Below are 103,146 nucleotides of genomic sequence, written 5' to 3'. Positions count from 1 at the left end.
TGTGAAGGGAGTTACAGATAGAATTAGCCGGGTCCTAAAACGAGCTTCCATTAATACAATTTTCAAGCCGCACAAGAAGATTCAGCAATTCCTAAGACCAATCAAAAGTAACACCCCATTGCAAGATGCAGGTATATACAAACTGGATTGCGACTGTGGCCTGTCTTACATAGGGCAAACTAAACGCAATATGTCCAGCAGACTCAAGGAACACATCGCGGACATAAGACATAGACGACACACAAAATCAGCAGTCTGTGAACACACACTAGATAGGCCTAATCACTACATACGCTTTGACCAACCGAAAGTACTTGCGAAAGAAAAAAGATTCTTCCCAAGATTGGTACGCGAAGCCATTGAAATCAAAAAACACGCCAATTTCAATAGAGAGGACGGCCTAAAATTATCAAACACCTGGGATCCAATAATATCCAAATTAAAATCTCAAAATAAACAACCCGCGAAAATGGAGGACACCGTGAGCAATTTCTGCAAAAACCCTACATCTTTTAGTCGATACCAACTCCGGGGAAATAAATACAGATAACACAACATTTTCTGCAGCTGTAATACTTTTTGACATTTAACACCTTTGTCTTCAGTCACCGTGACCACGCACGCTGTAAAGCACGCGAAACGTCGGTTTAAATTTAAAATTATGTACAAATAATTATAAGTTTAAATATAATAATACATATCTATAATCCGTTAAAAAAGTGTTTTTCTTTAAATGTGTAAAAGTTATGTAAATAAAAGACAATACTAGTTATACATTGTAATCCGAGTACTGAATTTTTATAAAAAAATATTAAGAATGTATTTATACTTTTCTTTCCTTTATCTGTTTTATTTTTTTTATTTTACTTCTAATATAAGGATTTTTATTGATAATCGAATGCTATTTTAGAGATTTTTCAACATAATGTTGAAAATAAATATATACACATACGAAATAAAATAAAAATATCCACAGGTGAAAAATATTTTAATATTTTGAAATTACACAGACATAACGTTTGGTGATTGTGATTTTTCCGCGCCAAATCTATACACAACTTTATGGTCATATATATTGCCTGGTGTCAAAACAGCATTAGGGAAATTGCTATGATTGACAGCATCAGGGTAGTTCTGAGTTTCCAAACAAAAGGCTCCATGACGCCTGTAGCCAACGCCATCCCTTCCAACCAATGCAGATTCAGTTGGGGCAGGCAGAAAATTGCCGGTGTAAAGCTGAACGCCAGGCTGATTCGTGTACACTTCAAGGTATCTCCCCGATTTTGGGTGAGTTACACGTGCTGTGAATGTAAGATCCTGAAAATAAACAAAATACAAAAAATAAGAATTTTAATAGCAATCCTAATGATAACGATACAATGTTTAAAAGACAAATAATTACTGATGAAGTTTCATTCACATTTTCCAGTTTAAATTAAGTCCTTTAATGTAATAGGAGGCTCTACTGATGTTAAGTGACCGCCGCCCATCGACATTTACGTCAGATACCTTGCAAGTGCGTTGCCGGCCCTTAAGAATTGGTACGTCCTTTTCTTGAAGGACCCTAAGTCGAATTTGTACGGAAATACGTCATTGGGCAGTATCCTATTAAAAAAAAATATAAGCAGAAATGGCCGGGCCACACTGCTCGCATGAGCAAAGCTATGTATTTAAATTCGAAATCTTCAGTTCTCATTTATGAAGGTCGTGTTATCGACGCACAACTTCCTCCACTCTTCCCTGTCTTCGGCAAGCCTCTGCGTCTAGGTGAGGGTAAGACCCGTAAGTGCCTTTACTTGATCGATCCAGCAGGGCATCGGCCCCGAGGTCTGGTGGCATCCACTCTGCCGTCACTATGAGTTTTTCTAGAAATTCCAACGAGCAATAAGTACCTTGTTACCGAAGCGATTGATACAGAAGTTGTCATCAAATAAAAGCTCGCCTTTCTTCATCGCGTCTCCGAGACGTATGGGCACGCGCAGGTCAAAAGGTGTACCTCCTACTTGGAGGAGTCGGCCAGTGGGTATAGACCCTTCGTTAGTTTCCGTAATCCTATAGAAACAACAATTTTTCAAAATACATCTATAACAGTCACTTAAACGGGTCTAAGGTTGTTTTACATGTTAATATCGTTGTAAAAATGCTTATGCACTAAAAAGGTAAGTACACTGGATAGATGTGCCCTCTAATAGCCCACATCTCACTTCACATCAGATGGATTGTGGATAAACATCTGTCCAGTTCTGAATTAAAAAAAAATTGGAAGCTGGGCCAAGCCATGGGGGCAGTAGGTTGTCCCCCACGGCTGCGGTTAGCGCACATGCAGAAGAACTATTTATTGTTTTGTGTTGGTATAAGAACGTTCATACAAATATGAACACATTTCTTCGTAATAGAGAATGGCGTATCGCTATAAAGAATGTTTCAATATGTGAGTTTTAACGCAAAGCAACCAACTTGGGCTCACTCAAACGTTATAGGTAGTTTGTCGTTATAAAGGATAACGTTATAAAGAGTTTACACTGTATACTGATCAATTAAGCTTCCGTTTAAAACGAAACAAACAACACTTGCATAAAAGTATAAAAATTTGTTCGTACTGGTCTGCGTTCATCATGATGACATGGTCAAAGAGCCCCTCTGCTCCTGTGTTATGTCCCGCCAAGTTAAAATATGAATGGTTGGTCAAATTTATCACTGTCTTCTTGTCAGAACTGGCGACAAAGTTGATATGCAGCTCATCATCCTTCACCTCATATATCACGTTCGTGATGAGATTGCCTGGGTAATGCTCTTCGCCGTCTTTGGAGAGGTAGCTGAATATTACCTTATTTCCGTCTACTGCAGTGTGCCAATTTACCTGAAAATTTGAGAATAAATATAAAAATATTATAAATCGGGGTTAGGTGTTGAAGGACTATCCAACAATAAAAATATTTAAATGTATACATATATGTCTGGCAAATCAAAAAATGACAATAAGAATTTTCTTTATTCCCTTGCGACTGAGGTGCACACTAGCTGCTTTGATCTCTGGAAGAATGACCAGCGCTGGAACATTCTGCTCCTCACCATAATGCTGAGCCAGGGCCAATTGCCGAATGAGAAAAAAAATTAGTTATTATTATTATTTTCTTTTTATTGTTTTTTGATATCTCACTTTGTTTCTTTGATTATTGTTATTTTGTGTGGTTATGTGTGTGTGTTTTGTTTGTAATAAATTTTATGTTTGTCTGTCTGTCTGTTAAATACACATATCTACAATAATCAATGATGCACTGACATTCTCCCTTCAAATGGCCTGGACAGGTGACCGGGAGACAAAATGGCCGGGACCACGTGTCACAAGATCGAAAGGCCAGCCTTATGCCACATGGATATACGAAATTGCGATGACGGTGAGAACATAAGATAGAAGAAATATGTGATATCATTTAGGCATTTACATGTGGCTTTGATAAATAAAACACAACATTTTTATTTTTATCACTTACTGTTGATGTCTTGTGTCACTTATGCTTAAAATGTTTTATGGAATATAATAAATCTTTATCATTATAATGCCGATATTTTTTAGATAAACAGTGCTAATGGAAGGACGCGTTACTCGCTGTAAATTTGAACACGTAGACGAGACTGCGCTAAATGTAAAGAAATTTTATTACAAATTACAAAAACGAAGTATAATTAAAAGAACCAAAGAACTGTACTAGCGCAAACAGCATTTACTGTGTCGTGGGCAGCTAGTCTCTTCCATTTGACATATTATTAGCAATACAAATAACAAAGTTTCTATTTAGGTAGACTCATCGTTTGTACACTGGCTGAGTTCACATGAGTTGCTTGCTATATAGTTATAAGATTTAGGAATATTAATACATTTTTCTTCATGTTTTTTATGTAGGCTATAGATCAGTGTGTCGTATCGAATTAGTAAAAATAAATAAATATGAATGTTTTATGTACTTAACGTAATCAATTATACATAGCCTTTATAATTTTATAATTACTACTGTACACAATATACTTTCCGTTTCAGCATATGATAGAATATATATAATGATGCTTTAAATCGTTATTGCATGTATAATGTTTTAAATCCATTAATAGTGAAGATTTATAAAGACCTCTGAAAGATAAAAATCGTTGGTCGAAGTGCGTTATTTGTGTATATTATGTAGGTTTGCGTTGTGTATAATGTGTTGTAGTCGGAGTTTATTTCCAAAATATTCATCCATTAAAGATAATTGTCTAAAAGTTAGAAGTTTTGTTTCATCGTACAATTTTGAAGTTGGGTAGTGAATGTATTCGATTGTCACATATAAGAAACCTACTTACTTTGAGTTCTCGTATCTAAATATGACTGTATCTAAAGTATTGTATATTTGTAATATGGTATTTAAATTGTATATTAAAACTATTTTTTTTATAAATTGTGTTTTTTGAAAACTAAATTTAAGTACGAATTACATACTAATAAAATGATAAATGATAAATATTTTTCGATCTTACCGACAGAATAAAATGACATTTTGCGCCACCGAAACCCCCGTATACTAAATTTCATTAAAATCGTTGGAGCCGATTCCGAGATTCCAATTATATACATATATATTATACTAATATTATAAAGAGGAAAGGTTTGATTTTTTGTTTGTTTGTATGAATTGAATAGGCTCCGAAACTACTTGGCAGATTTGAAAAATTCTTTCACTGTTGGAAAGCTACATCATTCCTGAGTGACATAGGCTATATTTCATTTTCAAAAAAAATAGGCATTCTTACTAAAATTACGATAACGTAATCCAAGGTGTGAAAAAAATATCAAAAAACTACCTTACATCGCGTGCGCTGCGAAAACTATTGATGATAGAACAAAATGATATACTACATTTTTTTAGAACACACCATTATCTACAAAAAATCAGCGGCAGCATATCTCTAACTATTACAGTCATGTCACAATAAGCGTTTTTTTATTGAAAAAAAGAAATTAAAATACCACCGCTACAAAAAGCTCTTTATTTGTACCTTGGTATTAACCCTTATCAAAATAAATGTATTATTTAAGACTGCTTCAATATCTTTATATTACTTTTTGAATTATTCGATTCTGACAATCCATTCAAAAGATATCACGAGTTAAAAAAAAATTAAAAAATAAACTGTATTCAGCTAGCTATGCGTTGTAGGCGTCACTCGGGTCACTCTATTATAAATGATATACATGGCAAAACGACGTTTGCCAAGTCAGCTAGTATATATATAAACAAGAATTACTCGTTTAAAGATAGAAGAATATAAGATAAAAATATGTTTCTGAAATTCTTACCTTATCAAAGCCAACGATTCCACCATGTAGATGATCTTTGCCGATGTTTTTAGCGACTTCGTAAGTTTGACCATCGATTTGGAAGGTGGCGCCACCTATTCTGTTCGCACATCGACCAACCGTTGCTCCTAGGTATGGTGTGTTCCTTGTGACATAACCTTCAATGTCATCAAAGCCAAGAACAACGTCGCTGGCCACGCCATTTTTATCGGGAACCTAAATAAAATACCATTCAACTAATGTAACTCAATTAATCATGTCATCCTCTAGACTATTCCCCTTAAACTTAATAGTTTTTTTGTTTAATGATGCTTGCTAAACAAAAATGATACACAAAAGGGTATGGATACAAGAAGTGGGTTAATATTCCTTCTTCGTTCTTAATTTTAAAATTGACACACACAAGATTTTTTCCTATGTCTCTGTTTCACAATGTATGGATAAAGTACCAAATAGCTATGCAAAACATAGGTATGTAATTTATTTGAAAGATAAAAGCTCCGAATAAGAAACATCGCGTTTCATGACGAATAGCGCTATCTGACAGTCGTGAAACGCAACAAACACTATTTTATCCTACCAATAAGTAATAAATAGCTTATTTGGAACTTATCCGGACATTGTGAAAAAGGCCCTTATTGTTGTAACTTATACAGATCAAGTGGTATAAATTTGAAAAATATTTAACGTCCAATACGTAACGTGGAGTCTCAGTACAAAAACATTGTTTAATGTTTTTGTACTGAGACCACGACGAATAAAAAAGTTTGCTTAGTATTTAGTTTCTTTATCAAATTGGGTAATCTGCAACTGACTGCACTGAGCACTGTCTGCTAAGTGGCTTCATCGTGGATCCCTGAGTTTGTAAGATTTAACAGTCGCTGGTACGGTGAACTAGAAAATCTTGAGAAAATCGGCATGTCTAAAACCTTAAAAGACGGCGTATGTCCGGTGTCAGAAGGCTGATCACCAACTTGCTTATTTAAAAAAGTGCGTGCGTACAAAGTACACATGTAAGAAGTGAAACTTCTTTGTAAATTAATTACTGCTAAGGTAAAAGCCCCAATAAATAATCATGTACCAGTAGGTATATGATCAATCCATGTATTTGTATATCTACATATATTCACACTGTTTACACACTGTATACGTGCTAATGATAACATAGATAAATAAAAAAATTGCGTTTACTTCACAAAACGTTATGCGACAGAATTTATGACTAGTGTGTCTAAAACAATAAAAATACAGGATCCTAGAATCTTCGCTTTAGTGAAAATAGAGTAACACTTATGAATTAAGTTTTGTATAAATCATCATGTCTCTCACTCACCTGAATAGATTGTATGATGGCTCCATAAGAGATGACAGAGATGGCTATACCGCTATCAGTGTACCATGTGAATTTTCTGACTGGTTCGTTCTTAAACGTTCCGAAGTCTTCTTCCGATAGATGCACCATTTTTCAACTGAAAATAAACAAAATTGTCAAAATATAGATATTATATTAGAATATTTTTTAATTTATTAGTGACCTAAAATTAACTAGAATGAATAACCAATTAAAATAATTACATGCGAAATAAAAATCATATATTTTATTACAAGACATTTATTAGGAAAATCAAGCTAAATAATTTATGTATAATTAAAAAAATACTAATTACTATAGGCACTAGCTTATAGTAGAACTGAAGACAGTGAAAAGGGTCCGTTTTCTGTAAGTCCGTTGACTAACAAGAGAACATTCTCGACGTTCTTCATATGATTGAGTGTCCGGCAACGCATACCGCATACCGCAGCGTTGTGCGTGATGATCACCAGACCAAAGCTTAAATGCTGCATCGTGACGCCGCGTTGCGGCGCATACTGCAGCGTTGTGCGTCATGATCACCAGACCAAAGCTTTACGATCGCAATCGCAATGAGAACAGGCTGTTGACGACATTTAGAACCTGTTTCACTTTGTTATTGTAGAATCTTTACCAATTGTTACCTTAAATTCCGTTTAAGTTAACATTAATATAAAATCAAAAAAAGAACCCGCCGTAATTTCTTAAACAAGATTGTTGTTGCATCAGGCCTGTGGCGTACAAGGCATTTCCTAGTCTATGACCGCTTTGTTACGCGTGATATAGGTAGCGGCACGTAAGTCTAGCGCTGGCCGATACGTGAAGGGGATTGCTGCGCATGTGTCGTATCGGTGCGGGGGACAGAATGCGACTGGGGAGCCAATCGACGCTACGCGCGCCCGCTCTTCATTCCACTAGCCCCCCTCAGGTACCTTATTTTTTACTTCTGCGCAATAACGGTCAGCGCTAGAGTTTCGTGCCGCTACTTGTATATAAAAATCAATATTTCTAATTATCTTTTCATAAATTAAATTATTGACAAGTACTCCATAACGCTCTTTAATGCCTATAATCGTGGAATACTCTCAATAATTCTTTATTAGCCTATCATAGAATTTAATAAATATTGCGCGATAATGTAGATTGTAGACCAATTATTTTTCATAAGACTATTTACTTTCTAAAAAGATGCAATAAGTAAATTAAAGAATATTGTTATTTGTCGACATTATTTAACTAATTATTTATTTTTTATAGAACAGGGGGCAAACTGGCATGAGGCTCACCTGATGTTAAGTGATACCGACGCCCATGGACACTCTCGATGCCAGAGGGCTCGCGAGTGCGTTGCCGGCCTTTTAAAAATTTGTACTAATTTTATAAAATTTGTAATAATGAAATACTATAATCATTACTATAGACATTAGCATAATATAGTAGAACTAAATACATTGGAAAAGGTCCCGTTATCTGTAAGTTCTTTCTTATTGTTATTGTAGTTCTTAAGTTAACGTTTATAATTTATATTACCGCGTAACGCGTTAAAATAAAAATTTTGTTATTTGGGTAATCGAAATTGGTAGAAAATACTAATAATAAATGACTTACATTATATTATTGACTCGGTAACTCCTTCAAGTATGCCGTATACGTACTGAACTTTGGAACCGAAAAAGTAATTTATTTATACTGAAAAATGATAAAGATGCGGTTTTGTATCACAAACCACATTATATAAATAAAACTCGTAATTATTTAATAAGCAACGAAGTAGTTAAAATTTATTTCAACTCCGATAGTAAAATCAGTTGAAAATCATTAAATAATTCTTGTACGTTAACAACAGTTATTATATAAAAAAACACTTTATGTGTTACATTACATATAATAAACTATTAAATGAATACTTCAATTATCAGCTAATTGACCGGCTAACCTCACAAAATGAATTTGATATATTTACGTAATATAAATATGTACTTACTTACTGCACTATTTGACCACCAAATCTTTATAACAATTAGTATTTAAAACTTTACGATTCGCACGAAAACAACTTTATTGTTTGATGATACGTTATCTCATATATACTCCAATGTGAAGTTCAGTATAATTCCACTCGTGTATAAGTTCACACCGTTCTCTTGACCTTGTAACTTGGTATCTATGCGTATACTGTATAGCGTCTTAGTGAAACCTCTTTCTTTTCATATTAAACATTCGATATCTAATTATTAAATTTAAAATTGGAATAAATATATTTAAAAGCATAATATAAATATTTATACTTTGGTGGTGGAGCCAATAGATACTAGATTAGACTATAATTCAATTGAAGATAATCTTGTATGTTGCTATCTGGGCTTGGCTATCATTGGCTCAATTGCAAACAGGACTAAGTCATATTTTTAGATTACGACCCTAACCGTTGTAGCAATTTAATTGTAAGTTTGATAATATACTTGAAATTATGGGGAAAAATCTTTATAATACGTAATAAAAAAGTATGTTCAGTCAAAACAGAAAGAGTATTACACTAGGATTCTCCGTGTAGTCAACTACATACATAATGTACACTTATGAACGTTAAAAAAGAAATATACATTGAATGCTTCTAATGTTACAGTTACTGCCAGTTCTCAAATCAAGGGCGTAGATCGGAAGAAAGTAACTGACGGAGAGCCACTCATATTAAGCAGTCATTATTATTAGCCACTGAACCACTCATATTAGTACTTTCATTTGACATTAATGATTTTACTGGGCGTAATATTTTTTTTATACTACAGTTATATAATTTGACTAGTGTTGCACAAGAATACAATCAGCCTAGGACAGGATCGATTGTTATTGATTTTTAATGTTTTGAATGGTTAGTGAAAATTGTTAGTAGCGTTTTTTGGGTAAATGTACGTTATGTAGGTATGGTTGGTGTTTGTTTCTAAAAGTTTTTTTAGAACTTTTATCAATACTAGTGAAACATGCTGTAGCTATTTTCTTTTTAGTTTTTCATTTTGTAGTCCTATAACATAAACTACATGTAACAAAAACAATTACACTAAAGATAATCAACGATTGAATAAATAGGTAATATTATACAAAATCGTCCAACAAAAGGAAAAATCAAGAAATATTATGAAATATATTTAAGTAATAGTGAGGGTATGAAGGAGGTGTGTAGGGTATGCTCATGATGCAGGTGATTTAGTGCTATGGATATTCTTAATACTCCTTTTAAGCATATTCCGTCATTAAACATGGTAAGGCTAAAATTTTGGTCATAGTATTTTTTTCGATTGGGCAGTGTTGGCCTAGTGGCAACGGCCAACGGCGGTTCACGGGGGGAAGGGGGGACGTCATGACACGCCCCTGAGCTGGTTCTTGAACTTAGGTGGACCACTAAATGAACATTTTATGTAACTAGGTACCTTCAATATATAATTAATATAATATAATAGCTTAGTATCATAGCAAACATATAAGTTCTTGACTTGACCACGTCTATGTGACGCCAAAGCCGGATCCGCCCTTGCCTAGTTGCTTCAGCGTGCGACTCTCATCCCAGGGGTAGCAGGTTCGATCCCCGGCTGTGCACCAATGGACTTTCTTGTATGTGCGTATTAAACATTCGCTCGAACGGTGAAGGAAAACATCGTATGGAAGCCGGCTTGCCAAAGACCCAATTACCTATAGTGAAATAGATACAGACATCTGAGACATAAAAAGGTTGTATTATAGCGTCATGATGATTATTACTTTTTATCGATTCAAAGATTTTCGAAACAAAATTTAAACCTTTTCTTCTTATTAGTGTAGAGAAAATGAGAGATCTTGAATAAAACTCAAAAAAATAAATAAAAAAACATGTATTCAAAAGTTATTACAAAACTAAGGCACTTTTTGAGTATGTATTGACATTTTAGCTTAACTAACTACTGGAATGTACACAAATGCTTAAATATATTTTTAATAGCAAAAGTGCAGAAGGGTATGGGGCAAATTTACTTCAATCTCTTTTTCCAGTACTCGATTCCAGCACCTCTAAGCTTATCTCACTCTTGGCTTAGAAACATTGGCGATATGCTTTGATATCTGCCCCATACCCATAAATAGAACAACACTTGTGGTACTATGAAAAATAATTTTCATGAAAAATTTGGACGGATTTCTTCTAAAAAATATTATGCAAGTTTTATAATATAAATTAATGATCGCAGTTTTTTAAAAATGCGGGTAGTTGCAAAACAAATTAAACCATCTTAATAAAAAATAAAAACAGTGTGTGTTACAAACTAAATACAAAGAAAATTCCAATACAATGATCGTATGACAAGTTTTGTGACACAAAAAAATATGACCTACCCTAAATATTGGCAAGAATTAACAAATATACGAAAAGACTATGTCTTTGTTTTTAAAAACTATAGCTGTCTCTTTCATTTCTTGAGTAGACAGAGCCAACATGATTTCAGTTGTTCATTGATTTATATATTTATTATTTGTCATGGATATTTGATACTAAAAATAATATGGACGTACAAAAAAATCAGTCTCCTTTTACGTTGAAATCTTAATTAAAGAAGTAACAAAAAATAAAAATTCTATCGAGATTCGAACAAATGAGGGTAGATGCAAAATAAATTCGATACTTCGATTGAGTACACTGCTAGTATACTAATTCTTCGAATTTACACCGTGACATCGACAGACGCTACCTCATTGGCCAATCCACAGGTATTTGCCCCAATGGCCAAGTGAATGTAGCCTCCTAGCCCGAAACTTGGACCCCACGAGTTCTTCGCAATGTAGTACGGCACATCAGCTGTCAGGTCGTAACCAACCAACTCCACTGCGTGGTTCAGATCTTTAGGAGTCCCGCTAAAAAAGGAAATTCAGCTAATAAGTGCCTTATACTCCAAAATAGAAATCTTAAAATGGAGAAAATAGCTTCACTGATTCATCAAAATTTCATTATTTTTTGGCGCAAACCTGGAGTTTAGTGACACCGGCGCCCATGGACGGTCAATGTCAGAGGGCTCGCGAGTGCGTTGCCTGCCCATTAAGAATTAATACGCTCTTTTCCTAAATAATAAGTGGAATTGCTTCGGAAATACTTCAGTCGGCAGCTGTATGTGTACCATATGTATAAGCATTGTCCATTTTATTATTTAAAATCTGATTGAAAATTACCTGCAATGATATTGTATCACTCCACCAAGGTAGTTCTGCCAGGTTAACGCATTAACCGCCACCGCTACCGGCCCATGTGTAGCAATCGACGCTAGAATCTTGTCTTCTGCACTTGTAAAACTAAAAGTAACAATACTCACTTTAACAAAGCATAAGCTCAATGTGACAGACTACGAAGAAAACGTTTGTCAAAAGGGGGGGGGGAGAAGACATATATATATGTGTTCTCTTTCTAGTGTAGAAAAAATCGCTAACTCGTTGTAAGTGTATAAGGATGTGGGTATATGAGTGAAAAATACATGAAGCGTGTGAACTACAATCTAATATATAATTATAGTCTGATAAATTAATAATAAATTTTATAATAAAAATTAAGAATACATATATGAGAGTTACACTGAGATAGTAAAATAATAATGGTAAAGGTTAGTACTATACTTGATGCATGAACAATAATAATGGCGGAAAACTGAGGAGGTGAGAGAAGGCTTATTATGTGAGAGAAACAGGAGACCGGCTTCTGTCTCATTCCTACTCCGTGCTGTTTACAGGTAAGTGACACCGGTATAGTCTGGCAAATTAGTGTTGATCCAGAAAACGCGCGGCAAATTTATAAAATCTAGCACTGGTAACACTAATTATAGCAGGAATAAACTGTCTTGATACTAATGTTACCTGTGATAAGTTCAACTATGCTTGATAAACGACCGGCTTATGTCGATGACCGAGGACAATGGGCCCGGTTAATGTTAGGTAATATGTTTTTTTTAATGTAATATATATTTATATTTAAATAACTGTTTCTGGTACTTGAAATTGATTGGAGGTGATAAATTTACACCGCCTCCCCTCCCCCAGACCCCAAAATCGAGCTATTGATTTCTAAATTTTGACCCAATGTACATCAGTCAATATAATATACTCACTCATCACAAGTGAATGACTTCACACGAACACCGGTCGCATTCTTGTTCATCGCACAGACTCCGTTCGTGAGTTTCAGAGGGTATTCTTTATCCGTCTCCACGACAGACTTGGTCATAGTGAGCCAATCCAGTAGGAGACAGATGTCGCCACCAGCGCACCCACTATTGCCAAGGCCGGCGCAATCTATCACTTCCTGAAAAATAAATAAATTCTCAAATACATAAACGATATTACCAATGTACTAAACAATTAAGTATGATTTATGTATGGGCGAGAAACTGTCAAACAAAGTTGAAATATATGTATGTTTTGATATCTTTTATATTTTCTTTAAGGTGCATCCTTAATTTTATGTTTACGTTATATGTAGGTACAAATTCTTGTTGGTTACAAATACATTTTTAAAGATTTATACATTTAAATGTTATTAATACAGGTGAATGAATTAAAAACTATTATCACAAAGAAATCATCAAAACAATTGTTTGTATTCAATTATTTTTTTCTATCGAACAAATTAAAAATAACATAGCTAAATGTTAAGAAGACACTAACATTGTCAAACGCGAGTGCGTTGCCGGATTTTAAGTACAGACGTGTCATCGTTAGATGCTCGTTACTGCTTCTAACATGCTAAATATCATTCTATGCGTAATGTTTTTCTATTATAAATACATGAACGATAACAGTCAGGAACCATCCTAAGAAAGAAGAGTGGGCAAGCCAAAAAGAAGAGGGGCTGATGATTAGAAATGGCAGAAAAAGCCCGCAAAAGTAATATTTGAAATGTAAATAAAATAAGATATTACCTACTTTAAAATACCCTAATAAACACAGACGAATATACCTATCTCTATCCATAACTATAAAATAAAAGAGGATAGGTCTTCTATAGTAAATATACAAGAGTTAATTAAGAGCTAATAGGGTTTGTGCTTTAATTAAATAAGGATTCTTTGAAAACGTATCCCACATTCTTTAATTAATGAGTAATTCCTTGGTTTATTGGATTGCAGGCGTCGAAGGCATATGCATCAATTAGAAAAAACAAATGACAAACAAAATAATGAAAAAAACAAACAGAAATCAAAGGCTCTGATTTCAAGCTAAATGTAAACGCCCCATGTTAAGATCTGCATCATTTGCCTAAGGCCTTTTATCTAATAATTTGTAGTATAATGAACTTTGTTGTTTTAGCCGTATTTTATTTTATACCGTTTGCCTCACTCCGAAATCGTTTTCTAGCTAACGTCTTTCCTGATCTCCCATCAAGTATCCTTACGTAGGTATTTCTTTTTTGTCCGCAATATTCCTGCCGCCTCCCTTGCTCAGAAAACGCCGGCGAAAAAAGCGTTAAAAAATCAAAAGGCACTCAAACACTAAATGGTCTTTGAAAATATCATAAATTGTCTTATTTAGACAAGTTAGGTGATCGGCCTTTTGTGCCTGACACGACCGACGGTCATGGTCGAATCGCTCGCTTAATATTGCTCCTCCATTTACAATATACTACGATTATATGTATAACACGTTAAACGTAGATTAATCAATAAAGCTTTTTGTAAATTTGACGATTATTTAAATGATCCTAATCCTTGGGATTGATTTGCTTCAGTTCAAACAATTTTTAAGACTCAAAACTTGGCCATTAAAAAGTTTCTTGCCAGTTCTTCTTGCCCGCTCTACGCCCTTGACTTACGAACTGGTAAATGTTAATTAAGAATAAATTTAACATCTCTTCTGTTGACGTTCATAAGTGTACTTCTTTATTAATTAAATAAATCACAAATAACACAAAAATTATAAGGGATGCAACGGGCGGCCTTGTCGCTAACAAGCGATCTCTTCCAGGCAAACCATAGTAAGAGAAAAACTAAAAAATGAATGATGAGTAAAATGCAAAAAATAGATAGAACCTTAATCAAATGCAATACAAAAAAAATACCTAAAAATCTTACGGATTCATGATGCAAAACAAAAGAAAAGGAAATACAAGAATTACACAAGTCGCGATTGATCAGGATAGGGTTAAGACATGTTTATACAGAAGAGTTTTAAAAGACTTCAGAGAGGTAGTCAATCGTATGGAGTAGGGCAGCCTATTTCACAACTTAATGGCGAAGTCAAACGAATTGCCTAAGAAGGATGAGCTGTGGGATGGAATTTCCAAACATCTATTGGAAGATCGTCAAATATAGTTGTAAATGTAAATTTACAATTAATTTAATTTGTTTTTTTGACGTCCATAAGTGTACATGTTTACCTATATGAATAAAGATATTTTTGAATTTGAGTTTGATGGACCTGAGAATTTGAAATGATTGTTAACGAATTTTGTTTACCTATATGACTTTATTTGGAGTTTAAATAAATAAACCTTTTCCTACGTCCGTTCTTAACGTCTCCGGTTCAACGCTCTAACATTTAAACAAGAACCGCATAATCTATGCGAAACCTACAAAATGTGCGACTTGCATCGAATGACTACAAGCTCTGTAAGCTGCTTACTATTTCTAGGGTTAACTACTCCATATATACTGAAAATTAAGCTTATGGTACAGAATTACTAGCGATTCCTATTCCTACCTAATAAATTACTTAATCATTACAGTCAAAACCGTTTAGAACATACCGGTTATATTGACCAAATAGGTTCCGGCAAAATTCTATTGTATTAGGTTCTTAATAATAACGTCATCGGCTTTTACGACTATCGGTTTTTACGACCAAATATTAGTACTCCCTACGATGTTATAACAGATTTTGACTGTATTAAAAACGTTAGTGTATGTGTACGTTTAAGTATAATGGACTACTATAGGAGGGGTATAGGGCTATAGGGGGTAACACTCAAATTTTTGCGTGTTTTAAAATCAATAATCTCCTTTATCATTAGCCACTCGTACGCGTTTCCCCAGTCAGGTTTAGGGCAACCCAATATATTTTTGTACAACGAAGGTGTACTTTTGTAAAGTTCAATGCCCTTGAGTTTATATCTTATAATATGACTCTAAAGATGTCTGAGAAGCTGGGATCCCCGTGCAGGTATTTGTTACTTGAAAGCATTCCCATTGAAATTGAAAGCATTTTATATTGAAAGACTTTGCGGAATAATATTCGTACATATTTCCAAAAATACACTTCAGAGTTATTTTTAGCCATATCACCGTTATGTTACCGAAATAACATAACCCACTTACAAACACAACCTGTTTGTATCTTTTATTTTACGCCCGTTCAAGATGTGGGCACATTTATACGACTGAAAGAAACCCATATAAAAACTACCTAACTAAAAACAGATAATGTCTGTTTTTAGTTAGGTAGTTTTTAGAAAAGAGTTTTTAAAAAAAACTCTTAACTTAAAAAGTTTTTAAAATAGAGCGATGGCTCTTTTGATTCGGAATCACCTCTAGAAAAATGTTCTTGAAGGATTTCGGTGATTGAATGAGCCATCGCTCATATATTTAGGACCTTTATCTCTATTTTTCACGTTTTAGAACTTTTTGACTATACTATCAATCCTCCACCCACGATTTTGTCCCTTTGATGGATGGAGACCTGATCTGAGAGATCTTATTACAACGAGGAAATTCTAAAACATCAGAAGAGCCTCCTGCTAGTTTGCGTATTTATACTTCTTACCTGCACGCTAAGAGGTTGAAACTTTCCCGTTGTAATAGCAGCCATTGCTTCCATAGCACCGATGGTACTAAACGCCCAGCACGCACCACACAATCCCTGGTCCTTCACGGCTCCAATGACACCCTTCGACCGCCTGCAGACATTAAGATCACATAAGATCCAAAATTAAATCAGAAATGTTAATTATTATCTAGAACTAAAATAATTAATAAGACAACATTTATAATTATTTTTTTCATGTATATATGGGGGTAAATAAAATTAAAAAATATATATATATTTATTATGGAATATAAGATCACTTATTCCACGTCATTAAAGGGCAGTCATCGCAATACATGGATACTATTTTTAGTGGGTGCGTTGCCGGGCTTTGAGGGAGGATTACACTCTAACTGTGAAGAGTTGGAGTTCTTATCTCTCAGGGAAGAGTTTAAGAGTTGGATTTCCCACAGGGAGTCGATTCCACAGTTTGCTAGTTCTCAAAACAAAGTGCTTTGTGATCAGACTGAGGAAGACTTCCCGCCGGATGGCTGGAACTTTCCTGGATGGTAGATGAAATTTTACATTAATACGTCTCATGGTTAAATTTTAACTCAAGAATACGAATTAAAATTTTATACAAAAATAAATTGTAATTATATCTTGTTCCAATGACTGTAATAATATCTCTCTATCTCAGGATTTTTCTCCCAATCATCCCCACCAACTTCTTTAACCGTACAAGATGACTTCTCTTTTTTTCTCTGATAGCCTTTCCACCATGTTAGCCTGTTTGTCCATCTGTTATTGTTGGTGCGAGCGGTGTGGCCCGCATATTTCCACCTAAGTTTATTGCAATGGCATAGTGCATCAATTACTTCTTATCTTAAGCCTTTAGTTTTAAATTTATTACACTACATTCCTCGTTGTCAAGTTGTTGTTTTTGTTTGATCCACGATTGACCACCGTAAAAAAGAACATGGCATATACAAGTATATGTAACTATATTCTATGTGTATATATGTATCTCTGACTTTAGTACCTCTTAGTATCCCCAGAATTGATTCCACCTACTTCGCCTATGGACTTAATCATGATGCCGTGAATAAAAACATTTATTACCCAAGTAGATGTATTGTTGCAATATTATTATGGCTTTCCATTAATTTGGACCGGATCCTGTGACTTAACTAATATAAAAAGATAATTAATTTGCATCCCAATTTTAAATTTATGCATAATACGTCATTGGTAAATTTCCTAATTGATCAATCGAACTGCAAGCAGCCCAGCCCATCTCGAATATATTATTATACTTATTGCCATGATTTACTATTAATATTAAAATAATTATTATGTATGTTATAACTCTTTTATTATTTTATACCCTGGCACTGCCTGGGATATATCCCAATAAATATTATTTATATTAAAATAGTGCTATAGAAACGTCATGGTCGTTCAAGTATTAGGTTTTCCGTTTTCCAGTTTTCAGATTTCCTGCAATTTATCCCCCCACCCTCCTCTTGTCAGAAACAGTACATAAACGTATTAATTATCTTGTACGAATCCTCGAAAATGCATTAAATGCATCTAATTTTACATTTACTGCCAGTTCTCAAATCCCCCTATAGGGTATATAACAAACAGACTAGTGTTAAACCCCAAATTGCCTTTTAGTCAAGTATCCCACTCCCGACAGCCCAAGCTTCTGAAAGAATATCTTACAGTAGCAGTTTACTCGCTAAACAGTCTGTGGTAGACATTGACAAGTAGTGATTCATGTACGAAAATCGTTTTCTTATATTTTACCATATGAATATTTCATTTATAGGTTTAAAAAATTAATTAAACTATAAAAATCGGTTGTAACGACAACTAGCGAAACCAGTTGTATGACGCAAATGGCAGATATAGTAAATTCTATTATTAACAGACACCATTCACTTCCATACTAATAAGTCTTAAACAAACTGTTTTTAGTAGTAAAATACGGCCTTTCATGTAACATTTTTATTTTATTTAAATTATTTCTGATACACTAATATCTGGCTATCCTATACGTTAGTAAATATTTTGAAAAGTATGTATCAGGAACCTTCTCCGGTAAAGGCCTCCTCCAAGGCTTGCCATCTTTCTCTTTTCCGAGCCATTTGCATCCTTTGGGGACCGTAATGTTTTTGATGTCATCATACCATCGAGCGTAAGATCTGCCTTTGTACCGTTTGCCTAGTGGGCCTCTCCTTTTTTCTTCCACCTGTGGTCTGTGTGTGTGTGTGTGTGTGCGACCCATCCACTTTCACTTCAGTTTTTTTTTGCGTGGCTTAGAGCATCAATTGCTTAGGTCTCTGATCTTATTTTTGATTTATCATGTCTCTCTTTTTAATTGTTTTTTAATTTTATTTTAGGTCACTTTTATCCTTATTATGACATAAATCATTCAAAGAGTGTCAAGGATTTTAATAATAATGGGTTTCAACTTATGAACAGATTCTTCTGTTTCCTGAATAACTTTCCTTTAAGGATAGTTGTTGATTACTTCTGTCTCAGGCATAGAAACCTTCGCCTCCTTCCTATCGAATAACCGAAAAAATAGTTTTTACTGTCTGTTTCCAAGTCCTCTTAAAACCCCACAATTCTACAAATGTAAAATTTATTTAATAGTCAAGTGGGTCTATGTGCCTGACACACAAACGCGAAGGCTCGCAAGTTCTTTGCCGGAATTTAAAGAAGAAGAAAGAAGCACCCAAAAGCGAACTGGTTCTGAAGCAGGCAGAAAGTGGCCAAAAAATGCTTTGAAAATCGCTCAGTCGCGGAACGTCGGATGTCCAGGTGAAACGAAGTATCATATTCCGCCTCGACCTCTGATGATGGAACTGTGTTAGAAGTGTTTCGGAAGTGTGTTGGAAGCTTTGACGGCATTGGCACAAGTTCAGCAGTAAAACCCAACCAAACTTAAAATGAACTTCTTAGTACGTATCTCTTGAGAACGGTGAATGCATTATCAATGGATAATAGAATATATTCAAAGACAAGCTTATTGATAAATAAGATATAAAGCCTAAATGGGTTCAATTAAGAATACTAAAAAATAAATGTCGCATTGTGCGTCAATATTGGTCGACAAAGGTTAACGACCTTGAATAAAAATAAAGCGTTTAATACTTATCAATTGCTCTTTATTGATTCTCATATCGCGTCTTTTAATAAAAGCAAACTATGTTATGTCAGTAATTTTGACACATAAAAAAATTACTTAGATCATGATTCTTTGAGTGAGTTGAAATTTTATATGATAAAGGACATGGACCATTAATTAAAGGATCGCGAGTATGGGAGGGGGAAACCCCCACGACAGCGTCAGGCTCTTTTGCGGGATCCCCGAATTCAAGTTGAGTTCTTAAAGTTGAGAGACCGGGTGGGTGTCATCCCAAACTGGTGCGGACCACCCCAGCCGCCCGCCCTTTGCTACGCCACTGACTCCAATCCTCATCCATGTGGTTAGGTTCTGTCCACGGCTGTGCACTATAGTACATCGTTTAAGACGAATTTAACATTTACTTGACGGCGAAATAAAACATCGTGAGGCAATCGGCTTGTGCACAGGAGGCTGATGCATTCGACTTCTTCAATACAAATGTCCGATCAGGATTTGTGTGCCGCGATATCGCGAAGTACTGAAGAGAAGTTGCATGGATCTAGTTAGCGCCTTCTGTTCACATGTCATTTTCACAATGTATATACTTTGTATAACATATTTTTGTCCTTATTTTAACATGTTATGTTTAAAATATTAATAATGTACTGTTACAGTTTAGTACTGTGCCAATCGAAGTGTACTGTTAAGGTTATCACATGAGGAGGAGGAAATGGTACAAACTAGCTCCTGGGTAAGTTCGTAATATTATATTAAACTGGATATAATGACGTTTATTACCCATTTATCAAATCAAAAATATTAAAATTTATAAATTAGCAATTGTATCGTTTAAAGAAAAACACCAATGCGTGGTCACCGTGACCACGCACGCTATAAAGCACGCGAAACGTCGGTTAAATTTAAATTATGTTTTAATAATTATAAGTTTAAATACAATAACACATAACCATAATCCGTAAAAAAGTGTTTTTCTTTAAATGTGTAAAAGTTATGTTAATAAAAGACAATAGTATAATCGAATCGTTATCTGTTTTGTTTATAAAGGTCGGTAAGGGTCCGCTCAAGTATTACGTAAACAGCTTCACTACAATTTATACAATACGCAAGTCCTCTTGTCAGGTAGGAATCCTCGAAAATGTAGAAAATAACTTAGAAATACATAGACAATGTGTGGATAATATGTGTAAAAAAGTAAATACTGTTGACGTTATCATTAAATAAGAAAATCAGAGATCCCCTCCCCTCTATAGTGCTTACTGGAACGGCCCCTAAAGAAAAATAATTGTTTTTCCTTGTAAACCTCAAAAATATCAGCTCTTGGCAAGAACTTTAAAATAGTATTGACATGTAATCAAACGCATTAAAAATTCATCAATTTACATTAGCAGGACTTCTATTAGGACGATGTTTAGTTTAAAATAAGTCCGAAGATTTGTGATGTTTTCCATACGCAATATACAGTATCATTGGTAACATTACATTTCCGGAATCAGACTGTTTCAATAGAGCCACGGCCATATACGAGTGTAATACAATATTGCAATGTTATTATTGATATTAAATTACGCAAGAATAAGCCGAAGTTCGAGTGTCTGGTTTTTCTTATTAGGAGGCCCACTTGGTATAAAGTGATACCACCGGCCATTAACACTCACATTGCCCAACGGCTCGCATATTCCAAGGAATATCAAGCCGCACAGTAAGGGACTGGTTGTTGACAATTCACAATTTTTATCGTCCAACTCGGGACTTGCATACTGGTCTCAAAATTTACCCTAAGACAGGAACAATTAACCAGTCCAAGAAGATGAAAACTTTGGCATACAATGCAACTTAATCCAAAAATAATACAAAGTGGTACAAACAGTCTCTATAGCATTATTACACATCTGTTACAGTAATTTTAATTTGTTTTAAAAGGAGTGTTTTATTAATCTATGTATACTTTACAGTCGTAACACATAAACGCCAACCAGCATTGATGAACTCTAGTTCATCAATGTGCATACAGTATTAGAACATAGGTTTATTTATATTAATATTATTAGGTAATTGCGTAGTAGGTAGGTGCCAATAAATATTATCATTTTCTTAAAAAAGAATGATAAGTTCTATTTTCAAGCTCTTAAATTGATTTCTATATTGTATTTATGTGATAAAGGGCATATAAAGCTACTTACCAATCAATCTGCAGAGGAAGTGGGGCTGCTGCCCTCTCCTTCCTTATAATAATATAGATATTATCATGTAATGATATTGGAGCACTCTTATCTTTTTCTGTTTCATATTTTTCTTTATCATCCAGATTTGACATAGTTAACAATGGGTTCCTTGATTTACGAGAATCTTTTCTCCTATGAGGTTGTTCATCTGCTAGATGGAGCTCTTGAAACTCTATTTTAGACATATCTGAGAGATGAGTTAGGCCATACTTTGCTCGGTACTGCTCTGGCCCTCTGGATTTTGAATTAAGTTCATCTATTTCCTGAACTGAAGCCTAAAAATAAATAAACAAAAAACTTTTTATGTCCGTATAAACTAATGTATATAATAGAAAAGGTAGAATTTTTTTGGTTATAAATAACAAAGCAGCATATGAAAAATAATTCTAGTTATAAATATACAGAAAGCTATTAACTAATTACTTTCTACATTTTTTAACCAACATACTCATCAAAAAAACTAATTTGATAGAGATAATTGAGGTTTAACATACTGCAATGTAACATTTATAAAATACAAATTATATGCATGTATATTGTATTGATACTGAAGATAAAATATCTCCTTGGAATTATAATTACAGCCTACGCGACAATAAAATTAACATAATTACTATCATGAACAAAAATGACAAAAAGTTAAAAAATATTTTCCATAGTAGAAAAACTAACCACAAAATGTTCAAATCTTGTTTCGTATTCCGCAGAGTTATTAAAATAACTTTTATTATATTTCTTTACATATTCTTCAAACATAGGACGTAATTCTTCTTTACTCCTACCTCCTGAGTAGGAAAGCGGTATAGCCACGAATAATAAACACAATAAAGCAAAAACCAAAATCCAGTTCCACCACTTTTTCATTATAATTTTAGAGAATTACAGAAGTAAAGAAAAGTTTTTTGTAAACAAAATTTGCGTGCACTTGACTCTGATAATCTCGATTTTCTAAAAGTTAAAACTTAACTTTCCGTTCTGACATAACACCTTCAGGGGCTTCCACTTCGCATTGACAGTGACAAAACAACTTTAAATCATGACATAACAATCAAGGTATTTTGATTTTTAGGAATGGCAGCACCACGTATCTCGACCGCCATTTGTAATTCTGAATTATTTCAATTGAATCCAAAAGTTTTAACGTAAACTTCTTGAAGGAATTATTTGAAGGGTAAAACAAACATACATTTATTTTACTTCATTCAATTATTTCGTAGATGAAGTTAAACCATATATCACTTTAAAAGCATATAACATGTACCTATAATAACAATACATTTTGTTATCAAACTCTAATTAAAATACAAATTTTCTCTTTTTATAAAATAAGAAACAAACATTTATCGTACAATTTACCATGGATGAAAGCCATTACTGTCGTTCTACTTTTTGATAACATTATATAATAATATTTTCTTTTGGCGACAACAACAATGTAGTTAAATTTTATTGGCTCTTATTGCGTCCCCATAAATCACGAATTGCCAGCATATTAAGAATTTGTACGCTCTTCTTGAAGGACCCTAAGTCGATTGGTTCGGAAATACATCAATGGCAACTGGTTCCACATCGTGGTGGCAAAAACTGCCCGAAGCGCTTCGTCGTATTTTGTACTGAAGGTACAAAATACGACCGATACGTCGACGACGGACGTCGAGGTAATACGGATGCTATTTTATATACCTTGAGGTCCGATGATAAAACTGCAGCTGCATCCGAACAACTCTTCTGAACACTGTTCATATTAAATGCGGTAGAAGATCCCACATCTCTAAGCAAATTCAAGGGCCGCTTGTAACAGTCACGTCGTCAGAGCATCTTGTCATCGACGATTTGAATAGCTCTTCGTTGAATACGCCTAAGCGGAAGGTACTGGTACTCAGGAACTTCCGGCAATGACAAAGGAAATGGAATTTCTTTTTCAAGTATTAGACAAGAAAAATAATGCATAGTAAGATACACTGGCCACATACAATTTTATTATGTTTAAAAAAATTATGAAGGATTCATGAATTACGCCAACCTTTTGCGTATATATGTACAGAGTTAATCTACTTCCCGTATTGATAGTAATGAATTATAAATAAATTGGTATTTAACAGATAATAAAACGATTAGTCAAAAAAAGTTCACGATCTTCGTGATTGTTCTATAATAAGTAAAGTTCGGCCATGCAAAATTCATTTTTTTGTTTCGCTCTCTTGCCTCTGCCAATGTACCAGCTATTTTGGAGCCAACAGGTATCGCTAAGGACTATGTAAGCGGCCAGATGGGATGTCGTTGATCCTTTGGAAGATAGGAATGGCATTGGTATGGGATCCTACTTGTATGGACACGTCAGACCTGTCTCACCCCCCTCGGAAAAGCAGCATGCTGTTGCGAAAGCAGAGCAGGCAGGAAATAAAAAAGAGCCTTCCTCCAACTTCGCTTTTGTACTCTTTCTAGTAGAGACCCTCCCGTGGGGTTAAAGTGCACAGGCGTTAATAAAAGAGTTAAGTAGGCGCCTGGGAGATAGTACTGGTGATCCCAGAGCTGGTGCTTTCTTCGTTCAACAGGACTAAACTTATTACAATTGTTTAAATTTTTTTATTAATATTCTGATTACTACGTAGGTTAGGAAAATTGTAAATACTGTACATTTGATTGTTATCTTTAAGGTTTCAATAAACTATATTTTAATTGAAATCGAAATATCGGCTCTACTTGCGTGTACCTTTACAAAAAATGCCTAAAAACGACCGCATCATACATATTATAGCATATTTGCTAAAAAGAGCAACAGGAGCGCATTATGATTATCTGTTACTACAAGTAGTAGTTAGATTACTACAAGTATTAAATTCATTTAATTAAGTTAGATTATTTTATCATCATACTGATTATATCTATATAATATTATGTTAGCTCTATAATCCTACAAGTAGGTTAAATCATCATATTGCTTCCGTTTCTATGAGCATTTTCTGACATAGAGAGTGGATTTTCGTCTTACATATCTTATATATCAGTTTCTCTAGATGTTTGACTTCAACAAGTAAATATTAATTGCGCATATAAAAATATGATACCGTCGTTGCAGAGCTCGGATTTAAACTCATTCAGGTTTGAGAGTCGCATTAGTAATAATTATGCAAGATATTGGATAATTAATGACATAATGGTCAGAGGAGTTTAGACCATTTTTTTCAGTATCGGTCGTGTAGGCAGAATACAAAATACCACCCGTACCGCCACAACTTCCATCGTTCGACAACTGAGCGTTTTTTTTATAGAACAGGGGGCAAATAGACAGGAGGCTCACCTGAGGTTAAGTAATACTGCCGCCCATGGACACAATGCCAGAGGGCTCGCAAGTGCGTTGCCGTCCTTTTAAGTTTTTGCTGTGCACTAACACTATGTGGTAGTTGCCCACTGAAGTATATCCCAATCAATTGAATTTAGGGTCCTTCAGGAAAAAGGCGTGCCAGTTCTTAAAAGGCCTACAACGCACTTACTTTCGGGCAATGTGAGTGTCCATGGGCGGCGGTATCACTTGATAAGCGATGAACAACAGATGAGCGTCCTGCCCGCTTTCCTCCATAAATACATAAAAAAAATATACCAGAGCTATTATAGATGATGCCAGATGGTATAATGGTGATGATTATTCCTATTAATTAACTGTCCTATGTTTAATTAAAGATTATCTGGGAATCATTAAGGAATAAAAATACAAAATTTTGTGTTAAGCTTGGCAATAGTCGTTTATGTATTTGTTAAATCCTTACATCAAAGTATGAATACGAATGGAATGGATTAGGTTCTCATACATTGTTCACTGTCATCATGTCGCCTGTGTACACGGCACAAGACAAGTATCTAAGTTGCTGTAGCCAATTCAGTCTGGAAAACGTTATATTATTAAAATTCGAATATGTGTCTAAATATATTTGTCTTAGGAAAATGGTATTTGACCAGGATCTCCGTACGTTGCCGAGTAATCCAAAGATCAGATGTGAAAGAGGTATTTAGCACAAATTTTTCTTACATGATTCGTTTTATTGTAATGTAACCTCATTATTTTGTTTTTATTACGACATTAATAAATGACATTGAACTGTTAGCTGGAAAAATGTGATGTCAGACTGTGAATAGCTTAAAAAAATTTCGTTTAGGTAATTTATGTTTTAATAGCAAATTTTAAACTTGATCTATGCTGTTTCTTAACAAATAAATGAAAGATGTATCCTATACCCGCATTAAAAATTTTAAGGCAAGTTAGTCTTATTGTGTATTTAGGCTATTGTTTGTAGATTACCTGAAATCCTGGTAAATAACATTTGTTATAGTATATATATATATTACGATATAGAGATATAGTAGAATATTCTTTAATAAAATATTTTCATAATCCCTACAGGTATATACAGGTATCCGCGATTTTAATGTTGTCATTAACCATTTTTATGTTGCCATAGCCAGTCATATCATGCCATATCAGTACCAGATAGGGAAAAAGTGATACCAATTCTAAGGCCGGCAACGCACTTGCGAGCCCTCTGGCAATGTAGGTGATAGCCGATGGTATCACTTAACAGCAGGTTAGTCTCCTGTGCCTTTGTCACCTGTTGTATTATAAAAAGATGGAAGTAATGTATCAAAACTGAAGCTTACAGCAGCCTGGGGAAAAATTTGTGCTTGAACCCAATTTATATTATTTCATTACATATTATTCGTGAATTGCTGTCTTCCATTTCCTGAACAGTCAATTATCAAATGTCAAAACATAGTTGACAACGACAGTTCAGACTTTTCAGTTTCGACTTTCGACTTTAAAATTTGTTTTTATTGGTGATTATCGGCAGCGGAATTGAGTTTTGTGTTATTATTTACGCATTAAATATTTTAATTTAATAATTTGATTGCCAACTATAATAAAGTAATAGGGATAATTCTTTATAGGATAACAATAAGTAAAACATCTCGCATCAAGTACTACGTAAGTTTTTTCCGATAACAAAATGAACGATAATGATATTGTAATCTCTACATATATAAATAAATGTATTACATTGATATTTTGTTCAGTCTAGAGCTGGGCTAAAAAACTAAGGCGATTATTTTCCGCAGTATATAAATTATAGGAGAGGTGCAAAAGCATTGGTATGATATGACATCATCTTTCATCTTTGCTGAGTGTATATTTATTTTGGTGTATTATACTCATAAATAATAGTGATCAGCTAACTGGCTGTTAAAAGGACCAATAAAGTTTCTTTATTTAATTTCTTATTAATTTCAATACAATATAAAAGTAGATGGTAAATGTGGTGAAATAAAATCTAACAACAGATTCAAGAGAATCAATACTAACATAGCCAAATTTTATTGATAAATTGTTAGTGATTCCCTGAAAGTTATAAATATAGAAATATTATTTTTCAGAGTTATGGGTCAGACCCTTTCAGAACCTGTAACAGACAAGCAGTCTTCAACATGCCAGGATTCACGGTTCCTGGTTGGTTCTTCTTGTATGCAAGGATGGCGTGTATCAATGGATGATTCACACACACATATTCTTTCACTGCCTGATGATCCTGGAACAGCTTTTTTTGCTGTCTATGATGGACATGGAGGTATTTTAATTAACTTTAATGCTTGATTTTTGTAAAAACTTAAAATAAAACCAAACAAGAATTTGATGATTATTCACAAAGTTAGAAATAATAACAATAGTAAAAGTAATATATTTTTTAACTATGTACATTCAGTCAAAATCTGATATAACGGCAATGAAGGGAATACTCATATTTGAATGTAACAGCTGATGGCATAGTCATTAAGTACCTTATATGATAGAATTCAGCTGGGACCTTTGATTTTGGTCAATAGAACCATTATGGTTTTCTAAATGATGTCATTGTAAATGGTTAACTGTATTTATAACAAATATTGCTGCAATAATTCATACTAGTTCTATATCACAAATTATTATTAAATTTGGTATATGTACTATTTTTGGGTTAATCACATCATTCATAAATGTTAAAAGCTTGACAAATAAATATGTATTTATGGTATCTAAATATTATTAATATTAAATTATTAAAATGAAATTTATAATAAAAAAAATATTATCATTTTAAATAACACTGATATTTTCTATGCTCAAAGATCAATGACCTTTGCTATCTCAAGTACCATGTTGCAAACACAATGACAATTAGCCATTTCTTTAACTTGTGTTGATAAATCTGTTCCCAATTATAATCTATTGCTGTTGAGTAATGTATATGCCTGGCTATAAAAAAATATGGGTAAGAATGTTACAGTAATTTGCCTGTCTATACCCTCCAGTTTTGGGATTTTACTAGAGATAATGATTCCATGATCTGGTACTTAAGTGTCAGGTTCAATGCATGGGTGAAAATAAACAGTCCATTGAAATTTTAATATAAAGCCTTTGACTGTGCCTATTCTCACTTTAGAGTGTGAAAATTGCAGGTGCTAATGTAGCAGAATATGCTGGGAAACATCTTCACAAATTTGTAACAGCTCGGCCGGAGTATCATTTGGGGAACATTGAAGAGGCAATGAAACAGGTAATAATCAAAATTAAGCAACTTTATGTATATGTGGTCAATACTTGTTTATATTATACAAGTTCCCACAAAAATGGTTCATGAAACTTTGATTGTGGTTAGCAGGTGTGATGTTCTCACAAGAAATTAAGTGCATTCTCCTATTTCAGCATTGCTAATGCTAATAGAGGACAATTCTTTGTTTTTATTATCATTATTAAGTTATTATGTGGAACACGGTGTAATGGTTGCAGCTTGTTGCCTCTGTTCTTTCTCTTCTTTTGAGAACTGGCAGTAAATGCAAAATTAGAAGCATTTAATGTGTATTTTATTATTGACGTTCACAAGTATGTATACATATATTGGGTTACCTAAATGAATAAATTATTTTAAATTACAATTTAGGACACATGGTATCATATCATTATGGATCATATACACGACGAAAGATCATATTAGTTTGACCGGTGTAAAAGTTGTTGACTGGAAATATAACCAAGCAAGTATGTAACTGAGTTTAAATCAGTTTTACGTTAACCTACATTAAAATTGTAAAACACCAAATTCTAAGGAATATTCAATTGCATTGCATGTTTATAAAAATTGTGAGTCAAGGTAACTTACAACAGTACTCATTAGCAGTATAAATAAGTTTATGCTAATTTTAACAAGTGTGATATTTCATTTAGCAAGGACGATTTCTCGGAGGTTAAAAGATTTTTTGAATTAGTTTAGTCAAATGTATTCTAGAATAGGTAGCTTTTTAATAAAAAAATATAGCAATTTACAATTTTGGAACACAAAACTAGAAAATTGACAGGATTAACCCTACCTGTCAAATGCCAAATCAAAATATACTTTTAGATTTTTTATGTTACATTAGGGAAACGGGAGTTTAATAACTACTTAAATCTTAATATATATAAATCTCCTGTCACGATGTTTGTCCGCGATGGACTCCTAAACTACTTAACCGATTTTAAATTAAATTGACACACCCTGAGCAGTCTGGTCCAACTTAAGAGATAGGATAGCTTAGATCATTAATTATAGTCGCAATTTTATTTTATTGCAAATTATTTGTTTATTATTTGATACAATTCTAACAGATGGCGCTGTGTTTCAAGTACCAACGTTTCACATAGCTATCTTTCACATAGATTCAAATACCGTTTCCCTTGAATAGTTTACTATTATGTAATATAACAAAAACCTTAGCCACAGCAACGCTTGGCCGAGTCTGCTAGTTTAAAATAAAACTTTCTTTTAAGTAAATTGTAAAACCTGGTATAGAGACGTTAGTAAACTTAAATATTTTTTTAATAAAATTAAATACTGATTATCGTCGCAGTAGAAAGATAACTTCGTATTTCCAGAGCCCCAAACATTTCAGTATACAAAAAAAATATTTTTCGTCAATGTCCGTTAAAATATTATTATGTGCTCTACAGTTCATCAATCACATAAATAAGTCCTGACTTTATTAGTTCAACATTTAAATGACATAAGAGTCTTTAGGGTCTGTTTCACAATGTCCAGATAAGTTCCAAATACGCTATTTATTACTTATTGATTAACGACTGTCAGATAGCGCCATGAAACGCCAAGTTTCTTATTCGGAAATTTTATCTTCGAATAATTTTTGTTTAAGAATAAAAAATAAAATGTTTTTTTGACATATGAGCTTATCATTCTACAGTGACGTCATATCCCTATGTTTTGAGTTTTACTGCAAGCATAGACTGTCACATCGTTAGCGCCGGTGAGTAGCTTAGTGCGCCATGATAATTGTCTATGTAATTTTGATAGCCTCTAAGGAAAAATAAATTTGATGAAACAAATTTTAACTCCTCTTTTCAGGCTTTCCTAGACCTGGATCAGGCGATGTTGGAAGAAAATATGCAAGAAAAAGCAGCCGGGAGTACTGCAGTTGTCGTTTTGATTAAGGATAATACTATTTATTGCGCTAATGTTGGAGATTCGAGGGCTGTCGCGAGTGTGGCAGGAGCGGTAAGTTTTTTTTATAGAACAGGGGGCAAATGGGCAGGAGGCTCACCTGATGTTCAGTGATACCGCCGCTCATGGACACTCAATGCCAGAGGGCTCTCGAGTGTGTTGCCGGCCTTTTAAGAATGGGTACGCTCTTTTCTTGAAAGACTCTAAGTTTTTGTTGATTAAATATTTTTTAATATTCAAAATAACCGTAAAAGTGTGATTTTTAATAGTTAGGTAAATAGTGTTTGGGCGTTAATGTACCTACTATGTACTTTTGACAAAATAAATATTTTCTATTAATGATTATTTGCGTGAAACATTATTATTAATATTTTTTTATTAACTATTTTAATTATGTAGTGATCAAAGATATCAGAAATGTAAAATTACTATTATGACAAATTTGTACGCCATTATGTGACAGATATACGAGTACCCCCGAGAACGAGTACCCCTATAGACGACACCGTTTCAAGCATAGACAGTGTATGTGTTGCCATGTGAAAAAAAGTTAATAATTACTGCTGACGTAATCGCCCAATGCCATTAAAAATAATAAAATCAATGCTCCCATGTAGTGCATACGTAATTTTGAACGAATAATATAATCACAGGTGGAACCATTATCGTTCGACCACAAACCGACTAACAAGGAAGAACTGGAGAGGATAACGGCTGGGGGCGGTTGGGTTCAACTTAATAGGGTCAATGGAAATCTGGCGCTGTCCCGGGCTCTGGGAGATTACTTCTTTAAGAGGAATTACAGAATGTCACCACGTGAACAAATTGTTACTGGTAAGTATTTCTGTTTCAGAATAATAGTTGATGTTTATTGGATTTGTGATGGAGTGTTAGTCCCTTGACTAACACTCCTTCTAGGCTTCAGCGTTTTGACTCTCATTCTGAAGTCGTAGGTTCGATCCCCTGTTGTGCACCAATGGACTTACTATGTACGCATTAGACGTTCCCTCAAACGGTGGAGGCAAACATCTCGAGGGAACCGACTTGCCTTAGATCTTGTCACAGATGCCTTAGATTGATAAATGATCGTAATATATCAGATATAGGCATATAAAACCTAAAAAGATTGTACGGTTGATTTATTTTAATTATTGTTATTTAGAGGGTAGTTTAAAAAAGTTGCGTTGCATTTAAAATAATTGTTTGAATCGTACCCGGTTTTGAGTTTATTCGTTAATGATAGCAATCTTTACTATGCGATGCTGGGATAGGTCTGAAATTTTTAATTTCTGTCTGGCCCAAAACTTTTCAGAATGTTGATTTTATAAAACATTTAAATTTAACAGCGTACCCAGATGTGCAAGTGCGGCAGTTAAATGAAGACTGGGAGTTTATAGTGATCGCCTGTGATGGGATATGGGAGGTTCTTTCCAATGAGGTGAGCTATTATAAGAAAAGAAACATATCCAGTTATTAGGCACAAATTAATTTTAGTCGAAGAAGTTGGTGTCGATCGCTGGTATGACCAAATAAAGACAATTATGGGTCTCCACATGCCCTGAGACAAGCTGAGGATAGTGGAAGCAGCAAGTGGAAGTGTAGTTCAGGACTTTTTATGATAGGCACGAACTTCAGTCTTCTTATGTTAAGATTCTTCTTAAAGTACGGTCTAATTTTTTCAAACACCCGCTACTTTAATTACTACATGAATTATACATAAATTCATTTTTGTAACCCTTCAAAAGTACTCGGTCATTTTGAAGGGCTACATTTTTTGCCATTTAATAGAATTCTAAATGAATAAATAGAGGAAAAGTGTATTTATAAGATGATATTGCTTATTGTTACTTTAGAGGGTACTTGCTATATAAATAGATGAAAAACCTATAATTTTGATCTACACAATGCCTCCTAAATCCAATAATTACGTAATTTACTATATTAAATTCTGTGCGACTAAATTACTGGTTGTATTCGATAGACTTTTTACAAGCAATAAACAGTCGCGAACTATAGTTTATTAAAAATTAAATTATAGGAGGTGATATCATTCTGTCGAATCCGACTTCTGAGTGGGTGGGAGCCGCCGGCAGTTTGCGAAGCCCTAATGCAGCGATGTCTGGCACCCAACTGTCTCACTGGGGGCTTGGGTTGTGACAACATGACTGTCTTGATCATCTGCTTATCACCATTTCCGGCACCACATATGATGGTAAGTTTTAATGCAATGAAGAGCAGTTAATATTCTGTTGCCTTCAACCCAAAAACTTATTGAAAAAATTTCAAATCCTTACGAATAACGTATCTTGGATATTGCAGAATTCCTTTAGAATCTTCGCTAAAAAGCTTTCTAAAATTAGGAAAAAACATTTTTTTTTATTTTAGTACAGAAGAAAAGAAATGTATGCAGTTTCATTGATCAACCTTTTACCGATTTAATAATGCCGGATACAAGAAATAACCCCAGTTATGCCAGATTGGGCTAGATTTCTAACAGAAAATTATTTACAGTGCCCATACAAGTGTCTCGACACCCAACGACCTAATAAATATTGGAGTTTGGGCTCAAGACGGTACTAATGCTTAAATACTGAAGAGTCAAATTCTTAACTCGTTGGCATTTAGAAAATTATTCACAAATAAATTTATATTTAATACCCGAGATTTTACATAAATGGTCTTTTGTAATCGCTAAGGAGTTTCCAAATTATTTTTGTTGCATGGCAACATTTAGACATTCGTGTGTGATTGTCATTTTTGACGTCCGCGTCTGACTTGGCGCTAAATCTCGTTTCTGAATCTTATCCTTAGAGTATCTGAATGTCAAAAGTTTCGGCTCTTAGCGTTGGAATACAGCCAAATAATGCTTAGTAAATAAACCATAACTTTCTCGCATTTGAATTTGTGATCAAACGGAATTTTCTAAATTTTTATATTTAAATTTGTGCAAGTTTTTTTATTAAATTCATGTCAGTTTTGTTAATAAATAATTCTAAAGCGTTATGTGTTTGATTTTTAGTGTGTTTTAAATAGAAACGAAAATACTAAGACATGACTGATTATGGTAGTTTTCCAATACAACCAAAGCCAGCTAAAGGCGAGTTGCTGAACTAAAGAGACAAGCGTGATATTTCAAAAAGTCATTAAAAGTTCTGGTATTTATTGATAAAAGGGAAAACAAAAAAGTATCACCGCTGTGCGGGTCGGAGTGGGGGATGTTAGGTTTTTTTCGTTACGGAATTCTGGATTCATAATATGCATCATTTAAAATTTTTGTCTATTTCTATTAAATGTGTTTACACGGCGATGGAAAGAGACATGAGAACTTTTTCAAATACGTCTTTAGCAAAGGAAATAATTAATTAAATATGAAATATCTAATTTGACCCATAGAGTCAATATATCCAATGCCATAACAAAATGGCTGTCGTGATGTTAGGTTTTACAATGTTAATTAAGTATATATATCAGAAATATACCCAGGAAAATAAACTTTTACTATTTGATTTCAAGAGTAAAGAGCAATATTGGCCACGTAGATTCAGTATTTGACTCATACCCAAGGATAGATTTCTTTGCACCAATGGACCTATGGGCGCTTTCAATGTTTGTATGGTTCAGGAAAATATCGTTACGTAAACGACATTAGACACTAAAAGTCGATGGCGTGTGTCAGACATAAGCTGCATTTCCCGACTGGGGCGATCGTCAACATCCACGACTGTTTTAAAGTGGGAACAAACCGTGATCCATGATCCATGTGGTATCAAATTATTTCAGTATAGTATATTAGTTATATCTTTATTTCCATAGCCAAGTTCACATTTCAAGGATCGTCATGCTCGCTTAAATGTCATTGCTTGTGGCAGCGTCCATGCGCCGGGTTGTCTCTCTCCCTAAAACATGGCGAGGGGGCCGATGGCTGGCCATGCGTCATACTCGTGAACGGGTGCTACTTATGGTGACTGGTCGTACTTGAATTCGTGTATGCGGTGATGTTAGTTATTTCGACTATGTACTTGCGTGTTGTTCCCACGAGAATGTAAGTGGGTGCTCCTATTTCACCATGCCTCCTGCTGATAGAGGATCTTTGACAATCTGAGATTTCATTTATATTATCATTTATTACTTAAGGTGTCATGTGGAACATGGTGTAATCAATGCAGCTCCTTACAAACATTGTGTAAAAAAAACTCGGCGATTAAAAAGAGTGGTGGAGAGTTTATTGCCGGTTCTTTTGTTCTGTTCTACGCCCTTGATTTGAGAACTGGCAGTAAATGTTAATTAGAAGCATTTAATGTATATCTCTTTTTTGACGTTTATAACTGTACAATGTGTTATCTACGTGAATAAATATTTTTTTGATCAGCTACTTGTTAGTTTCAAGAAACAAATTATCACCAAAATCATACCCAATATAATGATGAAATATAATATACCAATGATACCCAAATCTAGGTTATAAGACCTAGATTTGGGTATACGTTTCGTAAATAATGCCACGGTATTTTTAAATATATGTTTGTCCACTCATATCTCGGAATCTAAATCAAGTTCGAGCACGCAAGTGTTATTAAAAATGGGTTCTTTTGTGGGATATGTTCTGGGTTAATACATAAATATCATTGACACATATTTGTAGTCGGTTAATTTTCAAAACGCCTTTTTTATAGAACAGTGGGCAAACGGGCAGGGCAGGGCTCACCTGATGTTTGCTCGCCTTGTTATCAAAGTTTCGTTAAATAAATAAATAATTTTATAATTTCAGAAAGCTATACCAGCTGATCAACTCTTGAACGACAAATTTGAGACCAACGCGGATGATCTCTTGTATGCTGAAGATGAAGAAGACCTGAAGTAAAAAGGGTTATTAATCGGAAAAATCAGAAAAAATGACATAGTCATAAAAAAAAAATATCTTTATCACACCTTTATGGAATGAGGGAGACGGAATATTTAATAGAGTTTTAATTTGCACTTAGGAATTTAAGCGAATTAGCTTTGTACTCGCACAACGATAGAAAGAGATGTGTATAGCACTATCTCTGTCGCACATGTTCATAAAAAATGCGAATTATGTTTAATATGTACTGTATTCCTAGTCTGTGAATTTTTAATATGACGCAAATTGTTTGTCGTTTGTGTATTATGATGGCAGTTTGTGTGTACACTCTGGAACTGCCCATTGAAGTATTTCCGAACCAATTTGACTTTGGATCAACAAACGAAAAACAATTCTTAAAATGCCGGCAACGCATTCGAGATCTCTCTAGCATCGAGAGTGTTTATCGGCGGTGTCACTTAGCATCAGGTGAGCTTCCTGCCCGTTTGCCCCTGGTCTATAAACGTGATCGCGAGTACGTTGCCGGCCTATTAAAAATAATTATGTGTACAATAAATACTGCGTTCGTATTCAAGCATTTGCGAGCGAAGTAATCGTCCATCTGTGGTATCACTTAATTTGCCCTCAGTCCTATAATTTTTTTTTAAATAAATCTAAAGCCCATTTATTGGCCTATTGGTCTAGAAAAAAATGTATGTTTGGCAATATGCTTAACATAAAAATGGATAATTAGAAAACTAAAATGAAAATATACTTTTAATTTAATTTTGTTCATTTCATTGTACATCTTATATGTTGATTGAGCACTATGTTGTTGTTTAAATTATAATTTACTAGAATTAAAAATTTAACGTTAATAGTTAAGTCAGGGAAAGGATCACAGCTTAGTGGGTGAGTACTCGAAATTACCTCAGATGTCTAGTTAACGATATTTTCATGTCAATTGGTAATAGCGCGGTGTAAAATTGTAGTTTTTCAATTATTTTCCCTACTTCGTTTAAGGATATTTAAATACAATATTAAACATATATAAGAGAAAATACTCAAAAATAGCTGTGCCAAAATTTTCGTTTCTATACATTATACTGTAGCATTTTATATTAACAAATTAATTTATTGTAAACTATATATTTTATTTAATATATGTTGATGGATCGCTCCCGTATTTTTGAAGTCTACAATCAAATATTTGTGCATTTTCTTAAATATGTTTTTGTTTAATACAATTAAAAAAAAATAGTTTTGTTTGATAGTCAGTTTCACATTCAGAGTCGATATGTAAGCAGATTTACTCCCCCCCTTTTGTCAGCAAAATAAATAATTATTGTTGACGTAATCACGAATCTTATATATAAAATTCTCGTGTCGCGGTGGTTAAACTCCTCCGAAACGGCTTGACCGATTCTCATGAAATTTTTTTTGTGCATATTGGGTATGTCTGAGAATCGGACAACATCTATTTTTCATCCCCCTAAATGTTAAGGGTACCCCTAAATATTTTTATCTTTATTTAAATGTTGCAAAAAAATAAAAAAATATTTTTTTATCAACTGTATCAACAGCATTAAAAATACATACAACCCTATATTTTCAACCCTCTACGATCAACCCCATCCAATAATATTTTTTATTATAAATGATATACATGGCAACACGACGTTTGCCAGGTCAGCAAATAAAATCCCCCCCCCCCCCATAGTGCGTACATAATACTAGAACGGCCCATTACTTAACGCTAATTAACTGAAAAGAATTCATTTACTATCCTTGGCTTGGTGATCAGGACTTAGGACTGTTTTTTTATTATAGTAACATCAAGCATACGATAATTGATGGGATTTTTTCATCTGGGATATAGTTTTGGTATCTAGTAGTCTAGAAATGCGATCAGTGATATGAAAGTTTCCGCCTACCTCCTAGCTTTGATACGGTCAGAACAAAGCTTACAGTCCCTTTTTGGACATTTAGCATTATACAAAGTTTCTCTTTTAGTCCGGATTTCATGCTTCAAATAAGCTAAGGGATATGTGAGAAACGTATACATTTTTAAATTATTGACAGATGACTAAGGGTATGTTTCACAATGCCCGGATAAGTTCCAAATAAGCTATTTATTACTTATTGGTTAATAAGTAATAAATAGCTTATTTGGAACTTATTTATTACTAAAATAGTGTTTGTTGCGTTATTCGTCATGAAATATGAAGTATCTTATTCGGAACTTTTATCTTTCGAATAATTTATGTGTTGCATAGCTATTTGGTTGGTACTTTATCCATACATTGTGAAACAGGCCCTTAGTTTTGAATTATCCAAATTGCTCATGTCTAGTCATTAATATCGAAGTATATCTATTTTGCATTGAATTTTATATTGAACTGGATTTTGTGTGACCACAATTATATTGTTTCTGTATATTTTTGTTATTTTTTTTAAGGGTTTTTGGTAATTTTATTGATTTTTTGTTATTAAAAAAAGGGAACCCAAATAACTGGCCTCTTAAATATTTGAGTGGCCAATTTGAACCCAAATCCTTTACAAAAAGAGTAATTCTTAAAAGGCCGACAACGCACCTTTGGCAGTGAGAGTCCATGGGCGGCGGTAACACTTAACATCAGATGAGCCTCTTGCTCGTTTGCCCCCATGAAAAGCTCCATGATTTGTGTTACTTGTACTTATTGAAATTAATTCATAATATTATCAAAGATAGAAATAATTATAATAAAATTTTAAATTAAGTAAATTATTATAAGTGGTTGTTAATAATAGTTCAATAATAATATCAAATAATATGTGCATTTGATATTAAGTAATATTTTCAAAGGCTTCATGAAAATTGATTAATTTATAAATCACATACTTTTTTGTTTTAAAAAATTTGATTGTTAGCCCAAAGTTTAAATTTAACCTTAAGAAAATAAAACTGTATAAGGTACGAAGAAAAGAAAATTATTGTCATGAACAGCTGATAGAATGGAGGTGATCTTTAAGGGTCAGTGACCTTTTAGAGTCAATGACCTTTCGTTTTATATTTTTTACTCCTATGCATTTTTGTTATATTTTTACATTTATTCGTGTTTTGTTTGTGAAAATCGTGAATTTAGAGCTTAAATTATGTTAACATATCTTAAATGTACAATAGGTTGTAAAATTGTTATTAATAAAAATAATTTTTATATACACGACTTTTTATTTTATACAAATCTTCATGTCATTCATTCATTCATTCAATCAAAAAATATTAGAAGGAAATTCTATACCTAAAGTCCAAAACAATATGACTAACGGTCCTTCTAGAAGAATACGTAGCTATTCTTAAAAGGCCTATCTGTCATTGAGTGTCCATGGGCGGCGGTATCACACAAAAACTGAAAAAGATTTTAAGTTACTCCCTTCATACCTATCTTAACACGACTCGCACAAATCGTCGAGCGAGTTTGCTTTTCGCGCCGAAGCCGTGTACAAATTATTTAGAGGTTTTATGTATTATGACGATATGCAATTATGAATATAATAATAAAAACATGTCAAATCGTATATCGACATTATATGTATAGATTATCAAGACTAAACTGTACTCCAGGATAATCTTTAAAAAAAAATCTGTGGCGCTACAACCACTTTTAGGACTTGGCCTCAGATTTCTGAATCCGTTTCATGATCATATTTTAAGTCGAATAGTCAAGTAGGTGATCACTCTCCAGTGCCTGACACACGTCGTCGGCTTTTTGGGTCTAAGACATGTCTTCACTGTTCGAGCAAATAGAAAGAGAGTCCATTGGTGGACCGCCGGGGATCGAACCTACGACCTCAGGTATGAGAGCCGCACGCTGAAGCCACTAGGCCAACACTGCTCTTAAAATTAAGAAATACAATTAAATAAAGCTTTTTGAAGCATATTTGCATTCTTCGATGTGTTTTGTTGTTTTGCCTAGCAGGCAAATCGACCTTGTGAAACAAGTATTTGCAGTAAAATAGTTCGGAGTTTGCCTACCCAATTATAGTGCAAATTAGATTACTACTGTTTATATTTTATGACAGTACAATAATACAAGATTGAACTTGTATGATATCCGAATCAAATGCGATTGTAATCTTAAATTTACACGTGAGTCATGCATCAAAGAACAGAGTCTATTTCTAAATAGTAAAAATTGTTTATATTTGCTGATGTTCGATTTTTTCGTTAAAATTATGATAGCAGAAATTTTTGGTAGAATAGCCTTAATGACTTATTTTGTGAACATTAAATTTCAAAGGCATAAGACCGAATTACCCTTGATAACCGCTTGATCATCAAACACAGAGGTATAATAAAATGCTGTTTATCTGCAGTTTATTAACCGAATTTACCTCCAAATTTTATTTCATGAAAGCTGTTACATAACATAAAATCATTTAGAGATTTTCGAAGTCGGTATTTTCACTCTATTGACGACATTGCTACAATTTCAAAAAATAGTTTCATAATTATAACTATTTTACACTCATTACATTAGTTATTATATATATAACTAATAATAATATACTTATTTACAGTATTATAAGTATCTCTCACTCTTATATTGTAACAACAATTAAAAAAAAAAAATTTCAACGTCAATTAAGAATTAAAAAAAACAATTCACGGATAAAATAAGCTTAGTTAGAAATTCAGTCTTAGGAATAAATCTACAGCCAAAATCTATTATTGTACGACATTGTACTCATATTTGGTCGTAAGAACCGATATTCGTAACAGCCGATGACGTTATTATATCCCTCATATTATGTACTTGTTATTATGTGTAATTAATATACTCACGAATAAAATTAATTCAGCCGGGACCTTTGATTTTGGTCAATATAACCGGTATGTTGTACTAATCGATGTCGTAAACGGTTCGACTGTATTTAAAACTAAATCATTTTCTACTAAAACAAATACAATTCTATTTTCGGGACAATAATACTGATCTAATATTCTAGTTAAGCGCCTTACATTGTGACTACAGACAAATAAATTTTATTAGCGTAGGTCGTATCCTTATAGCACGTGAATGTTTTTACGAATCAAAGCTAAGGTAATAAGATTATGGCGTTTATAAAAGGCGCACAGAATGGCCAGAATAGCAGTAGTGTCGCGTCAGCCGAGGCGATCGTAAGTATTTTGTATTTGTTTCTAAAAGATATATGGCATTTTTATCTTCAAATAAGGGTCTCAATTTTTATCTTAAAGCCTCCATTAACGCTGAAACCCAATAACCTATCTGAATCCATTTTTGTCCATCTGAGATAGACGTTAATTCAAATATTGATAAGTGTGCCAATAACCAATCAACGGATTGTAATAGCCATCTCTCGATAAAAGCTATCCATGGTAGATCGGATCAGTGTATGTACTTTTGTGTGAAAATGACAATTCAACGCTGCCAATATTAAGATTTTAACTGACACCAGTTTTTAAAATAATTAAAAAGATATTTGATATGTTTTGTACAAAAAAAATATATGTTAATATTATTTGCAGTGTAAAGAGCAAAGAGATTGCATTCTATCCGTGGCCAAAAATGGATTGTCTTCGTAGGGTTTGGTTATTAGGATGCAGAGGAGATCGATCGACTGTCACGGTCGGATCTTAGATTATTTTCAATCTGAGAGATTGGGCTACGAGAACAATACGTTTTGTGTTACTATGTTAAATAAATTGAGAACTTTCTCCTTATTAAAAGATGAAACTGGGAAGCTGTGTATTTAGTAGTTGTAATAGGGGATTATTTCCATTGTGGAAACTATTTATGTATTAAAAATATTGGTGATCGTTTCGAAATATAATAGCTAGTATATATCTTAAAATATTTAATTTTTTAATAACTTTTGAATGTTTAGCGAATAGGTCAAGGCGAGTAATACAATTTGATGTTGATAAATAAACATCAATATACCTTAAGCAAAGATTAATATCTTTGTAAAATTCAACTGTAAATTCTATTACGCATAGTGCTTTTGACTCTTATGCCCCTTTTAAGGAACAAAACATTATTTTAAGCGTTTCATGTATGTAATAGAATTCGTAAAAATTCTTTTTTATATTAAGATTAGATTTAATTTTGCGCTGTAAATATTAATTAAACTACAAGCGGATCGAACACGGTCGAAAACCAACTCCCCAGGACCGGAAGCGTAAGATCTCCGGATTTTGGAGCTTTCACGCCGAACATTTTATTACTTTTTTCATTCACTAACATCTTGTTTAAAATATATTTGACTCAGTACTTGATAGAAGAAAACTTTAATTTTAACCCTAGTAGCCAAGATCTGAAGTCAGTCTTACATTTATTGGGCTACAAGGGAAGCCTCTTTTGTTGGATGAAATAGTGTGTTTAATAATTCTTGTGACAAGTGAGTAATTTTGCTTTATTTTGCAACGGGATCTGATCGAAACCCCGCATTATCAAAGTCAAAATTCGTTTATTCAGTTCAGATGCGTCTTAGGACATGCTTAGGACGTCAAAAACGTTTACAAAATTCGCGAATGAGCAAAATGCTTGCAAAATGCTTGTTCTGAGAAGAACGGGCAAGAAACTCAGCAAGTTTTGCCCTCCCTCTACATTACAATTATTCAAAGGAAAATGTCATAAACCACAACGCCATTACAGTTAGATAAATAAAATAAAAGTCTGTTCTTAATTAATTAATTAATTACATTCACCATTACACATATATTCACAACACTTTCAAGATAACAATATAATTAGAACTATTGTCAACCGTTTTTATCTTCTAGGTTGACTACCTAACTGTGTAGTAACCTTTACACCTTAATGTTTTCTTAATATTTGTTTTGAATCTGTTTGAAGGCAGTTACAATATTTTATTAGGAATCGTGTTATAGCAGCGTATACTTAGAAGCTTGAACGCTTCTAAAACCTGAGGTCGTGCGTTAACAAACCCCTACACCAATAGAATTTTTCCTTTTATATGCGCAATTAATACTCTATGAGAAAAGTATCGCATTTCTCCAGTGTGCGACAGCTGTGTAGAATTAAGATAGATGGCTCACCTATTTCCTTAATAAGAATGAGCTCACGGATAAAAAAAACAAAGTTTAAATTTTGTCTAATAAAATCTTTTAAAGTCGGTAAAATGAATATAACGCACCCTTACCTGCCCTACGCTAAACCAATTAGACGCCCAGTAGTCTACTGTATATGACAATTACCAGTTTTGTACGGTTTCCAGTCATCCATGTCACGTGCTTGGCTAATCTTGAAATCGGAGGACAGACTCACTAATTAATGTAAGAATAGAATTATCTTAAGCTTAGACTTTGATGGCCTTTTATGATACTGGCATATTAATAATTAAGTTATCATCTGTTAAATCAAGTCAATATAATTTTAAGGCCCCTTTAGTTATTTTTTATTTCTTTATTATATACATATACCTATATATTATATTTCTCATTTTCTTGAGCAACATCTATCCTAGTTTCCCCCAAAATTTTCCCCGTCATCTGTCCATATTTTCTTGTGTCGCCCTACATCTCTTTCCAATAGGTCCAGTCTATTTTGTTTTTTCCAGAGTCTCTAGATATATGACCCACATGTATATGTAATATGTTATTGTATATTTGTTAACTTCATCCCGTGATTACAATATTCTTAACCTACATATAAAAATAACAAAAAACATAAATAATAAATAAAAAATGCTGGAAATGCTGGCATTTCCTCGCTGTATTGATCATTATTCGTTGAACGAAGAAAGTACCCGCTCTGGGGTCACTGGTACTATCTATCTATCTCAGTTTTTAGTGAGCCTGTCCTTCAACATCCGTTTGCGCTCTCTATATTTTTTAAATACTTATGAAACGTCTGGTGCATACATGTTTCTGTGTAAGATTGAATTGAATTTGTGTCCCTACATTTCTAACCATAATATTTCAAAAATAAATATTCAGGGCTGCCCCTAGCGATATAATTAAGTAAGTGAGTGGGAAAAATCATAATGTCTGCATGGTGTAAAATGTTTAATGTCCGTCTCATAAGGAATATTCTTTTGCGTCAGTTGGTCCACTCCCGATGCTGGTCTTCCCAGAGAGTTACGACCAACTATTCAAAGTGAAAGGCCGCCAACGCACTTACTTAAAATGGACTGCCGTTTATGGGCGTACCGTAGGCTCGTTTGGCCCCTATTATATAAAATATGTATACATGATATTATGTCAGGTATAACATATAACTTGTTTCACAGCGTTCGTTTGCGGGGACGTAAGCTGCTTCTTCCCTACCAAAATGGGGGATAAAAAGGATTTGGAAAATGTAAGTTTTTCTTCGAAACTACAAATTAAATGGATAATATAGATAAAGGTGAAAAATTTTGATGGTTTAACCTCAGCTAGAAAAGTATAGAAATAAGATTAAAATGATTCTAAAATAAATTCAAAGTATGATACATTCTGTGTAAGAACAAAATAATATTGTTCCATAAATACTATATATAATAAACGTCTAGTAGTTTTACGAGTTAAATATTCTAGTTATACATTTTGTTCGGCACGAAAAACGGTAAAGATTTTTGACATTAATATAAACGGAATAAATGTATGATTGGTATAATTTCAGGGGGATGCTTTGGCGGAGAAGATCCGTAAACCAATTAAATTGCCAGTGCTGCCAAAGAGTCTTAACCTAGATGAGAAGAAATATCTCATGGCTGTTGAGAGAGGGGACATTGCGAATGTTAGACGGTAAAAAAAAATACTCTTATATTTACAGCACGTTAATAAAACTGTGGATAGTACTGAAAGTACTACTAATCTTGACAAATTGGTATGGTTGAAATTTTTGGCTGGAGAGGGTCGGAATCGATCTCCTACCCGTTGGTCTGATCAATTTAAGACAATTAGAACAACCTTAGCATAGAGTGGTATGGAGGCAGACGTATCGGTTGGCGCTTTCTAGACAGGCACAACTTTCAGTAATGAAGATCGAGAAGGAGAAGAAGAATATAACTGTTAAGCAAAGATAAAAATTTCCAAATTCGTTTTATAAATCAATAGGATCAATTTATTTAGGGGCAATTGTAAATTTGTGTTTTAAGAAGCTGTTGGTGACTAACTGTATAGTTTTAAACAATTAATCTTCCAGAATGATCCAAAGGGCACACCGCAAGAATCACATAGATTTAAACTGTGTGGATTCTCTCGGTCGTGGTGCTTTGACTCTCGCCATTGATGGAGACAACCTGGAGATGGTGGAACTCCTTGTGGTGATGGGAGTACAAACCAAGGATGCCCTGCTCCAAGCAATTAACGCGGAGTTCGTTGAAGCTGTTGAATTGTTATTGGAGCATGAAGAGCTGATACACAAGCATCCAGCACCATATGTAAGTGGTTTGCTTCGCCCACCACAATGTAGGGCGTGTAAGTATTTCTGAACCGACTCAATTTAGTATCCTAATAGAGGGTAGCAAATCCAGGAGGTACTAGAGATAAGTTATAAGCCTTACCTACGAATATGCATTGTCAATGTCATAAAAGCAGATGAAGCGAGGTATGGTCCTTACCCTAGCAAGAGATCCGTGGTCTCTGCCTACCCTGGGAAGCCGTGATAGAATGTTTTTTTTGTACTGAATCTACATATTGTACATTACATTGTATCTACATAGGCAAGTTTACCAGCCTATCTAAGCTTGGAAGTGAATTTAGACATACCAGATACCTCTTTCTGACCTAACTTTGGTGCAGTTTTAAGCAGACGTAATACAGTGGCTGATCGCTGATAACAAATATATATTTTCCAGAGCTGGCAAACAGTGGATCCGACAACAGCGCTCTTCACACGTGACCTCACTCCACTAGTCTTAGCAGCACATAAGAACAACTACGAAATAATCAAAATCCTTCTCGACAGAGGTGCAACGTTACCAGATCCTCATGATATACGGTAACAGCTTATGTTAAAAGGAAACCATGTTTTCATTAATGAGCCATAAACATAATGCAAAATAGTATACATATTAGAGTTAGTGCACGTTAGTCAAAATAATGAACAGTGGTAATTGGAAAATAAATAAATGGGCGGCGGTATCACTTAACATCAGGTGACCCTCCTGCCCGAATTGCTGTTGATGCAGAATAATTTATATTTCGTTTTTTATTCTTCTTCTCTTCAGAAGTATTTCTCAAGCGACTTACGGGTTACAGATGCGGCTGCGATGAATGTATAGTAGATTCGACTGAAGATCCATTACGACACTCTCTTGCCCGACTAAACGCTTACAAAGCCATGGCATCTCCATCTCTTATAGCTTTATCTTCTACCGACCCAGTTTTGACTGCTTTTGAACTGTCATGGGAACTGCGGAACCTGGCATATGCTGAACAAGTAAGTTGCAAGTTAAACTTTTCTCAATGTATTAATTAAAAAAAAACTGTAAGAAGATTCTTACAGATTCTTCTTCAGATGAACTGAACCTATTAGTAGTAAGCAGTATTGGCCTATTGGCTTCAACTCTCGCCCCTGAGGTCGAAGGTTCGATCCCCGGCTGTGCACTAATAGATTGTGAATACGCAGTGTATTTAACATTCGCTCGAACGGTGAAGGAAAATATTTTGTGGAAACCTGCTTGCCTGAGACTCGAAAAGTCGACGGCGTGTGTCAAGCACAGGAGGCTGATCACCTACTTGGCTATTAACATTGACAAACGATCATTAAACAGATACAAAAATCTGAGGCCTAGACCGAAAAAGGTTGTAACGCCACTTGTTTATTATAATGACTGTTTTTTAGGAATGTAAAGCAGAGTACCTTGAACTACGTTGTCAAGTGCAAAGGTTCGCTGTAGATCTCCTAAACCAGTCACGAAGCTCTCAGGAGTTGGCCATCATCCTGAATCATGATCCCGAGGAGCCATTTGAAGAAGGAGACCATATGAAGTTGGCTAGATTAGAACTGGCTGTTGATTTTAAACAAAAGAATGTATGTTTTGATGAATTGTTGTTACTACCTTAAACTTAAATCTCAACATAAAATTAACTTCGACTTAGGGTCCTTCAAGAAAAGAGCGTACAAATTCTTAAAAGGCCAGCAACGCACTCGCGAGCCCTCTGGCATCGAGAGTGTCCATGAGCGGCGGTATAAATTAACATCAGGAGCCGCACTCCTGCCCGTTTGCCCCCTGTTCTATAAAAAAAAACCATAAAATTATAATTTTTTTTATGGTTAAGATATCGCTGCTAGATTTAATATAAAATAATTACAATTTTCGTAACCTACAAAGTTATAATAGAAATAATTTAAAATTAAAAAAAAAAGTTTGGTCCTTGTGTACCTTTATCGCTGGCAGCAGTTCCTCGCTGCATTTCGATACTTAACCCTTGAGCCAGGGAAGCACCATCTCGGGGTTCACCAGTACTATCTTTCAGATGCCAACTTAAATCGTTAATTGGTGCTTCTCAAACCCCACGTCTCTTTAGTCTACTCCAAGGGTCCAAAATCGAAGTTTGAGGAAAGACGTGAATGACATACAATTTTTTTATTTGATATTTTTTTCCAGTTCGTAGCTCATCCAAAAATCCAGCAACTTCTAGCATCTCTATGGTACGCGGGAGTTCCAGGCTTCCGACGCAAGTCTAATATAGAGAAAATGTTCATCATTATGCGGGTAGCATTACTATTTCCGTACTACTGTCTATTGTATATGGTAGCTCCGAATTGTGAAACTGGGAAGCTGATGAGGAAGCCATTCATGAAGTTTTTGATACATGCATCGAGTTATTTGTTCTTTTTACGTGAGTATTTATTTTAGCAGTATATGTTATTCTTGTATGACTTTTTTTCTTATGTTTGTACTTCTGAAACAAGAATCGCCAGAAACGGGGATATAAAATGACACCCCATTTCCTAACCCCATTTTTCAAATGTTTCAATGGCATATGCAAAGATGTTTTGACAGAAAACACCATATGCAATAAGATTGCAAACGGACTGGCATGCAAGAGACTCACCTGATGTTAATTAACGGCCGCAAGTGTCTTATCGGCCATTTAAGAATTGGTAGGCCTATTGTAATAGTATTGCCTATAAAACAAATGATTACAAATCTATCTGAGACCTAAAAGCCAAAGTTATCCATAGTGAACGTAAAATCATTTTTCTTATTTTTTTATAGAACAGGGGGCAAATGGGCAGGAGGCTCAACTTTATGTTAAGTGATACCGCCGCCCATGGACACTCTCAATGCCGGAGAGCTCGCGAGAGCGTTGTCAGCCTTTTAAGCATTGGTACGGTCTTTTCTTGAAGGACAACATATTTTATTACAGTAATCTTGATATTGGTATCACAAAGAGCAGAAGTTCAAGTCGTTCAACTATTCGGCCCTGAGTGGATGGTTAAGAAGGTAGAAGAAGAACTGAAGAGACAGAGGGGGAATGGCCCCACTGTTCTGGAAATACTTGTTCTTATATATGTAATTGGTAATTATTATTTGACATATTTATTAGAAATGAGTGGTTTGTGGCTAAGTATTTACGTAAAATATCCGAAACATAACGCAAATAAACGAAAATTATTATTTGATAAGCAGTTATAAAAGTAGTCTTTCTATATTTTACCGATACTTTCACATCCATAACAGCGAAAATATGAAGGTTTATTATCAAACATTTGGTTTTTAATTCTTTATGAGTACTACACATAGAAATTAAATAGTATATAAGTTAATTATTAGTAATATTTTACAATAAAAATTGCGATGAATAATCACTCGGTGGACATTATCAGAAATTCCATGGGACTTTTCGCCGAGTTGATTTCGCAAACCTTGCAGTGTTATTTGCTATTATCATTTTTATTCCGTTATAATCATGTAATTACAAATCCTTGGCGGACCAAAGCGAGTTTTTCAATACAAAAAGCTATCTGCTGCCATATTGCGGGCTACTCGATTGTGACAAAGTTGAATCTAGTTATCACTGCGTCTTCTAAGTTTTCATTTCACACGTGTTTATACTTTCTAGAACGTTCTTTCACAACTGATCGTTGATATTAAGATGAGTGCAAATATAAAACAAAAAATATAGCATCACATTGTTCATTAGAAAACCCCCGATTGAAATAAAATAATTATTCACTTCTCAGGTTTCATTTGGGAGGAAATGCAAGAGATGTACACTGAAGGATTTCGCGCTTACCTCCGCAACATGTGGAATTTCATCGACTTCACCCGAAACACGTTATATGTGTCCGTAACATTACTACGTTTTGTGGCTTATCTGCAGCAAAATGCTGAGATACAACGCGATCCGAACACAAGGTTTATACCAAGAGAGCAGTGGGATGATTTCGATCCGCAGCTGATTGCTGAGGGATTATTTGCTGCTGCTAACGTGTTTAGGTACTTTTAATGAAAAACTTATTAAAACTTAGCTTCCTCGGCCCCGGGCGGAAGTCGCCGGGGAGGTAGGCCCACTAGCCAATTTAAAAAAAAAAAAGAAAAAAAAAGTGTGTTTAGGTAAGGCTTTTGGTTGCACAGTCACAGTACGCTTAGCACTAATTAGGTTCTTATATAAATTACGACGTTCATTTCTTTTCTTATTATCCAATATCCCCCATGGACACCCATTTTAGAGCGATACTGGCCTTTGAAGGAGGAGTATGCTCTTTCTTTAAACAACTAAAGGTCGTATCTGCCAGGGAAATCCACCGATTCCACAGTTCGCTAGTTCTCAAAAGAAAGTACAGTAAAGCAGACAGTGGAAGACTTCCAGCTATCAAGGTGATGCTAATAGTCCAAATTTGAGTCTAGTTGCGGAAATTGAGTCGACCTACCATACCATACCACACTGATAATGTCTTTCTTTTTGTTACAGTGCGTTAAAACTGGTGCACCTGTTTTCTATAAACCCTCACCTTGGTCCACTTCAGATCTCGCTTGGCAGAATGGTTATCGACATCGTCAAGTTCTTCTTTATCTATAGTCTGGTACTTTTCGCTTTTGCTTGCGGTAAGTATCCAACGAAATAGTATTAGATTAAAAGTAAATTTAGTTTGAATCGAACATTCTCCATATTGCTATTGATAAGCATGGTACTTATCAGTTCTACTACAATAATTGTTTTCTCGATCGAACCCAGGACTCTTGAAACATACAGAGGTAACTAAATAGAGCTTAACCAATATTTATATGATTGTATAGATTCAATTTTTTGAAAATTAATATATGTCCAAAATTTTTATATGTTCATACAATATATGCCTATTATATTTGCTATTGTAATTATATACGACAAAGTACAATATTATTTGCAAAGAAAACTCATAATATTAAAATAAAAAAAAATACTTCTGCGCATTTGTCATTTTGGCTTACTTGCTGTGAAAAGTATTAATTATATACAGGTCTGAATCAATTACTTTGGTATTTCGCCGATTTGGAAAAGCAAAAATGTTACGCTTTACCCGGCGGTCTCCCGGATTGGGAACACGCGGGTGACTCTTGTACTAAATGGCGAAGTTTTGGAAAGTGAGTGCAGGATTGTGTGGCTAGACTCGCTAGAGATGTTTTTCAAATGCTATTTCGTATAGGTTGTCAAATACGCATAAGCCCACAAGTATTGATATAAGTAAATTATAAATAACATACGATATTTGTCACAATGTGTAAACTACAATATTGTTCTGTGATTGTGGGCCTTCAGGGTTCTTTAAATAATAGAGTTAAATGGTAATTTGATTTTAATGAGCAGTGTTGGCCTAGTGGCTTCAGCGTGCGACTCTCATACCCGAGGTCGTAGGTTCGATCCCCGGCTGTGCACCAGTGGACTTTCTTTCTATGTGCGCATTTAACATTTGCTAGAACGGTGAAGGAAAACATCGCGAAGAAATAGACATGACAGCTAAAAAGTCGACGGCATGTGTCATGGAGGCTGATCAACTACTTGCCTATATGATTTAAAAAAAAATGAACATGAAACAGATTCAGAAATCTGAGACCAAGACCTAAAGAGGTTGTAGCGCCACTGATTATTTTTTTTTAAATGTTAATTGCTATGAATAATGTGTTGAAGAGAGAACCTACGTCTGGTTTTTCTCTTGGGGCGTAATTCCGATTTAGGTAATCGCCTCGCTTATAAAACTAAGAAAGCCTGAGTGTCCTAATTGTACATTCACCTAGGCTCGTACAGTTATGATTGAACATTAGTGTATAGTTCGTTTTCATACTTCTGTCCTAATTGAAGTAATGATTTTTTGTTCATTCATATTTACAATATTGTGAAATAATAAATTTTTTGTTTATAACGATTTGTAACATAACTATGCGATTGATCCATATAAACTTATTTCTAGCTTCTCGCTTAATATTATTGACGTGACCCAGTTACCATGACAACTATTAGTTATGTCAATTCCAATAATAAGTATCACGTTTCGGCCGACGTAACTTTATTTTAAGTTTAAAAATAGTTCAAAATCTTTAATCATGGGTGAGGAACAATTTGGTGTGCGTCATGTTATTGGTGCTCCCATCTCAACTACGAGGCTTTCTGAGCAGGCCATCGTATGTATGCCTCCACGATCTGCCAAGTTCACCTTAGCTGAATGGAAGCTATCCAACGATATGCGCAGCCGAAATACTGAAGACCAGCAGCAGCTGGCAGACCGAATTTTAAAGGAAAGTGAAAGGATCCGAGATGAAACTGGTGAACGCGCATCCATTATGAAAGCAACGTCTGATAGACGTATAGAAGAACGCCTCGGTGATATAGAATTTAATAAAAAGGAACTACAACTGCAAAGAAAAGAAATATGCCTCGAACTAGAAGCCCTCGGTGTTTATAAGACACGTCTCCAAGACTGCCTTGCATCACTTCAATCAAATGCTCTGACCATTTGCCGTAAGTGTTTAATGCTGCGTGATGGCCGTATTGGAATCGATTTGGTTGTTGATGAGGTTGAGCATGCTCTGCAACAGGAAATTACAACAATACTAGGCGGTCAAAGTCTTTTGAAACGTGCTTTGGAACAATTGAACGAACAGATGAGGCGTCTTCGTTCTACCAGATATCTTCTAGACAGAGATTTGCAGTACAAGCAAGCAGCCATTGATTTGGACAAAGGTTCTTTATCTTTAAAACCAACTGATCTATGCTTGTCTGTGTACGAAGGCTACGCTAATTTGGATCCAGCAAATATTTCGGCTGATGAGTATAATGCATATTCAGCTAAGAACGTGCAACAAGCTGCAAGAGAAGTAACCAGTGCTCGTCCTATACGTGTATTTATTGACGTATTACTAAAACAAGTGATTGATGATCTGTGGAGTTCCTTTAATAAATGCAATCATGAGTTTAAAGAGCGCATTGAAGATACCAAGAGGGCAAAGGCAAAACTAGAAGACATGCATAGAGAAACAACGCAGAAAATAGCTGATATGATGAATAATATTCTTCAACTGCAGAAAGCACTATGTGATAAAGAAGGGAATACAGCCTTGGCTCATACAAGACTTGGAAGACGGGCGCAGCGCATTGGAGCTGAACTAGTCCGAGATCCACCAGGGCAATCCTTGTACTACGAGTGTGAGATGTTACGACACAGCACAGAACAGCTCCAACAAATGCTGCATGAAGCGAACGCGTCCTTGCGCTATTTACTACAAACTCAGATACAGTTAGAAGAAGATATAAATGTGAAGATGAATACTTTAAAAATCGATGAAGTTGATTGTATGACTCTACGTACCACTATGGATTATCATGCTTATTAATTTCGTTAATTAGGCTCGTTGAAATCATGTAGAGTGTGTTTAGCTTAGGGACAGTTTACAATGTTTTTTAATAATTTACACGCTTTAGATAAAATTGCTTACGATTTGTGTGGAATAAAACGATGTTATTCATAATTCTTTATTCTTATCAAGTGAAAGGGATGTATGAATGCTTGGAATTTAATATATTTCTGAATTCTTGTTGGGATATTTGATATCGGGAGATTACAAGTTATCCTTAGAACAACAAGCAATTGTATTTTAGTGAAATGGTAAAAAAATTAAAAGATATTTTTTACCATTTCACTAAAATACAATTGAACCTTTCCCAAAAATATAATTTATTAATTGCTTTTAGATATTTATGAGCATATTAGGGCGTTTTTATAAAGAATCATTTTCTTAAAATTGGAATGGAAACCAATTGCCTAACCAAACCAGCATTAAATTTAAATTCAATCTCACATGTAGTGACTAATCATGTACATCTATTACCATCTAAAACCAGAACCGAATACGGACCCAAAAATTAGCCTATTTCGGATTTATTTATTTATTTATTATTAAATTTCGGAGCGATTCTCAGAACAGATTGCCTCCCGAGTTCCGGGAAATAGCAGTGGACCCGTATAGTATACGCCTGCGAGGTTTTTTGATAGACTTATGTAGTAGCAGCATACGACGGTGGCATGATTTACTTTACTTTTTGTGTTCAATACCTTTGTTTCTCATGCATGTTTTTCTAATAAACTTCTTTAAAGGAGGCGGGTCCGAAGAATTAGGTACTAAACGCCGCTCATGGACACCTGTGCCTTGTAGTTATCCTTAAAGCCTTAAACAATTTTTTATATGTCATATTGTACTTACACATTCTCATGCTCATTCTCTAATAGACTTACTAGACGCGACGTTACTATATCGGCATAGTGATCAAAGTTATTTTCTGATATTGTAACATCCTTCTAAGCGTTATTCACGTTGGTTTTTTTTATAGAACAGGGGCAAACGGCAGGAGGCTCACCTGATGAATTTGGTTAATTTCACAGGTTATTTTTTACCACGGACTTGTAGTCTATAAGACTTTTCTGATACCAAAAGCTTCATCTTCATGCTTTAATGACTGATATATTATTACTTCAATGTATCTCTTCTCAGTGTATTTGAAGCGTCGCAGTCACTTTTCTGGGCGTCTTTCGGCATGGTTGGTCTGGACAGCTTCGAACTGGCCGGTATTAAAAGTTACACCAGATTCTGGGGTCTGCTGATGTTTGGATCTTACTCCGTGATCAATGTGATCGTTCTACTGAATCTACTCATTGCTATGATGTCCAATTCCTACGCTCATATTGATGTAAGTTTATAAATTAACTAAATTAATTTTTAATTATTAAACTGTAATTATTGACTCATGATAATATCTCTAGTCCTCTTTAAGCAGCTTACGATAAAATAGTTATTGTTTCTTAAAAATATAGGACACGGTTTCCTAACAGAAAGTAATAGGCTGGGATAACGGACTAGTGGCTGTAGCGTGCAACTCTCATCCATGTGCTCGTAGGTTCGATTTCCGGGTATGCACTAATGTGCTTTCTATGTTTCATTTAAGATTCGCTCGAAAGGCAGCGGTACACTGGTGTTGGCGACTCATATATAGAAATATAAATATATTATAAGTTAGGTTTGATAATTGTAACTCTATAAATAGAAATTAAGTGCGAGTGTTAAGAGTTATAAGTTAGACAGAATAATATGTACAAAATGTGAGTGAAAAATATTGTAAAGTTATGAATGTAAATATATTAAATAAATAAATAGAATACTTCGCCGAATAAAAGGGTCACAGCTCTCGACGCGGTATACCGGCGCAAATGTATATAAGCGTAGCTCTCGTCGCGGTATACTCGTGGAGTACTTAAGCTCGGCGCGGGCGAGTCTCGAGGCAGTCGCGGTTCAGACTTGACACGGTGCACACGCGCAGTCTCGGTTCAGACGTGACACGGTGCAGACGCGCGTAGAGACTCGGGCTCTTTCCTCTATCCCGTGACAACGAGCTGTGATCCAAGAATAATCGGCGAAGCAAGAAATAAGAACAAGGCGCAGTTTCACTTCAAGACAACATCTACAATTACGCACTAGCAGGGGTGCGTGGGTCGAGGCGGTACCAGCGTTACGTCGAGCCGTCTTGACAAACGAGTACGAAGTCAAACCCCACCGGTATACAAAGCCGCACCGAGGTTACTTAGGTTACCGCACGGGTGTTATCAAACGAACACGATTAAACGTACTATACCGTGCGGGCCTGAGTATATCTGCGAGTGTCGACGGTGGGTGATTGGCTAACCCAATCAATAGTGGTCCTTCGAGCCGGATCCTGCAAAGGTTGTCATCAAGAAGTGATTATTGCGAGAAGAAAATGCCAGTCACAAGATCACAGAACGGGATGCAGCGAGGGGAATCGACGTTGACTGTTACCTCCGCCACTAGGTCCAAAGTTCGGACCACAGGCGAAGAGATAACGATCGAGCAGTCCACGTCGACGAGCGCAGCCAGCCAATCAGAGCAAGCATTGACTCTGACACCAGCGGGTTATACCCGGCGGGCCGCATCTAGAGCCGTATCAAAAGCCAGCTCAAGAAGACTAGCCGAGGCCAGAGAAGAGTTGGCTCGTTGCGAGCTGCGGAAAGCGCAGGCAGCAACACACCTGGCCAGATTACGATTAGAAGCGGAAATGGAAAAGGAAGACTCCGTTATAGAAGACGTCAACGATGACCATGAAGAAAAGGTAGCAAACTGGATGCGCTCATCGGCACAAAAGCCAGAAGAAATAGAAACAAAGAGCGACATCCGAGCAGTAGCCGACGCAATAAAGGAAGTCATGACGAGACATGTAGTGCCGCAACCGAAATACATTCAAGAGCTGCCAATATTTGGAGGGGACAGCTCCGAAAGGACGGCGTTCCGGATCGTATACGAAGATACATCTCCCATGTTCTCGGACTTTCAGAACATGGCGTGGCTACGTAAAACGATTAAAGGCACGGCGAGAGGGAGTATTAAGAGCCTCTTGTACTCAGAAGCAAAGCCAAAAGAAGTTATTAACGCTTTACGCCGAAGATTTGGTACGGACGAAAATGTGGCTGCTAGCATCGGCATTAAGGGTCATCGCGAAACCTTAAATATAGAAACTATCGGTGGAGGACAAATGAAAAATCACGACTCAATGATCGTAGATATCAAAGTGAAAGGGATAAGACAATGCGAGAAGAGCACACTTAAACGGGCAAGGACTATCAAAGAGCTGAAATTAACCCCGCAACTCATCTATAAAACCCGACTTAAGAAGTGTCAGCACTTGCGGGGTTTACTGCAAGACGTGTGCTACGAAGCTGAGGCGCCGAAGCTGCTCATTGGCCAAGACAATTGGGAATATATTGTCTCGTTACAGATACGACGTGGAAAGCCAGGGCAGCCAGTGGCGTCAAGAACAAAGTTAGGATGGGTTATCCATGGCTTCGATAGCAACGGCGTGTCTCCGATGAATTATGTAAACACATGTACACATGCAAGAATCGTCGAAGACAAAATAAATCAGCCAGTGAGAGAACATCTTAATATTAAGTCTTTGTGGGTTCAGCCGAAGAAGCCTTCAGCCGATATAGAACAGCAAGCACTAGAAATATTGGAAAGAAATAGTCAACAATTGGAAGATGACAGATCCGAGGTCGGACTATTGTGGAAAAGGAAAGACGTACAACTTCCAAACAATTTCTCAGCGGCCTTCAACAGATTTCAAAGAATAGAAAAATATCTGCGTGAGGACGCTAAGTTTAAAAATGAATATAGCACGCAAATAGATCTGTTGAAAAGCAACTACACTGAAGAAGTAACAGCCAACTGCGCATCGAACAAAAAGTGGTACCTGCCTCACTTCCCAGTAAAGAAAAAGCTAAGAATTGTGTTCGACGGTGTAGCCAATCACAACAGAGTGAGCCTCAACGACATTCTGCTGTCCGGACCGGACTTCAGGACCGGTCTACAGTCAATATTAGTAGTGTTACTGCGAGTACGTCAAGGACTCGTATCGATAGCGGCCGATAAAAAAGAAATGTTTCTGCGGGTGAAAATATGTGAAAAAGACAGAAACAGTCTCAGGTTCCTTTGGCGAAAAGACAAGAAAGCGCTAGTGAAAGATAACAGAATGTTATCAGTGATTTTAGGAGCTGCGTCACCTTGTGCCACGATTTATATAAAAAACAAAAATGCAAAGGCCTTCGTACATAAATATCCAGAAGCAGCGCAAGCAATAGAGAAATATCGCTATATGGATAACTATTTGCAAAGTTTTCACTGTGTCGACGATTACCAACGAGTTATACAGCCAGTGAACTTGATCCACATGAAAGCGCACTTTGAGTTACGAGGATGGGCGTCGAACAAAAGAGTGATCGTTGAAGACTACACCGAAGCTAGGAAAAGCTACCTAGAGCATATCGGTAGAATAAAAGACAATCGGCTGCCGCGATGTATGTCACTATTCTGCACTGAGGGGGAGCTGCATACTGTCGCAGACGCGAGTGAGACAGCGTATGCAGCCGCAACTGGAGGCAATGGAAAATACTTAGTAAACCTTGTTGATGCCAAGTCGAGAGTAAAGTCTCGGAAATCAATATCTAGACCGAGACTTAAACTGCAGGAAGCCTTGTTGGAAACAGAACACATAGACAATTCTAGACTAATAACGAACCTAGCTGACAATTCGAAAAAGGAGGCGCTAAAACCAAACTACATTCTCATTGGACGATCCAGTGGAGCTGCGCGCATACTACATTTTCCTGATGCAAAGCTGGTGGGCAGAAAAGATTTGAAGTCCGTCCAACGACTCTCTGATCACTTTCGGAAGAGATCGCTACGGGAGTACTTGCCCAAACTACTGCCCAGAAAAACGAATAAACTACAGAAAGGCGAGCAGCTGCAACCAGGCGACGTGGTTTTTATCGTAAAACGCACGCTACCACGATGCACTTGGCCGAGGGGAATCATCGAAACTACATACCCCGGGCCCGACGGAATAACCAGAATCGTGGACGTCGCGACCAAAGGTGGAGTGTTAAGAAGACCATCGTCGAGGATCGTGATCTTGGTGCCTGCGGAGTCGCCGTGCAGAAACGACGGTGCTGCGCACGAGGGGGAGAATGTTGGCGACTCATATATAGAAATATAAATATATTATAAGTTAGGTTTGATAATTGTAACTCTATAAATAGAAATTAAGTGCGAGTGTTAAGAGTTATAAGTTAGACAGAATAATATGTACAAAATGTGAGTGAAAAATATTGTAAAGTTATGAATGTAAATATATTAAATAAATAAATAGAATACTTCGCCGAATAAAAGGGTCACAGCTCTCGACGCGGTATACCGGCGCAAATGTATATAAGCGTAGCTCTCGTCGCGGTATACTCGTGGAGTACTTAAGCTCGGCGCGGGCGAGTCTCGAGGCAGTCGCGGTTCAGACTTGACACGGTGCACACGCGCAGTCTCGGTTCAGACGTGACACGGTGCAGACGCGCGTAGAGACTCGGGCTCTTTCCTCTATCCCGTGACAACGAGCTGTGATCCAAGAATAATCGGCGAAGCAAGAAATAAGAACAAGGCGCAGTTTCACTTCAAGACAACATCTACAATTACGCACTAGCAGGGGTGCGTGGGTCGAGGCGGTACCAGCGTTACGTCGAGCCGTCTTGACAAACGAGTACGAAGTCAAACCCCACCGGTATACAAAGCCGCACCGAGGTTACTTAGGTTACCGCACGGGTGTTATCAAACGAACACGATTTAACGTACTATACCGTGCGGGCCTGAGTATATCTGCGAGTGTCGGCGGTGGGTGATTGGCTAACCAACCAATAACTGGTTTATTTTTTTACCGACTAATCATGTCATATGTAAGTTACTGTTAGTCTTATATAATGCTCAGTGTCTCAGGTCATCATATATGTATGTATAAATAAACTAAATCATAAAGTAAAAACCAATTGGAAAATATTTTTTTATAATTCAGATTATTCAATTAGATATTGAATTCAGGGCGCCAAATCTCTGTTTGTTTCTGGCAATCATAGATGTTCATACTCTAATTGAAATAATATTATAGCAACATTCAGACGTGGAGTGGAAGTTCGCAAGGACACGTTTATGGATGTCATATTTTGAAGACAGTCCCACATTACCACCACCCTTCAACATACTGCCAACACCAAAGCGAGTTATGAAGATCTTCAGTCTGATGGAGAAGAACAAGAATGTTAAAGTTAAGGTAAGCTGATATAATATAATAAAAATATTCCAACTGCGTCTAAGAAGCCACAGTTACAGATATTACCGATTATTTTAATTATACGACATATTGACGGCGAGGGTCGAGGATAGATTTAAACTTGGCGTCTGAAGGCTGGTAGCTCACGGGCAAACCCTTTTAACAGTATCAATGCATAAAATTTGCGATACTGTATCACCGATCATTGACCCCAGAGCTGACTAGCAATATGTATGACTCACAGCATCTCATCATCATCATCATCACTGGTTAGATTAAAAATGCAGTAATACCATTGCAATGAAGGATATCCCTTCAAGGCTTTTGAGAGATTCGTATCAATCTCTGTCTCCATTTACATTGTCTTCATATACATTACTTAAGTCAGTTGTAAAGTCCGCTCAGTAAATGTTGTACTAAGTTTACTTATTTATTTCATAAGAATGCCAAAACAAAACCGCTTAATTTAAACCATAAAGTTAGCCTCTAAAAACCCAGTGTGTCGTCGTTAAATTAAGTTTCACTTCCAAGAGATAAATGGCTATAATTTATGATCACCGTGAGAACTTAATTTTCTATGTAATAATAATATAATATATAATAATAATTGTATGATAATTTCTTGAATGTGACGAAAGTATTAAATAAAATCAGAGATTCTTATAAAACTATTTGTAATGTATTTCTTTTTAGAATAAATTAGGTACAAATTATGTGCAAACAAACAACTCTTCTTGGTCATATACTTCGTTGGTGCAGGTCACATCACTTTAAGGTGCCTGCTGCCTCCAATTATTCTGGTCTGTAACTTCCCTTAGCGCAGCCCCTTTGCATGGAGAGACCCGTGAGAATCGTAACTTAGTTGACCTTTTTTTAGTTGGCTAGCTATCTGCCCACCGTCCTTTTGCCTTCCACATTGTCAAAGACAAACAGCTTGTCCAGGTTATCTGGTTCGCAACTAGATCTGCAAAATGCATTTATCACGTGACTAGCGACGGCTAAATAAATAACGAGTGAATGTTATGGTAAGCTTAGACACATTAACTAATGAAATATATTTCCAGGTGGAAAAAGAGAAAGAGGATGATGTGCGCTACACAGCAGTCATGCGTGCGTTAGTTTGGCGTTACGTATCTGCTATGCACCGGAAGCTGGATGAGGAACCTGTCACTGAAGATGATATTAATGAACTGAAGGGAGATGTATCTGCGTTGAGATACGAACTCCTGGAAGTGCTGGGAAGAAACGGAATGGATGTTTCGTTCACTAATCGCAAGGAAAAAGGTGAGCTAAAATATTTTTTATACAAATTTATCAGGATCCAGTCTAACATGGCGCCTTCAATCGAACTTACCTGACACTGGTAACATTAAGGTCACATTCAGTAGCAACAAACATTGGAAAATCTTGAATCTAAAAAACTGACTCTTTTCATCTCTTAGCCGTTCTTGGCAAGCGCATGAAGGTCTGGGAACGAAGGTTGATGAAGGACTTCCAAGTGGCCCCCGTCTCCGTTATAGATGACGAGGGGAAGCCAGCGAATGAAGATGCTCTCGCCAGGTTCCGCAGAATTGCTAGAATGGCCGCCGCTGCTAACAGCAATGATAAATGGAAACAAACGCTTGCTGCTTCTGGTGTGTCGTAAGTTTATTCTTTAATTCACTTATCGTGTGAGAAAGAAAGACATGGAAAGCGTGGAACGAAATGGGATGTGGTAGATCCAAGGCCAGGACTTTGCCAGCGTATTTATAACATTCCTTAATAATGAAACAAAAAACTTTATTTTACACAAAAACAGGATATTTAGGTAAAATAAAGTGCACTAGACCCTACAATAGGATTCCGTGGGCAGCCAGTCTCTTCCTTTTGACATGTAAACTGTACTTTATGATTTCTACAAAACAATTTATAATTAAACTATTTTTGCACATTAAGAATATTTTCTTTATCAGGCCAGGTTGACGGGATGTTTTTTGAGATTTTTAGTGTATGTATGTAATGTGAGTTTTGAAATATTTGTGACAATTTTGTTATTAATGAAGTGGTTAAAGATGAAAGCGTCTTGGAAGGAGAAAAGGCGTGGTGGTGATATAAAGCTTTGCGTTTTGTTTGATTATTATGTTATCATAAATCACCCATTCTATGAATTCTGATATAGTCAAACCATCCAAACTCACAAAACGCATAAAAACTAGCCGAATTGGATTTCGTGATTGGAATTGCATTCGAATTCTATTTACAGAGACCTCTACATTTTTTGGCATAACCCTGAGATTCAAAAACTAACACAGACACAAAAACACATTCACATACACATATTGACGCACACTTGAAAGTCTTATACGACTTTTGTTTGATTAGATGTAACACTGAATAAATTCTTTTAATAAAAAATATTTAAAACAATTAATGCAGTGTGAGGGCTAGCCTTAGATCAATTTTGTCATAACCATATTTCTGTGAGCTGTAAAGTTGATGTATATAACGTATATTGAACACACGTAGCCTTTCACTTGCAATCACATCTAAAAAACTCGTAAGTCTAAATGATATCTTTATCAAGTATATAAAAATATTTTAACAGTCTCTACAGGTCACAAATCGGTCGATGCCGCACCCGTGAATCGTTCAGAAGTCAGCAGAAGCTGCAGCAGGCCATTGAACATGCTAAACGACTTGTTATGCGGTCACCGCTACCAGGTAATTGCTTGTGATCATTATTTAATATAAATTAAACATCTTTTTAGTAGATATTAAGTCTCTGTATGTTGTAAACCATGTTAGCCTATATTTTGGGACACTCATCCTTGATTCATTAGGTTCAAAAGTAATTGTTGAATTTGTTAAAATTATTTGAAAATATTTTTAGAAGGATCCCGGTCCTTATCTCCGATTCAATTGCCAATGTCTCCCGGACATACACTGACGGAGCTTATTAAGGATATTTCTCAGGGTGTTGGTGCTGTTGTGGATATGAGGACTCCAGTGCCTAACAGGGTCAACGGTAAACCGATTTAATTCTATTAAGTAACGTAGGAAACTTAATTAGGAATCTGGTCACCAGAACTGGCGCTGTCCACGCTCAACGAAGTTGTATCGCAAAAGTACAAAAAGGTACACTGCCGCAACGACCAAACTTAGTAAATTTGTTTTAACCTTTTTTATTACATATTAAAATAAAAATTGTATGTGTGCTTATGAAAATTAGGAAACTTCGTAATGTAAATAATCTATCTTGAATTCAACTTTTTACACTAATATTATAAAAGAGATATTTGCTAAAAATTGCTAGAATTTTTTTTTTCAAATTTCAATTCATTTTTTAAAATAAAGTACAGCAATTAGAACAATAAAAAGAATAAAAATCGAAACTACATAATATACATTTATATGTTTCTATAACGTAGCATTGTCTTTTATTAATATAACTTTTACACATTTAAAGAAAACCCTTTTTCAACGGATTGGAGCTATGTATTATATTCATATAATTATTTTACATAATTTTAAATTTTTCCCGTCGTTTCGTATGCAGCGTGACCGTGACCAATATAATTAAAATTATGTAAAATGTATGTAAGTATGTATGTTTACCATTTGAATGTCCGTTGCAGACAACCTGCTAAGTGTCCCAGGGGCCAAGTGTTCAGTATCTCGCAGCCCTGCACATAGTACACAAGGCGAAAGCAATACAGGTCGTAAGGTAAGCTGTAATGACGAGCCACCAACACTTAGACGCGTGAGTGTTTTCTTCTTTAGTCGCGTTCTTTATTACTGAATGTCGTGTCGTTGTAGCATATCCTCTTCCCCGTGTCTTTAAAAAATCTTAGCGTTTGTAATACTATGACGTAGAAGAACCTTATATTCGTCGGTCCAGCAAGTTGGGGATTGAACTCGTCCCTTCCACTCTACCATCACAAGTTGTCTAAGTTATCGTGTCTAACCTCTGCGTGCTATTTCCAAAGAAGCTCTTTTGGTCATCACATCTACGTGTAGAGAAAAAAGAAAGTAATAAATAAATAACATTTTGATAAACCTGTATTTTTTTCTAACGTTTTCTTTTATTTTTTTATAATATCTGTGTATTATTGTTAGTTTTTTGTCTTTATTTATTGCTGTATTTTACATCTAAGCAAACATTAAAAAAATAGGATATTATTGTTGCCAATGTTATGTATATTGAAAAATATATATGGAAAACAAGATGGCGGCCCGAAAATGATATTGAATTGATGTATAAATATTTTATTACAGTCTGTAAATTACTTGACTATTAAGGTATTTTACTTGCAATTTCCACTTTCAAAGAACAAAGTTTGATAAGCATTATTCTTTTTTGATTAGCCACGATCACGAAGCTCGTCACCAAATCGACCTCGGAGTTCAAGTCCAAACCCTGGATCCAGCCAAACTCTTGCTGTTGGAGATGCACGATCAGGTTCGTTAACGCTTTCTTCATTCAATTTAAAACACAATTAAATAAAAATAAATCACATTTGTTTCCATTTCATTCGCCACCAAGAATAGTGGCGGAGAGTTTTTGCCAGTTCTTCTTGCATGCCCTACACCCTTGACTTGCGAACTGGTAGTAAATTTAGATTAAATTTAACATCTTTTATGTTGACTTTCATAAGTGCACTTGTTTACCTATATATCTTAATATATATATTTCTTGTGTGCGTGTGTATGTGACTGAACTCCTCCTAAACGACTGGACCAATTTTGATGAAATTTTTTGTGTGTGTTCGTGGAGATTCGAGAATGGTTTAGATTCACAATTTTGTCCGCTGGACAATGTTTTTTTTAATTAATTAGTAGTTGTTGATTTTGGAATGTTTTACATTGGATCCGACAGACGGCGCTACCATCGCACTGTCAAATTTTAAATAATATTCGAATTTTAATTTTAGTCTGTCCCGACAGTTAGCGCTGCGATCAAATTAAAAAAAAGTTTTGTTATCATTGTGTTATTGTAGACCATGTGCTGGATCGTTAGATATTGTCATAACATTTGAATAATTTTTTTCATCAAAATGGTCCAGAATGTTTCAAGCTTATTAAAAAAAAGTTTGAAATTTTCAAATTAAAGACGTGTAGACAGGACAACGTCTGTCGGATCCGCTAGTATAAATATAAAACACTTCGTCTTAAGATTAGACAGGCGAATATTCGTCGACCGTTTAGTGGCATATCGCTGAAGTTTAAGAACACCTTTAAAATATATGCTTTTTTTGACAGTTATAAACCTGTCAAAAATATAAATTTTACTCAATAAAGCTTTTTAATAGCAGTTTTGTGGCTTCGCGTGCGACACTTAACCCTTAGGTTGTAAGTTCGATCCCCGATTGTGCACCAATGGACATTTTTTCTATGCACATTTAGCATTTGCTAATTTGTGAAGGAAAACAGACCCAAGTCGACGGCGTATGTCAGCACAGGAGGCTGATCACGTACTTGCTACTTGCCTATTAAATTGACAAAAGATTATGAAACTGATACAGAAATGTGGGGCCCAGACTTTTACAATAATAAATCAATGGCGTTCAAAGTCTAAGACCTAAGTCATAATAACTTTATTCATATAGGTAAACAAGTACACTTATTAACGAAAAGAAGTTAAATTAATTCTAAATTTACATTAACTAGCAGTTCGCAAGTCAAGGGCGTAGAGCGGGCAAGAAGAACTGGCAAGAAACTTGGCACCAGTATCGCCACTAATTTATTTATTTTGCTGATAAATATTTTTGAAGTCATATGTACAAATAACCGTCAACACTTTTTTATACTTTTGGGTATCTAACAGAGAAGACCAGGACTCTTCTAAAGCTACGAGAAGAATAGTTTATGACAGACCTAAGTTGGGGAAAATTGTCATGAGCAAGGGTCACTCATTGTATACAATAGCGGATTTCTTTTTCGCCATATAGAATTGCCATACGAAGTCTGCTTTCTTCTCTTACATTTCGTCTTATTAGTCGGTAACAGTTTGAGATTTTCTTGATATATTTTTTTTAACAGTGGACCCAAGTCCATTAAAGTCAAAACGCGTGACTGACCCCACAACGGTGCCAAAAGTGGTCAAAAGGAAACCACCATCACCACCCAATGATCAGCAAGTAAGTATAAATATCCTCTATACAAAGTTTCATCTAAATCAATTTATCGATTAGGTGCCATTCGAGTATTACCTAAGCGCTATAGGGGGGAGAGATGGTTCTTTGATGTTCTTATTTGGCGACGTCAACAGTGATTATTTACTTTTCTACCTACTATATTAACCATACATTGTCTATGCTTGAACATGAAATGCATTTTCGAGGATTGCTACAAAAAGTTAATACGTTTATCTTATTTGTGAAAGCTTTGCTTCCTTTTGCTGACAAGATGTCGAGGGGGGCATAAATTGCAGTAAATCTACTTGACCGGCCTCTTATACGCATCGTAAACAAATTCACACACATTTACATTCACTAAATTATGAATAATGTTGTGTTATTAAATTAAGAAATATATTTTGTATGTATTCTAAAATGTTCTTCAAGTAAAACTGTGTTCTAAAGAACTATTAACAATAAAATATTTAAATTAAGTTTAATTCATGTATTAATAACCAAAATATACACTGACGAATTCCCAGATTGCATTTACACCTAAATCCATTATAAAGGCTAAGCAATACTTGTGGAAGGCACACATAGATGGGTAGCCTCATATAACCAACCCCAACACTACACAAAAACGAAACCAATTTTACAATTCAGGTAACGGATGCAGATGGATGCGGAGACGCCGTTGCAAGACCAGTTGCTGGAGAGCTTCGACCGAAGGGCACCCTGCCTCCTCCACCGTGTCACAAAGCTAAGGTATCTATGGAATTCCACCAATTTCGTTCACAATTAACGTTACGTAATTTAAATTTACCAACTCTTTTCTGGGAAAAGGGCTAAAACTTTTCTTTAAGAAAATCTTTGGTTAATTTAATTAAAAAATTAAATTATTTTCTATTAGATCCAAGCCCCAACGATGGAGATCACACCATGCACTCCTATATGCCAACGTGCGTCAACAGCTGGCTTTGAACCAGCGCCAAAGACAGAGCCTCAGGTGTCAGCAGTGCCAGTTCCTCCACCCATGGTATGAAGAATAACTGTTCCCACTGACACACATACTCGACAATAGTTAACTAGACGAAAATTATTCGAAAGCGAGCGATATTTTTAGTCCAATATAAATTAATTCTATTTTTCTTACTAAAGATTCATGTTTGAATTTTGCGCTTTGGCAATACAAGAGACAGGTTTCTGTGTCACATCAGATGCTCTTAAAGGATGCGAAACAGTGGGATTTTTGAATAAAATTCATAGTTCAGTGACCTAATCATTACCTATTTTGGAGTTATCATTGCTTGAAATAAAACTATTTCGTGTTCTTAGTTTGTATAAAAAAGCACAAGCAAAGGGACTCTCCCTTATAATCTGAGAAATGGGCTATATTATAAATGTTCTTTAGCCGGATTCACCGGTCAATTCTTCAGTGACGGACAGTACGGAGTATCTGATACCAACCCCGGAACCACTCCAGCAAAGATCTTTGGACGAGAACATGAGGAGTATTAGGAAAACATCGAAAACTTGGCTCTAATTAATATTGACATTATAATTTTGCTAGTAAGCTTAACATCAGTATAAAACCGTTAATAGAATATATTTTTAGAAAGTCTTTAATCCATGAATAATAATTTAAAGTATTATATTTTCTACTTTTGTATTGTGTATATGCCTTATCAAGACCGTCCAAACAGTATATTTTAAATTCTACACCCTATCCATTGTTTAAAATAGAAACACTATTCTCCCCTTTATTTTATATTAAATATCAAAATTTAAATTATTGTATCTCCAGTTCCAAAATACTTTAATATATTATACGTATTAAGCGTGCGTCATCTGTAACCTCTGCCACGTTATTTAACAATTATAAGCCGTTTAAATATTATGTAAGCACTATAGATATAGTCTATGTTTTTCTTATTTGGTGATTACGCTGACTATTACGCTAATTATTTACCTTTACCTACACATTGATTGTGCTTGAAAACGAATTGCATTTTCGAGGATAGCTACAAAAATTAATTCGTTTAGTACTAATATTTTTGAGAGCGTCGCTAACTTTTGCTTACAAAAAAGAGGGGGGATAAATTGCAGTGAATCGCTTATGTTATACTTGAACGGGCCTTTAAACATAGCACTCTTGCATGTGTGAATTGAAATGGTGTTAACCAGGGCACTACAGTTAGTCCCTTTTCTTCTTAATTATTATTTTAAAGATCCGTAATATGGAATAATATTCATATTCTAGTCACTTTTGTATGATGTATTTAAAACGTATTGCATGTGTAAGCCGGCTGATGTATTATAATAGGTTCTTGCTTCTTTATATACGCAACCTATTGTTATAGATATTTACGCGAATACTACACATCAGCTATATACTAGTTATAGTATAGTAGTAGTTAACAGACATATATAAATAATATTTGCAAGAATATGGTACGAACATATTGTGGTGGTACAATATAAAGTTCACATATTCTGCCACACATATTGGCTTGTATATTTATAAATAAATTTTTAGTCATTTAATCATTATAGTAAATTCATATATTACTTGTGGTGATAATATCACATTATTATAATATATTCTTACGTTATGCAATTAATATTAATTATGTTTCACGCAAATAATCATTTAAATCATTTAATCATTATAGTAAATTCTTATATTACTTGTGGTGATAATATCACATAATTATAATATATTCTTACGTTATGCAATTGATAATCATTATGTTTCACGGAAATAATAATTAATATAATACATGTAATAACATTTATATACAGTCTACCGTTTTAAGTAAATGAGATCGTTTGACAGTGGTGTTCATTTCCGAATTATTTAATATTGCTTTCTTATCATTTGTAATAATATTAATACTTTTAAGTTTGTTAAATGCCTACAACGTTCAATTATAGCCATATTTAAGTTTAAATTAAGACATAACTTTATTATTGCCAGTAATTTTAGTTTTACTGAAGCTAAATATTTGAACGTGTATTGAAATATTTTTATAACAGAGTTGTTAACTAAGTTCCGTAACTGTGAACAATGTTATGGTTTCTGACAGTTGTAAGATTATAAGTTAAATTGCTAATAACCTTTCTAAATTATCCGGAAGCCTACGGCAGTTTTAAATTTCTTGTGCGTCAAGTTTTTTGTTGTGTGTTATTAACCCTCTTTAAAACTATTCCTATCTATCTATCTATAATAGAACCTTTGACTGTTAATCAAAATGTTTGTTAGGTTATTAATTATACACTTATTTGCTATTGATATAGTACAGTGAAGGAAGTGTAAACATAAGAGTGTGTGTGTTATATACACGCGTTAGAAGTTATACTTCTTTGACGTATGGAAAAAAATTTAACTAAAATGCAGTAGTGATTAACGATAAATATTAAAATTAATCAAAAACATTTTATTTAAATAAATAAAGTATTAGTAAATAATATCACCGTCGTATTTGAAATTGATTTAAAAACACCAAAATAATATTTATTTATTTACACTATTTAATTGTACTGTGACGACACAAGTTCTAAATATAAAAATACTAGAACATACAACTTGAACATAGTTACCATGCCACCTAGACCTAACTTTACGATGTCGAATTTAGGTGTTGGTGTGCGCGCGCATCGTAAAAATTAACTCTCATCATTTTTCTCCATCGCGCCAAAAGAAGTATAAATTTTAAACATACTTTCTTTGAGTACTAGGCAGAGTCTTAGAAGCGTTAACTACACGAAGTATGAACCGTTTTTAAAAGCCTACAATATTTAAAAAAGGTTCTATTTGCTTCTTAGTATTTAAGGCAATGTTATGTTATTTCACGTATAACATGGAATTATAAGATATGGGGTGTGTAGTTTCAGCATCGAATTCGTGACAAATGAATGATAGACCGCCCTAAGTGTGATTTGATTCCTTGCTATCCGTTCTCTTGGTTTGTCCTTAAAATAGGCCGACTTGTATTATTATTCAGTACGAATGAATTACACAGACCTTTGTACAGGCATTGATTGAATCAAGATTGTGACAATGTATTAGTTTTATATTCATAAAGAAAATTTCGTTAACATTATTTGAGAACTAAATAATTTTATTGCACTGTTATGATCAGGAAATGAGGAAGGGTGATGGCCTCGTAACTATATAAAGCGTCCTACGTGACATCACCACTTCATATATTTAATTACGAATAAAGTGTTAATTGTTAATAACTTCCGTTTCCTCAATTTCATTCTCTTTCTATCAATGTATTATCATTGTAATGAAAATAAACCAATTGTATTGTACTTGCCACTGATGGTTTTTATGTATAAGTAATTTAGATTTTTTTATCAATATATAATAATAGTATAAAATATATTTATTTAAAACTAACTCAGCTATTGATAACATATCTGTATTTTATTAACAAATATATAGTAGTGAGAAATCAGTATGCAATTTATGAGATTGAAAACAAAGTTGTGTTATTGTTACAAAATTGCTTACCACTTACGATATTACATAGATATTAATCTTATATACTAATAATATATTGTTTAGTATCATTTATTTACATATAGATAGATATAGCTGACTAATTATCATTTATTGAAATAGTGTCTGTGTTCTTATATAATGTAATTGTACAAGTATTGAAATTTTGTGTATATGAAATTGTTAGTTGCCAGCCACATCTGTGAATCAGTAATAAATTCTTATAATAATGTGTTTTTCTCATTAAAACTTGCCATAGAACAAAACATATCCGTACCTATAAATCTCAAATCATAACTTATTTCTGCAATTAATAATATTTGAGTAAAATTAAGGCAGATCTTTTTTATTCAATAGGGGTGCAAACGACCCTGCGGGACGCCCAAAGAGGGCAGTGATCGCAGCCCATAGACACCTATTTTTAGTGGGTGCGTTGCCGGCCTTTTCGTTGGAGGTCGTATCTCTCAGGGAAGACTCTTTTATTTAATTTTTAGCCACCAGCAATCTTGGCTTTTATCAGATTTTATGAAATGATAGTTGGGGAACGCAAATTCAATTTTTTTCCTCCGTTATTCGTAAACTATCAGACTTCAAAAGTTTCGCCATTTTCAGTCGATACCTAGTCCGTGGTTTCCAAGAAGCCCGAAGCTAGGGCGTTGACGTGTTGCTGAAAAGTCTCCTTTTGTATCGTACGGTTGATCTTTCAATGTCTTCCTCGACGGTGGAAATTTCCAAATATTATTGACTACAGTATGTGATGAGTGTATATGTCCACATATCGGAAACAGTGATTATTTTTTTAAAATTGAATTAACAAAATTAGAATGGCAGCGTTGGCCAAGTGGCTCCAGTCTGTGACTCCTATTCCTGAGGTCGTAGGTTTGATTCTCGGCTTTACCAATGGACTTTCTATATACTAAATTCGCATGTGCTCATATGGTAAATATAGTGAGAAAAAGTCTACGGTCTGGCACAGGAGATTGATCATCTAGTAGCTTATTAGATTGACAAATGATCATGAAACAGAAACAGAAATCTGATGCCCAGACCTAAAAAGTTTGTAGTGCATGTATTTATTTTTTGTCAAATAGAAATTAAACATTAGCTTAATACATATTTTTGAATTATATTTGTCCAAGTTTCATCAAAATTGGATTTGTACTTTTTTAGATATGGAAATCCACGCATTTCTTTAAACGACTAAAGATAGGTAAAAATATTTTTTTATTTATATGTCCTTTCAGTTAACAGGTGTTTAGATTGATAAAAAGAACTAATATTAATCTTAATTAATTTTATTCATATTATGAATACAAATTAACATATTGTTTATCTGTATTCACTATTATCTCAATATTTGTTTGAATAGTTTTGTATAGAAAATTTGTCTACAGCGTGCGACTACGAATACACCGGCTCTTCAAATAAAACAAAATATCATAAACAAGCTTTTTATTCCTAAATAAATAATCAACAGAAGTATGACTAGATCAAACTCGTAAAACAAATGATAAACAGTTTCAAGGTACGCTATAAACATCTGTAGGAAAAATCGTATAACAATCAAATATATTTTAATATTATGTTAGGTTTATTTTAATAATATATAAATACAAATACTATTTAATATTTCTATGTGTTAAGTAAAATGCATATAATAAATCTTGAATGGAATTGTAAAGCATTGGCTATGTTAATTTTCTTCTAGTCCGACTAAGCATTTTGAAATAAAAACATATTTACGATAATTAAAATTATCAAAACAGAAATCTTAATCCAAAAGAAACCTTTAATTATCAATAGTCTTCGTTTCGTCCAAGCGAATTTGTCGAAGCGTTTTTAATCTCAAATATTAGAATTTATTGAATTATTATTTTATGTTTCATTATAAATATTATGGTTGATTCAATTGATGAATGAAATTTTATGAAATAATAGTTTTAAGACGATCTTAATTTATATGAATAGTACAAATGGAATTACGTTAGGAACCACGTGCTAGCTAAAAATGCCTAAATCCCCATACATTGGGGATGGGGATGAGGATTTATACAAATACATTCTTAAATTTAAATAATTATACTATATATTTTAGTGTAAAGTGGCAGGCTTCTCTAAATATAAAATTTATTAAAATTTTATATTTGCGTTTTAAAAATATAACAGTCACGGAATATAAATGAAAAGTCACTAACAGAATTCTATTTTCTAACAAAAACAAAGTTAAATCTAATTATTGCACTTAAATTAAGTTCCAATGCCGATTACACAAGGGCCATCCACTCTTTAAAAGTATAACTATCTCTTTCTTTCTATATTAGCGTACGTTATTCGCTTATACGCTATAAGCAGGGATAGCAACTGCTTTCGGTACCTTCCATACTGATCAGCTCTTGTCATTCAGACACTTCTCTCACTAAATCGTCGTACCTAACAGTTCTGTCACTACAGCCAACCTGATACCATTTTACCTGTTACTTTAGATTTGCCTTTGTCAGTCACCATTTTTGGACCTGATGCCGGTTCAGGTGCAGGAGCAGGTTTAGGTTTGGGAGGCTTAGGTTTAGGCTCTTTAGGTTTTTCTTGTTTCGGTTTATCCTCTTTGGGGACTTCCTTTGCTTCCTCTGCGTTTTCTTTATCCTTCTTGCTATCAGATCTAGATGCACTATGATCCTTTTCTAACGTAGCCGCTGAGAGGATTTGTTCTGGTTTTTCTGATTTCGAATGCAAACTTGGTGTGGGTGTGATGGGTTTTTGTAAATTAGAGTCTTCTTCTTTGGTTATGTATAAGCTTTTGGATGGTGATTCGGGTTCATTTTCTATTTGGATAACGTGTTCTTTCTTTTCGACTCTTGCTTCAGAGCCTGGTGATCCTGTGCTAGGTTTTGCTTCCTCTGCTGGCTGTGTTGCTTCTTTTTGATTGGATCCACCTGGGCTTGAGGGACCACCTGGAATTATCAATTTTACGAATTAAATAACTATAATGTTTATGTATTAGCAAGTTTGTTTATCATGTCTAGATTAGGTCTGTAAAGTGTCAGTGTATTTTATAAACCAATTATAACTATTTATTCAAGTGTGAAATTAATAACAAATTGTAGGATATGTCTGGAAGAAGCGTATTCCATAAATTAGAAATAAGAATGCAGAAAAGAAGAAGCATCGGGAAGGACGAAAGAAGAAATTTAAAATTTTGTTAATATTACCAATTCCTTTCTCTTCGATGTGTGCTTGAACTTTAATTTCGTTTTGTTTCAGGTTCACATCACCTGTTGGTACTGGTATTGGTATTTTGGGTCTAAATGGTGGAGCTGAAAGTCAGATTATTGCGATGAATTTAAAATTTAATGCAGTATGTTGGTAGTACTATGGCAGTGCATATTATATGTATTACTTAAAATATATATGGTATGTACGATTTAGATTGTAAACTTACATTTTGATTTGATTTAGAAATTAAAAATTACACTGTTTTCTGAACTACGTGTATTCAAATAGATGCAGCATTTTTTCGAATAATAAGTAGTATTTAGTATTACATTTTTTATGTACTTCTATCTATATGAGTTGTATGTTTTTGAATTAGATCTCTAATTTGACTGAAAATATTGTCAGTTAAGTCGGTTACTGTACGATAGTTTAACGTGACAATGTTATATCAATAAATATATGAAATGATTGTATACTTTAGTCTTTGAGTGAAAGAGAGATAGATACGGCGCAAGGGTACAATGAGCGCAATGGTACAATGATCGTAACGGGACAATGAGTCATATTTTCAAGTCGGCGTTCTTCGATTAATAGACGTTGTCACGTCAAAAACTTATTTTCATAAGTTACTTACTCTTAATCTTAACTTTTCCAGATGCCGTTTCGTCTTCAATGCTGAAATCTTTTTCTGAAATGCCGCTCTTCTCTCGTTCGCTGAAGTCTGATTTGATCTTGCTTCTCATGAACTTGGCGTATGCGACTCGTGTTGTTGGCGTTACATCCGATAGTTTAGGGTTAAACTCTGAACATTGAGAAATTATGATATATTTATTACCTACATTAGTAGGGATGGAGTTTTATATGCGCAGATTCAGTTCTATACACGGTGCATTATAAAAACATCTTAACATAATTAAAAAAAAACGATGATAGAAATCATAGAATCTTAAGAACAAAGAAACAATAACATTTACCAAAATCGAATAAACCGACGATAAATGTGAAGTAATAGACCTTTTGAGCGTTAAACTTTACTAGTAACATTAATTCTAGGCTATAGCAATTATCACTATTTCAATTTGTGAATTATTATATTTAGAAACGAGATCTTACCTAACAATTTTTGTGGATCAATGGTTCTATCTTTAACATTATCAAGAATATGCGCGCGTAGTGACTGTCTGCTGCGTTTAGTTTCGGCTTCAGAGGTACTTCCAATTGGATCTCTTCGTATAGTGTTCGTTCTGACCGCCGCATTCCAATCTTTCTTTTTACTAAAATTTATAAAACAAATGATTAATTTATAAATAAAAACTACTTGAGTTTTTATTTCCTCGTTATTGGTTGATTGTTTAATTTATAAGAGTTGAGCCTCCGACCATTTCTTATTTATGTATGACATATAGGTATATTGGTGTAATACGCTCATCCAGTCTGTGAAAGTTAAGTTCAATCTCCCAGAAAAACGTATCCAGAAATATTAAGGATGGTAGTTAATAAAGAAAGTACATTAGGACCCACACTAGGATTTCCTATTTATTTCTTTTGACATAGCAGTCTTCCTTTTGACATATTATCGGTCTTCACATTAACTAGTGTCGAATAATTTTTTTTTTCAACATAGGACAGGTTGATAAAATATTGTTTATTATTGTTAGGAATGGTCCACTTTCTGGTTTTATACCATTGAATACTGTTACTTACTTTTCAGGACTTCCCTTTCTGACAATGGCCTTAGCAATTTGACTGAACACATCCTTAGGTTTGCTCTCTTTGGATATAACATCCTTGATGATACCTTCAACTATACCAATTTGGAAGTCTTTGAGAATTCGCCTCTCCATAACTTTACCTTTCTTGCCGGAAACTAAAATAAACAATGTAAAGTGAATTCAGATATGTAATTTAAAGAAAAATGAATTATAGACAGGTACCAAAAATTTTAACACTACTAATATACAACTGTTCAGAAGTTATCTGAAGAGTTTGTAAATTTTTCTTGGTAAGGTTATGGTTGAACCAACTAAGTTATCTTAGAAGTGATTAATTTACGAACTTAAAGTTGTTAATGTTATGTGATATCATTATCTCACTCACTTGTGGTTTCATTCATATTAATTCTTGGTGTCTTCATGCCATTATTTGCTAATATATCAATCAATTCAAACCGCAATGTCGATATATCCTGTCGTATCTCCATCACATCGTCTTCAGTAACACCGACTTCATCTCGCGCCCGTTGTTCAGCCGTAACATACCGACGGACCAACACACGCATCACAGACTCGTGTTGGAGCCGTGCTTTTTCACGAGATTTGTTCTAAGTAAGTAAGTATTATTTAATTATACGTTTTAGACAAAAGGGAGTCATACTTAGCGGCATAAACATTTGAAAGCTTTGTTACTGATAAAATATACTTTATATTATAATTATTTATAATATAAAGTATAAACTATAGCCACTGGGTCAACACTGCTCTATAATATATAAATCCAATAGAACACAAGTTTGTGTCAAATATCAATACGTAGTCTACGAGAATTGATTGCCGTATATACGTAAATATCATTTAAAAAGCATGTTCTATGGTCCATTCGAATAATCTGCCCGTTATTAATTATAAATCATTTACGGATTATGGATTGCTAAATAAAAATATACTCATTGTACTTACAATAACCGAGCCCCTCTCCCGTTCATTACATATTCTATTAATCCACCCAGAGACGTGCTTCGGCGTGGGAATGATGTTAAACGGTGGAGGCACCGTGTCTCCATCTTCAAAGTACGACATCCAAAGGTTACTGCGAGCGAATTTCCATTCAATATCTGATCTTTCCTACAAATAGTAATATTTGGTTAGGACCTGCATCTACATCTTGCGTACCTGGATCACGTGTTGCACCATGCGCTGCCACCTCCTTCAAATAATTACATTGAGCAAAACGACGTGTTGGTAGAAGAGAAAATCATGGCTAACGTTAGGGAATAGAGTGGATTGAGGCAGGGTTGCTGTATCTAGCACTGGGCAAGAGACGCTTTAATGGAGACCTGCAGTTATGGAAAGGAACCGAATGAAGAAGAAGGATCTATATCTAACGGATAGACAAGTCAATTAACTAAATTATAACTCAACTGGGCTTTAAATAATCAATGTAATTGTTTTCCGTTTTATAGTCTAACGATAGATCTACACAACGGTAAATTGCATCAATACTGAATGTGTATGAGAAAACTAACCTTGAAACGTGTGTATTATTAGAATCAAGAACGTCACTTTTATGACACTTCGATTATAGGCAAATATAATTTTATATGATGTGCTATATTGATAATAAAATTTAATATCCAAATAATCATGGTTATTGATAAACATGGACACATGAGACTCATCTATCTATAAATCATTTCTGTATTTAAATTATTTACAATATAACCACCGATCACATACCTATTCTTTGAATATAATACGATTTATTTTTAGAACACGCAAACGCGCGGTTGGCTCATCTAATATTAAGTGATGGCCCATAGACATTCACTCTGCAGGAAAGCTATCAAGTGCGTTGCTGGCCTTTTAAGTAGTTATAGTTTCAATAGATGTAAGTCAGATTAGACAGCTGAAGTTAATGTGCTGACATGCTTTGGATTTCACGATGGCGTCTTTTATTTGTCTTACAAGGAATTATTATCATCAAAAACATATTATCTTGTAAAAAACCAAGATCCATGTACTACCAAAACTGTCAATTCATTCGGTTCCAACTTAATGAACATTTTCATAAATTTAAGTTATTTAATAAAGTTTAATAAAGCTAACCTTAAACATCTAAACCATATCAATGTTAGAATTTTTTATGTTTTAAATAAATACATGGACTTGACAATAGCATGGCATGGCTAACCGCAAATTACTTTAGTCCTCGATTTATACACTCTAAATGAAATCTTAATTTGAAGCTTCTATGACTGCTAGAAGTTCCTTGATTTGAAGATCGACATGTTGAAGAGTTTTGATGATCATTCAGTAAGTTAGTTAAGAAACTTGATTAGTAATAGTTCTTAAAAATAATCAAGAAAGAAGAAAGAATTGATTCAATGTCATGAATTGAATCAAACGTCATAGTAAAATATTCCGTGTTTGTAGAATCTCTGATTGCTATCTGAAAATCATAGGGGGTCAAAAAGGGGGATAGGGGGGAACTGATGGCCATGCCTTGCCACGCTTTTTCGCGGCGGGCGCAGGCTTGTACCCGATTAAAAACATTTTATTAAATAATTACGGTAGATACTTACGGAAATAATTTGATAAGAGTTCGACATCATAGCGATGAGCATGTTCAGTAGTACAATGATGTTGATGACGGAGTAGGAACCGAATGTGAGGAGCGCCCAGAAGCGAGTGAAGCTTTTTATGCCAGTCAACTCGAAGCAGGTCAAATCCACGAGACCAAAGGACGCCCAGAAGAGGGATTGGGATGTTTCGAATAAACTGTAAAAAAATATTTTTAGTAACTTTAGTAGCGATTTGAATGTTCAACACTGACAAAATTATCAATCCTTATCTTACGGGAGTCTCAAGATAAATTTGAATTGAAATACAATAACAAATTGTTTTAGTGACAGTATCACCATTAAAAAACGATGATGGTCAACCTTCGAACGACGATGGTCCTATAGAGAAGTAAATTTGTTCAAAAATTACTAATATACACGCCATTATGACTGGCTATATCATATATGTCAAGATACTAAAATTGTACCTTCATATATTGTACCTATATTATAATATATTCCAGTAAAAAATGGCTATTATTATATTATTTCAACTAACATTCAAAAACATACACTACCCATAAATATATAAGATACACAATACTGTGAATATATAAAGATGCCGATGGCCAAACACAGCATTCAGTAGGCGCAAAGTTTGTTTCTAAATTTAACTAGGATGTTACTGGCAATTTATTTCAATAAATCAAGTAACGTGAATATATCTCACTTAGCATAACGTCTCCAAATGGTACAGGCCCTTTCCTGATTATCGAAGTCGGGAAGATCTCCATTCGGCAAATGATAGCATTTGTTTTTTTCCAACTCCGCGTAGTACCACATCAGCTGGTTCAGACCTGCATATTCATAACTAATTTATAGTATCGTGCTTTGAATATAAAATATGAATTTAATATAGGTGATGACTGACATCGAATTTTAGCTCGATGTGCATATTCGCATAAACATTTGTTCCTACTCAGCCCGCTGTTAAATCAGCTACTAGTTTTGTCTAGGAATATCTCTGTATGATTAAATACTTTTCCAGCATACAAAATTTCGTACACAAGCAAGACCAAAACTATCAACTATCACTAATATCTTGATTTTATTACGAAATAATTGTATCCACGAAAAATAAACGATATAGCTGGAGCGCGCGTATAACATGAACATTTCCCAATAATAAAATCATTTACTATGTATTGCTACGATTCAAATACAAAGTTATCTAGTGCTTTATAGTTACAAGCAAGTAATAAATTATATGATAAAATGAAGTCGTATTTGTACGCAATATGAATTTATGCTCCATTGTGGCTCTATAAATTGTATTCTGTGACAATATTGAGATAAATATACCTTTTACCTGAAACTATGACCTTTCACTGTAAAACTAAACATTTGATAGATAGTTTTAAACTGTAGCGTGATTGAAAGATAGAGGCAAACAAAACTTGTTATATTATATAACTAGCCGTCCGTCCCGGCTTCGCATGGGTGGACATTTTTGTAAACATTCTTTGTAGATATTGATATGTTCTTTAATACTGTGTAATATTTTTTGTTATATCATCAATTATTGCAGCGCGTGCGATAAAGGATATATTTATTTAAAGACATTTTTCAGTGGGTAACATTATTGTAGTTTTAGTTGGGATCCTTAATTTTTCTTGCAAATAAAATAGCCTATATAATGATAGCTAATGTAGCTTTCAAATGGTAAAAGATTTTTTACAACGGTCCAGTACCTTATGAACCATTTCGTTACAAACATACATTCATACAAATCTTTCCCCTTTATAATATTAGGTATAAATTTAAGTTGTATAAAAATTGTACTGCTGGTAAACTGTACATTTTTAGGTCTAGGCCACATCTTACTCCATCTGTTTCATGGTTTTTGTTGATGATTATCTGACAATGCTGTATAAGTGTGTTAAATTGTCAAAAGTATAAACGCTCTATTTTATCAAGGGTTCTTACTTTTCGTAATTAATAATCTTACCACATCCAAAAGCGAACAGCACCAACATGTAAACGAAGAAGAACTTCATAATATCCAATATCATTCTGCCGAGGGAAACCTGGAGGGGACCAAGATGAGGGTTGATAGAGAAGATGTGGACCAGTTTCAGGAAGGAGAATATCATGCCGGCTGCAAAAGCACCTTCGGAGAGGAGCATCGGGTCGAAAGAGTCCCAACGCTCCCTAGGGTACCATGGATCCTTGCCACTTTTGTAGTCGCGCTGTTGAAAGGTCATAATTTTGATATACACATAGTAAAAAATACTGATGTTTATAAGTTTAGTATAAATCAAGTTATATGAGTAGATGTTACTTTTTTTTTCAGGAATATTTTATGACTAAAATTCTACCAGAAGCCATAAAAGCTGCTCTAGGATTCTACAGATTATATTTGAAGAAAATCTGATCGACAATGCAGTTTGCAGTAAAAGAAAAGTTTCTTCTACTTTTAACTATTGTTTTTTTATACATCATGTTACCTATATGTTGCGTGTACTTGTTTTTTAATAAAATAAATTTGTTTGCAGCCAATTCAATGATTTTATTGAAGTAAAACTTCTTTAGGCGCATGAGGGTTATTTTTTTACGGATCAAACGCAATATTAATATTAGCGTCACGAAGATCTGCAGCGTTTTTGTCGAAGTAAAGGGAGAGAGCGATATAGACCGATTGAGAGAGAGTGAGAAAGTTGTTCGCCCTTTCATGAAGCCAATAGCCATGAAGCGAGAGTTGGGAGAAAGTTATAGTGCGAAAGATTGAGAGAGAGAGTTAGGGAGATCGAAAAAAATACACGTTATTGGTTGATGTGTCCGTTTGGTAGTTACATATTAGAACTTTAGATGACAATTCTGTCGCATGTCTCGTGCAGTAAGCGCAGATTTTTAAAATTCATTTTTATTATCACACAGCACATATACAATGTTTAAATAGTGTGACTATGTGCAAAAATACAAAAACATGGAGTGATCATATACATGATAATCTATTGGGGCTTTTACCTTAGAAATAATTACAAAGTTTCACTTCTGACATGTATACTCTTTATGCACGCAGTTTTTATATATTATTCTTTATAATAAAAATAAAAAAAGAAAGCATGGGCAAAACCCATATTTTTAAACAGAAAAGCAAATTCAGTTCGTTATCTGATCTAAGTCACCTTTTAGCATCTCTTAACTTTTTCTAAATATTTACGCTATTACAACATTATTAAATGTATAGTACTCATTTCTACTACTATACTAACTGCTATAATACTTACTTGTACAATGTACCACGAAGAGAAACGCAGACAGATCCAGGCGATGTAAAACATGTTCGTGATGAAGTCTACCATATTCCAAAGGTCGCTTATGTACTCCAATATACCGCCATTCCAAAGTGAACGAATCTCACCCCATATTAAACCTTTAAAAAAAATAAAGAACATGTACACTGGATGCAGCTTTCTCTATAGACAGTAAAAACTTTTTTTAAATACTGTACTGTGCAGTTAATTATCTGTAAATATAATTAAGTAATATAATTCTTATGGAGATCTATGACTCTCATCCCTGAGGTTGTAAGTTCGATTCCCGGCTCCATACCAACGGACTATGTGCACATTTTATTATTATAATTTGTTTTGTTATCTTGGAAGTGTTGTGAATATGTGTGTAATGGTGAATGTGGTAAATCACAGAACAGATTTTTATTTTATTTTTTACTTATGTAACTTTAATGACATTGTGGTTTATGACATTTTCCTTTGAATAATTGTAATGTAGAGGGAGGGTAAAACTTGCTGAGTTTCTTGCCCGTTCTTCACAGAACAAGGCCTCCTGGTAGTTTTGCGAACGGATGGCGTAGTCTTGCTCTTTAGCGGATTTTGTAAACATTTTTGACATTCATAAGCATGCCCTAAGACGCATCTAGACTGATTGATTTGATTTGTTTTGACATTCGCTCGAACGTCGAACAAAAAGTCGATGGTGTGTGTGGTACAGAAGGCTGATAATCTGCTTGACAAATGATCATGAAACATTCAGAAATCTGAGGCCCAAGAACTGAGGTTGTAGCGCCACTGATTTATTTCATTTCAATTATTTTATTTTATTTATTTACACTTCGTTGCTAGATAGAAACACAAATAACACAATACATATAAATTACAAGTGAAGCAACGGGCGGCCTTATCGCTAACAAGCGATCTCTTCCAGGCAACTCTAAATTAGTCTATTATATATAAAAAATCGATTACGATTATATGTCTATCAAATTATTGTAATACAATTTACTTGCTATGTAGACGATGACGCAGAACTCTATTAGACCAGGTAACGATCCTCTTTCATGAGCCTTCCAATATTCCACTAACTCTTGCAGCCACGATATTCCTGAATATTCCAAAACGAGAAACTCCGCTCTTTGAGATGCCAACGATAATAGAGCTGAAAAAAAAATTGGCTTTGGATATTCCTGATTATATTCCTATATATAAATCACGTGTCACGTTGTTTGTCCGCGATGGACTCCTAAACTACCGAACCGATATCAATCAAATTTGCACACCGTGTGCAGTTTGATTTAAATTAAAAGATAGGACATTACATCATATTTTATATCCGCAATATTATTTTATTGCAAATAATAGTTTATTATTTGATACAATTCTAACAGATGGCGCTGTGTTCAAAGTACCAACGTTTATGCTTTATGCTAGAACTTTCGAGAGACTGGTAAATAAATATTAATAATTATTTAAAAAAATACGTTCGTAAGAGCTATCAAATTTGTACTCACATAAAAATAGCATATATGATGAACTGTGACAGATGAATTTGACGAATGGCTTCTTCATAAATTGACCGTATTCCGATTCGGGGGACATCATGTATATTGAACAGTATATTGGGAACATAGCACCGAGTTTTGCCACCTGTAAATTATTATTAATAGTTCGTGATCCATTTGTGATTCCAGCCGTTTCAAGACGGTGTTTCACATGCAAGACACTTCTTGCCACGCACTATTCCTTGGAACCGACTAAGAGTTTAAAGAGCTTAAAGCACTAGTCAACTTTCTAGTCTTGCGAGTGTCCATGGGTAGCGGTATACACTTCATGGTTTACACTTTACAGGTGTCCAATCAACGAAATGCGTTTTGTCATTTGTTTTATATTACCATCATCAGATTGGAACAAATTTTACGACGTAAATAATATGAGTTTAATTTACCTGAACACATTGTCCGACGATGTTTTTTCTTTTAAAACCTGGAAGACCTTCATACCAAATGGCGCCGAGTAGCTGTTGTACGTTAGGATGTGCCACAAACTATGAATAATATAATATACAATGATATATTATGTCATCGGCAAATCATAAAATCTGTATTAAAGGGATTGGTTTCAGATAGTTGTATAAGTAATAATTTTCTTTATGGGTAAGTATGATCAGCCTTTTGTGATTTACTTGTTATCAAGATATGTGACAGTTTATCTTCTATTTTAAAATGTAAATTCTTTTCTACAATCTAAGTATTTTTTTAAAAAAAATGTAATATTTTGATTACAAACATTGTTGAAAATATTGACATATTTACAACAACCCTCCAACTGACCATAACTTTGTGTATCATGCCTAAACCTCATGTTTAAGTTCCATATAATATAATATAATATAATATAATATAATATAATATAATATAATATAATATAATATAATATAATATAATATAATATAATATAATATAATATAATATAATATAATATAATATAATATAATATAATATAATATAATATAATATAATATAATATAATATAATATAATATAATATATACATTTTTAGTTATTTTTTTTTTGTTTTATATTTTGTGGTTGCCTTTTTTAATTTTTAAACTAGCTTGCTTATGATCTAACACAATTGATGTATGTATGTATGTATTAGCGTGTGTAAAAATTTGTGATGTCATATTTTCTTATATAATTTTAAGCATACACGTTGTTTTAGAACTTATAAATAAATAAAAGTAGCTACAGAATTAAGTTATACCAGGAGATATTAATAAAATAATATTTTTAAATAGCCCATAACACATACCATTTTCTGTTTATATTTAATAGCCAGTTTGAGTCTGCCCAAAGTTTGTCTCTCGCCAGGCTCCCAGGAGTCCAACTCCCAAGGATTATAGTTTAGCATAATTTCTAATTCCTCTGAGGTACGCGTATGGTCTAGCAATGAGGTGGCAAATTCTTGTACTTGTTGTCTTAAGGCCTATAAAATATTATATATTCACGGTAACCAAACATGATAGGAGAAGAATAAATAAATATAGTCTATATATTGGCTGTTCGACAACTAATATTAATGTTTCTTTTGCCAGTATTCTGGTCAAGTGGTCTTTTAACATAGGCCCCCCTACTTTTGATACTTTTGTAACTATAGCATGCTCTCTTCAGCAGATCAACTACCTATCTCTTAACTTAACGCTCCGTTTTTCTTTTGACTATTATATTAATTGCATCCTCATTATAAAGATATATTTAACTTCTTTGAAAAAATATTAAAATTCAACATAAATTTTTACTTCAATTTATTAAATTAGGGAGCCCTCTGGCGTTAATAGTGTCCATGGGCGCCGGTATCATTTAACATCAGGTGAATCGCCTGCCCATTTGTCCCATGTTCTACAAAAAAGAAATTCCATCCCGTTGTAAAATCACTCTCTTTAAAATCTGTTTATCCTTTGAAATCATATCATCACACCCTTGACGACTTGATAGATTTTCCTTACCTTATATTCTACACGAAATTCAGTCTCCATATGACTAAGATTGTTCAGCTCCCAGGATAGTTCAAAGGCAGTGAGGACGGGATCAGCAGAAGATAAAGCTATAAGAGATGGAGAACTGAGGGCGCGGTAGGAGTTAATGCGGGCCTGCGAGTGACGGAGCGAATCCTCATTCGATGACTTCACACATTCGTCGCAACCACACCTGATGGAATATAATTTTAAAATAAGTTACTATTAACTTACAATATCTTAGGCTGTACAAGGGTCTTCCAACATTCTAAAGGAGTGTATGTTTATTATTTATCCAGATCTTAGAAGCAAAGATTCCCAGGCTTTGGAAATTAACCCAAAACTACTTATCGTAGATATCATTTAAACTAATTATGTGTTGCTTGAATTAAAAACGATGAATATGTATTGATCCTTCACTATCATTTCAATGGTTGACTCTAATTGAAAACACAATGCAATACAAACTCCTCGACACAAAAAAACTTAAACTCAACCTAAGTTGGCTTTTTCTCATTTCTAAAAAAGTTACTCAATTTCAGCACATTAGTTTGATCGAGAGTTGTTCCTAGCGAATGAAGTATTATAGTTATGAAGTATTGTATATTTTTATTTCTATGTACGCATTTAACATTTGCTCGAACAGTGAAGGAAAACATCGTGAGGAAGCCGAAATTTCTTAGACCCAAAAAGTCGACGACGTGTGTCAGGCACTGGAGGCTGATCACCTACTTGCCTATTAGATTCAAAAAATGATCATGAAACAGATTCAGAAATCTGAGGCCAAGACCAAAAGGGGTTGTAGCGCCACTGTTTTTTTTGTATACTTTATGAGTTATTTAAATAAAAATAATTTAGCGTTTTCTTCATTTTTGTGCCACTAAACACCGTCTACGTATAGTCCGTCTTGTCTCACGCCTAGCCTACATTTGTTTTAGTCAATAGAGTGGGTGAAATTACGAATATTGCTAGCCTAAGGCGCACTCTTAAAGAAATCTTATTAAGAGTTGACAATTTAAAAGAGTGACTAGGAGTTTTTCAAGGGATGAGGATAACTATTCCGTTATCCTCATCCCTTGAACTCATTTGAGAACTAGCTTTAATAATTTTCTACTTTCGTACATAAGTGTGCATTTACGTATATGAATAAGAATTTTGATTTTTACTCTTAAAGTTGACCGTGATTAGTTAACCTTATTACGTTACCTTTAGTTTAAGTTAAAGTTTAAGTTTTTTTAAGGTAACATTATAACGTTACCTTTAGAAAAATAATACGTTTTACTAGGGGAAAGCAATACTACCAAACAGTAGGTTCTGGCTATTTCTAGAAGGAATAATTGGAGTTCTGTACCTACTTGACGTCGTGAGGCACTGGCAGCGTGGCGCCTCTATCCAAGAGCAGTTTCAGGATTTCATAGTGGTTCCGATGGGCAGCTAGGATCAAAGGAGTGATGTCTGTTGTGAAGGTAGCTGATGATGGGTCTACTGACTCCCAGCTCTGAAAAAACATTGACGAATCAGATATTTATTTTGTTGTTGATTGGTCAAGACAGCGCTTTTCACTAAATTAACTACACAATTTTAATGTATTAATTTAGATATTGAATAACTGCGTGTAATGAGTCGAACATCACCTCGCATATTGTATTAATATTTTGTCTCTTCAATACGATGTTCCAGACATATTTTACGCTTGCAAATTGTTATTATTTACATACATATATTCTGTTGAAGAATTATCTCGTTTATTATATAATTCTTTATTTAATCTGCTTCAGTCTTATTTCACTCTTTTAACATATATTTCTAAAGATTATGATAGAGACAGAGATGTTTATGCGTTCTACAATGTATGAAGAAGGCAATTTCTAATACACTATTTAAGCATTTTTTCACAAAATATCATAATCTAGATTTGAGAAGGTAACATTTAGAAATTCAGATCAGAGCTGTGTACAATAACTTTTGTAATGATAAAAAATTCGTTGCACAATAATTTGGGCCAAAGAAAATAAGTAAACAAAAAATTTATGCGATCATGTTTCAAGGAATTCTGTTGAGCATTTTGCGAGATTGCAAAAGATTTAAATCGTCGAAAGTTACCAATCACTACATATTATAAAACAAAGTCGCTTTCTTTGTCCCTATGTCCCTTTATATGCTTAAATCTTTAAAACTACGCAACGGATTTTGATGCGGTTTTTTTTAATAGATAGAGTGATTCAAGAGAAAGGTTCATATGTATAATAACATCCATTAAATAGTGGAGCAGTACTGTTATTTTTGAGGGTTCTAATGTGATGTCGTAAATAATTACATTTTTTCCGCTTACATTGCAAACGCAGGCTGAACTCTACGAGTTTTATAAAAATAATGCACTAAGTATTGTACACATTGAAAAGTTCTACAGAAAAGTCCGTGATAGTATATGTCTATCTCTAATGGATAACCCACATTTTTATATACAACGTTCACAGATTTTCTGTAGTGTATTTAGTATCAGCATTGCACCCGTGCGAAGCCGTTAGTTAAATAATATAGACTATGTTGTCTATGGGAAAAGTATAGTCAGAACATATGGACAGGATCCCCTGATACTCACATAAGGTTCTCCAGGCACATGATGCTCCTCCTCCCACTGTAGCAGCATCTCGACAGCCTCCACGTACTCCTCTTTGATCGCGTGTAAAAGTGCATCCTGTAACAAACTTATTCTATTAATTTTTTCTTCATTAAAACGCCTATACTACTGTTTCAAGAAGCTAATTACATAGTCGTTGACACGACATACTTGGGCTTGCATATTTTCTTTATTAGCCTTTTATGCCTAACGAAAACATTTTTCGAACTATAATATTAGTGTCTTTACGATGTTTTGTATTTTATACTACTGTTGATACTTTTTTTTAGCAGGCATTGAATGGACGTTTTAGCATTGGCGGCCAGGGATGAGTGAAACCACTTGCCACTAGTTAAAAATTAAGTTCTCACTCTCGATGCTAGAGGGCTCGCGAGTGCGTTGCCGGCTTGTTATGAATTTATACGCTCTTTTCTTGAAGGACCCTTTCCTTTTCTTAAGCAGAATTTAAAATATATGTAGCTCTAATTCAACTGCACACATTCACACCATTACAGAGCACAGCCAAATTAATGTCATCTGTATGAATACGTCCGCGTCAAGTCAATACACAAAAATAGATACAATTCCTATGAATTTATTTATTTATTTATTCGGAAACCAAACAGAAACATCCATATAATAAAAACAAAGTCAAAAATAAAACACAAAACAAACACACTAGATGCATCCACAATAGGTTACACTTATACAACCATATGATACAAAAAATAATAAAACATGACAACAACACACATAATAATAGAGTTAAGACATTAACAGTGGCTTTATTTTATCCTTATACAATTGCAATTATTTCTATTAATTATTGCAGTGTTTTAGCTAAAATCGTTATTTTGAATGTGTCTAAAATATTTGACGCGATCGGAAATCTTACACAATTCAATAAAATTATGTATTTACAATACAAAAGACCTCAATACTCCTTAGGGAAATCAATCTATAGTTTTCAGTCGCATCTCTGAAGACACAAAATATGATTTGTAAGCGAAATATCTTTCAGTTTGGATTTAGGTGGATGCTGAAGTATTTCCGAACCAATTCGACTTAGGGTCCTTCAAGAAAAGAACGTACCAATTCTTAAAATGCCGGCAACGCACTCGTGAGCCCTCTGGCATTGAGAGTGTCTATGGGCGGCGGTATCACTCAACATCAGATAGCTCATCTGATGTTGAGTGATACCGCCCATACCGCCCATACCTGCCCATTTGCCTATAAAAAAAAATACAGTCAAGCGGAAAGAGCTGATGCGGGGCGCTCCCGCAAAGAGGAGAGAACAGTATTTATTGATATCTCTATATCAACTAGCTACGCAATACGGTTAAATGTAATAAGAATCTAAAGGCTTTCTCAATGAACTATCAAGTACTCAATTTATTTTTTAAAGCAGTTCGCAGTTCCTGAGTTTGATTACGACATAACGCATTTAGAGTGAAGGAATTTTTCCATTATTTCAGAAAAAGATATATATATATATTTTCGTTTCTATTGTGGTGCGACTCGCTGATAAGGTTTGTTTTTGTGAAATATTTTTTACAATCAGTTCAGTACTTGAAGAGCTAGTGCATTGCTAAACATACAGGCGTAGATTGGGTCATTAAAAACATATATAAATAACAAATGAAGAGGATTACATTAGCTAAAAATATCGACTATTTATTAACCAGATTTTGTTGAATTATCGGTGATTTTTATCGCGTTATAAGATTTTATTTTTAGCCTCGATAATCGTGTTGAACGTTAAGAAAAATAGGTAAAAATTAGCTACAATTTTCAGTGAAGTTTCCGCTTAGAAAATAAAGTTATCAGAGTGCAGCACACCGTAATACAATTACAGCGGGCTTGCGGCAATCAAAGTGTTATTATAACTAGTGACATATACGACAATATTTGAAATATCACCAGTATTTTTCATCAGTTTCAAATTAGACTCAAGTTTATGCATTTTATATATAGGCGAGTCGGTGAGCAGGCTTGTGATACACTTTTATAGGCCTTTAGGCCATGTACATATGTAATTGAGAGCTTCCTCACCCACTATTGCACGGACAGGAAAAGCGGTTCGAATCGTCAACGACCCATTTGCGCTCTTTGCATCGCATGTTCGAAACTTCACCTGCCGCTGACTTTTATCATCGGACGTTGCGGCAGAATACGAAATTCCACTCGTATTATTTCGACGGCTATTGTTCCATAACTGAACGCTTTCGCGCACCACAATTTTTAAAAGGCCGACAACGCACTCGCGAGCCGTTACTTAACATCAGATGAGCATCCTGCCCGTTTGCTCTGTTCTGTTAAAAAGATGAAAAGGGTATTGACCATTATCAAGATCTCTGTGCCAGCTATGCGAATCTTGTTCGATTGAATATTCGATCTCAATCACGGGTCCTATATTCGTAATTAAATGTAGTCTATAGCATCTAAATAACCTAATGTATTACGACAATCATTACTTAGCAAATTGAGCTTTTGTTTACACGACTCACGCTATGTCCATAAACATGTAAATTACTGGAATGATTTTCCCACTTCAATTTCTACTGACTTATCGGCGAGTTTTTTTTTTGTATATCTTAATATATATAAATCTCCTGTCACGATGTTTGTCTGCGATAGACTCCTAAACTACCGAACCGATATCAATCAAATTTGCACACCGTGTGTAGTCTGGTCCAACTTCAAAGAAAGGATAGCTTAGATCTTTAATTATAGTAGCAATTTTATTTTATTGCATGTTATTTGTTTAATTCTAACTGATGGCGCTGTGTTAAAAGTACCAACCTTTGACATAAGTTCTCCTACCGTTTCCCTTGAATAGTTTACTACTATGTAATATAACAAAAACCTTAGCCACAGCAACGCTTGGCCGAGTCTGCTAGTAAATATACATATATGTAACCTAGCTTCAGTTACGGTACATATATTATACATAAACGCAAACGAAATGTTAACAATCATTTTGAACCTGTAGCCAATAAATTGCAAAACGTCAGTTTTGATAGTTATAAATTACCTCTTTAGTTGTTCATATATTCATAAATATAACATTCTCGTTTCAGAGAATGTCCAATAGGTCAACATCATTAATATTCTTTATACGTAGCTGTTGTGTTACTTAGTGTTAAGGACCCATAAATAAGTCTTCAGATGAGCCTCCTACTACATATATAAAAAAGTGCGTGCGTACAAAGTAAACATGTGAAACTTTTTTGTAAATTAATTATTACTAAGGTAAAAGCCCCAACATATAATATTGTTATAGTATATGATCACTCCAAGTATTTGTATATTTATATTCCCACTGTTTACACACTGTATACGTGCTAATGATAATTTAAATTAATAAAAAATCTGTGTTTACTACTACTAATACTAGGTTATGCGCCAGAATTTCCATCTAAAGTTCTAATTTGTAACTACTGGACGAATACATCAAACAATAGCGTGTATTTTTTCTCGATCTCCCTTTCTCACTCTCTCTCAATGGGTCTCAATCGCTCTCTCTCCTTTCTTACATAAGAACGCTGCACATCTTCGTGACGTATCATCCGCAAAAAAAATTACCCTGATGCACCTAAAGAAGATTCAGTTCAAAAAGCTACGCTTTATGCCCAATTTTTACACGGAAGTACCATATCGTCTTTACGTGTTTCATCTGTCTTACGAACATATCCTTATATTCCAACCAATTTATTCAAACAGATGAAATATATCACTTCATGATCTTATGGTGAAAGCATAAAAGTCTGTGCAATCGTTTGTCAGATCGAAGACATCTGATGGAGACCTTTGTTTTATATGTCACTACCCGAATCACGGTACAATCAAAGTAAGCAATTTAGTGACGGAGGTGGTGAGAATTTCTTACCTTAACTTTGATGCCAGCTTCGAGGAAAAGTCTTATAAGTTCGATGTTTTCATTTTCAATTGCAGCGATGAGCGCTGACCTGTTCAGTGGATCTACGCAGTTGATATCCAATACATCTGGTTTTGATGCGTACTCGTCTATCAACCTATAAACAATTGATTCAATTAATTAAATCTTATTATATATAAATCTCCTATCACGATGTCTGTCCGCGATGGACTTCTAAACTACTTAACCGATTTTAAATTAAATTGGCACACTGTGAGCAGTCTGGTCCAACTTAGATCTTTAATTATAGTCGCAATTTTATTTTTATTTGTTGTTTTCTATACTCAATCGTCATTTTTATTTTACTTACCATACTAAATATGTTATAAAAATAATATAGAAACCGTACACTTTATATTATGTTTATGCCTACTTATAACTATCGAAATTAATTTTATAATGCAGTCACAATGTTGTCTTCCATGAGTTGGTTAATATAAATAATAATCTATGGATGGCTGTACTTAATTATGTGTCTTGATGTGGTTGTCTCTGTCCACAATGGTATATTTTCTTACTAGGGTTGCCTGGAAGAGATCGCTTGTTAGCGATAAGGCCGCCCGTTGCATCCCTTGTAATTTATATATATATATTGTGTTAATAAATAAATAAATTAATATATAAATATATTTCACAGTATGAAAAAGAAAGTATTATTGATAGAAATCCGTAATCCGTAAATATTTTATAACAGCTAATAACGGGCACATTAAATTAATCAACGATGCAAAATGTTTGTCTATACTAATATTATAAAGAGGAAAGGTTTGATTTTTTGTTTGTTTGTTTGTATGAATTGAATAGGCTCCGAAACTACTTGGCAGATTTGAAAAATTCTTTCACTGTTGGAAAGCTACATCATTCCTGAGTGACATAGGCTATATTTCATTTTCAAAAAAATAGGCATTCTTACTAAAATTACGATAACATTAACATTTGTTTATTATTTGATACAATTCTAACAGATGGCGCTGAGTTAAAGGTAGTAGTTTGGCAAGACGACGTTTGCCAGGTCAGCTAGTCATTAATATATTTCAATTTCGAGACTGACTTTGATCAAATTATGATAATATATATTTTAAGAATATTTTTATTTATTTATTTTCTTTTTTCCAATTTTTACAGTAACTTAATACTAATATAATAAACTTATTTAACTAATAACATAACATTATAACTGCCTATAAACAATTTTTATACCTAATTTTCAATAATGCAAAATTTACGTAATAACGGCAATAAATTCTCGCAGACTACGACTAGAAGGCGCAACTGTTATTGCTACTTATACTACTCTTCATAGCCTCAAATGTAATGTATTTTTTTTATAGAACAGGGGGCAAACGGGCAGGAGGCTCACCTGGTGTTAAGTGTCTATTGTCTGTATAGTAACAGACAATAGACAATCCAATAGTAAAGTCGTGTAAAAATCAGCTCGGCTTTAGAGTTCTGTCTTAGCACAGTAACCTAAATCATTTAATCCAAGGCAATTAAATACAGACTATCCGGATAAATGGCATTACTTTTAACCGTGACATACAAATGCACGTGCAGACAAACAAGATTATGTTTTTCTAGTGATTCCCTTACAACGACCCGCTATTTGTTTCTTGGCGGCTTCTGATTGAATCGAAGTTAAAAATATTGATTGCAAAAGTTTTAGAAGGTCATGTTTATGTCAATGTTTGACGTTATAATATGGGGCTTTGTTAAGTTAATTGAATCTTCCAGCCACGGCACATGATTAGAAGGGCGCGTGTCATGTCGTCTTTTTATATTGTTTATTAATATATTAAATAAATAAGCTTTGTAAGGAAATTAAAAAAAAATAAAGAAAGGAATTAGTTATATGAGGCTAAATTCAAACTTTACGACAAGTTCCTGTGCATATGTGTATTGCTTAAGATGAAATTTAAATAGTAATTGGCAAATTACTGTTTAAAGGGTTTTTTTTAATTTATTAAAAAAAATAGGGGTCCGTCGCAAGTAACTGCTTCCATAGCTAGTCCCTAGATTTCGGTAGAACAAAATGTCTAGTATTTCGCCTATTTGAACTTTCTCCTACTTTAAATAGGACATATTTTCTGTAAAAGTGATAATTTTAACTAATATACCAATAATTTATGTTTCTATATTGTGTATCAAACCTTTGTTTGTGATTCTTATACCGTTACATAAACTTCTTTAAATTTAATTTTTCAAATTTTAAATTGTTACTTGTATTTATTTCTGTTGTCCGTGAGTGATTGTTTGTTAGCGGTTTTTGTCTACCTAAAAACTTAAGTAGAGTTTGAAGAAGTGTTAATAAATAAAATATAACTTAAAATAGATAAAAATGTGTACTTTGCTTTACCGTTTCACAGTTGCATAGTCTCCCCGATCGGCGTTTAGTAGAAATGTCTTCTCTTCTCTTGTTAGTGGGCGCTCGTAGACGTTCCTGAGGTCATGCTGGCTGTTCCGCAGGGCTTCCTGGGAGCTGCCGAGAAGCTCCTCCCTGGAGCCGCGGTTCATCGTGTCCTAGAAATATGAAAATGTGACAAGCATGTACAATAAAACATACGTTTGTTTGTGTCCAAACGGATTACGTTTAAGAGAGGCTTTTGAATAATAGCAAGCAACCGGAAGGCGCTGTCATTTGTTATGTTACCTCCTCCCCTGCATGTTGAAACACAAATGACGTCTACAAACTACGCGGTGTATTGATAATTAAAAGGTGACTTTTAATTAAATTAATAACATTTTCTTTGATGTATTAATCTATTCTTAAGTTGAATACTCGATATGCACTTAAATTATTTGAATACACGCAAGCCTCTTCGTATAGAAGAATATAACATAATGAATGTCTTAATGCTTAGAACCAAAACTGGACTTCAGACTAAGCTGACCAAAATATTAATTAAAATGTGTAGTAGCCTCACACAAAACGTATAAGGTCTTTGAAAGAAATTAACAGCAATTTTTTTTTTTAATATTTAAAAGTTAAGGGCCAGTAGTGACCAATATATTTTCAATTACAATATAATTTATACTTTATACGTAAATTTTGATAATCATGTAAATTTTAATTAAAATGCTTAGTAATATCATATCCTATTAATATTCAGCATAAATTATTCTGCACTTCATTATCTACATGTTTGGTATATATTAATTTGTAATCACATTAGTTTATTAATTGATTGATTTGTTGCGAGTCGTAAAATTAAGAAAAAATCATATAGTGGAAGAGAGAGAGATAAGCCCAAGACTTACATTTTTTTAATATTTTCACCTCAAAACCCACTGTTATAAGAGATATGCTGGACAGAGAACCGGTAGTTTTTTATATTGCTTGAATAGACAGAGAACATGCATTGTTTTTTATAATATAAAACACTCTATTGCGGTGTCTATACTTTATGTATTTTGTTAAATTTGACACATGAGAATTAAACACACAATTCTCCAAAACCTGTCAAGTTAAAAATAATTTAAAACGTAGGCATCCCACATTTTAAAGTCTTGCAACTTCCGGCCTAGTCCCTCATTAATGTTTGCTTCTACAGGCTATTTTATAAAGGTTATAAACTTACCATAAGCATGTTTCGTTCGTAAAACTGTCGACACAAAGGTGTAGATCATTACTGAGAAATACATGTCACTTGTTAGTGTGATGTGTCAACAAGACATCGGTTAAGGCTTTTACGGTGGCTTTACTTAATATATTACTTATTGTATATATATTATGACAATTATGTCATAAAATATATCAATAAAAAAGACAGTGATATTCCTTAAGATATATAATTAGACAATCAGACTTAAATGTGTATAAAATTATGAGAAATCTGTAATTGTACATGCTAAGGTTATGAAAAAATTGATAGTTTGTATCCGCATCACTTAACTCGTGAAACAAGAGTTCGCTATATGATTACTTATTGTGATTTTTAATACATTTTAGACTATTTTTTCTAAGCTATTCCGTGGAAATAAGGAATAATAAAAAGATTCCATTGCTAAGCATAAATTTTGCTTGACGCCTTTTTGTGAGGTATACTTATATATTAATTGTTATTAGTAACAGATATATAGTAAATATATAATTATTTGTTTTATATTTATATATTTCTAATGGTAATCTATATTTATCAATATTTTATCGGGCATGCACAGACAAATATTTTTTATATGTTTATCACCCGTCTATTTCTATCCGAAACAATATCTACATCCATATAATTTATAATCACGGGTGTTTAAACACCCAGTATTCGCAATTACGATAATTACCGATTTGCCGATTTGTCCGTTCCCCTTTGAGCAATTTAAATGAAAAATAATTGAAATTTTCTGGCGATCAAGTTTTATGAGTCAATGATATTTTGGTTTGAATTTTTTATGTTTCAGATATGTATGTAAAAAACTTTGTTTAAATATTTAGTATTTACTAAAGTTTGCTAACGATTACTGATACATTGATAGAGTAAAAAATCAACACAAACAAACACTTATAAAAAACACTAAGAGAATAAAAATACATTGATTCATGAATTATAAAAACTAATTTCAAAGTGTGAAAGTGCCTCACTGTATTTGTGCTGTTGGTAAAGAAAACCAACGCGATTCGCTAACAATGCTCTGACAGTCCTCTGAGTATATCTTGAAAAATTGAGTCGCATAAAAGGGGAAATCTGATGTTTATTTGGGTTTCTCATAATAAGACGTATCTCGATGTCAGTGTAATCTGATATGATTTATTTTTCGGTTTAGCGCTTGTTATGTGAGTTAACCCTAGGCATGAGGCCGTGTTTTCGAATCCTGACTATGAATGAATATTAATTGCCTTATGTATAAATGTTAGAGATGTAAATGCTGTATATATATTTGTTGAATACAATCAATTCAATCTTAATAGAACTTTTTTTATGATAACACTTTTAACTTTATGCCAGTTTCAGAATAAAAAATTCAAATTTATCCCTCAGTAAAATCTTCCTCAGAGTTCAAGAAATATTAAAAAAAAAACTCGCATTGGTCTCCGCAGTGAGGAGAAGAAAGGACACCCACCGAAAACCTGGTGGGTTCCCTCACTCCTCCAGAGATCGTTATTTAACATAATAGCATGGACTTAATCTGATTACGATTATGTACTAATCGAATGAAGGCTATTTTTATTTTATATACTTAATATATGGTTAATAAAATGTGAAGTGAAAATAAAACAGAATTACCTCATTCATATCAAATCTAATGCGTATACGGCGGCTGCGTTTTCTTCGCTTCATTTTAAAACATCCAAATACTTTATTACACAAAATCACTATAAACGAATAAACAAATAAAGATCCGACGCGCGCGCATCTAATTTAAGCGCTCTACTAACTGACGGATGGGTACTATTCCTGTCATTTCCATATAGATTTAGCAAATTTTGTAATAGCTGTCTGTATTAAGAAAAGATTTTCATGTGAATAAAACTTGTATTTTTGTAATTAGCTTCTGTAAATAAAGTAACAAATCCACCTTGTTCTTAATAAATGAGTTTTATTTAAATTATAAATCGCGAAATCCCATAGTGTATCCCATCCCAAGTACAGAAATATAGTACAATTAAAATATTTAACACATTAAGTGCTCTTTTCTCGGATCCGAGTGCAGTGGGTCCATAGTAGCGGTGCCGCCCACTCCATCTATCCCTATCTCTCGGATCCGAGTATCCAGCACTCGAAATGCTGTATGCCGTCCACTCAGATCCGATCCGATTTAAAAAAAATATATAATATGCTATACATATTTTAAAACATTAAACATATTTACTTAATCAACATTCGCCATAAAAAGTTTTGGTTTCCGGCTATTACTTTGTATCCATTGTTAAATCATTTATTGTGGTAGATAAAGAGGTGGGCAACTGGCGGCCTGATTGCATTACAGCAATCTTTTCCAGACAACCACTGAGACAAAAAAAATCGATAAGGTCAGCAAAAAGTGTAATATTACATAAGAAATAGTAAGACAAAACGATTGAAACAAAGGAAAACAAATGTACAATTTTATTTAGTCAAATGCCTGGAACAGTCTTAAGCATGTACCAGGTAAGTACGACCATTTGCAGGGTTCTGTTAATATAATGAAGTGCAGTTTGTGTGGTAAAAATGAAAAACATGTTAATAAATAATTAAATTGTATTGTTGTTTATTTTAGTACGAGTCCTTAAATAAACAAATATTTTTTTACGTATAAAATCTTTGGTTGAATAATTGGTTGTAACCTCGATGAACTTCAACTATAAGTAATGTCTTATGATTAAAGAATTACTTTGAAAGCGTTATTCATAACAAAATAGGACATTTTATATAGATGCTTTACTATCTTTTCAATATTTATCAAATATTTTTCGTACCTATTACATATTTGTTTTTAAGAAAAAACAAATAATACGAAAAGTAATTTTATTTTTAAAGAGAAGTGTATTATGTCATTTGATGCAATTCTTTAAACTTAAAACTCTAAGTTCTACAAAAATAAGGAAAAGAATATAGGAGATATTATATAATTTTACTAATATACTACTCGCCATATATTCATAGACGAGTTGGGGGCCTTCGTCTCCACTATGCTATTTTCCTATTTAACAAATAAATTTGTATTTTACAAAAGATTCAGATCACAACAGGAAGGTTTCAGCAATATAATTGTAAAATACGTCACCCATGGCAACAAAAGTGTAAGGGCGCGTGACCGCGTACCCATATATCACCCCAACATAATAAGAATACATATAAGAAGTTTTATATTAAATTAAATTTGTTGACGTAAATATATCTGCATACAAAATGTTTATATAGTATAAACATATACTTAATACAATATATTAAGTATATGTTTATTCAATTTATGAAAAATTTGAAATATGTAGATTGGTCACAATTACATCGTCCACCGTCGACATAATTTCTAAAATAATTAAAAAACAAAATTTAATACAAAGTAAGTATCGTGCGAAGCGGATGCGAGTAGCTTGTATATATTATCGTATGACTCAGGATTCGAAGAATTTTTAACGTATTGACAGACTAATATAGTTATGAGTGAAATATAGAGGTCACGATTTTTTGGTGAAAGAATGTCTTATATTTCTATATTTATAATTTCGAGTTGGCAAAAGCGGTTCGAAATTGAACGCGGGAAGCACTGGAGATTTCTTTATTGTATGACATAATCTTAAATAGAAAGAAGTTGGTGTGGTGGAAACAGAAACTGGACACAGTTTTTCTGTCCACCAGGATGTCGATGTCTTACATGCTGAGGCCAGTGACGTTACTATAAAATGTTTACCAATAAATCATTAAAATTGCACGAAAAACGTAATAAAAGAATTGAATCATTGAAGCTCCACAAATAGTCGATGCAAGAAACCTGTTCTTGACGAGAATTCTCATCGATACAGGATGTGTTCTTAAGTTCGAATATTAATTAAATTACAATGTCTAATAAGTATAATTTATGTTATGCATAATTTATAATTGTTTGATTTATGTAATAATTTTTTAATTAAATATTGTTTTTTCTTACATTAGTAAGAAGTTAATTAGTATAAAAGAGTGATAGACTACGTAGTTATCAACTGTGGGTTCTAACCTCGATTCTACAATGAATTTTAAGCATGTCTTTGATTCAGTGTTTTCTTGTCAAAATCTTCACAGAAGCATCATCATATACCTTAACCACCAAGTCACAGAGATATAGCTAATACCAACTCGCTAATAGCGAGATACCAAATTGCTGAAAGCTTTGAGAAAGTAATCATTTTGAAATAAAAATGTACTGGTAAATACATCTTGAATGAATGATTTATACGCTTGCAGTTAGTTGGTTCTCAGTGCTTATAGTTGTATTTTTCTTTTGCATATTAAATCTGTTTTATTGTTAACTTTTTTATTATTTGCATAAGATTATAATCAGAATTTAACAAATAATAATTATAAAAAATAATAATTAAGTTTGTTTCCTTGCTATTTTAAGACATTTTTATCTAATAAATGCGTATGTTTGTAAAATTTGTGAAGTGATATTTTCTTGCATATTTTAATACATCTTATTTTAGGACTATTAAATAAAGGTAGTGTTCAACACAGCTTCGGTATATATCGGTAGGGCCATGTGGGCGAGATTCATTGAAGGGTCTTCCACACTTTGCAGATAGTGTTGGATTTCCCGCATAGGTGGGATCACGATACCAGGCATTATGCCAGGACTTATGTCATATCTGACATTCTGTTGAAGACAATTTACTTTTACGAAATTAAAATGAATTAATTGAAATATTACTATGTATATATTATTTCATTAGTTATATTTCCTTACAATCAAGAACCAACCAGTGGCACTACAACCTTTTTAGTTCTGGGCCTCAGATTACCGGCACCTGTTAGAGCAAATATTAAATGCACATTGAGAGAAAGTACCTATGTACTTCTTGGCAGATCCGGGGATCTAACCTACGACCGCATGGATGAGAATCGTACTCCAAAGGCTAGGTCAACACAAGGAATTATTTTGATATCTTTCAAAGTTCAGTAAAACTTGTGGCTACATAATATCTTCTTTTCTACAATTGTAACAATATTATTACAGTTTTAAACCCGCTCTCACTCTAGACTCTACATCGAAACGAACCGAATCGTGTAAACAAATTAATCGTTCAGATCAAAGGAGATAGCCATGTGCTGTTGATAGCTAATCATGATACCAGCACTCAGCAAATGATACAAATGAGTTTCCTCAGAAAAGAGGCTTTTAGCTTTATTTATCGGAAAATCCTACGACGTATATATATATAATGATACATGTATTTCAAAAAACTAAATAAATTTTAATCAATTGTCCTGATATATTCATGTACTAAATGTTACTTTAAAAAATATATATAAATCTATGAATTGGTAATAGTAGATTTCTAGAGAGTAAAGATGAGGACGAGGAGGAAGGAGAGGCTATTTAGTCGTGGGGTTTAAGTACACAGTTACAAATTTAAGTTTGCGCCTAGATAGAACCGGTGTCCTACAAAGGGGTGACCATGGGACTTATGCTACTTTCTTTCTTACTCTTTCTTAATCGGTCTCAATCGCTCTCTCACAAAACCGTTGCACATCTTCGTGATTCGAATATTATTATTATCATGTTTCATCCTTAAAAAAATTACCCTCATGCGCCTAAACAAAAAAATTAAAAAACTTGCACGTTACATTCAATCATAATTATTTAGTACATATAAATTCACCGCAATACATAAACCTGGGTTATATATAAACTGACGATCACAATTTTATTGCGTATTTTATTTACCACGAGACGATATCAAGATTTTTATGTTTGCTTTATGAGAAATTTTTGGTACATCAAAACATCATACAAATAACACGACTGTAATGGTTGTATACTAGTTATACCACACACTACGTCATTCTCCTTACGCCTTGGAAGAATTGCATAATGTGACTGGTTGGAGCAAAGGACAAATCCAAATGGAAAGTTCTGGACCCTTGGCTTGGCTTCGTTTACCCAAAGGGATCCAGAATATACAGCAGAATATACAGAAGAAACGAAGCAATCAAAAGAACAAAAGCTAACTAACACCAAAGATAATGTGTAATTTTTATGGTATGGAATGAAAATTGTAATACTTTTTAATTAATTCTAGTAGATAGAGATAGAGATAGAGTAGTAGATCCCAATAGATGAGAGTGACTAAAATATTTTTAGGAGATGTTAGAAATACACACAAACAACTTTCGCATAGGACCTGCTCACCCTAAGCCGACAGCAAATATCAGCTATACAATGCGAGGCGAGTGAAGAAAAAGAGTGAAAACAGATGATTCAGATGTTTCGTCCCTCACAACAATGTTTAGACGGGAGAAGGTGTATGCTTAATACGTGTATAGTTAGATATCCAGCGTTCCAGCGTCAGCAAGCTGACATTCCTCGGTTTCTCTCGCTGCTTAATGGGTTTCTCGACTCTTCATCAGAGATCGATCTATTTGGAAAGCGTATGGGGGTAGTATACTGTGATTTGGAAGTACACTTGGGTCAACATCAACTTCCAGTGCCTGACACACGTCGTTGACTTTTTGGTCTAAGACAAGTCGGTTTCCTCACGATGTTTTCCTTCACAATTCGAGCACTAAATGCGCACATATAAAGAAAGTCCATTGGTGAACAGCCGGGGTTCGAACCTACGACCTTAGGTATGAGAGTCGCACGCTGAAGCCACTAGGCCAACACTACTCAAGGAAAGAAAGTACCAATTCTCAACATGCTGGCAACACCATCACGATTGGCACTGAGAGAGTCCTAGCGGTATCACCTTCATCAGCTGAGTCTCCCGCTCTTTTGCCCCCCCCCCCTTTTACTGTTAGCACCCTGTTCTATAAAAAAAGGAAACTCAAAGCATCCGGCTGCCACGTGACATTTTAGAATTCTATAATTACAATGAGAGTAAGGTTAGTATGTCAGGGTGTGCAGTAAGTCGACCTTAAGCAGAGATTATGTGCAAATTGGATAACGTGTCACCAGCCAATAGTGCATAGTGCATAAACGTGACACAAGATGTTTTACTTTATAAAGATGAATGTAATTACAAACATTGTTGAGACTAAGGTGGTACCGGCTATATCTAAGGCTAATAAGCCATGGACATTTTATAATATAGAATTATATATATATACAGTATATGTAGCAAGCTATATATTCTAAAGTACATAACAACTCCTGCATGAACTCCTAGTTTGGTTTTTTCAGACGGAATTGCTAAAATTCTGCTAATTTTGAAACTTAGGAATAAATAAGGGACGAATGAATAAATGCAAGATGTCGAGTAAATGATCATCGCACAGATATAGAGGTTGAAACACATCTTTAATACAAGTCGCTTAACCGTTACAATGCTGTTATCATAAATAAGGAATAAGTCTGAAGATTGATAGAGCAGCCAAACAACATTTTGGGATCTGATTGAGATTAATCACAACCCCAACTCGGTCTTCAGATGCCGTACATCTCATACAGAGGATGTTTTACAGACTTCTTTAATTAATTATCTAAGTATACAGTCAGTAGAACGACCAGAAATCAATATTTTAATTATCGTTATTGCATAAAACAAGACTGCAAGAGTGCAAGAATCCAAATCGGATTTTACTACTGATGTGAGATTATATTATGCCAAATGTCACTTAATTCCTTAATATTTAAAATTACAAAGTCTTTGTTATTGTTATTTCCATTACTTTGTGTTCTGCAGTTTTGTTCTTTCTATTTTAATTACTTCCTCTTAGCAACGCTTCATCAACTCATCGCTTATGTGGTTCCCACGTTTCTGTTGCAGTTCCCAGCTGGTGCCTCCAGCGGTCTTTCTTTTATCTGTACAGCTTGCAATCTGTACACCCTGGACATTTCTATTTGAGCTGTAAAGTGCCTCGGTAATCGTAGTTTTGTAGGTCACTTCGTATTTTGTGAATCTTTTGATTAGGATACTGTGAGATGTATAGAGCGGTTCATTGCTCTTTGGGCAATAGTCACCGTGCTCTTTTCTCGGATCCAAGTGGAGGGGGGCAATAGTAGCGGTGCCGCCCACTCGGATCCGTGCGAGAGTCCCGTTATTTTTTTTAAACCATTGAACCATTGACATCCCTAGCTTACAGATCCAAGTATTCGGCACCCGATATGTTGTATTCCGATCACTTGGATCCGAAAAATTTTTTTTATAAAAACAATATAGATTCATACATATTTTCAAACTTACATATTTACTTAATCAAAATTCACCATAAAAGTTTTGGTTTCCGGCTATTGTTTTGAGTCCATTGTTTAAGCAATGTCTTAAACCAAAATAAAATCATCAAAAAAATCTTCTATGTACAGTGTTCTATACAATACTGTTAATGCTCTAAAAATAACTAAGAATCGTTAAGCTGTAACACGTTTCAGTCGTAAAACGTGTCGCATACGCATTCAAATAGCACTTGGACAAAGTTTATCAAAGTATAGGAAATAAAACTATCATAAAGGGATCGATTGGCGTTTTATTGTTTTTAGTTTGGATTGTCTGTTAAAAAGCTAGGATTTTTTTTCATTTTTCTTAAAAACCACAACATACATGAATACTGTGACTGTTTTTGTCTGTTTTTGATGACTGACTGATGAATGACAAAACTAGACTTCCATATTTTATCCAACACACAAATATGCAGTATTTACAATTTTCATAACCTACACAGTAATAATAATAATAAAAATTAACAACGAGAAAATTAAAACCAATTTTAAAAGTTTGGTCCCTCTGGCAGTGACCTTTATATTATTTTATATTAGTTATATTTTTTTTTTAATTGTCTTTTGTTTTGTTTAATTTAGCTATATCTTTTTATGTATAAAATAAATCCGCGAAGCTTTGGAACTACCCTACTATTAACTCCTCACGCCAGCCTACGCACGGTTAAACGGGTGTTAACATTTCAGATTAAATAAAGGACTTAAGCCTACCACAGATTATATGTGGCTTTATCACATATCACTGTTTAATCTAATTCTTTAAGAATATCAGATGATGGCTCTCTTACCAAAGCGTAAAATATATCAGTGGCGGTATATTATATATATATTTTTCTGTCTGGGATCAGATTTCTATATCTGTTACGCGATCATTTGCCAATCTAATAGACAAGTAAGTGGTCAGCCTCCTGTGCCTGACACACGTAGACTTTTTGAGTCTACGAAAAGCCGGTTTCCTCACGATGTTCACCATACGAGCTAATGTTGAATGCGCACAAAAAGAGTCGCACGCTGAAGTCACTGGGATAGATTTATAGATAGATAGCGTTTTTCAATAAAATTAATTTAAATTAATTTTATTGAAATTTTAAATTAATTTTTTTCTTTATTAAACTTACCTAATTTTTAATATCCTATTTCATGATGTGCACTATGTACCACTACACAGAACAGACAGAGACACTGTTGTGTCCTGTGGGACACTGGCTAACAATATGGTAAGTGAATACCGTAATCGAATTTACAAAGTGGCCCAGCCCTGACAGTAGTGAAGTGGCGAATCGGTAAACTGTATCGATACTCAGAATATTTCTTTGAATCACTCAACAACTTTTAGCTTGACGTTTAAGTTTTAATTTAAGGTAAGTTTATCTCATAAAAAATCGATGATATTGTTAACAGTAGGCTTCATCTCACTTCACAATAAGGCTGTAGCTAAACGTCTGTCTAGTTTTGTATATAAAAAATAATAACAGCGACTGGGTGCGGCCACGCAAAGTCAACGTGTCTACATTCTGTGTTTGGCTTTACACACGGCCTCCCAGCCTTACTAATTACGTTACGTTACGTATAATAATTCGCTCGGAAAGGTGTTGATATGATACAAAAGTATCCTGCGCAAGGACTTTCC

The 103,146-nt window shown here is 34.3% G+C and overlaps 6 protein-coding genes across 15 annotated transcripts; 3 read left to right on the top strand and 3 right to left on the bottom strand.

The window, feature by feature from the left end:
- Positions 1-969: 969 nt before the first annotated feature.
- LOC110993109 (galactose mutarotase) lies at positions 970-8,908 on the bottom strand. 3 transcript variants are annotated; one of them, XM_022259219.2, is made up of 6 exons: positions 8,672-8,908; positions 6,666-6,801; positions 5,333-5,548; positions 2,601-2,860; positions 1,893-2,052; positions 970-1,317 (listed from the first exon to the last, which is right to left on the bottom strand). In XM_022259219.2, the coding sequence occupies exons 2-6, from the start codon at positions 6,792-6,794 to the stop codon at positions 1,003-1,005; spliced, it is 1,080 nt and encodes a 359-aa protein (XP_022114911.2). In that variant the 5' UTR covers positions 6,795-6,801; positions 8,672-8,908; the 3' UTR covers positions 970-1,002. The 3 variants fall into 3 exon arrangements, with proteins under 3 accessions (XP_022114911.2, XP_022114910.2, XP_022114912.2); XM_022259218.2 differs by having other exon boundaries at positions 8,668-8,907; XM_022259220.2 differs by lacking the exon at positions 8,672-8,908 and adding an exon at positions 8,292-8,372.
- Positions 8,909-10,532: 1,624 nt separating this feature from the next.
- Positions 10,533-22,769, bottom strand: LOC110993111 (cathepsin O). The gene is made up of 6 exons (XM_022259225.2): positions 22,482-22,769; positions 21,768-22,084; positions 16,446-16,578; positions 12,800-12,993; positions 11,874-11,993; positions 10,533-11,561 (listed from the first exon to the last, which is right to left on the bottom strand). The coding sequence occupies exons 1-6, from the start codon at positions 22,671-22,673 to the stop codon at positions 11,372-11,374; spliced, it is 1,146 nt and encodes a 381-aa protein (XP_022114917.2). The 5' UTR covers positions 22,674-22,769; the 3' UTR covers positions 10,533-11,371.
- A 3,273-nt stretch (positions 22,770-26,042) lies between these two features.
- LOC110993108 (probable protein phosphatase 2C T23F11.1) lies at positions 26,043-36,556 on the top strand. 5 transcript variants are annotated; one of them, XM_022259212.2, is made up of 8 exons: positions 26,043-26,061; positions 27,234-27,424; positions 28,293-28,390; positions 30,230-30,379; positions 30,979-31,159; positions 31,672-31,763; positions 32,364-32,537; positions 35,094-36,556. In XM_022259212.2, exons 2-8 carry the CDS (start codon positions 27,238-27,240, stop codon positions 35,184-35,186), a joined length of 975 nt encoding a protein of 324 aa, XP_022114904.1. In that variant the 5' UTR covers positions 26,043-26,061; positions 27,234-27,237; the 3' UTR covers positions 35,187-36,556. The 5 variants fall into 5 exon arrangements, with proteins under 5 accessions (XP_022114904.1, XP_022114905.2, XP_022114909.1 ...); XM_022259213.2 differs by lacking the exon at positions 35,094-36,556 and adding an exon at positions 32,837-33,270; XM_022259217.2 differs by lacking the exon at positions 35,094-36,556 and adding an exon at positions 32,711-32,823.
- Positions 36,557-40,293: 3,737 nt separating this feature from the next.
- LOC110993113 (transient-receptor-potential-like protein) lies at positions 40,294-66,841 on the top strand. Of its 2 annotated transcripts, none has more exons than XM_022259226.2 (24): positions 40,294-40,308; positions 43,404-43,471; positions 43,775-43,899; positions 44,300-44,537; positions 44,955-45,097; positions 45,358-45,538; positions 45,944-46,132; positions 46,710-46,944; positions 47,476-47,628; positions 48,293-48,548; positions 49,024-49,157; positions 49,553-49,676; positions 53,076-53,271; positions 58,075-58,236; positions 59,301-59,520; positions 59,679-59,877; positions 60,821-60,936; positions 61,106-61,240; positions 61,851-61,939; positions 62,581-62,674; positions 64,255-64,352; positions 64,998-65,099; positions 65,245-65,370; positions 65,746-66,841. In XM_022259226.2, the coding sequence occupies exons 2-24, from the start codon at positions 43,445-43,447 to the stop codon at positions 65,875-65,877; spliced, it is 3,474 nt and encodes a 1,157-aa protein (XP_022114918.2). In that variant the 5' UTR covers positions 40,294-40,308; positions 43,404-43,444; the 3' UTR covers positions 65,878-66,841. The 2 variants fall into 2 exon arrangements, with proteins under 2 accessions (XP_022114918.2, XP_045487684.1); XM_045631728.1 differs by having other exon boundaries at positions 65,011-65,099; positions 65,746-65,883.
- Positions 50,574-52,157, top strand: LOC110993114 (tektin-1). Its single transcript, XM_022259227.2, has one exon. The coding sequence runs from the start codon at positions 50,634-50,636 to the stop codon at positions 51,918-51,920; it is 1,287 nt and encodes a 428-aa protein (XP_022114919.2). The 5' UTR covers positions 50,574-50,633; the 3' UTR covers positions 51,921-52,157.
- Positions 66,842-70,999: 4,158 nt separating the features above from the next.
- LOC110993116 (transient receptor potential protein) lies at positions 71,000-102,717 on the bottom strand. 3 transcript variants are annotated; one of them, XM_045631747.1, is made up of 21 exons: positions 102,635-102,717; positions 92,050-92,213; positions 89,649-89,793; positions 85,742-85,837; positions 84,495-84,637; positions 83,131-83,332; positions 82,437-82,610; positions 81,572-81,670; positions 81,138-81,273; positions 80,633-80,785; positions 79,618-79,763; positions 78,336-78,576; positions 77,058-77,184; positions 76,349-76,544; positions 74,727-74,891; positions 74,149-74,371; positions 73,756-73,918; positions 73,165-73,325; positions 72,686-72,853; positions 72,048-72,152; positions 71,000-71,789 (listed from the first exon to the last, which is right to left on the bottom strand). In XM_045631747.1, exons 2-21 carry the CDS (start codon positions 92,205-92,207, stop codon positions 71,287-71,289), a joined length of 3,504 nt encoding a protein of 1,167 aa, XP_045487703.1. In that variant the 5' UTR covers positions 92,208-92,213; positions 102,635-102,717; the 3' UTR covers positions 71,000-71,286. The 3 variants fall into 3 exon arrangements, with proteins under 3 accessions (XP_045487703.1, XP_045487702.1, XP_045487704.1); XM_045631746.1 differs by lacking the exon at positions 102,635-102,717 and adding an exon at positions 94,913-94,991; XM_045631748.1 differs by lacking the exons at positions 72,048-72,152; positions 102,635-102,717 and adding an exon at positions 94,913-94,991.
- Positions 102,718-103,146: the final 429 nt, after the last annotated feature.

This window comes from Pieris rapae, chromosome 16, assembly GCF_905147795.1.
Source record: "Pieris rapae chromosome 16, ilPieRapa1.1, whole genome shotgun sequence".
In the NCBI taxonomy this organism is placed as follows: domain Eukaryota; kingdom Metazoa; phylum Arthropoda; class Insecta; order Lepidoptera; family Pieridae; genus Pieris; species Pieris rapae.
The sequence above is the reverse complement of the archived record's forward strand: the minus strand, read 5'-3'. Positions and strand labels throughout refer to the sequence as shown.

Coding starts and splice junctions, on each gene's coding strand:
- LOC110993116 (XM_045631746.1), bottom strand. CDS start 94,966: ATGAAGCGAAGAAAACGCAGCCGCCGTATACGCATTAGATTTGATATG. Junction 74,372..74,726: donor GGGAGAGGGGCTCGGTTATT/GTAAGTACAATG, acceptor TTACTTACTTAG/AACAAATCTCGTGAAAAAGC. Junction 73,919..74,148: donor TAATATGAATGAAACCACAA/GTGAGTGAGATA, acceptor TGTTTATTTTAG/TTTCCGGCAAGAAAGGTAAA.
- LOC110993113 (XM_022259226.2), top strand. CDS start 43,445: ATGGGGGATAAAAAGGATTTGGAAAAT. Junction 43,900..44,299: donor GACATTGCGAATGTTAGACG/GTAAAAAAAAAT, acceptor TTAATCTTCCAG/AATGATCCAAAGGGCACACC. Junction 44,538..44,954: donor ACAAGCATCCAGCACCATAT/GTAAGTGGTTTG, acceptor TATATTTTCCAG/AGCTGGCAAACAGTGGATCC.
- LOC110993109 (XM_022259219.2), bottom strand. CDS start 6,794: ATGGTGCATCTATCGGAAGAAGACTTCGGAACGTTTAAGAACGAACCA. Junction 5,549..6,665: donor CCATCATACAATCTATTCAG/GTGAGTGAGAGA, acceptor TATTTTATTTAG/GTTCCCGATAAAAATGGCGT. Junction 1,318..1,892: donor TCAATCGCTTCGGTAACAAG/GTACTTATTGCT, acceptor GTTTATTTTCAG/GATCTTACATTCACAGCACG.
- LOC110993114 (XM_022259227.2), top strand. CDS start 50,634: ATGGGTGAGGAACAATTTGGTGTGCGTCATGTTATTGGTGCTCCCATC.
- LOC110993108 (XM_022259212.2), top strand. CDS start 27,238: ATGGGTCAGACCCTTTCAGAACCTGTAACAGACAAGCAGTCTTCAACA. Junction 30,380..30,978: donor TCGCGAGTGTGGCAGGAGCG/GTAAGTTTTTTT, acceptor ATATAATCACAG/GTGGAACCATTATCGTTCGA. Junction 31,764..32,363: donor GGGAGGTTCTTTCCAATGAG/GTGAGCTATTAT, acceptor ATTAAATTATAG/GAGGTGATATCATTCTGTCG.
- LOC110993111 (XM_022259225.2), bottom strand. CDS start 22,673: ATGAAAAAGTGGTGGAACTGGATTTTGGTTTTTGCTTTATTGTGTTTA. Junction 22,085..22,481: donor CAAGATTTGAACATTTTGTG/GTTAGTTTTTCT, acceptor ATTTATTTTTAG/GCTTCAGTTCAGGAAATAGA. Junction 11,562..11,873: donor GTGATACAATATCATTGCAG/GTAATTTTCAAT, acceptor TTCCTTTTTTAG/CGGGACTCCTAAAGATCTGA.